The 102382-nt window shown below is 39.3% G+C and overlaps 1 protein-coding gene and 1 long non-coding RNA gene across 3 annotated transcripts; one reads left to right on the top strand and one right to left on the bottom strand.

Moving 5' to 3' along the window:
• Window positions 1-51231: 51231 nt before the first annotated feature.
• ANKS6 (ankyrin repeat and sterile alpha motif domain containing 6) lies at window positions 51232-95174 on the bottom strand. Of its 2 annotated transcripts, XM_035318468.1 has the most exons (17): window positions 94563-95173; window positions 91020-91519; window positions 86837-86881; window positions 82905-83109; window positions 80941-81047; window positions 79368-79516; window positions 71853-72057; window positions 71250-71299; window positions 70015-70218; window positions 68338-68503; window positions 67519-67688; window positions 63847-64036; window positions 62334-62450; window positions 59665-59732; window positions 58290-58406; window positions 57289-57385; window positions 51232-51996 (listed from the first exon to the last, which is right to left on the bottom strand). In XM_035318468.1, exons 1-17 carry the CDS (start codon window positions 94940-94942, stop codon window positions 51947-51949), a joined length of 2820 nt encoding a protein of 939 aa, XP_035174359.1. In that variant the 5' UTR covers window positions 94943-95173; the 3' UTR covers window positions 51232-51946. The 2 variants fall into 2 exon arrangements, with proteins under 2 accessions (XP_035174359.1, XP_035174360.1); XM_035318469.1 differs by lacking the exon at window positions 62334-62450 and having other exon boundaries at window positions 94563-95174.
• Window positions 72076-97924, top strand: LOC118162351. Its single transcript, XR_004748407.1, has 3 exons — window positions 72076-72222; window positions 90815-90881; window positions 97905-97924. It is a non-coding gene; the product is annotated as an uncharacterized LOC118162351 (long non-coding RNA).
• The last annotated feature ends 4458 nt before the right edge of the window (window positions 97925-102382 follow it).

The following is a 102382-nucleotide window of genomic DNA, read 5'->3' on the forward strand; positions in this document are numbered from 1 at the left end:
CCTACAGCAGGCTTCCCAGGGCCACGTCCAGGTGGCTTCTCCAAGGAGGAGACTGCCAGCCTCTATGGGCAGCCTGTGCCAGTGCTCAGTCACCTGCACAGTAAAATCTTTGCAAACCCATCCACACCTATAAAGGCTTTTAAAAACTGTGTAGATCAATGATTACAGAAAGGTTTCACCCTCACAAGCTTTGTTAGTCAATGCTATTTTTTTTTTTAATTAAAATGCAACCTAACAGGAAACCAATCCAGAGGACGGAGAGCAGTAGTGGCACAGCATAACGATTTGGAACTAGAACACACAGTTGCTGCTGCATTTAAACATGTCAGAGCCAGAAGCAATTTATCTGACAGTATAAATGATAAGGAAGTACAGCAGTGTTACCCTGAAGTGATCAAGCATGTACCAAACTCCAGTGTCATTCATATTTCACACAGCTCCATCCAGGAGCAGCCACTCAATAAGAGGTCTTATTGTGCACCTATTCTATAAACAATTAGCATCACTGAATAGGAAGCAGGCATTAAAAATGCCACTGTCAATGCTACACCAGAACCTATAATGAAAGAAAAATGCCATTGGCCAAATTGTTTCATTGACTTCAGTGGAATTTGGATCTGATCATACTGTTTAAATATTGCAAATACAGGGAGAATAACAAGTATTATTCTCAAGGAAATTACTGTTTCAATCAGACTGAACACAGCATACTAAGAAAAAGATGGGATACACATGTGGATGCATATGTAAAATGTATTATATATCCATATATATATATGTCATTATATTTACCTGATCAGTGATTCTTTCCCTTTTGCTTGAATGGAGCATTCACACTTGCTTCAAAAGCAACTTTGGAAGATCTGTGCTATCACTTGGAGACAGCTTATGCTTTGTCTTTTCCATGCCTCCTTAAATACTTACAAGATAATCAAATTTAAATTCTTGCCCAAAGAGATTTTACTGACCCAATGACAGAGTAATATGGGTCATCACAGAGTAATTTAGGTATGAAATCTCCATGGGAGGCTGTCCAGTCAAACATATGGCTCAAGGCACACTTAACATCAAAGCTAAATTAGTTTGCTTAAGGCCTTATGCAATCACATTTTGAAGTTCTCCAAGGACTGGTATTTCACCACCTGTCTGGGAAACTGTTCTAGTACATTAATGTAGTAACAATACTAGAAAAATAATGCAAGCAAAAGGAGGTGTCTGACAGCTACTGGGACATTGAGTATTTCCTCTCCATCCAGCAGTAAGCTATGTAGGGCCCCATATCACACAGGTCTGCTTAGACAGAGGGCTCCCAAGAAGTGAGGGACATACAAGAGCATGACGACTGAAGAGTACAGGGCCCTGCAACCACAAACAGCTTCTACTCACACCAGAACCTAAGAGGACGCTGTAGATGTGGCCTACCATGCCCTAGTCTGAAGCACCAGGGAAGTGTTATTGATATCAAAGGACCGACCTAGTAAATTAAACTGGCTTACGTGAAAATTGTGGAAAACAAGAACAGGGTGGAGGAGAGATGAAAGCTGTGGTCACCCCTAGGTTTGCTTTGACTGTTCTGAGTAATACCACACAATGTTGGAAAAATGGGTGAAATCAAGTTATTAGCTTGCCAGCAACATAAGAAAGTATGTTGCTCTCAGTAAGAGTACGTTTGAATATGGTTCTGAACACAGGTTTAATGTCAATTATCAGGCTCTGATTTTCCGTTTTGGAGGACAGTGATGATAGTAGCTGATAGTAGTTGATTGTCTCTTAATAATAAAGCAGTTCTTACGTTGTAAGTAACTCTATGACACTGATGCCTGCTTAGCTTTTTCCATGTTCTTCCTTTTTCTGCTCTTCCTTCACTCCATAGCCAACTTCCTTTCACTTCTCTTTTTGAATGATTCATATCTTTCTAAAATTCATTGTGGACCTGATAAGATGGGTCCTCCAATGACCAGCTCACTGTAGCTATGTCCTACGTTGTTTGCAACATGTCTTGTTAGATTGTCAACTCTGTTTGTGCAGGGCCTAGCAAAATGAGGATCAATACTTGGCTGACCATTAACCATGGCAATAAAACAGATGATTAATTACAATGTCAGGACTTTTGTATTTTACTTATATATTTATTTAATGATCCAAGAACACTAACAGAAACAAATTCATTGATGAAATCTGAAAAGAATAGAGGTTCCCATTACTCTGTTCTCTCCATTCCACATGCTGTTTAAATCCATATTTACAAAGCAAAATAAACAGACATATTGCCTCTAACTTTGCTGACTTTTTTTCACTGTATGAAAGATAAGCCACTGCTACTATACAGAGAGCTATAGTTTATTCAGCCTCCAATATCAGATATCCTTTACTTCCCAAAGTTACCTTTAGATCATTAAAGAATTTTATCAGCTAGAGCTAGACCTTTTGCACTCTGATACCCATCAAGAAGAGAAGGGAGCTTCCAGTGTCTGCACACTGATAAGAAAGTCCTGCTCAGAAAAAAATAAATGGCCATCTTCTGTCTTATTTAACACTGTTTATTCCTTTTTTTTTTTTTTTTTTTTTTTTTTTTTTGAACTAAAGTATTTCTCAGAGAGTGATTAACTAAGTTTATTTCTTTTAGGCAAAATAAGATCATTATGTTGTTCCAACATCTTCCCCTCCTGTATTTCATTTGTAGGCATGAGTACTTTTGTTACATCTTAGTCAGGGCACTCTTAATGTAAGTACTACCCATAATTTCAAAATAGAGAAAAGAAAATTCTTTCATATTTTTACATTTAAACAATTATATATTTTTTTCTGTCTGTAAAGGTGTGGAGTGGACTGCAGTGGACTGATACAGGTTCCTATGGGGTAAAAGGATACAAAACCTGATAATTCTCTTTACTTCTATGAGCAGAGGGAACTCAAGTGAGCAGCTTTTGATTGAGGATGGACGTATGGATATCTCAGGTCTGAAATTGGGCACAGTCACTGCCACAGCAGGCAATTACTATCACACAAATATACAATTTTTTGTGCAAGGGCCCCTATTAAAATAAGAAGTGTATGCAATAGCCATGATATTTAATATTGAATATATGTGGTAAAAACAGTTACTTGAGAATAACTGGGTTAGCTCCCTGTAATAATTTTGCAAAAAAGGTTTTTGTATAGGGAAGGGAAAGAGGTAGCATTGACATATGCTTTTTTCCCTCCATTGTTAAATGCATTTTCACCTCTCTTCTTTATACTTTGATTTGCTTATGATGCATTCATAAAAAGTCCAACAGTTCATAAATTGATGGAGAGCACTGTTTCCCATGAAAATTACTGTGGCAGAGGGATAGGCAGGGACTTAAGAAACACATATGTTTTATACACACAGGGAGAGTGTGCATGGGGTGGAGGATGTAGAGGCAAGAGTCAGATCACCCCAGTCATCAACTGCAGGAGATGCTCATTTTTTAGTGGCTGGCTTTACAGCAATTGAGATCTTTTGAAGTCAGCCTTTACCAATCAACTCACACTGAGCTCTGCAAATGCTTGGCAGTACACTGTTTTTCTGTCCTTCCCTCTGCTTGGACAGGCTGACCTTGATGCAGTGAAGGAAGATGATGACGACAAAAGAAAAACTATTCAAACAGAGAACACTCACATTTGTACTCACCCTAATAGATTTATGCTTGATATTCTGGCTCACAGCTGAGGTGCCTGAGTTTGACAGCACATCAGATTCAGAAAGGTCTCAGGCACTGAAAAGCCAGCACCTTCTTCCAGCAGGTTGTACTGATAATCTTGCTGTACATTTAGAATAAGGAAATCAGGACCTAAGCAACATGGTGGTTTGGACAACTAACAATTAGAAGACTGTTAAGCTAAGGAACCAGAAGTTGAGCATCTGAGAAAGGAAAGAAATTTTATCCAAACTGTTTATTTTTTTTCTCTGTAAGGATTATCACCTGTAGCCATATCAGCTTAACTCAAGATGATTTTAAACTTTCAATTGTCAAACAAGTATAAGAATACTTACACTAAATGAGGTTACATAATATCTCACATTTTTGGTATGACTGTGCATTAAGCAGTGAAAAGAATCCTGTAAATACAACAAATGTTTAGAATGCGTGTCAGGAAGAAGCAAAGGGAAAATGAGCTAATTTTTAAGTGTTATGCAGAAAATTCAAAGGCATCACCTGTTTATAGTCAGATAGTCTTATAATAGAGATTATTTAGTGTATGCCCCTGCAATATATTTAAGCAGGTTATTTTTTTAAAAAACGTGAAGTAGGCAGGCCAGTTACTCTACCTTGTCTTTGCTATTGTGGCCTAGAAGCAGGTACTTGCATTACCTTCCAGACGCATCTTTCCTAAGGTTCTGGGCATACTCTGGCCCCCAGAAAGTTTGCTTGAAGTCAGGGCCCAAGTTCAGTACACTCAGCAGTCAATGACTTATGCTACCAATATTTTATTTTTTAAGTATAAGGGTAGAAGATTCCTGACAACAGTTCCAGCAGTTGGTCCAGAGATGGTAAAGTATGACCACTGTACCCCTAACACGAATTCCCCCGGTATCTACAGGATGGTGAGTCAACCTGTGCTGCACTTTGGTAAGGGCCAACTCTGCCCAGTCCTGCCAAGCAGAAAAGGCAAAGTATAAAATGATATTGGCTAGACAGAGCAGGTATCATTGCCTGGGAAGGCTTCTCTTTCTCATGTTGTCAACATAAGCCTTAACTTCAGTGATAAATAAAGTGTGAAGGAGAGTCCTGGATATCAGGCCTGAGGAAAGGCAAGTTATAATGATTCCATATTAGCTGTTAAAAACCTCATTCAAGACACAAGATCCATGATTTTGCAGCAGTGCACAGTGTTTCAGGCTTCATAAAGACACATACTCAAGGTTTTAATTAGCACTGTGACAGTTTCGAAACTGCTGTCAATCAATCTTTGGAAAAAAAAAAAAAAAAAAAAAAAAAAAAAACTTGTCAAGTTTGCATGCCCAGTGAGAGTTAAATTGAAATTAAAGTGAATTTTAAAAGATGGGAAATAATTAGGGCACCAAGAAAAAGAAGCCAGAGAAAAAGAAAAATGTAAGAGAAATATGTTACTAATTATGGTTTTTACTTTTTCTAATTAATCCTCATTCCAGTCCCAGAACACCTTTAATAAAATTAATGAATGAATACAGTAATGAAATACAAGGAGTGTTCTACTGTTCAATATTTCGTTATGCAGATTGGCCACACCAAGTGCATATTTAAAAGCATGCCCATATGACCAAGAAGGTGCCCATCGGAAATGCAGCAGAATGGTCTCACTATACAAATGGGATTCCCAAACTCCTATGTACAATTTATTAGCATATTCACGCAGCTCAGTTTCAAGTGCAAAGGCAAAGTTGTGTATTCCCTAAAGCCTGCTCAAGAAGATTACAGAGGATGTTTGCATAGAACAAAAACGTATCAGCATCAAACACTTCCATTCTCCTATGCAAAAGCTGAAATCTGTGAGGACTGGAAACATTAGCTCATGAAAGAGAATTGTGGGGGGGAAAAAAAAAAAAAAAAAAAGACATAAAACAAGTGTGAGGCAGGCAAACAAAACAGTAAGCTAACAGAGATTGCACAAAGAAAAAGCAACAAGGGAGGGAAATGGAGGAAAACCTGACATTGTGTTCTTCAGTCAGGTGAAATGAATGCACCAGAAGCCCTCACAGAAGAAGACAAGCAGGAATTTATTTCACTAAAGCCAAAATGGTCAAGCACTGTCATATCTCCTGAGACTGCCACATTCAGAGATATACATACCAGGGAAGCAGGGAATGTGCACACATGCACACTGGCAAAACATACAAAATGTCCTGTATAAATATAGACAAGACAAGACACTCTGCAAGGCTAGTACACAAATGCAGTGTCTTTTATATGCTTTCAAGCAACCAGCTGTTAAGGGTACATACCTGAAATGTCTCTATTGCTTTAAGGCAAAGATACTGATGCTATTGTCTGTGCAGAGCTTTATAAACAGAATGAAATTACGTACCAGTGAATAGTGATATCTGTAACTGCTGCAGCTGCCCTAAAACATGGTTAATATTGTACATCTGACTCACTCTAAACAAAAGTGGCATCCTTCTTGCAATGCTATGTGAAAACGTACCTGAAGATTAAGTGGCAAGTAAGAAAGAAGGAAAACCTCTCCCAGCCAGCTAGCAAAGGGGTTCAGTTCCCAACCGTTACCCTACTTCAGAAGCCCTAGTTTTATCATTTATGTGAGGCTGTTCCAAAGTGATGGTGCATAATCCAAATGCTCTAAAACAAACAAACAAACAAAAACACTTTGGCAAGGGCAATCTTTATCTTACAAGATTTTATACTATAGACTCAGACAAGCTGCTCTTGCAGTGTCTCCATGCTTTCATGGAGTTCTACTTCTAGGAAAAAAAAAAAAATAGTGACATGCAGTGCTCAGAGAAGTCTGTGTGCTCTCTGTGTCCTTTCACAGCCAAGCCCTCCAGTAGAAAGGTAATGTCCTTCCCAGCCTTTTCCACTTCTTCTCCTAGAAAATGCTAAGAGCACAGGGTTGCTTAAATATGAAACAAAATGCTTCCCTATGATATTGATATAGGTAAGTCAGACACAGTCTCGCTCACACCTTTCATACTTAAAATCCTGTTGAGTACATGAAAATAAATTCAGGATGTCTCCCTGGCTCACTATATATATTAATAATTCTGCAGCTTACCCATAAGATGAATGAACAAGCCAAATTGCCTCCCACATCTTCTTTCTTTCTTTTTTTTCTAAGCCATTTTATTTTGTCCTTACTTTCTTATTTCCCATGGTAGAGATGCTAGACCTTCAAGGGAGATCCTTAACCAAACAGCCTCCTGCAATGCTCCCAGTGAAACTGTATTTTATCTCACCTTTTAAACAATAAGGGTATTGTTGCTTTTAATATGCACCTAAGATATAAATAGCCAAAGTCTAAACTCCTTTTTCTCAAGAACCGTTTTGAAACAAGGTCACTGCATTAAAACTGCATTTTACAAAAATGATAATCTATTTCCCCAAAAGGCGAATGTTATTGTAACATTTCTTGGCAGAGTGGTTCCACCTCCTTCAGAATGACTCCTGTCAGACATTTTTTGCAGGGGTATAATTAAATACATCACAACGTTATAGTCAGTTTCACAAACAGGTACTGCTAGAACTACTAATACACCAACAGCTTTCCATGACCCCTATCTGCCTTTATGCACGTGTAGTTCTGCTGCTGCCAAATATACACTTAACCTGAAAATGTACTGTAAACTGAAATTATATCAACTGCTTAACTTAGCCCTGTGTGTTAAGGCTGTATTTGCTGCAACTTCCAATATAGTGTTAAAAATATGTTTTGAAAATGTAACCTTTAGTGTCTACCGTTTTAAGAGATATGTCACTCAAAACAAGTCCAGACAAATATTTTGACACTTGAGTTCTTCATTAGAACAAATACTGATCCACACAGTTTTTCTTTTGTGTGTAGAGAGTAAAGCATCAGATAGCTTCAGAAAGTCAATTAAAGGGAGAGACGGTGCATCTTAATCACAGGGCTTTTCCTATCTATTTTTTCCAGTAGTTACTTAAAACCGCTAACTTGAAATCACAGTCACACGCTGTCTTCAGAAGTTCACTCAATCAAAGGGCCAAGGTTTGAGTAATCAAAGATCTTAAATCACTGGAGCTCCCAACATCAGCCACAGGAGGATTAAAAATCCAGTAGCCAGAACTCAATTCTTCGATCTAGCGAGCACCAGCGCATTATGAGAAGTCCCTAAAGCCCTAGATCACAGCCCAGCCTTTGCCTACTGTGGAGCTAAGTGGAAACCGTCTTTAATTCCTTAGGAGATCCTATCTTACCAGATGAAAATAGATATTGGCTTCTGTGTGTAGGATGATTAGAAGAATGGAAGAGGATTAAACAAGATGCAAGGGGAAAGGCTCAGAGTGTCTCATTTACATGGTATTACCGCTGACAGATAGGTGTTAACAGAACAGAGCAGCCTAAAGGCAAAACTGTATCTGAATTAAAGCTGTATTTATTTACTGAACTTATAAAGGGATTAAGTCCTGTTTATTTTACCACATCCAGCACTGTTTTATCTATTAAGCACTTTGATGCTTACTCAATCATTCTGTGTCATGCATTGCACAGCTGTTTGGGGATGTGTTTATCTTCATTTAAAACAGAAGCTTTTAAATGTTTCAGACATAAAATATAGATGCTAATGGCAAGTTAAACATGCACGGCTGTCTGCTTGTCTCCCAAAATAGAGACATTTTTAAAACAGACAATGGGAAAAGTAAAAAGTACATTCATAAGTACTTTGTAGATTGCTGACAGGAAGAACCAAGTACAGGACAGCATGTGTCACACACACGTGTGAACACAAAGGCAGTGTCACTACCATAGAGTCATTGCATTTCTATTCATTTCTAGTTATTCAGAAAGCTTTCATTAGGCAGGGAAATAATTTAGCAAAATTTCCAGCAAACCCAAATGACCAGTCATTTTGGCAATTAATAGGATTTCTCAAAAGGCAGCTTGATATTTCATAAAGGAGCTCCCTTTTTGCTCTGGCTGGAGCCCTGAAACAGCTGCTCCAAGTGACCCAGCTCTCAGGGGACAACAGAAACTTTTCCCCCTCTGCCAGCAACACCGAAAAATCAGTTATTTGTAAGGCCCAGTCTCAGTGCTGCTTGACTGCTCTTATACCCTTTACCTGCCTCATTTGCCATCCCAAGCTTGCACATGACCTCTGACAGCCAGTCTTCCCATTTCCCTTCATCCAACCCTCCAAATGCCTTTTCTTCCTAACCAACCCAGCCTCTCCTTATTATCCTCTGGGAACTGAAAAGCTACCTGTGCCACTCACCTTGCCCCTTCCTGCCTGCCTTCCAGCAGACCTGCTTTTCTTTTCTCTCCTTCTCTTCCTGCTCACTGCAGTAAGATCCCATTGCAAAGGCAATATCTGTGTCACAGCCCAAACTTAACCAACACATTTTGCATTAAGTGCAGTGAGAATGGTGAGGAGAGAGAGGAGGGCATAGAAAAAGGCCTAGAAAATCTTTCAGAGTCTCATTTTTTAGTCCTGTACAGAACCAACACTGCTCAGTGCTATTACAGGTTTGTCTGCTTTAGTACTCCCTGCAAGAATATATTTACAAAGTCATTAGGTATCACTTGAATGCAGTCCCAGTCTTATTAATCCTGTAAGCGACATTGAGACTTTTGTCTTCCGATGCTCCACTTTCTGGTTTCAGCTGGGGCAGAACTGAAGTGGTAAGAGGCTGTGGGAATAGGCTTTTGCATGATTTGCTTTCAGCAGAAAAAAAAAAAAAAAAGAGCAGGTAAAAGAAAATGGAAAATAACTGCTGTCCCAAATAGTAGAGAAAATAGTAATGTTTCTACAATATGAACACTCAGTTCCCTATAAAACCACAGCTAATATTAATTGCCGTTGTACCCTAGACACATTATGAGAGGCCCACTCCAGATGAAATAGAGGCAAAGCTAGCTGCTTGGTAGGAACAGCTTCCACATACTGCTACCAAAGGCCGTGCTCCTTTTGTTAATAAAGTATTTCACTCCTTTTTGCAGAGGGCTTATTACTCATAAGAAGCTAGCCATGCTGGCAAGTAGAAATCTGTGCAAACACAGATGAAGCCAGTCTCATGTCCCAGAAATGTTATAATCAAATGGGCAAGAAAAAGAAAACATGCACACATACTCCCTCCCAACAAATATGCACAGAAGACGTAAGTAATATATTCGGTCCTGCCTTCAGAAAGCAGCTGGGAACCTTCATGTCACGTTGGGCAAGTTGCCCCTTCTTTATAAAGGGTCTAGCAGCATGTCTGTAGCTGGGTTCATATCTCCATGGTCACCATAATTAGGTCCTTCCAGTCACCTGAACTCTCTCAACTTGCTTCTCGACCGTCCCAAGCACTTTCTGCAGTAATGTTCTCGACCTCGCCCGCAGCTGAAGCATGACCTACTTACACTCGATTTTGAAAGATAGTGTGACCCTGTCATTGCTGAAGATTTTTTCTCAGTAGTGCAGTTCCTTGTATTCTCAGACTCCGCTATTAATACTTCAGATGTGAATACTGGCCCTGTTACGTCAGGTACACTATTATGCACAAAGGAAACAAGATTGAAGTAAACAAGATTTCCAGGCATTAAATAATAATAAAAGAACCCAGAGACTTTAACTAGCCTTTTTATAGAGCTTCAATGCCTCTTAAAATAAATAGGTCAGTGTTGATAGAAAGACTGGGCTCTAATTTATCCTTCTATATTTTCAGAACACTTTCTGGCATGCAAGTGGAATACGAAGAAAAACCACAGGCCTATCTGTTCGTGCTTCTCTAGCCTTGGTATTGATATTAATGCCAACAAAATTAGTAATTTGACAATTAGTTTTCCACTTACCTGAAAAGACATGAAAGGCAGAGAGAAAGTAGTTTAACTAGATTATAATGTGGCTGTGACAAGTCAGGTTCCTGTCATGTTATAGCCTTCCAACTTTAACATTTTCATGTCTGCTTGGCAGGTTATTAAAATAAATGAGGGTGTGTTGGACTGCTGTTGCACTTTTCTCTAATGGGAGTTCAGGAATTTGCAAGCCGCTACCGTAAATTGACCGATCGTGAAGTCTGAAAGAAGTTGGATAAAGTGGACAATTAGGAGCATTTCTCCACAGCTGAGTGAAATATTCCTTGTTATTTTAATAATTCAGGCACAGGCTAATTTTCGGAGGCTGAGTTTGTCAAGATAATGTGCCTTGTGCTTGTCTGCTTGTCATTTTTAACTCAATCCCACATGTTACAGGTGCAGTCTAGCTTACAAAACAGGCAAATCACTCACAGTGATATTTGCATATGGAATATAGATATATTGTACTAAAGAAAAACAGTCCAAGAAGTCAACAAATAGCTGTGATAGGAATGCACATGACAGTAAAAACTTTTGATGCTACATAGCTGTTGTATCCCTCTTTATGCCAGTATAATTAAAGGCATTATTTGGCAGTATGCATACACAACTATGTATAACACAAACCATCATGTAGATTTCTTCAGTAAAGAGAGATGGTAAGGCCACAGGATTCCCATGTGGCATGCAGATGTCCTGGGAAGATTCGGTTACTTTTCTCAACTTAAAATATCTTGATGTCAAAGAATGTGGAACATGCAGGACTCAACTGAGAGGGTGAAGTCTTCTTTATAAAAGATGAAACGGGTTCTGCAGACATCATTAAACCCAGCTTCTGAATGCAAAGACTGCACTATTGAGACAGGGTTTTGAAACCTTCCATTCTCTTTTCTTCTGTGTCACTTACCAGTTGCTGCTTCTCTGAGAGGAGGTGGGAATGGCTTTCTCACCATGCATTTCTCTCTCATTTTCTCAGACCGGATTTCTAGCCTAACCTGAGCACATACAGAAGTGATAGAGAAACTCTTTAACCTTCTGCAAGCTTCCCCAGAAGATTTAAGGCAGGGATGAGCCAGAAAAATTATTTCCAAGACAAGACAATTGCAAAGTTGCAGTGGATGAAGCATTTCTAGGACACGGCATCTTGAAGGTCAGCTCAGACCTCTAAATTAGTAGCCTGTAATCTTCACAGAGCAGCACCCTCGGGGAGGGCATTATATACCTTCTCTGACATGCCTTGCTTAGCTTCATAACCCCAGCAGCACATTACGACGACCATCAGGGATGGACATACAGGGAAGAAACACTGGACTAATGAGAGTGCAGTTAGGTGTTTACACAAAGGGCAAAGGATTATAAATTATTTGTTAAAGCTGGACAATAGCTGCTTCTTAGTTTTCTCCACCATGATACATTCATATAGATATACACATACGTATGTATGTATGTATATATGTATCTGGTTTTATATGTATGTATATATCTGAATATATTTTTTTTATATATAAGCATATTTTTTAAGGTGCAGGCAGACTCAATTCATTACTGGAATTTTATCAACACATATAGGTAAACAAATTTCTCCCTTGAGACCATGCAAAAGAGCTCTTTGCTAGAAGACAAACCTACACACTACATTGAAATCACCAGTCAGAACGGTCATGATGCCACCTGATCTCTGGTGTTGCCATCACCCCTGCATATTCAAGTAGTGATGGAGCAACACTACCACCTCCCAGTGTGAAACAAAACTGAAGGCAATTTTATTAAGTGGGTTGAGAGATGGTGGATACGGATCCCCAACGGCAACAGAAAAGAGCCTATTAAAATCTACAGGACCATGAAAGGTCTCATGGAGAGAGAGTGTACTTATGCTTAACAGTGATGTGGCTTGAATGCTTAAAAGAATGCACCGTGCGAGCTTCTGTTCTCAGGCCATTCCTAGAGATATTCTAAAACACCAAGAACAACCTGAATCCCGATATTTGCATGCAAGCCAGGCTATCCATATGTGAACATGAGCATTTATCATATATTATTCATTTCCAATTCCATTTTGAAAGTTTCAGTCATTCAGTCAGGAAGCAAACTCAGTCCTAGGCAGCCAAGGTGGTCACTCACTCAGCAAGAAGAATGAACAGCACAGAGTGAACAGCTGAAGCGAGCAGTTCAACAAATCACTCGCAAAGACTATTCTTATAAAATTGCCAGTTTAAGAAAGCACATCTGTAAACAATCAACTTGCACTCACAACAATTTGTAAACAGAATTCATGGAATGAATTACATGTTAGAAATTAGTCTGAACTGCTCTGGTCTTCATACTTGAGAAACAAACATCTTTATGTCAGAGCTAAGACACTGCTAAATAATGAAATAGTGGAGAGGAGGATTTGTGGCATATGCACACTCCCTTTTCTAAGAATTTAACTTAGAAGCTTCAGAAAGGCTGCCGTGGTTGCTGGATCTGGACTTGAGGGAGAAAAAGGTCAACATATAGTCCAAAGACCATTCTTGAGGAACGTGCTATCTCTGCAAGGGAAACAATGAGCAGTTAAGGTAGCCAGGCCAAACTCTCTGGTCAATTAGGGCATGAAGTACTCCAAGATCAACACTGGGGCAGATCAACACAAATAGACCTCCGGCTTGACAGGTGCCTTCAACAAGGAATAAACCAAAGCCAAAAAGCCACAATATTATGAACAATGAGATGGCAAGAAAAATGTCTACTATCTCATACCCACAAGTACCATCTTATGGTATATCTAGTTAAAATTAAAATAAAATATTTGCCGGGAAAGGCAACAAAATGAGCAGAAGAAAACTGTAAGCTGGATACTTCACTCTTCCAGCAAAGGAACAATGTCTCAATATGTTACTGATGCCTATTTACTCATTTATTTCACCTAATATGTAGCAGGTTTTACTAGCAGGAAGCTACCCTCTGTTGTACTCCCCAAACCTTTGGCTCTCAGAGGAGAAATGGGAAGAAGGCAATGACTTTCTTGTTTATGTGTTGAACGTATTTTGATGTAAATATGATACATTCATTGTGTTGCTTTATGTAATGTTGCAGGAACAAGAAGCACTTCTGGTAGCACTGACTGAATACCGTTTCAGGACCAGATAATACACAGCCAATTACCTCTGAGAATGATTGAAAGACCTTGTCTGCTTGTGGTTCAAAAGCCACATAAAACCTTTTAAAAGAATACACTTTTAAAGACAGGCACTTGAATCCAACACGTCAACAATCAAAATTAAAAACACTGCATATGGAACTTAAAATGTCAAGAACATTACACCTAATGTTTTAAAGTGGTAACAACAAAAAATGTGGTGCATATGTGGTCCCCAGAATATGTTTTGTGGCCAAGTGAAATGCTATTATCAGCAAAGAATTGAGAACAAAACCTAGCCATAAATAACCCTGCAATATTTAGAGGTTAAAGAACACATCACATTCACAAATGTTAGTGTTTGCTTAATTGTTTATGTGCCTAACACTGAGCAAATCTCAGCTCACACCTTGTCTCTTTAGCACTTAACATTTAAAGATTTGCAGCCATTACTTTACAGAATGAAAGCACACCAGTGTGTGTGAATGCAGATAGTCCTGGTATGAACATGCAGACGTAGTATTTCAATGTAGATGAAGCCAAGGGCTTTTTATAAACCAAAAATTAACTTAAAATGAACTTAATCTTAAAAATACTTTAAAATATCTGCATGTAGAACTGATTATTAGGCAGCATAGGTAAACTCTTATGCCCTATACTCTCAGCCTGCATAATATCTGCAGTTTTTTGCAGAAGCATATAATTTTTAATGTCTACATTTTATCACAAAGATGTAGATGCACAATCCTCAATTTTCACATAGAACAATAGAGCAACTACATTTCTATTGTCACGTTCCCTCCTTTTTTTTTTTTTTTTTAAACAGCACAATTACTGAACAATTCTATTGTATGAATCATTTATGCAGCTTCACCTGAGATGTAATAAACAGAGACTGAAACTGGCTGAAAGCCTCTCCTGAATGGAAGAGGATAAAACATTTCTTTTTATCAGAAAAACTGTAGTTCCTTCACCCATTTGTTTATGACTGTACACAGAGACACACATAAATTCTACACTGTTACACGTAATGAAGTCTGAAATATTTCAGAGAGAATAAGCATCTGACATTTGCAGACAGCTTTTAATATAAACTGCATAGTATGACTTACCTTGTACATTTGTAACACGAATGTTAAGCATAATTAACAGATGAACTAAAGAAGCTTTGCTCTTTCTAAACCTCCCATGTAACTCCAACTTGCCAAGATGCAAACATGGATAAAAAAAGCATGACAAAAATTTAATGACTTTTCTAAGTCATTATCTATTATTAAAATAATAATATCAGACAATATCAGTGTATAATCATCAAATATATATGGTGCTTGAAACAGCTTAATGAAAAAAGATAACATCCCCTGGTGTTTGGGATTTTATCTAGCTCAGTCCATTCATTGTAATAATGGTTGTCTAGCACCTAGAATGTAAGCCTGTGGAAAATGTAGAAATATGCTGAAATATGTTCCCAGACATTTCACACACACCCTCAAGGAGACTGCAACGTGGTTCAGAGTTGTCAATCCACTGTCTGAACATGGCAAACATGTTTGGTTGTGTCATGATGTATATATACTATGATATATGTGGATGATAGTATGCAGTTGCATTGTTATACAATTATATAACTACACAAAATATACATAAAACTGCAATAAACTTTAAGAGCCCTATTACAAATAACTCTCCTCTGACTATCTTCTCCCCTTCAGGAAGCTCTTACAGAGAAACCTGCCCTTTACAGGAAAATTACAGTGATTAGTTCCAATAACTTGGACAGCTAAATAAATATTTACAGTTTGGGACCATTGAGTAAAAACTCATTTGCATGGACCTAGGTGACCTCATATGGATTATCAATTTTTGCAATTAGTGTGTAAATAAATAAACAGGATTAAAAAAGTCAAGGATACTGAATCACACAGTCTACTTTGTTCATTTATTTTGACAAGCAAGGTTTTGTTTTAATTGTGAATAATAATGCTACCAATCATCTTTTAGTTAAAGTATTATGGGATATTTGATAAAAAGGACATACTATGAAAATATATCGGCAAGGTTACAACTCTCTGCAAGGAAGATAAGTTGAAAAGCAAATTTGATCCAGTAATGTCTATATTTTCAAAGGAGTATTAACTTTTTTTCTTTCATTTTATTACAAAATTTCATTATATGTTTTAGTTTAAATAAACCAAAAAATGTGTTTCAAGTTATTAGTTGCTTAGGCATTATTTTATTTTATTATATTTTATTTTATTTCATGCTTCCACATACTTTTTCCTTACTTTACTCTTTTTCTGGTGTTTTCAAGGGTACCAAATTAGTTGTGTAATCTCAGGCAAACCAGATTCTCCAGATTTTGGCTTAGCCACCTACAAAAACTGTGTAAAATGCTGATTCTGCAGAATTAGCACAATTAATCAATGTTCACAGAAGCATATAGCTTCAGAATGATAGCAGGATGTATGTAGGAAGTCTCAACACTTACTCATTTTCCTAAGTTTGAAGCATCAACAGAGCAGTAAAAACAGGTTAATTCCACTTTAAATGTTAAAACTATTAATGAGTCATGGTTTTCACACTTTAGAGACAGAATGTGCCATTATTTCTCCAAGTTAGAGCTGCCATTTTGCTAATGCACTCCAGAATACTCTATAGGGGTATTAAGGTATAAATGCCATGCTCCTGAGACAGAAGGACTGCCAGAGTTTTTCAGTAAGTTCCATTTTATGGTTCTCCGGTGTGTAAAAATGTTAATGCTTAAGAACAGGACTTTCCATATGTCATCAAACTGTCTTTAATGTCTCCCTGCTCTGAGCTGTATTCCCTATGACCAATTCTGCTACCAGACTGCTAGAGCAGCAGCCACTTAAATAACTGTTGAAGATTAATTATTGTCATTATTTCACAGGAGTTCCCAGAATGTATAAAATGGTAGATAAACTTTATGGCAAGACAGGGACTGTGCTGCCTTCCACACCCTCACCTTCCTCCTCCATCCCCACCAAATCCACATGATGTGGAAAAGTATTCAGAACCGTTCCTAGTTCATCACCTGTGAAAGTCAATCGACAATAGATCAGGCAGTAGTCTTGCTACTAGAGGTCATGCTTATAAGGGTTGTCGCACTGTACTGCTGCTTAGATATGATGGCAATTGTAGTGCAAATGCTTAGTAAGTAAAACAGCATGTTTTACTCATCATTAGCATTGTTTTTTTTATCTATTAAAATATCTCTTTAAATAGATTTGTTGGTTAATAACATTTTGTTGGTTAATAACATTATGCCTTGTGTTGATCATTAAAGAACAGATTGGAAACTGAAGTAGCTGTGCCTAATTAAGTAACTATTACTACTCCAGTAATGGGACATGTGAAGCATTTTATCTGCTTTCTTAGCAGATTGTTAATTTAAACGGCTGGCATAGTGATAAACCAGTTAGAGTTAATCAGCTGAACAAAACTGTGCAAAGATGATGTAAGGATCATTTTAATGCTAACTTGGAAAGATACAGCTGCTGTAAAATATAATAATTGATAATTAATAGAGTTGATGAGAAACTAATTTCTGAAAAACTGGACATCATTCTAAAGTTACTCATGGGTAAAAGTCCCTGAATTTCTTCAGCATAATGGCCTAAAAAAGTCTAACATTCTAAGGAGGAAAACAGACTTCTAGCAAGGGAAGCCAGTATTTCTCTGCCTTGATATCCACACTGAAAGCAACTGCAAGGGCCATGTACAAGGCTGCAGCCCTGAAGGACTACATTTTCAACAGAAAAAAAAAAAAAAAAAAAGTGCTTTGTGTGCTTTCAAAATCTTGGTTAAAGTCTTCTTACCATGTACCCAATGTTTCAGTTGCCTATGGACCCTTAATAAAAAACTGTGCTTTCAAATTATCAATGCTTAATTGGTGGTCATAGCAGTCTTCATTTTTGTTGTTGTTTATTTTGTGTGTACAGGATTTCAACTAATTTACTCAAATATTAAGAGAAATTTTGGAGTGGGATTTCCTGGGAGTATGGCGTAAGGGGTTGTTTCATAGCAATTCAAAATTAATACAGCTTAAAAGACCAGAACCTTGGCCCTGCTGTTTTATTAATATTGACTTATTGGATTGTCACACCAGTTCCATCAAGCTTCAAAAAACTCTGGACTTTCTATTTTTTGGAAAAGGAAGGGCAGTGGAGAGAAGATTCTTTTGTCTCATTATTAACATTTGATTTTGTGAACTGAGGAGATGTCACTAAGCATTCAGGGGGTTGGATGCTCACTGTGATACACTTTTTGGGGTATCACATGTATATGCCCAACACAAGTTATTGATCCAATGATCCTACAGCTATTATAGATGTCTCCAAACAGCACTTCTACATCAGAATGTAGAGGAACCAAGTGGAATAATATCTGTTTTGACAAACAGCCACGTCAGGCTGCACAACTCTTCTTGAGGCCTATTCACCTTGTGACCACCATAGCCATGTCCTGTCGACAACCATTGAACAACGCAGTCAACGGAACAATATTAACAAGAAATTCAGTCCCAAATTCTTGCCTCAAATTTGTTCAGTTTTAGATAGTAACTCTCACAAAGTTAGTGTATTGTAATCTGATTACTCAGACCTGTAGAGCACAAAGGATTACAACTGTAAACATGGTTTCCAGGTTAAGAGATGAAGAACTCCAAGGGGACAAAACATTACACAAACACTGAAATCAGTAGGACTAAATAATAGTAATAGTCTGCTGAATTTTAATCAAGTTTAATAATGGTCTGGATTTTAGGAATAAATAAGATCACCATGTCTGAACTGCTTTCCCCTGAACTCCATGGAGATGTGCTGGAGTTACTCTGCAGGGCACCCCACTTCAAATCATCAACATACTTGGGGCAGACAGTTAAAATTACCATAGGATTAAATTTGTAATTCCAGGGTTAATTTATACAAAACAGACCATGACTCACATATTAGCAGTTTTTATGTTCTGTAGATCTATACTGAAGAAGAGGATGAAAATATCTTTAATGCAATTATGACAATGAAAAATATTCCATCTCTTCAGAATCTATAGGCAACAATGAAATAGCAGATTCTTTAGTATTGTATGTTTTATAAATTTCTACTTAAAGAAATGCAGAAAGGAAGAAAGGCATCTTATGTTTTTGCATAAATCTGCAAAGTGGAAGAAGCAGCACCTATGTTAAGGAACAGACAAATTAAATATATTTTTATATAGGTTTTTAAAGGATGACATATCAAAGACATTTGCAGGTATATGCACTGGGTCACTCAACCTGATAGAATGAGTACTTTAACATTTAAAATCCCTTCTCCAGAGTTTTTTCAAGGTCAGAAAAATGTTTAAAATAAACTAGAAAATGAGGAAAAATAGAGGAGCAGGTAAGCGAAATGTACTTATCTGCCTTGTCAGCCTTCTTTGAGCTAGCAAGCAGAACAGCCATGAACCAGCACATCCTCAGAATGCCACAGAGATGCAGATGTCTTTGAAACATCTTCTTCTTAAACATCTGTCTGGGCAAACACATCAGGAGGGTTTCTTGTCTCACCAGCCCTTTGCCAGTCTGACATTGATGTAAAAATTGCCATTTCCATGAAAATGCCAGCCCTTATTCAGAAATGTATCCAAAGTCTCTGTGAGCACAGAGAGCTCCATATTCATTATACACATATTGCTTGTGTCATGTAACTGGACTACTTTTTGGCTTAAAGTTGATATGCCTTTTTTTATATATATATATACAGTATGTATGCTGACATATGGTAAATGTATAACTGTATTATTCCTCTTTCCCAGCTGGAAACCACACTTCATTTGGAATATTTTTTAAGATTATCAGCAAGAAAGCCAAATGCTGGGTGAATCATTATTAAACACAGTAGGCATGACTTTTCCTATGAGTCCTATGGCAGCTTTGTTTTCATTCAGGCATCAGTAAAATATCTTCATGTAACATTTCATAAGATTTTTTAAATCATTGTCCTTAACCTCTTAAAGTAATAACAATAATCCTTTTATTCTTCTAATCTGCATAATTTCACAGCACTACTGATCCACAAAATTTCATCCCCAAAAGGGTAAGTCAGCTGCCACAGAACAGAGATGCCAGACAGAGATCAGTGAGAGACTGCACAGTCCCCTGACCCTCCAGCTTACTGTTCAGCGATACAGACGTGGGGAATCAGATGGACTCGAACATGGCAAGGGATGCAAAGAACAATGAGAAGGCATTCTATAGTTACACTGGCCAGAAAAGAAAGGCCAAGGAGAGTGTATGCCCTCTGATAGACAAGGAGGGAGAGGTAGTAATGACAGACATGGAGAAGGCTGAGGCACTCAACTACTTACTTCTTTGCCTCAGTCTTCACTGGCAGTCAGGCTTCCCATGCCTCTTGAGCTCCTGAACCTGTAGGTAAAGGCTGGGGGAGAAAAGTCCCACCACTCTAAGTGAAGAGCAGGTTTGAGACCACCTGATAAATCTAAATAGGTACAAGTCTATGGGGCCTGATGACATGCATCCCAGGGTGAGGGAACTGGCTGATGGAGTTGCTAAGCTTCTGTCCATCATAGCAGAAAACTCCTGGCAGTCATGTGAAGGCCCTGGTGACTGGAAAAAGGGAAACATCACTCCCTTTTTTAAGAGGGGTAGAAAGGAGGAGCCAGGGAACTACAGACCAGTTAGCCTCACCTCTGTGCCTGGCAAGATCATGAAACAGATCCTCCTGGAAGCAATGTCAAGGCATGTGCAAAACAAGGATGTGATCCAAGACAGCCAGCAGGGCTTCACCAAGGGTAAATCGTGCCTGACCAATCTGGTGGCTTTCAATGATGGAGTGACTGCATCAATCAACCAGGGAAGATGGACTGTGGTCATCTACCTGGACTTCTGTAAGGGCTTTGACACAGCCGCACATCAAGTGGGACCGAGTACACCCTCAGCAAGTTTGCAGATGACACCAAGCTGAGTAGTGCAGTCAAAACAACAGAAGGCAGGGATGCCACCCGAAGGGACCTGGACAAACTTCAGAAGTCGGTCCACATGAACCTCATGAGGGTCAACAAGGCCAAGTGCAGGGTGCTGCACCTGGGTGGGGGCAATCCCAGACAGAAGTACAGAATGGGAGAAGAACTCATTGAGAGCAGCCCTGCAGATAAAGACTTGGGGGTTCTGGTGGATGAAAGGCTCAACGTGAGCAAGAAATGCACTCCTGCAGCCCAGAACGCCAACTGCATCCTGGGCAGCATTAACAGAGTGGACAAAATATTTTTCAATTTAATTTATTGACATTCATGAAGAAAACTCTGTAACTGCATCAAAATGCCTTTTGATATGAAATAAAATATACTTATTTCCATGCTACATTGTGGCTTGTGATCAGTCTAGATATTTGCATTTGTGGGGGTATAGACACCTTAGCACTCTACGAAGTCTGTGGAGTAAAGACTTCTCTTTAAGAAGTAATCTACAATAACCAAAAGCCGAAAGGCCAGAGAAGATTCTTGTTCAGTAATGCTTGCCACTGCATGGGACAGGTCACTCTAAATAAAATGAAGTGTTTACTTCACAAAATAAAGTGAATAATTTTAATCTGTAAAATTAAAACCTTCTGGTCCTGCATTAATGTTCCTTTTCCACTTATTCCACAAGTCACAGAATGATCACAAGAATCTGATGTTTTGACCCCACTGGTCTCCTTCAACTCATACAAAAATGTAGCTATTCTTGATGTTGAAATATTTTCTGGCACTAGCACCTTCTCGTTGCTAAGCACCAAATGTTGTCCCATGAAGTACCTGACAGCACAAAATGCTGCTCATCCAGACATGAAAACCATATATGAAGGCAGCCTTCAAACAAGTGCTGAGCACTCCAAATCTTCTTTCAGATCCAGCTGCTATACACATCTGTCCATAAGTACCAAGCTAAAGTTTATTTATGCTTTGTCAGCAAGCAGACTTTGTTCCAGACTTCCTCAATGCCCATATTATTAGTCCATGAATGCTGAATTATCAGAGGATAAGCAGAAAGCAAAGCTGCTCTGGTTGCTTACAGTAGGGAAGATAGAGAGAAGCTGAAGAAAATCAGAAATGAAGAAATTCAACAACTATACACGTAAACGGTTTCTCCTCTAAAAAAGTAAAAACAAAAGTATGAGGAAATATTAATTCCCCTCTCCAGGAATCTCCTCTTCAATTATCCTAATGGAAGCATGCTCTGCCTCTTCATGATAACATCACTCATTCCCAGAACTTAAATAAAATATGAAATTAATTCTTATCAAATATCAAACTTGCAAACAGAAAAAAGTGAGAGGTATAAATAACATGTACTCAAGTCTATAGAGACTGGCAGAAAACATGAGAAAAGAGACCACCAGTCTTTCTGTAATCAAGCAATATTGAAGAAATTTAGCAACATTCTGGACTTCCACAGGGAAAGCATCTCAGCTGGAGAGCAGCCCCACAAAAAGGGATCTCGGGCTGTGATCAATATCAAGTTGAAAATGAGCCAGCAGTGTGCCCTGGCAGCCAAAGGGCCAGGTTTAGTCCTGGGGTGCATCAGGCACAGCACTGCCAGCCGGTCAAAGAAGGGATTGTCCTGCTCTGCTCTGCACTGGTGTGGCCTCACATCGAGTTCTGTGAACAGTTTTGAGTGCCCCAATATAAGAAAGGCACAAATCTGTTAGAGAACGTCCAAAAGAGGGCTACAAAAGATTGCGAAGGATCTAGAGGACAAGATGTATGAGGAGCAGCTGAGGTCCCTAGGTTTGCTCAGCCCAGAGCAGAGGAGGATGAGGAGAGGCCTCATGGCAGCCTGCAGCTCCCTCACGAGGGGAGCGGAGGGGCAGGCGCTGAGCTCTGATCTCTGGGGATAGCGACAGGACCCGAGGGAACGGCATGGAGCTGGGACAGGGGAGGGTCAGGCTGGGTGTTAGGGAAAGGTTCTGCACCCAGAGGGTGTTCGGGCACTGGGACAGGCTCCCCAAGGCAGTGGTCACAGCACCAATCTGCCAGAGTTCAAGAAGCATTTGGACACTGCTCTCAGACACATGGTCTGAGTTTTAGGTAGTCTTGTGTGAAGCCAGGAGTTGGACTCAGTGATCCTTGTGTGTCCCTTCCAACTCAGGATACTTTGTGATTCTGTGATTCAGCATGGCCATTGTGTCTCCTCTACCACAGTAGCATCAGTAGCCATGCCACCTCACAGGCGAGACACTGGCTTCTCTAGTGACGAATTTGTACCCTGCAACATTTAGGAAACCATCAGTGTGATCTTTAAATTATTCATTTTTGAGAACTTGGGGAGATTGATTAAGTAGAAAAACAGAAACAGGGTACCTAAGCAGAAGAAAAAGAAAGGAAATTCAAGAAAACGCTAAGGAGGACAATGGTGACAGGTTTAGGCAACATGGCCTGTGAAGACAAGTAGGAGGAACTGTGGTTTCTCAGCCTTGGAAAAAACACTGAGGAGAATCTCCAAAAATAGTTTAAGACTTGTAGTAAAACACAAGATGATCAATATTCTTTCATATTATTGAGAGGGGCACAAAAAGAAACCAGCTTCAACGGTAGCAGAAGACACTTTAGGAAAGCTCTCAGGCAAACCTTTAAGAATTGTTCCAGTCTGGACAAGGTTGCCTGGGGGGCTGCAGAATCTCTCAAACATTTTTAAGAAAATATTACACAGCTGTCTGTGAGTGATGGACCAGGCATATTTACCTTATCATGATGAACAGAAAGGCACTAGCTGGCCTTTTGAAGTCATTCCCAAGCCCACATTGCTATGAAAATTACCTGCTTTGTAAAGAACTTAAGGAATGCTCTCAGAACCCCGAGCACAGACTGCAAGGTGGGGTAAAGGTTTCACTCAGCACAGAGGCCAGGCTCCATGGTGCCTGGCTCAGGGCTCAGGAAGGTCCAAGGCAAACAACAGGGAGCAGCAAGGGCTGGTTGCTCCATGAAGGAAGGGGAGCAGGGAACTTAAACACAGCTATCAATCAAAAGGGGAACAAACCCCACTTTCACAGCAGTTGGACCAGGCAGCTGCACCAGATTAGCACTGACTAGAGGGAAGGGGTACACTCAGAGACCTGACAAAAACTTAGGAAATGACATAGAAACCGGTGTTGTATTCATTTACCTTTCCTCATTAGGTAACTCCTAATATTTTTGTCCTGTTTATAAGTATTATCTCCAAATTTCTACTCTGGTGTAATTTAACATTTTAGTTGCCTCTTCAGGTGTGCAAGTACAGTTCCAAGGTAAAACAACTTATCCACCTTAATATACTATAATATAATATAATGGCACACACATGGATAATACTAATATACTGAAAACTTGCCCCCTTGGAATGAGTACCAAACAGGTAGAAAATTATAGCAAATGAGTATGAATGCTTGAATTGCTGCTAGTAATTGCAATGTTTTAAAATGTTAACAATATTTTAGTCAGATTTTGTTAAATAGCTCAATTTCAAATAAATTCTATAATTGCAGTATCTCATAAAAAATGAGAGATTAGGTTTGCAGGCATTCTTACTGATACAATAAATAGAAGTGGTTGAGACTATGCTGTCTGTTGAGTAAAAATCATAATGTAAATGTGATCCAAATTTTGTTACTGATTTGTAGAAATGCACTATCTTTTTCCTTTTTTTAAAAAAAAAAAAAAAAAAAAAAGCTTCATTTATTTCAAGGCTACCCCATTACAGGAGCAGCATACCTCACTTCTATCCAAAGATCAGCTATAACCCTTTATAGCAGATATTCACCTGACCTTCTAATCTAAAGCTTGTGCTTGCTACTTTACAGTCAGCTTTTCTTCAAGCCAACTTGTCAAACACATGGGTCACATCTTCCAAATGCCAGTGATAATCTAAAGTACGATCACCCAGGACGCCTTATCTTTGGGAAAGCAAGAGGTGGGGTCATTCTCTTCTGTTAAGAAAACAGAAATAAGTGTTCAACATGACAAGTCTCAGATCTCTGAAACTTGGCTAGCCATGCAAAGTTTCACTTATCAGAACCCACAATTCCCCATCTTCTTGGATTCCACTCTCTTCTTTTGAAGAAGAAATCTACTTGCCAGTTTGAACTGCCTCTGGGCTTCCCAAGAAACCTCCTCTAGAAGAAGGAGCTCTTCTCTAGTTCATGTTCCTGCAGCAAAATACTTCGCCAAAGTCTCAGCAGAAGGGTTTATGGTGGGCTGATGATAGAACTTGTGAGAAAAACAAATAGCAACTGCAGTACCAAGTATTGTTTTAGCTATGAAGGAAGCTACAACGCTGCAGAAACCAAGAGCCAAAGATCCATAACAGGTTCATATTTTCAAGATGGCATAATCCTTTCATCTTTATACATGTGAAAAGTTCTTCACAGTGTTTAGTTCATATGTTGGGAATTTAATGTATTATCTGGTAGATAATACTGTGATTTTTAGAGCTTATCTAGGCATGAGATGGAGAAGATGCTGCTTCTGTGTTTACAGTCTTTCGGGCTTAGTCTTTACCTAAACTGGCACATACTTGAGGAATTATCCTGCCTGTAATAACTGCTATCAAATCTTTCAATTTCTATATTTATATATGCAACTGATTCCTTTTAATATACTACCACAGAATATATAATTTGATGAGTTAATTCAGGTTAATTGATGCTTAAAATGACAGAACTTGCTAAATTACATTGACTTGGGATATTGTAAGAATGTGTCAAAAATTAAACCTAGAGTTTGGTGATTACGAGGCATTGTGTTTATCATTCACTTTAAGATTTCTCCCCCTTCTTGTTTGTCAGAGCCCTGCATGGTGCTGGATACTTTGATATATTTCTATTAAAAGGCCCTTGCATTATTAACCACATCTCAAGAGCAGAAAGTGACAAAAAAAAAAAAAAAAAAAAAAAAGTCTTAGAGTTGTCTTTCAGCTCTTGGATTTTCTTATCACAGGTTTGTGGGGCAACAACACATGGAAATCAAAAAAGTAAATTGAACAAATGTTCTGCAAAAGGACGAATAGAAAACTTTCCTTTTGGATATGAAATGTGATTGCATTTGATATCATATATTAAATAATACTTATCATTTTCTTAATCACATGCTTTTCTAAACAAAAACCTCAAACTTCCTAATTTTTCATGTTGAAATCATTCCTAGCAGATCCTGGACTCCAATCCTTCCCTTCTTCTTCACTGGAGACCTTTATTTTCTTAAAAACTTACAGATTATTTTTTTTCCTCCGGTTCTTTTCATTTTAAAAAGACACGCAAGATACTTTTGTTTCTTGAAAGTTACAAGCAGGTAAGAATTTAACAATTAACAGCATGTTTTTCATCCTAGTAGTGCCAGTTATATGCTGTTTAAGCCTATTATCTAATTGCATGCTAGTGCTGGCTTCAGAGATGGCATGACATTAAGTCAGACTCGCACTGCATTCCCCAGCAGTGGAATATTCAATTATTTGTTCTGACTCATGTAATTCCCTGTATTCCAAGCTTGTTAATGTCATTACAGGGCTGAAATAAAGTGATTACTCTAAATGAGTATTTATCCAATAGGCAATGCAATTCCTGCCCCCTCCAGCTGACAACAGATGATTGCAAGTGTTCTTCTCCACTCCCTCCCCTGCACCTCCCCCTCCCCTGTCAAGGAGGAAACCATAACATGGTGGTGCTCTGTGAAATACTGTCAGATGGCGTAAAATATATATAATAATATAAAAGGAAGCGCAACCTTCCCCGGTAGAGTTAAAGCTAATGACCACTGCTTCCACTCCCAGTCAGTGATGACAGGTTGAACTAACTGATAATGGCATGCCTGCTGTTGAGCTGGCCACTTATGTTATTTCTCTTGACATGGTTCTGGGGAAGGCCTAATTTTTTTGACATTTGACCATGCAAATTTGAGTCCTGATACATTATTCTGCATTTACATCCTCCCAGTGTTGCTGTTTAAAATGTGCTACAAGCTCCTTGAGCTCAGCTAATAAAGGCCACAGAATGAAAGAAAGTTAAATATGAATGTAAGAGGAGACCTAAATGAAGGGCTATCTTGTACATCTCACAGATGACCTTCTGGAAATGAGCAAGTGGAAAATCCTTTTTAAAGCAAATGGTAAGAAGTGTAACATTGATTTTCTTTTCTTCATTTTTTTAAAGATTTTAAAATATTCACAAAAAGGAAAACATTAAGTTTTACACAGACATCTCTTCAGTCAGCAATTCAGCTGAGTGTATTTTAAGCCCAGGTTCCATTAATGACTCTTAGTAATACACCTTTCCCAAAGAGCCAGAAATTCAGAGTGCTTCATTAAATATAAGGAAAAAAATATGGCTTGCTCTCTTTCTTTCTCTCTCTCTCTTTTTTTAACTTGCTCTTAAATTTTTCACTTTGTTGAAGTCCAAATGTATTACCTACGAGCAAACTCAACTTTTTTCCATCTCTTAAAATTAATTTGTATGAATTTACTTCTTATGAATGGCACTAGTCTGACAGCTCTGAGAAAAGCACATCTCTTTTTAGCTACAGAGCAGGTGCAGGCTGCACTGTGGTTTTAAGGCTTTTACATCAAATCTGAATGGTGCACACACAGAGAGGTCAGCCTTCCACTGGCCTTCTACATGGTCTGGAGTCACAAAAACTATGATAAAAGTTTAATTCCCAGGCGTTTCTCTGTTGTCTTCTCTCTTATTGACTATGTTTATTGCAGTGAACCTCTCAGTGCATAACCCAATATCCACTGAACACAATAGAAATATTTCTGGCTTACGTGCTCTGCTTCACTCTCACATGAAAACTCCAATAATGAGCTGGCTGCAAGAGGATTACGCTGCATGCAGCCTGCAGTGTCTGGCATGTAGTTAGCACCCAGACAGTATCAGGCTTCTCACAGTCACTCACCCTGCAATATAATGTATTTTATAAAGAGCATAAATCAGCACCACTAAGCACAAAGAAAGCAGCAATCTGCCATGAACAAGAAAACTTTGATCACTGTGCAAGCTGGGCCTCTGAGTAAACCATCCACTCTAGAGCTACTGTATCCTCTTCCTTAACAATAATTTCCTTGCAATTTACTGTGATTTCATCAGCCAACAATTGAAAACTCTGCAACCCCCCAAAAATAAAAAGACATAGTCTGTGTGATATCGGTATGTTTTACCTAGAAAACTTGAAGGTGTTGATGATGCACTGTATCTCATGATTACATTATATTCAATCACATTGTTTATCACCTTGGGACATTATGCTATAGACAAAGCAAAATAACATCAAAAGACTGATTACTTTTTTATTATTACTACTATTTCTTATATCTTCTGGCATTAAGACCCAATGTTCAAATTTATTTCTTGATGCATATATTAAATGTGTAACAAATCTAGCTCAGACTGACCAACAGTGGGGAAAAGATAAATGATCTTATCATTGCTCACTAGCCCTGTAAATGTGAAGTTACTTCCTGCAGTTTTCAAGTAAGTGTTACTTTTGCAAATACAACACTGGTGTCACCTTCATTAGTCATCTTGTGGTTACACCGAGGACAAGGAACACAAATGATTTCCTCACTCACTCTAAATAGATGGTCTCTCCAGAAGACTCAGTCAATTTGCAGACATATCTGGTTGTTGACCCTTAGTATTTCTCCTCCCCTTCTCTCCCAATCAGCAGGGAATAGCTATGAGAAGAAGCCGTTTGCTCTATCCATTCCCCAAGACTAATGAAGAACCATTCAACATCTTCTTCCCATCTCTGTGGCTTGCACAATCAGGTACTATCCTTCGTTACCTTGCAGAGAAGCAGGTGCGTAGCAGGCAGCTACCCCAAAACACATTGAACAGGGGAATACAGCAGTCTGAATAACAGTCTTCATATTCTTATTTTACCAGAGTATTCCTACATCTCCTATGATACCTGCTGTTCATAAAATGTTTCCTCAAGATACCTGGAATAACTCAATTTCTCCTTTCCTTCATTTTTTAAGAAATCTAATTAAAAGTAAGTAAAGCCATAGTGCTGTACTGAACAGATTTTGCTTATAATTTAACAGAAACAAACTGGAGTATGTATTCACTGTGCTAGATAGTGTTGTGAGTGAAAATCAAAGGAGAATGGAGACTATAGGAGTCTTTATTTTATTCAAGGAAATGCTAATGACATTTGAACAGTCAATTTAATCTGAAATCAATTAGATTACTACCAGAAAGCCTCCACTTGAGCAAATACCAGTATCCCTAGTTGGTCAGAAAGTGGTTGTAACAGCACCAGCACCTTAAAAAATCCTGTATATTTTTCTTTTGCATAACTGTCTAAAATATGTTCACAACCTGCTAAAGCACGAATCATCTTGAAAATCCCCCCATCCGAAGTGCTGTTTCATCCCTTTGCATCTGAGGCTGCAGGGGAAGCCATGTGAAACAGCTGGCTATGCAATATCCCCCTACCAATTACCGCAGTTAAACTATAGAGGATGCAGTCTAAGGCACATACTCCAAATCAAATAGCATTGTCCTCTGCAACACTTTAATTCCTCCAGGACTGATATCTGAGATCCAATTTGAACATCTATATTGGATAGCCATGTTGCAATTTTTAAAATGACACTGTAGGCAAAAGAATTCCCAAATTTGCTTTCTTTTGAAAATTCAACAGACACCTGCAACATTTGCTTCACTAAAAGGAAATCACATTTTGGCACTGTATTTTCCTGGGAGAAAAAGTCATGAACACCCCAGTATTCATCACCAGTCTGTTTTAGCAATCCGGTAACACAATAACCATAAATCCAGTAATACCAGAAAATAAAATATCTGAGGCAGTGACCAGCTTTTCAAAAAACTGTGATATGGGGAGATTTTAAACACTGCAGTGTGTTTGTCCATGGGGAAGGGGAAAAAAAGAAAAAGAAATAAAGAAAGAAAGAAAACATATGAGTAAAAACATATAAGTTGCTATTCTAGTTGAAATATATAAGGTCCCTTCTCAACGTCACTTTATTACAGATCTCCTGTACCAACAAAGTAAGAGCTAGAACTTGCACACACCTTACAGCTCTGCAGAGAGAGACATGGGAGTCCTGGTGGACAGCAGGCTGACCACAAGTCAGCAAAGTGCTCATGTGGCCAAGAAGGCCGACGGTATCCTGGGGTGCATTAGGAAGAATGTTGCCAGCAGGTCAAGGGAGGTGATCCTCTTCCTCTACTTAGCCCTGGTGAGGCCACACCTGGAGTATTGTGCCCAGTTCTGCACTCCCCAGTACAAGAGGGACATGGAACTACTGGAGTGAGTCCAGAGGAGGACTATGAAGATGATGACAGGACAGGAGCACCTGTCATACAAGGACAGGCTGAGAGAACTGGGCCTGTTTAGCCTGGAAAAGAGAAGACTGAGGGGTGGCCTCATCAATATTTATAAATATCTGAGGGGAGCGTGTCGTGAGGATGGAGCTGATCTCTTTTTAGTTGTGCTCAGTGACAGGACAAGAGGTAATGGGCACAAACTGAAACACAGGAGATTCTGGCTGAATATGAGGGGCACTTCTTTACTGTGAGGGTGACAGAGCACTGGGACAGGCTGCCCAGAGAGGCTGTGGAGTCTCCTCCGGAGATACTCAAAACCCACCTGGATGCCACCCTGTGCAGTGTGCTCTAGGTGGTCCTGCTCGGCAGGGAGGTTGGTGAGATGATCTTCAGAGGTCCCTTCCAACGTCGGCCATTCTGTGATTGTGTAATACAGTCCTAATCTTATTTGTGTATCACATCACAGCACTGCGCAAATTGCAAGTGCTGACTATCTTCATGCGGTTCAATTTAGCCTGTACCTACAGCAAATATTAACATTTAAATATTAACATTTCTTTATTTGTATCTCAGCAAAAACAAATTTTGTAGCAATACTGAATGACAACTACTTCCTACATGATATATCACTTACTTTTTCCAAGTGAAAGTGACTTTATAATCAATAAAACTAACATTGTTCCTCTTAAAGTATTAAATATATGCATTTATATCACTGCCCTCTGCAGAATAGAATTATAACTCTTGCAATACTCTTTTTCAAGCCAGGGTGTTTTAAAAATATGTACAATAGACTTAGAAGCTTTCAACTGCTATATACGTACTCACAGAATCACAGAATAGTTTGGGTTGGAAGGGACGTTGAGACCACCCAGTTCCAACCCCCTGCCATGGACAGGGACACCTTGCACTAGACCAGATTGCCCAAAGCCCCATCCAGTCTGGCCTTGAACACCTCCAAGGATGGGGCATCCACAGCTTCTCTTCTAAGAAGATATTTCTTTCTTCTATCTAAGCTAACTCTACCCTTTTCCAGTTTAAAACCATTACCTTTTTCCTGTCGAAGCAAGCATACGTTTCATCCTTACCCAAGTTAGGGCCATGTTTTATGAAATCACATTACACCTAGGCAGATTTTCACATTGCAATGGAAAAGTATTTAGGGAGCAGCTGTATCTTCAAAAACCTGAATTACTGACCACTTATTACATCAGTAAAACTTCCAAACTGTGACCACTAATGATAAGTAGAATTTAAGGGCTATTACAAGGATTTAAAATAAACTCATAAAACTCGCAGATAAGTAAGCAGTAAAGCTTAGCTCCCTACTTAACCTGGTTATCAACAGCAAAATCAGAATAACAAGTTCAGTTAATACCTAAGAAGAGAAATCTGCTCTATGCAGAAGAAGCAAGTAGATCCCTCCCAGAAACCTCTATTTCTCAAAATCCCATCTCTTTACAAGATTAATGCAGGATTAATATCAGGGCAGCTGTATTTTTGTCACTTTAGCTAACCACAAATATTCTGCTTCTACATGACATTACCTTAATGCTAGCTAAGTATAACTTGCCATGCTCTGGGGTTATTTGCTGTTGCAATTTTAGCTTGCGTTCATACTTTGTCCCAAGCATTAAAAAAAAAAAAAACTGTCTTAAATAACTTTTGCCAGAGCCTTGCTCTCCATTTTGATCTTGTCTGTCCATACTTGCAATTTCCACTACCTTTGCAGTTTCTGTTATTAATGTATATATAACCTCCATTAAGCAATAGAGTTAGGCCACAGACTTTCTGCCCTATTGGGCCTTATGCTTTGTTAGACCGGTCTTCATGCTCAGGTTATAGAAGTGACCTGGATTTTTCTGTCTTTCAGGGAATCTCTAAAGTAGCAGTTAGTTAATTTGGAGAGAAGAAACAGCAACATTTAATGCCAATGTCTTAAACATGAGACATAAAAGATTGTTTCAAACCCCATCTGAACCAGCAGAGAATAAAGTAATACTGAGAAGCAGGGCAGCAAAGAGCAAATGACCTGAAAGACTGGGACTGCATGCCCAACAGGGAGGCTATAATGACACAAGCTGGAAATGATGAGACAATACAAAATATATATATATATAGTAATAAATGGTCAGAGGCTCCTGTTCAAAGTCCACTGACTGATGCTTCTAAAAAGTGAAAATCAAAAGAGAAAGACCACAGGCTGTGAGTGCCTTGAAGCAGGACCCTGTGCTGCAGAGTTATTGTGAAAGGAAATACTGTCCTGGGCTCTCCATCAAAACCTCTGCTCAGTTCTTCCTGCCCTCATCCTTGGAAACCCAAGAAGGGCAGCCCTGGCAGTTCCAACACTTGCTACTTGGATGAATTTTTATTTACTACTGTTGCTTTCTCACTGCCAGCATGAAGCACAAACATACTACACATACAGTAGTATGGACTGAAAGGAACATGAAAGGAGGAAGGGAGGCAGACTTGAGTCAGAAGTGGAGGAGAAGGCGAGCAGTGAAGCATGTTCTCCAAATAACTTCAGGTGAATCAACAGTAGCCACAGTAAAGCATCACCAAGACTTCAGACCATCCTGAAGTACCTCTGCTGTAAAATGGCATCCTTAAACAGCAGCAATTTTTGCAAACAGTCCTTAGCAAAAATAAAAAGTTAGTGATGCTGTTTCTGTACAGGACTTGAACTACTGGAGTCCAGAAGAGATTAAGCTCAGCAGCCAGCAGTATAATGCAGATTGTGCCACAGACAAAGAATATTTCAGAGTGTTGTCAAGAAGCAACTGGGTCAAACACAGTCTGGTCTCAGTACAATGAATTATCAGTGTCCATTTCCATCTTTCTTGAAAAGTGGCTGTCCATCACTTCCTGTGTACTGATCTATTTATCTCCCATGTAGCTGTAATTTATTTACCTGAGCTTCCAGAAATATGATCTCTTGTTCTACATGAAACACTTCCCATAGGAAAAATTGAATTTGGACATTTGTCCTGGACTACAGGCAGAGCAGAGGCAGTAGCTTTGTCTACTTGCCTGATGCCCAGAACCTCTTCCAAAATGACCACTGTGTACTCGCACAACATAATTGGGATTTACCACATGGTTGCACAGGAGTCACTGGACACACACTGTAAACTCAGTGAACCCACAGTGTGTCAGATTTGCTGCACACCCAAAGCCTGTGTGCACGGTGAGCCTGACGTGACTGGTGTGTCAGACTCTCCTCATATGAGTGTGTGCACAGATGCAGCTGGGCACTAAGCTGCTGGGCAAGTAAAGCCCTAGTTGCACTACAGCCAGGCAACGGGCAATTTGTAGGCTCACTGTACATACAACAGACTTGAGGGTAGAGTATGACAGACCTTTGGAGACAACACAAGCCTACCTGTGAATCTCCACACATTCCTGACCCAACAGCCTTGCAGCCAAAATGGTCATGGAGGTGTACAAAGGAACAGCTGCCACTGCAGGCAACAAACCAAAGAGACTATCTATAAAGAAAAATAGAAGTGGGCTATCTATGAAAGGAAATACAAAATTGTCATCCTCTTTCCCTCCGTTTCATGGAACTGCTTGAATATATGGTGGCTAAATCTCCTTTGCTTTGCCAAGCACATAAAGTCTAGAGAAATGTTATCTCACTCTTGACCCCACAGTTGAAAATGTGCAAATGTGCAGCAAACACAATGGTGCACAATTTAGTCATGACGAAGCTGGCCCAAATTAGCTGGTCCTTCTACAGAAACCAGCGCTATGTAGAGAGTGTCCTGAAAATAAATAAATAAATAAATAAAATTGTAGTTTTATTACCACAGTATAGCGCTCTGCCTAGGCCAATTTCCTTTTTGCAGAGCTAATTAGAGTAGAGCACATCAATCCAGACACTCTGCCTAGTTTGCCAGCTGCTCCACAGAGACGCAGAACATAGTTGTGTCCTCTCAGCCAGCCACAAGACAAACGCATGCATGTCTGCTGTGGAAAATTCATTGTTAATACTCATTCCATAGTTGGCAAGCTCTCATTTGTTTCCAGTCTCATGGAGTGACTTCAAAAGATGATGAAAAGGTCCTTGCAAAACTAAGAATCTGGCCGCACATTTCAATATGACAAACACAAAGGTGGATGTATTAACAAGACCTTTTCATGGAGACAAAAGCAGAACAAGCATCAGGGAAGGGAAGCTGGCATCCAGTATACCCAGCAGATAGCAGTGATGCTAGGTGAGTGAGATCAGATACTCTATCAGGGCATTCACATGAACCAGTAAAACAAATGTTAGAGCATGCTAAATTCTAGTTTGCGAGTCCCAGCCTCTTTGCTAGTGCTTCTGCAGTGTGAAAATGCACTGTCGTGCTTGGGGAAAAAAAATCACAAACTTCTGTTTGATAAAATAGCTTTGACAGAATTTGCTCAGAAATGTCCTCTGTATCTGGTTACTCTTTTCGAAAATTATTGTATTTTTATATATAAAAAAAAAAAAAAGTATAACTCACTTTGGTTTCCATGTAACTCTTAACTCTCATTTGTGAGTTTTCCTTCTTTTAACATCAATATTGTTTTGTATTGCTTCGAAAGTCAGACTCTGACCATTTCATGACTTTGCTATAGTGGTCATATCTTGAAATTTAAACTTCAGACATGAGGAAAATTGGTTATACTAGGCAATAAAATTGTACAACAAACATATTGAATCATACACTGAAATTTTGGTTTTATACATTTTAAAATTTTTGGATGACATATGAAATTTGAAAGCAATCTTTTATTATTAGTATTTCTCTCTTTGCAGTGCTGGTTTTCTTATACTTTTGTGAGGATCAGGCTGAAACAAACTAAACTTTTTTTTTGAAGAAGAACTGAAATCTGGTCTGTATCCTCATTTTCAGTAATCTGGAGCTGCTATCAGAGCTTTGATCTTATGAAGTCCTACAGATGGAAAAGTTCTACTTGAAAATTCCCCACATGTTTGGGGATGTCAATAATGCTCTTTTAAAGTGTCAGGAACGTTTGCTCTGTTTGTAGTTTTGCTAATACTAATTACAGTGGTATTGTCTCCAGTCAGAGGAAGGTATAAAGAAAGAACTAAATGAACACTTCTTATTCCCCTAGACACTGCAGATGGCAAACTATACACCAGCACCTAGGCACATAAATGGATGTAGTCATGCACATGCATGCCACTCTGTTTCTTTGAGAGGAATACATTAAAGTATCTGCACTTTGGGATAATGAAGGAAACATGTAAATATAGCATTCTATTCTTTCAAGAAATGCTTTCAAAATGCACATACTCCACTCCCCCTAAATTATGATAGAAGATGGGTCATAATAGCTGATGTAATAGGCAAGAAGGGAGAATGGAGCACAATTCCCTAAACTCGATAAAATAAGCAATTACTCTTGTTATCTGAATGGCTCTGTCAGTGGAGAAGTTGTCTGTGTCATAACAGAATCTAACAAAGCCTGTTGCCTTTAAGCATCAAAGGCTTTGGCCTTATTATCTTCCTAAGATGTGCATGTATAATAAGTTTTCCCAACAAATGGCGAAGAAGCGTCTCTGGCAAAATATAAAATGGTGATAAACTATGTCCAAATGATTAATTCACAGAAATTCTCCATCATACTGCAGCGACATGTGCCCATCTCTTCTGTTATGCCCTTGGAGATTTTCATACTAAACGTATGTGCATATTTTTCATGGCCACTGATATTTGAATTGCAGCCTGCTCCCATGCAGAACATAAAACACTTCAAACTGCATAATGCTGACTAAATTATAAGTTCTCCAGTGGCCCGAGGTAGCAAGGGCCATAATAATGAGTGTGCTTAATTGGTTTGTGTAGATTTTTCCCCTTTAATTTTAATGCCCTGACTTGCTGCTGCTTTTTCTAAAGCTAGGAATTGTCTCATACAATCATAACAACAGAAACTGCATTATGCTTTGAAAAAATGTAGGATGCAAAGCAGAAGCTTCAGTCATCAAGCATAGTGATAGCCAATTCAGCCCTGTCGGTCACATGGAATAGGAAATGCTTTGGTGACTTTGTTCATATTTGTAATCATATTTGGGCTGTTTCATGTGTAAAGACAATTCAGATCACGTTTACTGGATACACCAAAAGGCCGTAATCCTTCCAACCACATTCATATTGCACATGCAAAAAAAATAAAAATAAATAAAAAATAAAATAAAAAAAAGAAGAGAAAAATAAACAGCTGAAATTTCATTTGATTTAATGATAATGAAACCAGGTAAATGAAGCCTGCTAAAATACTGAGAACCTTACTCATGGCATTACAATAGGTCAAAGTGGACATCTGTAATGAACACTCAGTGATTTTGCAATGTTTTCAATGTTCTGGTATTGGTTATTTTTCTTGGTTTTACTCAAAAGACAAATGGACGAAAATGCTTACACTGCAGCAATAGTCACTTCCATGGTAATTGGAAAAATATACACAAACTGTGCTAATATCCACGGATGTTTATAGTCAGGCAGATAAAAAGCGTCTGGGCACATTTTAACTGTTTCCATCAACTTCCACCACCTCTAAATGGAGACCACTTTTGGCCAGCACATTGAGAAGCACAGAGCTATTGACTTCACAGATCAGTGCAGAGGAAGACAGGCTCTTTGCAAAATCCTTTTCATGTGCCCCTCTTTTGTCCCACTGTGTTTTGGGAAGCTCATTTCTACATTCCCTGCCCTACATGATTGAGACAGATGTTTAAAATCACTTCTCACAGGATTCAAACCAACCCCCATCTGCACCTAACCACTTCATCTGGCCTACAGTCTGAGGCCCTCTTTACAGAAGACTGTCAACCAAGTGCTCCTGTACTAATATGGCGGCTACATGAATCTTCTGGCATTGATTTGCAGGCCTCTTCTTCATTGTGAGAACAGACTGAAACTCTTTTCTTAAGCTTCTCTATATCTTATAAGAGACAGTGTGAAAGCCTTATTGAAGTCAAGGTAGACAATAGCCACTTCCCTCACCTACCAAGCCAGTCACTTCATTGTAGGAAGTCATCAGGTTGGTCAAGCATGACTTGGTAAATCCACGCTAACTAAACTTATGTACCTACCTGTCCTGCATGTGCCTGAAAATGGTTTCCAGAATTAGTTGCTCCATCACCTTTCCAGGTATCGAGGTGAAGCTGACAGGCTTGTAGTTCCCTGCGTCCTCCTTCTTGCCCTTCTTGGAGACAGGAGTGACATTTGCTTTCCTTCAGTTCTCAGGCATTTCTCCCAGTTGTCATGATAACTCAAAAATTATTGACAGTGGCCTCACAGTGACATCAGCCAGCTCCCTCAGCACTCATAGGTGCATTCCATCAGAGTCCATGGACTTGGGTAGGTCCAGTTGGATTTAACCAATCTCTAACATGATTCTCTTCTAGCAAGGGTGTCTTCCTTGCTCCAGGCCTTCCCTCTTATCTCTGGTCCCTCAAATTTCTGAAGGCAGGTCTTGCTTGTAAAGACTGAGGAGAAGACAGCATTCATTACCTCAGTGTTTTCCCTGTCCTGTGTCACCAGGGCCCCTGATCCAGTCAGCAGCAGGCACAGATTTTCGCCAGTCTTCCTTTTGATACTTAAGTTCTTTCAGAAACCCTTTGTGTTGTCTTTGTCATTGCTTGCTAGATTCAAGTCCAGGTGGACTTTGGCTTTCCTAACAGCATCTTTGGGTGCTCAGACAGTGTCTCTCTTTTTTATGTTTGAGTTTTACCAGAAGCATCTTGTTCATCCCTGCAACTCTCCTGGAATTTTTGCCTGATTTCCTGCTAGGTGTAGTGGGCTGTCCTTGAGCTTGATGAAGGTAATCCTTGAATATCAACCAGCTTTCCTGGGCCCCTTTTCCCTCCAGGCCTTATCCCATGGTACTCTGCCACCAGATCCCTGAAGAGCCAAAGACTGCTTTCCTGAAGCCCTGAACTGTGACCTTGATTTTGCCTTGCTCTCTCCTCTCAGGATCCTGAACTCCACCATCTCATGGTCACTGTAGCCAAGATTACTGTAGCATTCAACCCTCACAACTCCAACCAGGCCTTCCTTGTTTGCAGTCATGAGGTCCAGCAGAGCACCCCTCCTCACTGGCTCCTCTATCATTTGAGTCAGGAAGTTGTCATTAATCTTCTCCATGATACTCCTGGAGTGCTTATGCCCAGTTATGTTGTTCCTCCAGCAGATACTGGGGTGGCTGAATTTCCCCAGGAGGACTGGGGCCTGCAAATGTGAGGCTACTTCTATTTGTAAAAGGCCTCATCCACTTCTTCTTCCTTGTCAGGCACATTACAGCAGACACCTACTAAATGTCACCCATATTGGTCTGTTCTTTAATCCTCACCCATAAGCTCTCAGTTGGCTCATCATCCAGCCCTAGGCAGAACCGCAAATACTCCAACTGTTCTCTCACATAAAGGGCAACTCCATCACCTTGTCCTCCCAGCCTGTACTTTCTAAGGAGCCTGTATCCCATTGCAGCACTGCAGTAACATAAGTCATCCCACCACATCTCTGCAATCCCAATATAAGAGCCTTTCAACTGCACGTAGACCTCTAATTCCTCATGGTTATTCCCCATTACTTCACGGACACTTTAAGAGAGGCACCCCAAGATGCTAATTTCCCAGTAAATGTCTGTTTGTTTGTTTGCTTGTTTGTTTGTTCTGTATTGGTGCCTTGTAGGTGCTTCCTTTCTTACATTCAAAGTTTGTGGTGATACTGCTTAAAGCCCTGTTTTGTTGCTTTTATTTACTATCATTCTTACCAGTGTTAATATTACACAAGCAGACACCTAAAGCCCTGTAAAGGGGAAGGTGCTTGGTCCTAAAACATTTCTTTGGTCATGAGTATATTTGGCTACCCATGAAAAAAGACATTTATATTTATTCACAATTGTAGTACAGCAGATACCAGCAAAACAGGCAAGATTAACTCAGCATTCCTGATTTGATTTCAAAGTCCATGAAGTGTATTTCATAATCTCCTGAAACATTTAACTGCATGTTTTGGTACCTTAAATGGTCTGAATGACTGAATTTCCAATCTTCAGAGACATCATTAGATGATCTATTTGGCATGGGCACCTTTTGCTTTGTATAACCTGTTCAATACATTGCCTTTACTGACAAAATTAAATAGGGACTGTATTTTAACACACTAAAAGTCAAACAGGCATGTTGGTTCATCAATTCAAATTCTTGCTACAGATATTCTTAAAATTAAAAAAAAAAAAAAAAAAAAAAAAAACGCAGATCATTTAGCTTCAAGCTTTCTCTTTGACTCTCTCTCTAGTGTAACTTGTCCTCTATTTTAAAGTGTTGAAACAGTCACTGTATAATACATCAGAATTCTCCTGCTCTGAAGTGCTCGAGGGTACTGAAGGCCTGCAATCATCTGCAGCACAGTAATCTTCTGGAAGTCAAAGGTGCTTCATTCAGTCCAAGTGGACAGCTAACCTTCAAAGTGGCTTTCTGAGGGAAGTGCCAATTTTGATTTGTATCCCTATTCAGAGAGCAGTGAGCTGAGAACTCATCTGTGGCTTCGGGCAGATTTTAATTTAAAACTGAAAATTATAATACTACAAATAAAAGAGAATAGACAAGTCCACTGATGGTGTGGCATGCAGCCATCCCACATAACACTTCTCTGAGGCAGGCATTCCAGCTCTTAAAGCTGAATAAAATGTTCTCTTTATCATACTGAACTTCACTTATCCCTAGAGGTTTTTCAGACAAGATTTAGAAACAAAGGTAGATTTTATGAAATTTCATTTAAAAAATAGTATGCAAAATAGGCAGATTTCATTATATTTTAATGAGCAGGTAAGCTTTGTTGAGACCTAGCTTTAGAAGTGGAATATTTATACCACCTTCTAAAGTAAAACAATACATCATGTATCTCTTGGGCATTCACATGTGAATATTGTCAAGATCTGTTGCAGAGTTTTCAAGTGTCATTTTTAGGATGAAAGATTCTCACAGAAGTAGCTCACAAACAAACTTTCATGAGCTGATTGATGTCTGAGGTATCTTGCTGTGAGTAAGACACTGTAGTTTGTTCAAATTAGCTTACAAGATTTCTCATTTCAGCTCATTAAAAGCACAAATGCTGGATGGTAATGACTTACAGAAGTAAGGGGATACATAGAAATTACCTTGGAACACACCCCATGTTCCCTAGCCGTTTTAGGATTTAATATGTGATGAAAGGTTCAATTTTGAAAAGGCTAAATTACCAATAAAAAGGGCTTCTCCCCAGTACTTCAAAAGGACGTTTATGACATGCCTCTAAAGTTCTACCTGAAGTTTATGCTTTAATTAACTTCTGAGTGAAATACATACATGTTTTTCAATCCCGCTCAAATACCCAAGTTTTGAGCACCTATCTCCACCTGGTCCTCCAGTAAACTGAGTCTAACCTCTTCTAAATACAAACCTAGTGCTCAAAATTAACAATCATAACAATCATAAAAAATATATTTTCCAAGCAAAATGCTGCACAAAATGATTACTCAAAACAAAAAACTTATCTAACAAGGCCCTGTTTGTGTGGCTGAGACTCATTGTTAAAGGATTTCCTTTCCCCATAAGAAAGAAATTCAGCTTTTCTACCAAAAGCAGCCCTAATGAAACACTTATCAAGAGCAGCAAATGACCTGATAACTTGGTAATGTGGCCACCTTTCAGCTAGGCAGTTGTCCTGACTGATGTGTTTCTGACTGATTTCTTACAGGCCACAGAAAAAGCATTAGTTTGTAGTAATTTTCAAATATAACTGATATGGGCTGAGTAGATCCAATGGCCCAGAGGCAGTAGTTAGTTTATACTGCAAAATTTTAGTCTCTCTATCTTAGAGCAACATCTCCCTGTAAGCTGAGATAAACTGTGGACATATGTGGACAAAGGGTACACAACTGTGTACCCTTTCTTTAAATTACTCCTGGTCTGATATCATTCTTAATATGATTTTAAGATTGCATAAATAATATATATATAGGGCTGTTAACCAAGTGCTACGCAAAAATATAAGTGTAACCTAATTCTACTCATGACTTTAAGTAAATGTAAGCATTGTAAGAGTTACTCTCTAGTTTCTGTGTACCTACCACCGAAGTACCTGTGGCCTGGGTCTGTGAGGAATTATTCAGTCAAAAGAACCCACAAAAAGCCAGGAACTTAACCCCTTACACATGCACAAGTAGCTGGGCATCTCATTCTACTTGGATTTAGAGTAACGCTTCCCACACATTAAAATTACCTAACAGCCCTCCAATTTTTATTGAGTCAAATCATTTCTCTATTCCACATCTTGCCACCAGCTGAACAAATGTAGTAGCTATGATTCTTGTGGTTCAAGAGATATCATTGTCACTATCAAATTTTCCTATTAGCATAACTGAACAATTTCCAAAGCAGTTTGGCCCACCCTAAAGAGATGTTGGTGAAAGAGATAAAAAAGAATAATAACTAATTACCAAGGTAGTCCGTTGTCAGAATTATATACAGCATTTGCTCTTTCTGTTGTTTAATTCAGTTTGGTGACTGCAGCCTTCTGATGATGAAGACAAGTCAAAGAGCTTTAGTGATGAAAATGAGCACCTTCAATCCCCTTAATTTATAAAGTATTTAAATCTTTGTACTTCTGCAAGGGCTGTCACTTGTGTTATTTGTCCTTCTCTTTTTAATGGATAGTTGTAGTTCCCCTACGTTGATCTGAAATCTGACACATTCTTTTCTAATTAAGGACTTCTAATGGGAAAGTTACACTTTCCCATGATGCCTGCTGCAATAAATCCTTCTAATTATTAATGTATCCAGGCAAGTGACATCTCATTATTTTGGGTGACTTCACAAAACCATTTGACAGGAAATAATAATGACTCAACCCCGAGCCTAAATTTGGAAGAATTTAAGCAGATCAGAGATTTTCACAACCATAAAAATTTTTGATTCATATGGTTTAAATTAATGTATACCTAGCCTTAAGGGGGTCTGATGAGTTAAACTTTATCCCAGCAGCTGACTGCAAAACGGAACAATGTTGATGTGTTTTGAGGGCTGTGTGGGAATGGTACCATTTTACTTCCTTTGGGCTTTTTGTTTTATAGTCTTACAGCATTTATATGTTGGAATGGCGGGAGTAGGGAATGCACAAGGCCAATTTCAGGTAGCACACACAATTTGGTTCACCACTCACGTACCAATGTGGGCGTCTCTTTCCTGTATGCAACCCAGAAGGAAGCTTTGATTCGCATCAGTTTTATAAAGTTTCGGTTGATCTAGCTTCCCAAGGCCCTGCCAGTGTATAAGCTGACACACCGCGCTGATGTTAGATGGGAGAGCCACGGACCAAAACACTGGGGCACGGCATGAAGCACTACCGTGAGTGCGTGCCCCTAAGTGCAGGTGCGGGGCCTCCTCCACCGCGCCCCGGGCTCCCGCAGCTCCTTGCCGGCAGCCCACCTCCCTTCTCCCTTCGTGGCAGGGCCGGGCAGAGCCCCGGCCCCGCCGGGCAGCGCTGGGGGCCCCTCTCCCCCTCGCTGCAGCCCGGCTGACGCGGCCACGGCCGCCCCTTCGGCTCCTCCATCGCCGGGTCGGCAGCTCCCCCTGGCGGCCGGCCGCCGCCACAGACCGGCCGCGGCTGGCGGCGAGGCCGAGCCCCTCGTCCCCGGGGTTGAGGGAGGGGGTAATCTCGCTTCATCTTTGATCATTGCTATCTCGCAGCGAGGCTTTTGCGGAGGGAATGTTAATTTATCTCCCCGTCAATATCCATGAATAATTCAAGCGGCCGTCGCGGAGGCTGAGGTGCCCGCGATAAGGGGTATGGAAGGCGACTCGAACTTTTTTTGCAGCCCGTGGAGCTGCTGGAGAGCTGTTCGGTGGGATTTTTCCTCACAGAAACCACCAGGTTCTTCTTGTGGGGAGCTGGCAGGAGGTGGAAGGGAGTGGGGGGCACGCTGTATGGTAGACAACTTTCATTACAGATCCGTGGTATCAAGGGACCATGGGACGTCTGCCGGCTCTAGTCCATAGTCATAGGGCTCATAGTCAGCCGTGTGGTGAGTCCAGGCCGTCCTGGGCTTTACCCAGTCAAGTCTTGAAATCCTGTAAGAATGGAGACTGCACAGCCCCTTGGGATAGCTGCTGCACTGCCTGTCTGTTCTCATGGAGAAAAAGCATCGCCTGATATGCAGTCTTGTTTCAGCCTGTGCCAGCTGTCCCTTGTCCTCCTGCCGTGGATTGGGTTGGCCAGGTAAACCCATGCCAATTGTTCCCCACCATCTTCTCCCAGTTTTCATCATGAATCTTGGGAAGGAGCAGGATCCAAAGCATGGGCCATAGCAATGTGTCTCTCTGGTCAACAACACACTTGCAAATGTTTCAGTATTTCTACTTCCTCATTTCAACACCTCTAAAAGAATGAGCAGGTCAAAAAGTCGTTTATCACTAATGACAATGTTAATTCTTTCTGGAGCTTTCTCTTGTCACTGTTGGCCTCTTTCTTACCAGCTAAGGAAGTACTATTACTGATATCTCACAACGTGTCTTATCAGGACAGGAGCAGAACTCAAGATTAAGGATTCAGGATGTTCTCCCTCATGGTCACATATTCATTCCCAAGTTCAGCACATGACAACTATTGCCAAGAACATACTTTTCTATTCAGACCTGGTGATGCAAACAATCTCTTCTTCCATCCAGTGACCTCCACATGGGACTTCATTGCATTTATATAAACATGTCTAGTTTACAAACAAAAAAGCAACACAATGGTCAAGTGAATTATTCAGATTGCAACATGCACTTGGATCTGATAATAAGCACTTAATGGGGAACAGAAGCTCATTGGGGAATGTTAAAAAACGTAGGATGACAAACTGAATAAAGCAGGTACATTACAGCAAAGCTGGTAAAATGCTTTCTGTTGGAAATTATAAGTACACATATCTTATTGGGATTGTTTTTATGGGAAATTTCTAAATAAGTTTTTTGTGTTTGATTAAAATAATAGCGTTGTAGAGCTTTCATTCATGTTTTAAAAGTTTCTATGCACTTTTTCATTTTTAAATGCAAAAAGCATGGGAGAGTTTATTTTTCCCATTTTTTTCCTTCCTGTATCTTCCTTGCTCCAGCAAAGGAATCACTGGTGTGTATTTGTCACAAGTCTTCTTAAAGGCATGAAACAGAGAGTTCATGTCATATTTTTTTTTTGGTGTGTGTACTGGGTAGAAGTACACTTGAAGGAATCCAGCATAACATGGGAAACCATACACAGCAGGTAAAAAAGGCATTGGGATTTCTATCCCAACATCAGCTCTGGCTTTTGCATTTGTTTTTTCTTTGGCTTTTCTGCCTGTGAGGAAGAAGTTGGAGCTGAAAGGCAGAAATGCTTTTGTAAAATAGTGGTACAACCCTTTACCCATTGTCTCCAGGAGTGAAAGAAGGTGTTCGCCACACTGTTTATGCACCATTTTACCAAATTAAAATATACACCCATACATCATGGCCAATATATGACAAGGCTTTTGCAAATCCCCACAGGCTAAATCAGCTCCTTGGTTTTGTTGCTGTATACAGCCAAGGCAGAGGTTGGTTTTTCTGGTGTTTTTTCTTAGTTTTCGTTTGTTCCTCTCATATGAATAGCTCACATGAATTGCTCTTTATGGTAGCTGACAGAAAAGAAAGGCAATGTAAAGCAAGCCAACTATTAACATTTGTAATACTTGTTTTATCAAGCTGCTGCTTATCAGATCAGAAAGTGACAGGGCCTTCCAAGATGCTAAACAATGGTAGAGTGAATGCCAACAGGAAGATGAGCTCCAACAAATTAAATTGATATCTAAAGGAACACAACTTGTTCGGCTACTTGACTCAGAACATACCTGCAGTTTCCTAGTTTATACATTGTACCTACACAGAAATGATGCAATCCAGAACAGTGAGTTTTTAAATTATCTCAGTCGAGATTGTCACTCTTCTAAGCACATAAATCGAGAGTGGCCTGAAGTTGATGGAGTTACATCAGTACAAATTAAGTCAGTATTTGGCTCTTGACTTCATCACTTATTTACTGGAAAGTACAAAAGAACGTTTCATTTTTGTTAGAACTTCTCAGCAAGCATGTTGGCAAAAGTATAAAATGATTATTAGGTTTAAGCAACACCATCAGAAAACACATTACATCCAGCAGCTGTCACAGGGGCACTGCCTAATCTGAGGTTCTCATTGTCCTCCAACTATGAACAACAAAGTGTCAGTAAGAATGTTAGAAGTCAATATCCTTGATTGATTATCAAGGTTAAAGTCTCAGGATACTTCAGAAGGTGCATCTCTCCTCAGGGGGAGGAAATAAGGAAGAGCTTGTCTGCAAGTAATTATTGCTGTGTGGAAAACAGCACCTGGAGAAATTGGCTTGCTTGAGAATTGGACTCAAGTCCGCTGGCTGTCTGGCTGAATCATACCAGTAGTCAGTCTGTTATCTGGATGAAACCTATGAAAACACTTCTGGCTAAACGAACAAGAGGCATTCAATTGTTTCAGGCTTTGCTATCTGTTTCTAAATCTAATAACTTGCTAACTCTGCATTAATTTGAGTTATTATTTTTCTTTATTGTACTTCTTAGTGTGGTAAGTGTCAAGAGTGATAATGGAAGTAATAGAGTATTGTGCTTTTCAGTATGTACTACATTTTTTTTCTCAGACTATTCAGAGCCCACCAAAGTCTCAGCATTTTAAAGTAGATCCTCACCCACTTTGTGATGATGCTGAGCTTGCCTGAACACTAACACATACAAAATGCTGGCAAAGGTTGGCTGGAAGATGTTCACTCACTTTGTCCCAGGAAATGGGAGGAAAGCCCCAAAGCTGGTAGATCACTGTGCAGGCTAAAAAAGTAACACAGAAAGCCCAAAGAATGGGAATTGAGGTTGCAATGGTGATACAACTGAAATGATAGGATGCTTGGAACACAACTGAAAAACTACTAGGAAGTGTACTGCAAAAGAGGATGTCTATAAACCACGAAAAGACTATCAGCAAGGTATGCAGAACACCCGTGGTACTGTCTGAGGCAGGCATCAAGACCACAAAATATCCTTACATGGTATTCCAAGAGATGTGTGATATACATGTATCCGTGGGACCTGGTGGGATGCACTCACAAGTACCAAGAGAGCTGGCTGGTGTCATTGCACTCTCAATGATCTTAAATGTCATAGCAATTGTGTGAGGTTCCTGAGGACTGGATAAAGTCATCCCTATCTTCAAGAAAGTCAGGGAAGAGGATCCAGCCTCACCTTGATGATGGGGAACATGACAGAGAAAATAATCCCAGTAATCACTTCCATATATTTTAAAACAAGGAGGTGCTCGGGAGTAGTCAGCATGAATTTACAAAGGGGAAGTCGTGACTGACCAACCTGACAGCGTTCTGTGGTAAAATGTTGGGCTCAGTGGATGAGAAAGAGATTGGACCTTATTTTCCTCAACTTTAGTAAGACTTTCATCACTACCTCCCACAAAAGACTTTCATCACTACCTCCCGCAACATCTTCAAAGAGAAATTGATGAACTATAGGCTGCATAAACAGACTGCGAGGAGAAGTGAAAACTGTACAAATGACCATGTTCAGAGGGAGGAATAACCCCATGCACCTGTACAAGCTGCATGCAGGTAACTGGAAAGTGGCTTTGCAGAAAAGGCCCTGGGGGTCCTGGTGGACACCAAGTTAAAATGAGCCAGCCACGTGCCCTCAGGGCAAAGAAGGTCGGTACTATCCTGGGCTGCGTTAGGAGGAGTGCTACGTGCAGGAGGGAGGTGATTGTTCCCCATGGTTCAGCACCAGTGAGAGCACATCTGGCTTGGTATAGGCAGACAACAAGGACATGGACATCATGGAGCAATCCAGTGTAGGGTCACTGAGTTGATGAATGGATTGGAGAATGATAGGAAGAGAGGGTGGGGAAGATGGGACTGTTTTGCCTGGAGAAGAGAAGGCTGAGGAGGGATCTTATTGATATGTACAAATATTTCATGAGTGGGAGTAAAGATGACAAAGACAGATTCTTCTCAGTGGTGCTTAGTGACAGGACAAGAAGAAATGGGCACAAACTGAAACACAAGAAATTAAGAAATTCTGATTAAATGTAAGAAAAAAAAAAAAAAAAAAAAAAAAAACTTTTTAATTGGGAGTGTGGCCAAACACACTGGAACAGGTTGCCCAGAGAAGTTGTGGAGTCTCAGTCTGTGCATGTATTCAAAACCTGAATTGATATGACCCCAGACAACCAGCTAGAGCAGGGTGGTGGCCAAGATGATCTCCAAAGGTCCCTTCTAGCCTCAGCGATTCTGTGATTCTGTGAAATGAACCATGAACCTGCGGCATTTTTAAGTACTACAGCTTGTGTGTGTGTGATTTGCACACTAAGTTAGCAATTAAAATGCATGATAGGAGATAAATGATACAAGGTTTTGGGAACATCTGTTTTTTGAGGCTGTGTTTTGTTTTCTGTGGCTTGGACTGCTGGAAGGTCTGCAGGATGGACCTCTGTGTGCAGCACTGACTTAGCAGTGTGGAGAAGGATGCTGTCTGTTCCACATTGAGCAAAGGAACGAGAGCAAGTCTCTGATAAAGAGTGAGTGTTTTGGAGTCCTGAGATGGTGAAGATAAGTGAGCCCCAGTCTGATTACTAAGTCTGACTATTCAAAAAAAAAAACAGTCTAAATGAGAGGATCCCAATCTACTACCTGTGCTTCTCTCTCTGGTGTTTTTCAATCTTTCCTTTTAACCCATCTTCCCCTTCTGCGGACAAACTGGCAGCAGATAGTGACTTGGAAAAAACAGACATGAAGAATTTACCTGTGGAATCCATACATGAATCTGTTGAGGAGAGCTGAAAGCATGGTGATCAAATCCATTACACTTTACTGCAAAGTGATTTTGTTCTGCAGCTCAGCAAAATGGAAATCTCTGCTCCAGCTAATTGGAGGCCACTGATTCAGTGGTGTTACAAATAGCTCAGGCTTACTAAAAACAGGACTTAGAGCCACATATCAACTACATGCATTAACACAGAATTCTTTTAGACTGCTTATAAGAAAGTGTCTTGAATGGGTCTGTTTTTCTACGTTCACCTTTACCTGTTTAATCACCTTCAAGAACTGTGCCCCATCACTCTGCTGACATGATATGGCACTCTCAAGACCAGGCAGACCTATTTTGAGTGTTGTGTGCACACAAGAGGACACTGCATTAACAGTTTATTTCAATAATACAAACTTCTGAAAGACTGGAAAGTAAGTATTCCAAATGAGCTTTAAATAAAGCAGAAGTTATTTTGGATTTAATGGACAAAGCCTGTTCCCACTAAATGTACTGTCAGGAGGGCTTTGAAATAAAATAAAAAAAGATCTAGAAGTGGCAAGTTTGGGGCTATTAGTGTCAGAGTCAGACAAGCCAAGCAATTCTAAACTCAGATGATCTTGGTATTAAAGATATCTGTTTATGAGAACTTTTATGTTCCCGCTTCACTCTGGAAACCAAAGTTGTTCCCTTGAGAAGCTACCTTACTTCTGAGGCATTTGCTGAAGCATGAAGAATACTACAGATGACTGCTTAAATCATTTCCAAATAATGAAATATCTCTATTTAAAATTTTATCTTGATTAATGCTCGAAGTGTAGAATAAAGAAAATGAATTTCCAAGAATGCTGTAAGAACTTCCTGTAAAACAGCAGAAGTCCTCTGTAAAGTAAGATGTCCTAGGGTTATCAACTACAGGTTTATCAAGTTCATAATTCTGGGCTAATCAGGGCAAGAAGTTTTACCTCTAATGTTTAATTCTTCTACAAATCTCAGAAGATATTATTATTTGTTATCAGGGAAGCAGTCCAAACTTTGCTAGCAAAGATTTTCATGTACACTAAAAAGGAGGACATAGAGAGCAAACAGCAAATGGGAAGCAGCTTTTCACTTTTGACACATCAAGACAGGTCAGTGAAATGACGGTCTTAGTCTCTGAATGGTCTCTTTGTCCGAGTGAGTGCCTGCAGTCAACAAACAGATTTTAATTAACCTTCATTTTGCATCATGTCTGGCACCCGGTATGCATGCTTTGGATACCCTAGGGCATGCAGGTGCCAGCGGATATCTGGACAACTGAATCAACCTCCTGGGCTAGGCTAGTCAGATACTGGTGTCTGAGGTCCCAGTGGCTTTACTGACTAGACCTCTGCTGGCCGCAACAAAGTTTATACAGCTACGTGTCAAGGACACAGAAATGTAGGTGTTGGACTCAAACATAACTCATTTCTCCACTTACAATTGCAGCTGACTCAGGCAGAAGGAAAAGACCACCTTTTAAGAAATAAGTGCAGCACAAGATATGAAAAGTCCCCAAACCCTAAGAGCATGTATTTTTGTTCCTGTGTTAATAAAGCTAATTCTTTAGATACTGAGACTTCCCAAAGGGACAGCACAAGAAACATTTTCTACCTGTTGGGTAGACACAAAGAACCTATACTTGTGCTCCGATCTCCTTTGGTAGGCTTGTGCTCTGTTTAAATTTATTTGCTGCTCATTCTTTGAGCATATTTTCCCCCACATTCCCAAATTTATGCTGTTTATATCCTCAGTCCCAGGGAAACTAAATCCTAACTCTTCCCCCTTCACGCCTTGTAGGGCGCACCTGGTGAATTCTGAATTATTTTCTGCACAGTGAGACAGATTCAGCTAGAGAAATGAACCGTGCCATATAGCCTTGAGATTACTGCAGCTTTCTGGGCAGTGTGTATTTTAACTTAAACCCTCTTAGACTGCAGAAAGAATGCATCTTCCACCCTTTAAGCTGCCATTCAGTATCCTTTGGAAAAGGGCCCTCCACCAGCCAAATTTTAAAAGAAAGAAGGAACTTCCCAAGCTCAGTTTATTGCAGATGAGTATTTCTCCGTTTAAAGAATACAGTCTGCAAGCTCTGAATGTGAATCGCTGAAGTCCTCTCACCTTCAGGTTTCCCTGTTAGCTGGCTTGAGCTAACTCTCTGCACAGTGTATTGTTATTTCAAACATGACTGTACTGTTAACATTGGAAATGGCAATAAAATGACCACCAAGGACCTTGTGGCAGAAACAGCCCTTGATGGCCATAACCGTCTTTTTCTGCCTTGCCCCTCTATAACCTCTTGTCCTCCTTCTCAGGGTTGGACTACCTGCGTTCAAGGTCAGCTTCAGTGGGGCACAGCTATGTAATTAGTCCTCGGGCATTTGGACTGAGGCAGCAGTAAAACATCTTGCAAAGAAGAATCTCTTCGCAAGCCACAAAATCAACACTGAAGGCTGGCATCACTGACCAGGACTGGTAGATCTTGTTGCACATGCAACCAAAGGGAAGCATTTCTCGTTGCAGAATACATCTATTCCTTACCTGTTTTCAAAGGCAGATTACATTTTTACACAATTGCAGCTGACACACTTCACCAATGCAGTCCTCTTCTTTTTCCTTCCACCTTTATTCTTTGCTATATTTTCCTTCAGTAAAGTCTCCACAAAGGTACAGCATCATACCTTTCACCCTATATTCCTCTAAACTCCAAACCATAACAGACTGTTTCTACTTCGGAAAAATGTCTCCCTTCCTAGCTAATTCATTTGACAGTTACTTTGCACATGTATTTTTAAAAAGGTTTAAATTCTGAAAGTTATGGTGACATTTCTAATGTAAATAAACCCAAAGAAACAAGAAAGACGAACCAGCTGGCTGCTACCTGGTACAGCTCAGCTGCTCTGCTGGCTGCTCTTGGCACCTTGGAGCCATCCCTCAGGTGGCTGGATCAATGAAGCCATCTCAGAATCAGCTGCCAAACCTGAGGCAAGCTGAGAGACAGCAGAGACATCACTCCTTTCACTGCTGCTGTTGCCTCTGTTTGTCACGATGCCCACTTCTATCCCTGTTTTTGCCAAACTCCACTAAAACCAGTACAGCGAGAAGGAGAAAGGCAGAATTTTTAGATGCGTAGAGAATTAATTATTTGAAATCACTCCTCTGCATTGGAGCTGCAAGATCTGGATTTTTCCTGCATTAAGTACCCCCTGACTCACAATGACTTAAACCAGTGGTCACGTAATGGATTGGTGAGATTTCAGACAGACAAAAATAGTATCAGAGGTTTCTGATTACTTATATTTTAATTGCTCAATTAAAAAAATGTATTTATTAAGCAAAAAAAAAATATATATGGTACTAATCCTTTCAAACATAGAAGTTAAAAAAAATATATATTTTGAAGATCTGCTAGTGTTACTGTTCAGAAAACCCAGACAATATCAGTTAAATGGTTTTATTCTCAAAACAACAGATCAACAATATAAAATACTTTAATACTATTTATGTTTAAATATCGGTGACAGATTATGAGTTCCTTAAATAAAGTGCTATTTTTACAAATAGGTATTTTGTGTTTACTTTTACTGCTGTTCTAACCTCTTAATATTGAGTAGATAAAGTGTATTTTAGTTACTGAAGAATGCAGCATTGCTTTTCCTTCAGATTCCTTCTAATGCAACCACTGTATTTTTTACTTGGACTCTTGTCTGTATTCAGCCAACAGAGGCATATTCAGCTATATATTTCTCCACGTAGAAGCTCTCATAATTTTCATTCCTTCTTCCATGCTTCCGTTCTTAATGACTGTGCCCACATAGGCTTCCTATGGGTTCTTCAGCTATAGGCACTAAAAAGTAAGGTGAAAACAAGAATCTTATATGGCCATTCATTCTTCCTGCTTTTCTTTGTTCTTCTCAAATCCAAACCACTGAAGCCTTGAACAATGCAACTCATAAGTTGAACTACAAAAGCAATCTTTTCATTACTTTCTTTGATGCTTTGTGGCATTGGAATTATAATCGACATTACTTCAGAAAGTTCTGTGCAGGTGTAGTTAGGACTAATGTTTTCATTTGTACACTTGGATTGACTCAGCCAGATCCCAGACTTCACCATAAGAATAAAATCCTTTTTTTTTTTTTTTTTCCAGTAGCTACCTCTTAGGAGCAACAGCTTCTTGTGGTTTTACAGAGCAGCCAGGTGCTGTAAAAGAAAAAAAAAAATCTGATAACCTACAGGCAGCAAGACTCACAGCTTTACTCGAAGAAGACAAATTCCACAATCACCACAAACAGGTTTGTATTTCCTGATCTCGTTGTTACACCAGACTCCAAAAACTTGACCCTGTAAATTTACTTTACTCATCTTAAGCCCTCTCTTGTATGGAGAACATATGAAAAGTCAAAGCCAGGGGCGAAAAGGTCATCTGCTGCCACGAACCTTTCCACTATCTCTCTTTTCTCAGTGTGCACCTTTCCATTTGCAAATCTATACTGGTTTTGCTCTAATTTTTACTTCTTACTCTGCAATCTGTCTAACTCTCTCCTCTGGATAATTTTTATTTGATATTTTTGACTCTGAATTCAGAAGTGGAAAGCAAATACACAAATCATTCCCCACTCTCTTCTACTTTATTCTGTCACATCTTTTTAAATACCTCTATCTGCAGATATGTACATGTAAATATGTATCAATATGTAACAAAATATTAGAAGATGGAAGATCAGAATTACTGCAAAAAATAACATTAATCACAGATTGAATGGCATCATATTAATTGTTCATAGTTTTTCTTCATCTAACCTGTATCTGCAGAACATTCAACTTATTCTTCAGATTCCTAAATCCTCCCTTTGTTCAGCGCCACTGCCCAATGTCAGGGTATTCCCTTTTCTTTCTGCCTGCTATGAGAACAGCATTACATTTAGGTGAGGGAGGGCAGCTGGAAATCTACAGCAAGTGCTGAGGCAGTGCCCCAGATCTTAACAGCTAATGGGTCCAGTAGCCACTGCATTACTTACAGGTAGAGCAGTCATTTGTCTTACGCAGTTCAGGCAAGGATTTAAAAGGAGCTCTCACAGCCCGGACATGCAGCCTAACCTAGTATCATTTGCAGCAGCCAAGGAGGAAGTGGTCTCAATATCCTTCTGACAGAAAACAAATATATGTCAAAGCCTATTGTTTTCTGCAAGCAGAATCATCTCACTGCAGGCCCCAGGGGTGACACAGAACCTGACATACAAAGTAATCTCTCTTCCCACGGTGAACTGTACTGTAATTGAAGTAGCTCAGCTGCCAAAACCCAACACACAGTTGACAACTTTTCTACTAGTTCTTGTAGCGAATATCATAGAGAGTTCAGAACCAATGACCTCAGAAGGAGCTGCTCAACCAAAAGGTAGCTGAGGATTCAACAAACTAGCAATTGAGTTTGAACTGCCAAAAAAACATTGAGAAGAAACTTCAGTATCTTCTCTAAATAAGCCTGTTGTGTGAAATTAGTTACGTGATAAAGCCTTTATTTCTGATGGTATTGCTTTTACTACTTCTGCTTATTGTTTTTTTTTTTTCCTTCTTTCTTAGAAGTGTAAATTTAAGTAATTACTGTTCTTCTCTTTTCCATCCTAGAAATGTTCACATAGATTTTTTTCTTTTTCTGCAGCTGGACATCCTGAAGCAGGTTTGATGAGATCCTAACCCAGTGGCAGCAGTAGAGGTGCTGAGCCCAGGCTTTGGGAATGGGTGTTTTCTGGGCAACTGAGGCTAACTGGCAAACCGAAGCTGCTGATGTGGGAAGGGTGGGGAAGTTGTAGACAGTCATGAGCTTGGTGATGGTAGTCAGTCTGCAGACTTCCCAGAATTATAAGCTACATTCCTAGAAAGTGAGAAATTAGTTTCTTTTTCATTTCTGATGGATACGTTCAAATCTCATTTCATTATCTTCTTTACATCCCTAAAGGCTGGAAACTTCATAAAGGCAAAGCTATACTTGCAGCCAATTCATTTTAGGTACTGAGCTTTTAAAATTACTCAACATATTGAGCAAATCACAGTGAAAGGTATGAAACAGTGACACTGACACAGTTGGAAGAGCAAGATATTACTATTATCTACATCTAGTTTTCTGAAAGGGAGAATCATCAGGTGGGTTTCTTGCTTATGGTGTTCAGACACAAAGTGTCCAGAAAGGTTCCTAGGAAGAGTTCTAGAGAAACCGGTGGTTGTGGGCCACGCAAAAAGCAAAACAATTTCACATATTTTTCAAACACATCAGACAAGGCAGCCTGTTACATATGTCACAATGCCATCCAATGATTAGAGTGTAATAAGAGCTAGGAAATTAAGTTCACATCAGAAAAGCTAAATGTATACACCATGGAAAAGCTTGGTACGGTTTCCATTTCAGAAGCCTTATGTAGGACTCACTCCAAGGTATCTTAACCTGAAGTATTGGTAAAAAAAAAAAAAAAAAAAAAAAAAGGTTACAAAACAAAAACACAAAGCAAATAGTAACAAATCTCCAAGCCAAAAGTTCTAGAGGAACTCAATGGCTAAGCAGCTGAACTGCTGAGTACCAAGTGTAGGTTCTTGTTTAAATTGCCAGGTAACTGAGAATTGATGAGAAGTGATGCTCATCTTTCTAAGGGAATCCAGAGAGACATCGACTACAGACGTGACAGTAGTAAGAGGCAGACTAGTATGAACTACGACAAAGAACTGAAATAGTGAACATTTGAAACTTTGTGGAAAAGAATTTCCTCATCAACCTAATGGAATTCTTTGAAGGTACCAACAATCTTGTAGACAAAAGAGATCTACTTGATGCATGGATTTTTAAGGCATTTTACAAGGTCCAAGGTTGGTTCTTAAGACATTGAAGAAGCCACAGAATAAAAACCTATCTTGTGTGGATAACTAACAGGTTAGAAGGCAGAGAATAGAAGGTGGGAGTAAATAACAATTTTCCATAGTGGAAAGATTCACCAGTAGCGTTTGTCAGAGATCTGCATGAGGACTCGGGATATTCAACATACAAATTGGAAAAGGGCATGTAGATTCAAGCAACAAATTTTCTGAAGTTATCCATGTAAATAAAAACAAAGGCAAACAGAAAACTGGCAAAAGGACTTCATGACACATCAGTGACCAGACAGCATAATATGGCAGACAAAACTTGATGAAGATAAAAATGAACTAATATGAAGCAGGGCATATTATATAAAATGTTAAGCTCTGAGTTCACACTCAGTAGATGATCTGGGTTGTAACACACAGTTCCAATAAGGATCGATTCAGTCTTCTATTGTAGCCAGAAGAGCCAAGTACTAGAAATAACTAGGAAAGGGCAAGAGAACTGAAAACTGAGAACAGCTGAAAAACAATGACTGTATCATGTGTAAATTAATGGCATGCCTACGTCTTGAATATTTTATGGTATCTTCAAGTCTGAAAGGATATAGTAGAAAATGAAATGAACCGAGGATAGAACTATAGCAAAGGGAATGCTTAAACAGCCTATAAGAAAAAAAAAATCATGACTGAAGAATAATGTCAGATATCTGTAAAACCATCAGTGGCATGGAGGCAGTGAAGAGGAAAAAAGCTGTCCACTGTATCTTCTGATCCAGTAGGATGAAACAAAAGACACGGCGAGTTCAAAACAAATGAAAGCAAGCAGCTCTCACACAAATGTCAAATAAGACCAGATGAAATAGCCAAACACAACTGTATGAATCTTGGACCTGATTCAGTACAGCTGCTCATATGTTCTAAACTATTACACATTCCTGGAAATCACTTCAAGTTCCAGAAATTGCATACGGGTCCCATTGCTACTTTTTACAATAAAAAGCAGCTTACCTGGTGCAGAAACTTTTATCTACATGCTCTTTTCCTCCTCCTCCTCCTTTGTTAGTGCTTCTGTTGCTGTTTCTCAGCCAAATCTACTTCATGAAGTTCTCACACACAAAAACCCACAAGCTAGATCTCTGATGAAACTCCTTGCAGCATCTTGTCTACTGGTCAGCAGGAGCAAGTGTTGCCTCAGTTCATACAAAAGGATGTTCTAACCAACACTGTGCCACCATTACTGTTTTCTGCTGTCTTCAGGACACCAACAAGTTGCTTGGAGACACTTTACATCTGTGTGTTTCTTCAGCTCTTGAGTAATTCCATTTTACTGCATCATGTTACCAAATCCCAAAAAATCAGCTTCTGCTCACCCAGCAGTACCTGCAGAAGAGGCTCTTCAAGTCTGGGATGTTACCAAGAAACATCCACAAGTTCCCACACAATGACGACTGCTCTGAGAATGGGAAATAAGCTGCACTGCACGTACAGTGACACCTGACCGTGGCTTTCAGCCAAGCAGACTACACAGAACACAGAAAGTAGCCTAACTACCCCAGCAATGCCTGGTTTTCACCAAGACAGCAGTGAGACCTACAGTTTGCACCTGCTTTCACAGATCTAGTGACATTCAGCTGATTGCGATTGGAACAACTGGGACTCACACTCACTATTTAGTCCTGCTCAAGCATACAATAGCTCAAATGTTACTTAGCATAACCACTAAATGAGTGGAGCAATTTTGTGAGTGGATACAAACAGCAAAATAAGCAGCTGAAGGAGAGTAAGAAGTACCTAAGAAGGTAAATTTCTGGAGGCCATTCAATGGTTTTCTTGTTCCTCCCCAAACACAGATCCAGAAATGCTGGTAGGAATATGTTTTGCCTTATTGATCTTGAGTAACAGATGTAGATCTATCTGTCTTTCACTTAGGTGGTTAGTAGGGCAGAGGTTTAAAGCTTTTATATCTAGGTGTGGCTGTACTAAATGTATTCATTTGTTGTGGGTCAGGAACACCTTTCTACACATTTTGATAATAGATCTACATTTTGATTATGGATACTACATTTTAAAATGCAGTTTCTTCTTCAATGGTGACTAGCAATTAACATTGATGGTTGGAATAGAAGCATTCCAAACAAAGCAACTATAGACTACCATATAAAAATACTATATGTAAAAAATAAATGCATATACACATAAATACATAATTAAATAGCCATTTAAGCCAATATACTAAGTTGCAAACCTCAATTATATTGAATCTACCTGATCACACCAAGGAAAATTGTCTTATGTGAACAGTATGCAAAGGCAAACTACGTATCATACAGAAACTCACCTCCCACTGCTGCCCTTCATCATATACTACAGTTTGCTACACTTATATCCATTTTCTGTGTTCAGGAATAATAAATGTATAAGAAAAATCTTGTTCTCCTTTCAGATAATGTTGATGTGTGCATAAAATCTTCCAGATACTTCTTTACCTTGAAATCTTCTCTACAGTCTCAGCAAAAGACACAGACATGTATCAATCATTAACCCAGAAAGTGGTTCCCTAGCCTGTTTGTCACATTCTGTCCTCTAGCTAGGATTAATTAGAAGCACTCATATATTGTTCAATTAATGCCAGGTGCTACTTACTTTGGGAATGACCAGGAGGTCGTGTGTTACTAACACTACTCTCAAAGGAAGAGTGGAAGTTATGTATAGTTTCTTGTAAAATCTGTCTCTCTCGTCCCTGTGAAAGAAAAATAAATTAAAATGAAGTATTTCTGTTTTACAAATTAATTTATCATGAGTTCATATAAAGATATGAAAATACGTGTTTCTATGCCTAGGGAGTTGCAGTGCACTACTAGGAATAATAACAAATCCTTACCTCCCAGATAGATAGAAAGCCTTGTAGTCATCTTTTCCTGAAACTGCCAGACAGCAGTAGAAGCCTTGTCAGGATGTTCTCCATGGCTATATAGCACGGAACATCACCCACCTCCCCAGGTTTTTAGTCTAGTCACCTGCTGCTTTTGATTTTAACTTGGGGGAATTATCTTTTTTTTTTTTTTTTTTTTTTAATCGGAGTTTCCAGTATCAGAGAGAGAAAATGAATCTTGAAACATAAAGAGCAGCTGAGCAGTGTCACCGGGTCTAATTAAAGAGATGCTCCAGTCCATAATGTCTCTCTGATGCAAATACTGCTTATCCTGCACCATTCCTAGACCACTAGTAACTGTGAATATAAAATTAAATGGCATCGAAAATGTAAGGAATGAGAGAAGTGCTATCTATCTAGTCACAAATAAAAATCAAAAAAGGAGACTCTTTTTCAGTGACTCTTTTTAGTGTCACTGAAATCAGCATTCACTAACTGTAACAGGACCAATTCTTTTTTTAGATTTAGCTTTTCATATGAGTGTCAATACTCTGTGAAAGAACTGTATAGTTACTGAACTAGGAAAGAGTTAATGAAAGACCAGGGAGTTCCACAAAGCAAAGTACTTTCAACTAAGCAAATACAAATGTTTAGAAAACATTTGTTTAGCTTTTCTATCTAATATCTACAACTGAGTTTTCAAATATATGTTGAATTAACAATACAAACAAACCTGGAATTAGTTTACTAAGAACAGTACTTCAAAACGTACCTTTCCTGCATTCAGTTCAGAAATAGCTGCCAGAATTTGCTGCCTTGATCCATCAGTTTTAATACCCAGCTCTTTCAGATCGCCATCAGTGAGAGTAAGGAAGGCTTCCATATCCACCTGCATATGAAGAAGCAATAGTATTTACCTAAGCATAGATTCATTATTGAAGGACAGATTTTTTTTAGTTGTATAAACTCACTGGAAACATTGTGGAACAAAAATGTTTAATGAATTACCAGCACCAAATGGTACTCACTTTTCCACTGTGCTCTTAGGTTTTAAATCTGCTGTTAATAATTCAGCTAATTACAATAATATGATAACAAATTTTAAATATTCCTAGATTTTATTGTTTTTAGAAAAGCACATTCAATACAAAATATAGCAAAATATAGTCTCCAGAAAAAAAAAAAATGCTCTCCTCACTGTAGCAGTCAGTTGGATATGACAACAGTTTTTCTCTCTCCTTTTTAAAAGCATTTTTCGATTTTCAGAATCTTATGTGTACTTTTCCACTGTCTCCTGAGGAAAACTTAGGGTTTGTTCATATATCAGTTTATACTATATTGAAACATCCATAAAGCTGTGATAAAAATAAACATCTAAAACTTCATATTGATACGAACTTCACACACGTAAGCATTTCTACAAAATGCTTCCTTCCCTAAAACTCAAGGGAAGAGTAATAAGCCCAGTGCATTGTGACGCAGCTAAAGAATTTGTTATATGGTGCTGAATCCTGAACTCCATAGCAGTGGCAATCTATTACATGTCTATTTACTGCCCTCTGCCTTCAAACAACCAAACATACAGGTACTACTCATATCTGATAATGTCTTAAACACTGTAATGAATTATTTTTGCTTATTTTCAGTAATGTGTCTTTTAATTCCATCCTTCAGGCAAGTCACTGTCACGGGTCTCATCTGCAATGATGCTTAGGTTTCCCAAAAATCTCCTGCTTATTCACAGCAGATAAGAGAAAGCAGCCATCTCAGTGACTCGCACCCTGCTGCTCTCCATCTGCAAGGGAGGTTCCAGCTGTGATTCCAGGAATGATACAGTGTGTCCTATAAACTCTTTATGCCCCTTGGATACGGACAGAAAGAGACAAATCAGGATGTAAAAACAGAAGGGGAAAAAAAAATCTGAAGCATCTATCTATAACAAAATTGTAGATTCACTCTAAAAAAAAAACACTGATACTTGCAGTTTCCCGGAGAACTCCAGAAATACCACTTGGTCCATGTTTCAAGGTCATTCAGCCAAAAATTGTTGTACAACTTCGAAGTTGATAATTTGGATCACAATTCTAATGCAATGTGTGTTGCACCATACTTTTCTAAAACAGTAGTTGTTTTTTTTTTTTAATTACCTCTTGTTCCTCAAAAATAGGTTGATATTTCTCAAGTGACAATTTTTTAAGGATGCCAGTCAGCTCGTCTGCAAAAATAAAACAAAACAAGGGTCAGAAAAGATCAATTTTAGTGATCTCTAAGGAGATCACTAACTGCTAAAGATATAAAGATATTAAATGATATATTTCACGCAATGACATGATAGCAAAAACCCAATCACATTTACTCTGCATCAGAAATAAAAATATTGTTGTGTTCTCACCTACTTCAATATTCTGTAGTTCTATCTAATTGCACCTTGCTAGGATAAAATTCTTTTTTGCATCTTTCTTTCTTCCTCATGAAAAGGATCTTAAATAAATGTACCTCTGAGGGAAACTTACGCACTTTCATGTCTAAAATGCATGTGCTTGGCCCCAGATGGCTGACCCAGATCATGCAGTCTATACAGCAAAACTCCTCAAGCAGACACTGAACTGAACTGAACGAGGTATTTCTGTATCATGATCCAGGAAGGCAATATATAATGCAAGCAACTACCCAGTCACTCATTCAAAACCCTGATATAACACTGATATATCTGAACCTTTTCTCCTCAAGTACCTGGCATCCAGTATTAAACACAGATAGCTTTAGACCAGCTAAGATGAAGCTTGGGCAGAATGTAAGTTCCATAAGCTTACTTTCCCAGGATAACGGCACTGGATATTGGGTTTCCTCTCAAAGCCCAAGGAAATTAGAAGTTGGAGAACCTCATAGCAACTCTTAACACACATTTAAAATGTCGTTAGCCAGTCAAAAGACAACTGCAGTTTTAGAACAACCCACTATTAACTCTCTTAATTACACAGTACCTCCCTCAATTCAGGATTCTGTTTATTTTTATCACTTTGCTGTCACAAGTGACTAATGTTTTCCCCCCTCACCTTCGACAGTATCACCAGTGATCAACTGAACAAGAGAATCAAAGTCAAAATGAAGAACATGAATTAAAACATTATAGCACAAAATGATATTAAATATACTCTATATAAACTCACTTTTATTGCAAAGATAATCACCATTCCACTCCCAATTTTGCTTTTGTTTATTTCACTTCTTTGACTTTTGACTGGCCTATTTCTTTCTCCACCAGTAGAAACACAAAAGAGAATTCACTCTAAGCTTCTCAAAAGACATCAGGTATCTGGAGATGAACACATTTTTCTGTTCAGCATTCTGGAAGCCTCCTTGTTCACACAGAAAAGCCCACAGAAAACTGAAGTGATAACTCTAGCTGAGTCTTATTTTTGCTAGAGTTTGGCTTTTTACCTCAAGGCCAATTTATTTGGTATGCTTAACATGATTTGTAAGGGTTGACATGGTTTCAGGCTAAAAGCATTAGCACCCTAACTGAGGTTAGTCCATGGGAAAAGATAGCCAGCTGTAAAAACGCAGTGAGAGAACTTCACACAGCTTGATGAAAAATACCATCTTAAAGGAACAAAATAATATATCTGAGGGCTTCTAATCTAACTTTTATTAACTTTTTTTCTACTTAGGTTGGCTACACTTCTCATTTTTCAGCACACTAGTGTGCTTAAATTTTAGGCTGGAAGAATACTGGAAGAAACTTCAGGATCCTCAAAATCTAGAGTCTTGCTGTCATAAACAGTGTCATACATTGGCCAGCCACTTTCTTCTCTTCTGGGAGCAACTGGAAGCAGCCTTTTTACTGAAACAATCATGGTGTCTGCCCAACGCAAATACTGGGCTGAGGCTGAAGCCCTGATGGGGAGGCCACAACCTCCCCAGGCAGATGCTTACATCCAAATAGATCTCTAGGGGAGTGGAAGAGCTGCCTCAGTTGCAGGGACCATTCAGTAAATAAGGAATTGGCTTGAAGGTCGCACCCAGAGAGTGGTGGTCAACAGCTCTATGTCCAAATGGAGGCCGGTGATGAGTGGTGTACCTCAGGGGTCTGTCCTGGGACTGATGCTGTTTAGTATCTTTCTCATCAACAGACAGTGGGATCGGGTACACCCTCATTAAGGTTGCAGATGAGTGGTGCAGTCGATACAACAGAAGGGATGCCATCCAAAGGGACCTGGACAAACTTCAGAAGACGGTCTTTGTGAAGCTCATGAGGGTCAACAAGGCCAAGTGCAGGGTGCTGCACCTGGGTTGGGGCAATCCCAGACGTGAGCACAGACTGGGAGAACTCACTGAGAGCAGCCCTGCAGATAAAGACTTGGGGGTTCTGGTGGATGAAAAGCTTGACATGAGCCAGCTGTGAGTGCTTGCAGTCCAGAAGGCCAACTCTTGGAACTAGGGGGTTGGAAATAGCTAATCTTTAAGGTCCCTTCCAACCCAAACAACTCAAAGAGTCTTTGATAAACAACTGTAATTCTAATTCTTTTTACAAACTTACACAACATTTTCAACTGTAGCCCTTTCAGGATTTCTTTTTTTTTCTTTCCCTCTTCCTGTATTATAAACTAAGTTTGAACAACCCCAGAATCCTCTTAATTTTTTATATCCTGCACTGCATGTTTCACTTGTGCTTTTTCACTAAATCTTTGTTTTACTAATACTATACCCGTACCCTAGTCTCCTTACCTACAGCTTTATAAAGGTTCTGGGAGCTTTGCTACATTACTATTTAACAACTGTTTAGTACTGGTCTATAGGATTAGGGTAAGATTACCTTTCTCCAAGTTTTCACAGCCTCCTTTTACTCTCACATGGTTTCTTCTTTCATGATTCTCTACATCACTGGTTCTCAGAATAGGGAAAAGCTGTTGATGGTCCACCAACTGATTGCCTAAAAAGAAACCATGCACACTTCTGAACCATGCTGCCTACTGGTCCTTCTCAGTGATAATCAGAGAAAATGAATTGGAAAATTAATTTAAATTTTCTTGAAATAAAAAGAAATTTAACATTGCATAACTTACTCTTCTGATTACTACTGGGCCTCCGACTTGCTGCTCCTGAGTAAACTCACAGTAAGAGATGCCCTTGAATTAAAGGACCACTCAAGTATGAAAGCTCACAAGCACAATGAACCCCAAACTACTTAGGCTCCTGACAACCTATACTTCTGCTACAGAGGAAACTCACTGTATCATGGCACTAGCAGTGTAGTCATAAAGCCCTGCTTCTCAAGGGGAGAGTGTAACAGCTGATAGCTTGGAGAATTCCCCTTCTTATCCAAGAACCAGTTCTCTTCCCTTTATATATTTCTAAATTGACAACTCTTACGTTATCAAGCCATCATTATAAAATGGCACTAAAATGTGAAAGGATTTTCTCCAGCAGTCAGTACAACATGTTACAGCTAAGCCATGATAAGAGGACAGAAAGTGGGTCAAATACCACCTCCTTTTAGTGTCAACTACAGGGAAGTACAGTGCCAGTACAAAGTTAAAATAAAAATCAATCCTGACACTTGCAAAAACAAACAAAACCCACCAAAAATATGAAAAGTGTCTCTTGCAGAAACTAGATAAAAGGTACACACATCTCTTATTTAAAAGATTATTTTTCTCACTTTTTTGAAATGTTTACAGGGGAAAAAATAACAAAACATGAAGTAATTGATATTCTGTTTCCAATATGGTACAACAACTTTTTAAAATAAATGTAATTTATATCTAAAATTTCAAATTAAAAGGCACTAATGTCACTGTAAAAGCAGTAACCTAATAAAAATAATGTAAAAATAAGGCTATTTTTTGCAATTAAAAAAAAAAAAAAGCAATACAGATCTTAAAAGCAGATGCATGTACCTATGAATTGTTATGAAACAAAATTGTATTTCTGTAATGATGTGCTTTACTGAATTTACTAAAATATTTTCACTTCAAATTTAGAGAACGTACATTTTTTACCCTTAGTAAAGACTGGAAAAATCAGGATTTAAGCCACAAAGAGGGAGAGGGGAGAGAAAGGATGTGCTATAAGAGTGGCCTACCTACATGCTCTGTGCTAGCTTTGAGATGGAAATTATCTCCCTCTAAATGGCAGAGATCACAGCTTTTGGAAGATAAACAGACACAGCTACTGCTGGAATGCCAGTCCCAAACACTAAAGTATTTTTTCTAGAAAGAAAACAACTCTCACTCTCATGTTGATAAACAATAGTACAGCACAATTACAGTTTTAAACACTATGTGCTCTTGATAAATGAATCTCTGTAATTACAGAGACCTACTCACCATCTTCTGTAATAGTACCACTGCTGGAACCATTGCTCTTGGCCTGTCTGTGAGAAGAAGAGAGAGAGGACTCCATGTTGTGAACCTTAGGAGATGGAGAGGGTGATGGGGAAGGCGTGAGAGTTGGTGATGTGCTTTTAGATGTAGATGAAGTCCCAGATGGAGGTCTTTTGTTCATCTCCAGTTTTTGCTATAGTTAATGGTACAATAATTTCATGAATAAATAAATAAATAAAACAGGAAAAAAGGTGTTTATCTATACCTGATGCTTCAATATTATTTACAATTCATAGCTTCGTATTATTTCTGCAGAGCACTTATTCACAACTAGAAGTATTTCCTTGTTTCATATTGAAAGAATTGGAGTAATACTGACATATCCCAGGTGAGAGCCAGTCCCTCAAACTCATTAAGGCAAACACATGTATTAAGGCTGTGATTTTGGAATAAGAAAATTATTTTTCATAAGCAATTCTGCATATAAGCATTACAACTACTCTGTATAAAAGCTGAAGTTATTTTGACTCAGGTCAACAGAACAGAGGTCTTTTTCATTGAGAAATTTAATCAAATAAACAAAGCCTCAAATAAAGCTTCTCAAAGTATATCAGATTGTATTTTAAAGTAACACTTCATGCTAGATTAACAGAAAAAAGTAGCAAGCATAAACCAAGTTTTAGGTGCACTTAAACTCCTTGCTTCACTGGAATGAAAGTTTCCAGTCAATACTTAAACTTGATATTACCTAACATATGCTAAATGATTCCAAATTTATTAATATTTTACAGATAATTAATGTGTAGGCATGGAAAATGGGAAAATAAATGAATTACAAATGAGGAGTAAAAAAAAAAAAATGTAGGTATATCAGTCTTTTCAAAAAACAGTTAATGTAACTCACATCCTAAATTACTAGATCTACATTTCAATGTTTGCACTATGGGACCTAAAGAGAAGTCTACATGATTTTCTCCTAGATTCCTGAATTCAGAGTTTAATTTAAAATACTTGTGACAATAGGATGCTACAAGAAAGACATAAGAAAAACACTGAGGTAGGTAACAAGGCAAAAAGGAGAGTCTGTGACTCCTGGCTCTCTAAGTTTTGCTGCTGTGCTGTGGCATAAAAGGAGCGTTTTTAGTTAATCAGCGAGATACAGGTTAAGAAGATAAAACTAACTTAAGCTGTTAGCATTCTTCCATTAATCTGTCCTACACCAGAATGCTCTATGCCCTGAGCCCTGCATTAGACTAGAAGCATGGTACAGATTTGGGAGGTTTCTGCAGAGCACTGCGAGCTCATTTCTATATTTTGTCCCTTGATACATTCCCAAATTTCTCTCTGTAGTCTATTATTTTACATTTGTGCTTTAAAATGTTCCTCTTTGTTTGTCACATTGTCTACATATATGTAAATTACATCACTCTGTAAATTGTTACTCAGCTTTTTGCTTCTTTTCTTTAGGTCTTGTACTGTCTTCCCTCATGGACAGCTTTTGCAAATGGTGTAATGTAACACCACAGCACTTTTCAAATCAGTTATTTCCAAGTTTAGATAGCACAGTCTTCATGGGAGGGCACAAGCATTTCCACAATGGATATGGGTGGTAAATTTTCACCACTTAAGCTGTTTATTACAACAACAAAGTAGCTTAGTTAAGCTCTTGCGGCCAGTGTGGATCCCTATGCAATCGCATACTGCCAACAGAAAAAACTCTTGTTTGTATATCATGTCAAGAGATGATTTTCTGGACATCTATACTGAGATCCACATTCATGACTTTTTTTTTTTTTTTAATCAGTGGGTAGACTGAACTTCATCTAGACACCCGAGCAAAGAGCACAGAAAGAATTGCTGCCTTTCCAACACACAGGCATCATTTCCATTTAAAATTTTTTTTCAACATTATGATGAACTGCCTACCCAGAAGATGATTTACAGGGCATCACTACTCTCTACTTCTCTATCCCTTAACATCTAACATCTTTCACTGTGAGTGGGAATAGTAATTAAACTTCTTACTGGCAGCATTGCTGTAATACAGGGCCCTAAGATCAACAGCTCAAAAATTATAGGCACAGGTATTATCTCTTAATAGGATAACTAGTTGCATCGGGGGAAAAAAAAAATGTAGTACCATTTTTTGGGCATACAAACATTCTGAAATTATTTCCAAGCTAAAACAAGCTGAGAGCAACTGCTGGGAGTATAATTAGAAATATATTGGTTGGACCACCCCTCAAAGGAAAAGTACATGGTACCTGTTAAGTAGAGGAGACTTTAAGGAGTGAAAAGGGTAATGAAGTGGCTTTGTCTACAGGAAAGAAAGAGACAGATCATTTATAACTTGGGGAGCAGTTATGTGGGTAGAAGGGAGGAAAGATTATACGAGTCCATAGTTTCTAGGGTCCAGCAGAGATTTTAACTCCCAATCCTGTATTTGAAAAGTGACTTGTAGTCTCTTCAGAATCAGGGCTGACAGATCAAAGTGACTGCTCACGGACGCTGTTCTGACACTGGCAGTTGCACACTTTTCTTTTTCTGACAGTTGTTTGCCAGAAATTTCACTTATTAAATCACTAAACTATTTTGTAACTTCATTTATCATCAAATTTAACTTATTAAACATACATTTTGCTGACTGTTGCCATTTAAGACATCACAAAATGTGATAGCAAATGTAATAATTTTGTATTATGGCCATTTTTGTTTCTTGAGGCACAACTCTAAGAAGAATCTCATGAACAAATGCAAAGAACACAAAACAAAATAAAGAGTTGTTTGGAGATTCCACAAGCAAAAAACAGAGAAATTTTGCTCTTGGTCACGTATACTACGATTTGCAGAATACCAGACTTTAGAATTAATACCCTGAGTCATGTGCTTTCTTTCTCTTGCTCTTTGAAATTTAAACTTTCCCTGCGTGAATCAACAGACAGATTTCACAATAGTGAAATCCACATCTGTTACGATGCTACTCCCTAACTTGTCTTTGTGAGGAGTGAAAATTTTTGATCTTTACCCTTTAAAATTTTGCATTATACAGCTGTTAGCTTCAAAGTACACAAAAAAAATAAAAATAAATGGGCAGGTCATGAGGGCAAAGCTATTTCAGGAAATTCACAGGAAATTCAGCACAGATAATATAGCCTGCATTTGTGAGCAAAACCTGGCTTTGGTAATGAAAACTTAATGCTCACACTGATTGAAAATAAAACCTCATGGATGAGTACATGAGGACAGATCCCAGTATATATAATCTCATGGTCTTCACTCAGGTTGTGCCTTTGGAGGGAAACTAGGTATACCATTTCAGAAGAAAGCTCAGGAATAACTAACATGTAAAATGCTGGACTCACTCAGGGTCATAGGAAGAAGTCATAAGAAACCAAAATAATAGTACACGTTTACCCTAAGATCAAGTATTACATTTATTGCTTTTAAAAGAGAGTGAAAATAATAATAAACCAAAATCATATTTTGTTATGTCTGACCTTTTGAGAATTTGTAATGAGAAGGAAGGTTTGTAGAGCTGAAAAGTTTTCACTACTGTAGCAGCTTATTCATTCATTTTAGGCTGTGCAATGTCATGCAGTTGTATTTATGAATCACCCATGACTGAGGCATGACCTATTAAAATAAATCAATTTAGAAGCAGAAAAAATTGTGTACCTTTACTACATGGCCATTGCCAACAGTTTGAGCACACTGCAAATCAGACAGGGTGGATGAAGGAGTTGGCTGGACTGGACTATTCTGTTGGCTGGGCTTCTGTTCAGGTAAGCCTGCTGCTTTTCTTCTCTGGGCTGCGATTTGAGACAAAACATTATCTGCACTGCCACCTAAGGAGAAAAAGAAACCAAACACAAAGTCAAGGAGACCATCATTTTTAAAAGTCTGTTAATTCTCAATTTAGCTTTCTTCACCACTCACTCCCTCTTCAAAACTGACTGCATTAAGTAAGAGACAGAACTGTAAGGTTCAGATCTGTTCAGCAACTGTCAGCAAAGGTGACAAAAATTAACCAGGAGCCAGCCTTGCCTATACACACACATACATAGTTGACTTTCATATTCTTGGATATATTTCATGAGTTGTTTCACCACATTTCTTTACAGAAACAATACAATGGCAGATACAATGCTTACCCCTTGCTTTTTAATTAAAAAGCAATTTTTAATTTAAACAAAAAGCAAGCAATGCATGTAAGTTCCGTGATATACATGTAGCAATGAGTAAGTATGTGCCTCAGTAAAATCAATAAGGTTTCTCTGAGACAGGGGTTAACGTGCAAGATATGAGGTTTTCTTCCCTTACATTGGTATCCAAAGTTCAGTCCTGTTCCAACAGCTTATAGAATTTTCAAATATGCAGCAGTACAAACCCTCAGAAGAGGTTTAATTTCTTTTACAGTCATGAGAAATACTTCCTTTTGTTTTGGTGAACCATGTGCAAGTGACTTTTGTATTAAAAACAAGAGAAGCGTGGTACCTGATCTGTTATGCAGTTCTCCTCCATGCCTGTTAATTCCTGCAATGTTATTGGATCCACCAGAAGAATGGGGAGAATGGTTGAAGTTGTTGGAATTGGAAGGAGATGCAGGCCTTCTTGCAAATGCTGGTAATTTGACTGGTCTTGTACCTTTGCTAACAGACACCTGGAAAATAAAAATAATTTTTATCTCTCATATTTGAGCAAAACAACAAAAAAACTTCAACTACTATTTTATATTTTGTAAGTTCAGAAACTTTACCTGAAAAATAATCTTATCTTACATTTACAAATACATTTATAAAAACATATATAATGTATTGAATATATGTAGTTATACACATGTATATAATATATAGAATATATATCTGCAATGAATGATATGATATAATAAAGGCATTAATTCTCCTTAACCTTTGGCCAATGTAAAATGTGCATGTGTGTGATGCACCTGAGAAACAGTGTGGGAAATAATATGATCAGTGGCAAAAAACATCACAGGTAAAACTTCTTTCATGCAGAATCCTTCTTTTGTTTGTTTCTCTTATCTTATAGAACAGACTTACTATATTTCTCTCCTTTCCCCTACACCCTGAGCAACACATTTATTTCCCTACAGAGGGATCCATGGCTAGTTCTCCTCTACTTGCCCTGCTCCTCACGTGCTCCTCACAGGACCCACCTATCCACTTACAATCATCTTACTACAGTCATTTACTACAGCCATCTTTTCCAGGATGATGAACCAAACTTTACCTTCCTGGGATCTATCACTTGCCTTCTCCACCACACTCCACCTAATTTTCCTCTACTGGTATTAAGCTAACTTTAAAATAAAATAGGAATACAGAAAAAATGTCTAAATGTCTACTAAAATGTCTTTATTGGCCCATTTCTAGAACTGACAAGAAATACAATTCCGGACTAGTAAAATAAACTCTTCTTTAACCTTAGATTTAAGAGTCCTAATTTAAGGAAGAAAGATCTTCTCTTTTTTCCTACTAACTATGAAATCAAAGGTTGTCAAGGTTGTTTCGCTTCCTGCAAACAAGGTATTTTCCTTTTATTTTGTGTTTTCACTACAAAAAAAAAAAATAACATCAGGCAAGCTCCTTCTATAAAAAATAGATTTTATTCGGACTTTCCCCCTTTTACATTATTTGTACTGAGTCTGTACCTCTTCAAGCCAATGTGATCACTAATTGCTACAGTTTTGTCACATACTAACCCTTTCAGCATATTTTGTCATTATATTTTCATATACAATATAGCTCACCAGTATTTCTTCTCTTCCCTTCAGGTCCTAAAAATTGAGAATCTTCTATTCTTTTCTTCTCCCCCATGCTGTCTTCAAAGGCAGAGCAGTTTCTGCCACACTAGAATGACTGCACCTACCTTGGCAACTAAAATGTGTAGGTGGTTTGTTTCCAACAAATTCATAATGGCTAGACATTATTCTGGTTTACAGCAAACAAGTAGTTTTATTTTATAGAGACCTTTCATTCTATTTATGTTCCTTCCACAGAGACATATATTCTTCTTAATCAAGAGATCTTAAGAGGACAAGACATTACTAGAGACAATGGGTTCAAAATCATTTCTAAACACGTAACTTGTGTGGCTCGCCAGCCAACATGCCTTGGACATAATATTTTTTCATATATTTCATTCACTTACTACATCAGAGTTCCCACTACTGTTAAAATCGTGCTTGATCACTCTCTGTGGCCAGGCAGTTCTCATCTGTTCAGCTTTGCCATCTTTGTTGATTCGTGTTCGGTCAGAATTCCAAAGCTCAAAACTTGAGGGTGGTAAGAAAGGGGGTATCACTGCTTTCAGTTTATCAGTGGGCAGTCTGGTAAATGGAGCACTACTTCTCAACTGAGAGAGGAAAAGAAAGAAAGGGAAAAAAGAAGTCTCTTCTTAGAAAGATATCTGGGAGCTAATGATGTAGTTTCAAATGTAAAAAAAAAAAAAAAAAAGATGGCGACAATTGCATTTTTAAACAAAATTAAATGAAAATGAGATACAAAAGTAGTATTTGTGAAGATGTACTACATACACATAATGACAGACACATCCAGTGTTTATATTGGCACCAGTGAGCAACCTTGTTCATGTGATACAACAAATGCAGTTCATTAAGTGACAGAAGTTGATCCTTTGTTCATTCATTTTAGCAGGAATGTTAACAAGTAGCTTCCAAAGAAATAACAAATAGGATGTTTGGTAAGGTTGTCTTCTCTGAATTCCTAGATAAGACACCTAGAAATAGTGAACAAATATTTGTTCCTGCTCTATGTGTATTCTCCGGAAAAAGAAGAGAAGAACAAAAATGATACTGGGTCCCTAGAGTTCTGTCAGTCAGTCATATCAAAATTTGCTCACTCTTCTTAAAAGAGCACATTAAAAAAAATCAACAGCCAAACTTAATGACATCTCCAGGGAGTAAACTGTGGAGGAACTTAATTCTCCAGTGTAACAAAAGTAGAAAGAGAATAACATAAGCGCACCTCCCAAACTAAGTATTTCATGGTTTCCTCCACGGTTTCTCATTTTCACATTGCGCTGTGCTCCATGTTTCCCTTATAGCATACTTCTTGTAAGCTGTTCAATCTACTTTACTAATTCACTGCTGTTCACATAAAGGTATAGACATCTCTTTAAAAAAGTTCTTGAAAACTTGAAGTGAAAAAAGTATCTACCAAGAGCTGCCATACTGTACTATTTGTAGTACTACAAACTACGGACGTACCACAGCTTGTCAGTTCATGTTTAGTGACTATCAACAACTGATAGCTCTCTTTTTAATAGTGACTTTGATAGCATTTTAAAAAACAAAACCAAAAAAATGTATGTAACTGCATGATCTTCTGAACTGGACTGAAGATGCCAAGAACACTGCAACTTACCATGGTTGTCAATAATTCATCATTCTTCCCTCCTTTTGCAGTGTTTACACCTGAAAAATACATAAATGAAGTGTTATTGTCTGCATGACCCTGCTTCATATTCTCAAGGATAGCTTTTGTTTTCAAACATCCAACAGCGGTATCCTCCGTAAGCACACACAAGCAAATTTTCCACTGCGACTTTTAGGTACCTAAATTAAAGTTAAGCTGATGATCTTATTTCACATCATAAATTGGAGGGGTTTTGCATAATTTCACTAGATGTGCTTTACAATTTGTTTTTTTCTTATCTTTTTTCTCAGGTTTATTTTTTAACATAAACTCGTTGTCACTATAAAAATTAGTTCATCAAGAATACTAATGAGTTTTGATTGAGCTGTTTCTCCTGTCAAATTTAATGGTGCTTGCTACAGAACAGTAACATTGCTACATTAGCATTTTCATGCTGAAATGATGTTGCAAGCGTTCAGCACAGATACATTATGTTATTTTTCAGATATATTAAACTAAACAAATACTAAATCAATAAATTAGAAATAGTATCATTTTGACTATCCCCATGAGAGTTCACTTCCCATCTGACAACTCTGGGTTTACCACTACCTTTGTTATTTGTGACCCAAGCTGTAGGAGCATCAGAGGTTCCGGGGGTGTCTGTATCACTCTGTGAAACTGCTTTTATGGTGGAATTTAATGCAGATTCAGGCTCATCAGGAAAAGGCCCAAACTGATTGGAAGAAAACCCGTGGCGCAAAGTCTGAGTCAGCTTCAGCTTGCGGAATCGATTGGACATCCTGCTCCACCAAGACTAGATTGAGAAGGAAAAAGAACACATTAGTTCCAACTAAAAGAGGAAAAGGAGAGTACAATTAAGTAATGTTTACTGCAGTGATAAAGAAATTTTAGAGAGAAACTACAAAAGCAATGTTAAAATGGTTTGCACTCATCAACAGAATCCTACCCCATGATTCAGGTAAGATTCACCTTTCTCCTTATGTTTCCTTTGGCAAATAGCTTACAATATTTGTCTACTGTATCTAGAAAGACAAGGTAGATAAAAGAATTAGGACAATTTGAGTGGGATTTTTTTTGCAGCTACATGGCAATTACTTAATTTTACAATAAACTTCCAGCGTGTCCAACACTCTCTGACATCAATGAACTGGGACACACGTTTTCTTCTTTTTAGAGGCATGCACAGAAGTTTATCTGATCTGCACGAAAGCCTCTCCTTAAGTTTTTAAAACCTGGTGGCAAACTGGAAGAGTTCTAATAGCATTCCTATCAGAACCAAGATTGGCAATACATAAGGTGCTGCTATACAGATAACTTAAACCCTGTCAGGATGGAGAGACTATAGACTGAGAGGCCAGAAATACCAGCTGTGAAAACAACACAAGCCTAAGGACCACTGCACCTATAGCTTCCACCCATGTAGGTATTGTATACATGGAGATTGTCTGAGCTTTGCTCAAGAATTTATGCAAATAGATTACAGATTTCTATATTGTTGTAGGCAGATGATATAAAATGCTTCAAGTGTTCAGGATGATTACATTTTTTTCCTGTTACATTTCTCCAGACTATACAAGACTTTCAAGTTAATATTAAGAAAACCCATGCAGTCTATTAAACATCATGTGGCTTGGAGGTTAATAAGTCAAGATTCTAAATATGTCCTGATTATTTCTTAGTAAAGCTACTTTGTCTTCTGGAACACATAAAAAAAAAAAAAAAAAAAAGATATTTTAAAATGATGATATTTCATCAAGGCTGCTTTATTAGATATCCAACCCAGACCTGTACTTTCCTCGTTTACTCTTAGCCCTTCCTTTTTACTATATATATTCCCCATTCTCCCTGACATTTAACATTTCTGAATTGCTTTCTGATATATCTCTTCCTAACTGTCACAGAGCAGAACTAAGTAATATAAATTGTAAACTTACTCCCCATAATTCAATCCTTCTATCAGATGATCATTAAAAAGATTTTAAATCTGCACAGAGCATTACTAATGGACAGAGTTCTCAGACCTTTGAATCACTTTGGAGTCATAACTAATAAAGATATACATTACTTTCCTCAACAAAGACCTGATGGAAAAAGAGAGACAAATAGTTCTGAGAAAGCAGTAAAAACCACACATTCAGTATTTATTCACCTTCCAAAAGGAACTGAAAGGACAAAAAACCATCTAGTATTAATATGGAGAACAGTGAGATTACAAAAGAGGCTGCTTGTACAATGTGGCTTGCTTGTTACGGGAACAAGCGAGCTTCACTGGGCAAAAAGATCACTTCCCAGTTCCTCTCATCTTTGCTACTCTTTACAGTGCTTCTGATCTGCTAACATAGGCTCTCACCACAACGTCACCCAAAATGGAGTAAGTGCAGCCACTGCACTACCATGCAAAATACTCTACTACTCTCCTGCACAAAAGGAATGCTAGCAGAGAGGCTCATCTTGTCTTCTGGTGTTCAGAGTATGGTCGTCTGAGCTGTGGAGCATCCAGCGTGTTGCTGCACAAAGCTGTGGCCTACCCATATACCTTGCACATCAGAGACATGCAGAACCTGGAAACGGCTTTAAACTAGACTGCAATAAATGAATAAATAAATAAATAAATAAATAAAATAAAAACGCATCAGTGACTAAAATAGTGTCTGTCAAAAGGCTATGATCTAGTAGCAGTGGGAGAATGCAATAGTATCAAAAAAAAAATAGAAAAGAGGTGTTGCCGCTTGAGAAATATATTAGATACTTTTAACAACCCTAGAAAAGAAAGAATTAGGGGAAGCACTGGAAATCTGTCTTCAAAATAACTTTATCCAAAAAAAGAAACTGAATGTGATAATTCACATTGCTGTGCTACTGACATTGAGGGTAGAGTTTGCTGAAGAAGCACAGGCAACAAGAAAAGAGGAAATATTTTGTCTACAGAAAGGACACAACTTTACTTCAACTCCAGAAAATGGTGGGAAACAAAGTACTTATTAGTTCCTAAGTGAACCTCTAAGTAAAGGGGTAAATGGTGAGAAAACAGTCATCAACCACACAGAATCACAGAATGGTTTCGGTTGGAAAGGACCTTAAAGCCCACCCAGTTCCAACCCCCTGCCATGGGCAGGGACACCTCCCACCAGACCGGGTTGCCCAAAGCCCCATCCAACCTGGCCTTGAGCACCTCCAGGGATGGGGCATCCACAGCTTCTCTGGGCAACCTGTGCCAGTGCCTCACCACCCTCTGGGTAAAGATTTTATTCCCAATATCTAATCTAAACCGACCCTCTTTTAGTTTAATGCTATTACCCCTTGCCCTATCCCTACACTCCCTGACACAGAGTCCCTCCCCAGCTTTCCTGTAGGCTCTCTTCAGGTACTGCAAGGCCACTATAAGGTCACCTCAGAGCCTTCTCTTCTCCAGGCTGGACAACCCCAACTCCCTCAGCTTGTCTCTGTAGTAGAGCTCCAGCTCTATGATCATACTTGTGGCCATCATCTGGACTTGTTGTAATACTTCCACGTTCTTCTTGTGCTGGGCCCCCAGAGCTGAACACAGTACTCCAAGTTGGGATCTCACGAGAGCAGAGTAGAGGGGGAGAATCACCTCCCTCAACCTGTTGGCCATGCTTCTTCTGATGTAGCCCAGTATACTGTTGGCTTTCTGGGTTTTAAGCCAGAAAAGCCAACAGGGTTTCATTGGGTTTCATTGCCAGCTGATGCTGAGCTTCTCATCAACCAACACCCCCAGGTCCTTTTCTTCAGGGCCTGCTCTCAATTCATTCTACACCCAAGCTGTATTTCTGCTTGGGATCGCCCCACCCCAGGTGCAGGACCTTGCATTTGGCCTTGTTGAACCTCATGAGGTTTGCACAGCCCCACCTCTCAAGCCTGTCCAGGTCCCTCTGGATGCCATCCCTTCCCTCCAGCATGTTGACCACACCACACAGCTTGGAGCCATTGGCAAACTTGCTGAGGGTGCACTCGATCCCACTGTCCATGTCACCAACACAGCTGTTAAATACTGCTGGTCTGAATACTGACCCCTGAGGAACACCACTCACCGCTGATCTCCACCTGGACATTGAGCTGTTGACCGCAAATCTTGGAGTGCGACCATCCAGCCAATTCCTTAACCAAGAGGTCCATCTGTCAAATCCATGTCTTTCCAATTTACAGACAAGGATATCGTAGGGACAGTCTCAAATGTGTCGCACAAGTTTAGGTAGATGACATCAGTTGCTCTTCCCCTATCCACCAATGCTGTGATCCCACTGCAGGAGGCCAGCAGATCTGTCAGGCACAATCTGCCCTTAATGATGTGCCTTTGCTTAACGGATTATTGAAATTAGCTCGCACAGATTAAAACAAGAAGAACTGATTAAAATTAACCTAGAGTAATTACAGACAACACAAACTCTGAACCAATATTATCTTCAAGGTAAGTGAAGAGGATGGAAGAAGTTACAGAAGCAAAAGGCAATACATTACCACACTTACCTTGAAGAAGAAAATCTGATTTTTTTCTGACCAATCAGCTTAACTTAGAATCACAGAATCACAAAATCAGTTAGTTTGGAGAAGACCTCCAAGATCATCAAGTCCAACCATTAATCTAGCAAAGCTACCTTGCCAGGTAACTGTGTCTATCACTAAACCATGTCCCTAAGCGCCTCATCTACATGCATTTTGAAGACCTCCAGGGATGGTGACTCAACCACTTCCCTGGGCAGCCTGTTCCAATGCTTCACAACCCTTTCAGTGAAGACATTTTTCCTAATATCCAACCTAAAGCTCCCCTGGCACAACTTGATGCCATTTCTTCTTGTCCTATCATTTGTTGCTTGGGAGAAGAGACTGACCCCCACCTCTCTACAACCTCCTTTAAGATGTAGAGACAGATAAGGTCTCCCCTGAGCCTCCTTTTCTCCAGGCTAAATAACCCCACTTCTCTCAACCACTCCTCATAAGATTTGTTCTCTAACTTGAAAGGACATCACTGAAAAAACTTCACATGTACTCACAGCTCCTAAGAGACAGCTGGCATAGGTTTGTCAGGAATAAATCACACCAAATCAATCTCTCTGACAGACGAACTGGTTAAGTGGCAGAAGGGAGGAAAAGCTGTAACATAGCTTAACTTTAATAAAGCTTTTATCAGTATTCCATGTACCGTTCTCTGAACAAATGACAAAAATATGCTTCTAGTAAAATTAACAGAGGAAAAGCATGATAACCAAAAGACACGTTAACAGATAAATTACCAGCAATTTACTCTAAAATGGGGAGGGCATATTCAGCGGTGCAACACAGGAGCTTGGAAATATTCATGAACAACAGCAATGATAAAACATAATTCATTTTGCTCAGTCTGTGTAAGACATCTATCTGGACAGTTTTGTGAGCACCTTAGATACTCTAAATTACACTGATGAATTGACATTATTCAGCAGAGGGGGGTCAAAGTCATATGTAAGCAGAAGAAACCAAGTGCATAAATACAGAAAAAGGAATAATAAGCAAGGCAGCTGTACTGAAGAAGAAAGAAAATCAGAGTTCTAACATACCACAAACTAAGCATAGGTCATGTACAAATACGTCCACAGTGTCTTACTGCTGCAAAAAATGGCAAATTTCACTGACCATACCATAAGATACACAACTGTGCAAGTAGCTTTTGTACCCTGCTATGTAATACTGTGAACCTGCTATGCAATACTGAGACCCTATATAGAATCTCATGACTTGTCGTGGATACCTCAACTTAAGACTGAAACAGACAAACTAGAAATAATAAGAAGTTTAGGAAACATAGCCTGATAACAAAGAAGTTTAAAGAAAAAATCTTATTATTCTAGACATGAAAATATTTGAGAGAATTTGAATCTTTTCTGAGTATGCATATAGTTCCTATAAAGGTGAAGGTGGACATTGATAACTGAAAAACAATAAATCAACTTAATATGCAGCAAGAGAGATTTAGATTATATCAAGGGAAAAAATTCTGACTGTAGGAACAGACAAGTAGTGGAACCAGCTGCAAAAGTAGATTGGGGACCTTCTTCATCACAGTGAGAGATGAGAGAACGGAAATTTTATCAAGGATGTTCTTGGCATCTTCATTCTGTCTCCTTAGGTAAAGACAGGTGGGCTCATTGAGTTCCCTTTCATTCTTTCATTTCTATGATTCCACATTCTGCCATTTGCACTGACCTAGACAGAAATTTTATGTACTGTCTGATTCACTAAAAATATCTCACTGAAACCTTCCGGGCAATTTGTTTTACAGTCCTGGCTCAGCACAGAGGAGTTGTCCACACGGAAGCACCACTGCTACAAAGCCAAGGACAAATCCCTCACTTGTGCATTCTCCTCACACACTGGTCTTAAACAAGATGTGTTTGATGACCTCCCCAGTCACTCTGAAAATATAATTTTTACTCTGTTTATTCTCTGTATGGAGAATAAGATATGTAACATACTTGTGATCAGACAGAATGGCTAATAAAGCACTAAGAAATGTTGAAAGAGGTAATTACAGTGGCTTTATATATATAAATATATATGTACATATGCACATACACAAAGAAGAATTACATAGAACATTTCTGCTGAAAAAATACTTAAGACTTAGCTTGCAAACACTGTAATGTTTTGATGTTTTGCAATCAAATATTCCAACATTATACACATCAAAATATTTAATGTCAGTTCTCATATTTAAATCTTTATCGACAAATCCTACAAAATTGTTTTTTTCTAATTTCACCTCAAAATCTTGTATGACCCCAGTTCAAGCCTTGGCCCAATCTCTGCAAGAGTTGCAACCTGACCTGCTGTTGATCTGCTTTCTATAATACCAAAGACTGTTCTGAAATCCCCAGGCTAGGTAACTGCATTCCTAAATAGGCCCACCTAAACTGATACTGAAGTTGTATCATATCGAATAATCATATGAAAATACCACTTGTTGCTTCATTATTAAAAGTGCAAAATCAATTTGAGCTTAAGTAGAATTATAGATGGTCTTTAAAATTCGTGTCAGAATTAGCCTGGAAATTAGCATTGTGTTTCCAAGACTCTGATAACATTTATGCTAAAAATGCCAGATTACAGAATCAAGGAAATTCTGAGGTACACAATCATCAACAAATTTTCACCTAAACAAATAAAATCAGCAACAACAACAAAATAAACTAATACTTTTCTCCTCCTTTTTTTGAACACAGACAATGTAAGTCACAATGTCTTTGTTCAAATGGCACATACTTGTCTCCTACTGGATTATTGCCAATTTCTAGATAAGCATACAGCATTCCAGTGACTCTCCAGAGGACACGTAAGCCTGAATTGCACTCTCTTCCATTTCTCATATTAAAACCTCTGCTATGACCTTCTTAATTTTCAGTGCCAAACTCCATTCATAGTTGAAATGAAGTCTACCCTCTCTCATAGAAGTCTTCTGCTTCATGATGAATCTAAACTCTTCCCTTTTATTCTTCTTACAGTATTATGATGAAGCCTCTCAGTCTGGGCTGTCCTGCACATAGTCACAGTATTTTCAAGTACACTACCTGAACTTCAGTACTTCCTACATCATGCTTTTCTTCTTCTAGGGTCCACTAAATACCACAAAAGAAAAATATAAAGAACTACTGCTGGAAATCCTACATAGAGCAAATACATAAACAGGCAGCTTCTCACTTTGTTAGGAGATCCCAAACACATCCACTCCAATTTCAAACAAAAAAGATCAGCAATGAGTAAAGGAAAAATCTACTAAAAATTTAGTACATTTGGATGATTTAAAATTAAGATCATAATGGAAATTCATTTCCAAACTCATGAATATAATACATTATACTATTTAATTATGACCTCTATTTCTAGGCTCTGAAATGTGCTTTGATGCTGACTCTTCTTTAGAAGTCTTCCCTTTGCCTTGTTACTTGAAGAGAAAGAAAGCTGAACATAGGCTACGTGTCATAAAACCAGGAAACAACTAGGAGTTCAGAAGGGGAAAAATCCCCACAACTAGTTACATATTAGATCCAAAGTTCTTCTTAGCAATGACCTTCTCTGCTTCATTCAGTAAGAGTGACTGAATATATTTACCTTTAAACCTCCTTTGTCATCTGGCAGCATTGGGACATTTAAGGATTGCCTACTTCTGGAACAAGGCAAAGATGATCTGTTGTTGAGTTTATTCTTGTCTTTGTCTACTTGCATGCATGCTGATGCAAGTAACCGTACAAGTTCTGTGTCTAAAAGAAAACAAGATACTTTTTAGTCTGTTTCACTTTGCCAAATCATAACCGATATGTTGAAACACCTCTCAAACAAAGCAGATGAATACCCAAAACTTTGTTTCTTGGCCTCTGTTTCCCACCCCTTCTCCCCACAGAGTGGGCTGCAGTCTTACCAATGCCTCTCTAAACACATTTATCAGTATAATTAATCATGCCATTCAGTCTTGTGTGACCAAATGAACTGCCTACTTGCACACTTTGTAAAAATTAAGAACAGCACTGGGATGCTCCCTTTTCTCACCTGACGCAGAAGAGAGCAGAGAAAAAGGAATATTCTTTCTTCAAGTGTAGGTTGCAGAAAAGAAGCTTGAAATTAAATCCCAAAGAGAAAGGAGATGTTCAGCCTGGACAATGAAGGGACTGAAAAGACATGGTAAGAAAAAATACAGAGGAAAAAAAAAAATTAAAAAAAAAAAAAGAAGGAAGAGGAAGGAAAAAAAAGAGTAAGATGAGGACAGGAAAGCGAGAAATATTCTGTAAAACTGTATTTTATACAGAAATAAGGAAAGATTTTCAGAAGGGCAGACAGAACCAACCTATATCCCCCTTACTGAACAGGTAACAAGGTGAACTATTCTGTCCTACAGGGAGCAAGTTACAAGAAAAACGCATTCACCATTATTTATCTTCTAAAATTTTATACTATTAGTCATCAACTTTTGACAAAGCAAAGCTATGTGCTAGTGATCAAAAACAACATTGTGAGTAAATACAGAGAATATAAACATTCTTTCCATTAGCACTACTATTTTTCAGCTTCAGAGAAAGCAATGTAGCTACCAGGCAAGTTTTAATAATAAAGTCCCAAATTAGGTAGGCTAAACAAACTATAACAAAATCTAAATGTGTTGCAAAGTCTCCCCAAAGCATGCTGTCTTTTCCTAAAGAACTCCCATGACTAATAAATTGAAGGCTGAAGTGTGATTTAATCTCAGACTTTACAGACCTAGTGGGAGCTTCAGCTAGTTCACTAGTCTTGTGCTGACTGCACTCTCTTCATCCTGTTTCTTAATTGCTGCCGAGTTGAAACTTCCAACTCCAGTTCCTAGCTCAGTGCTAATGACACTACCTGAGCCACCACAAGTAAATTCTATTGAACTGACTCTGATGGCACAAACAACATTTTGGAGCACCTTCAAAAAAAAAAAAAAAGGACAAGAGGACCACACAAAATCTATTAGCCCATAAATGTACACATACATCTAAACAACTAATTAAAAAAAAACGTTTTCAGGCAGTATCCATTCTTGGTCCAGTCTAGCACAGACCGCAGTCAGTATCTTGAAGCAAATTTAATGCAATTTCTAGGTTGAAAGAGATGTTTATCTGGTTATGTTGCAATTACAAATATTTCCTCAGTGTTCTCTGAAATAACATACCTGGATCATTCAGTAGCATTATCAGATCAAAAGCTGTGTATCCATTTTTCGCACGAAGATTGACGTCAGCTCCTTGATTTAACAAATACTTTACAACTTCTTTGTTCCTTTAAGGGACAAAAAAAAGCACTGCTTATGTTAAGGAGAGAGAGAGACAGAGAGAGAGACAGAGAGAGAGAGAACCCCAATACTCCATTTCCATCCTTTTATATCATTGCTCCTCAATTAATGATCATAGTTTTACCTCTGCAATAGCTAACCAAGTCTAAAATGTGTCCACGATTTATTCAGGAGCTCCCATGACTCCTTTGTCAGTCACTGTTTACTCACTATAAATCACAATAATTGGCATGCAAACAGCCTAAAAAACATAATTTGAATAGTCAGATTCTTCATCTGACCCTTTACAAATGGTCATGGTATTTCTGCCAGTTTCCCTTTGAAAGGCCATTACTGCCTAGGGCAAAACAGCAAATGGAAATACAAAGGTCAGTCCAGAAGTCATCACACAACATCACTAATACTTAAACATAGCTTCATATTCAGAACAGATTAAAAAATCAATTTAATAAAACCCCAACTGACTAAAGATAATTTATGAACTCCAAACAGTAAATCACTTAATTAGAGACACAAATTTCCTTGAGGTATCTAAAATGCAAAAGCAAATCAGCAGTAAATGATAATACAAACACCTCCTAATAAAAGCTCATAAAAGCAAGTTGCATAAAAGGAACTCATCATCCCGTTCCCATTAACCCCTCTCCTTTTTCATATACCTCAATAAATAAGCAGGACTAGCCCTGCAAATTAAAAACAATACAAAATAAGTAATGACAACAAAGCTTCGGAAAATATATTTACTATAAAATGCATCTTACACTGAGACTAACCTTGTATAAAAGCAAACTCTGACACATGTAAGCCATACTGAAGAACAATGTGCTTAAGTAGCAATAGTTGACTGCCAGCTCTAACTCTGAAGCTGACAAACAGATCTCAAACAGATCTCTGAAGATCACTTCAGAGCATTACTTCTATCTGAACATACTCCAGATAAAGTCAACCTAAAATGAAGAATGACCATTCTCTCTCTCTTCTAACAAAAACTCTGCTTTACCCCCAGTGTAGCTCCTCTGCACACTTCCCCTTTCTTCTTTTCCTTAAAAAATGTGTCCCAACCTTCTTTCCTGTCCTGCACCTTCAGGGCACACAGACTGACTCAATCCTTTATTGCCCCCGGCTCACACAGACCTTGCTTGCTCCTTCCTTCTAACCAGAAACTGCCCCCACCTACCGTTGCTCTTAAGAAGGGTAAGCTGAGATTCTCCTGAGTATAAAGATTGTTATCACAGACAAGAGGAGTGTCTGAATACAGACAGAAGTGTCATGTATTTTGACATTGCAAACTTTATGAGAGATTACATGTGAAATTCAATTTATAAAATAGCTTTTGATTAAAAAAATAAAAGTCAGTTTTCCAGTGGACACACTCCAGAAAATTTAAATAAAAATTTCTGAAGAGAGAAATTTTAAGAATGGTTTTAAGACTGGCAAACGTGGCACACAGAAAGGTGACTACATTGAGTTTCATAATTCTGTGTAGGCTTACAACCCTGATCTGGGGTGATACTATCTTACAAAGGACTAAAAGCCATCAAAGGCTGGAAGTTGAAATCTGCATCAAAGGTCCTAGTGCCTGCCTGGAGCATGATGTTCCCAACACTTACAAAGCAAGACTCAAGTTTCCATATGTACCACTCATTTCTGAAATCCAAACATGTTTGGGTCTGTTCTGAAAAGCTGAAGGCATCCTATGTGTTTTAGAGAATTGAGGCCACAAGCCTATACAATTCTTGAAAGAACTCTCTGCTTCCAGAGTCAGTATCACAAAGATCTTTTCTATCTGGACGTAAGAAGAATGAAACTTCTTTTCTGTTAGACCCAGTGAGCATACAACTTACCCATGGTATGTGGCCTGCATTAGTGCTGTCCAGCCATGAACATTATCTTGTTTGTCAATCTCAGCATTTTTCTCAACAAGGAGCTGGACAAGGGGCAGCTGCCCAGTTACAGCTGCAATCATTAACGGAGACGCACCATCAACATTGGTAATATTGACCTGACTTGGGTCTTCATCAACTATCTCTTTAACCAGCTGAAAGTTGCCTGCAAAACAGTGATATAAAAAAAATCTACATCAGCAACACAGAACTGCTTAGCCACTTAATTAATTTGCTGACATGGGTCTACGTTTAGTGGAATTAAGACAGAATAAATGTATCACTTAATGTATGTATCACTTCAATGTATATAGTCCTTTAAAACATTATGCACATTAAACAATACAGCAGTATCAATAACAACAGACTTATAGGTCTGTCAGCACTACAGAACTGCAATGCTACAGCTTCAAACATTAAAGGTAAGTACTTGTACTGATCTCTGTTTCTTCATTTCGTCAATACATTTTCACTGGCTACGGGAAGTCGTGATATAAGCTGGAGGCACTGTTTTCCCTCATATTTTTACACAACTGCACACTTGCAGTACAATCTTATTGCAAGAATAATTTTCTCAAATAAGACTAAGCCATAAAAGCTGTATAAACTGCAGTATATCTTGTGTGAAGACGCAGTTAGGGAACTTTTCCACAAAATTGTCTTAAGATGAGGTACAAGGAAAAGCAATGATGCTGGGACACTGCTGAGATGACTGCTTTGTTGTTCAGCAGGAGTAAGATCCCCACTGCATTTTCTTAGACAGAAATCACAGAAAGTCACAATTCTAGAACCAAAGAAGGTGGGCACAAATGCACTCTGAAGGTGACAGAGGTCATTCTTGCCCCGAGCAGGTAGAACAATGCCCTAGGTCATATTGACCTGTAACTCCTCCTACAAAGGTTGATCTTTTCTAAAAACTACAACTGACATGATTCCACAACCTCCCAGGGAATCAGTCTATACCAGTGCTCAAATTTCTTATATTCAGAATGTTTTTTGTTTGTTTGTTTTTTTTATTCTACTTCTGCTATTTAATTTCCAATGTAAAACTTCCCTACTCCTTCCTCAAGAGTAATGCATTATTCCTGTCATCTTTTTTTAAAAGTAAACCTAACGTTCAAGTTTCCAGATAAAAGAGGCCTGCAGTCACTGAGTTCTTGTCTAGATTATAAAAAGCAGTATAAAATATGCCACTGAACACATTTTTGCTAGGTTCTGTTTCTTTTTTTCTTTTTTTTTTTTTTTTTTTCCTAAATCTTAATAAAGGTAGGGACAAGCACTTTTTAAAAATGTCTGAGGTAGTCAAGGTCCATCAGGGTCATTCTAAGCAGAGGATTTAAGTTTGACCAGCTCCCTTACTTTTTTGATGTCATATGGAAGACAAAAGCACGGAAGAAGCTGAGAGGAAAAAATATCTCAGATTGAATATGTACCATTGCAGGAACAGAGGCAAAAAGAAGCAGACTGTCATCTGCCATGCAAATGGAAAAATTCTCACACTTGAAAAAAACAAAACAAACCCTTCAAATGGTAACTGCTTTATGGCATGGACTACTTTCAACCCATTCACTGGTGTCAGTATTTTCCTTGGAAAGAGTCAGAATTCCAGATAAACCCTGCAGGCACTTGATTGTATGCACTGCAACTAGCATCCACCCCCACTCATCATCTAATTTCTTGGAAGGGGAAAGAAAAGCACAGACCTCATTTTCCATGTCCCAGTTTAGTAAAAGAAACCAAGCGGCTTTTTTAACACAGCACTGCATTACAAACTGTGTTAAACAGAAACCCTGGAACCTACAGAGACTCCAGAATTGGCTTTGAACTCTGTCCTGGACACCTCTTAACATAGCAAAGTCTTCTTAAACAATGCTGCCATCCTCAGCTGTGTATTCTTGAAAAAAAAAAAAAAAAAAAAAAAGCAGCACACTGACCAACATTCATCTGAAACTGACTCCCCTAAAACTCCTTCCTACCCAGCTTTCATGTTTTTAAATCTGAAACTAAAATTCACATAGGTATGAAAAGGACAGCTGAACCTTCTAAAATGTAGCTGACTTGAGGCTTTCCAGAAGAAGTTTCGGCAGCTTATGTGTGAAGAGTCAAAATCTATGACAGAACTCCCACTACTACTATCATCTCTTTCTTCCTCACAATTATGTCTGCGCATTTCAAGTTCTGTTAGCCCCAAAAGCCATAAAGTTTCTGAGATGGTGACTTACAATTGTTAGTTAAAAAGCAACTGTTCAACTGCAATAGCAAGCCCAGGATTAGATCACTATGCTAAAGCCAGGCTTGACCATTTAAAAATACAACTCTGAATTTTCAACAGGAATGAATGCAGTAAGAAGAAAACTTAGAAGATAATTGTTGATTTAAAGGTGTGTTGTTGAAATCCATTTGGACAGATGCTAAGAAACAGTGGTATTTTCCTTCACAAAATTATTCACGTAGAAATTAAAAAAAAAAAAAAAAAAACACAGAAATCCATCAAAAAGGCACTAACTCAGAATTCTTCATCAGGTTGCAGCTCCCCACTGAAAGCAAGAAGATAAACCTCATCAGAGCATTCATGATTATGTTACAGGCAGGAGCAGGTACATCAACAAAAAGTCTACAATGAGAGGTAGTTGAGCTCAACCTTGAAGTTCACTTATTCTACACGCACACATCACAGTCCAGAGGGGTACAGCCAACTTTCCGTGGATCAGGTTTTCTTTGCCAGAGACACAGAAAGCACAGCTTTGTTACACAGCACGGTATTACTACATCCACCAGGCTGTATTACCAATGGCACCTCACTGCCTGGGACATCTTGGCCCCAAGTACGGGAAGGCTGACTGGAGAAAGACCCTTATGAGACTCTTACAGATCTACTGGGACGTCTCATCAGTTCATCAGATGTGAGATTTAATCTCACATGAGAATGACATCTTTCCTTATTTGAAGTGATATTAAATAAATTCATCAAGTCCTTTACTTTTACTCCTGTGTGACTTTTTTTTCTGCCCATGTAGCTAGGACCACTGATGGTAGGCTATAGGTGCTATTGTACAGTTCAGAACATACTTGCATGGCAAAACACCAACTATAAAAGCAGGAATCAGATAAAGTTCAAAGACTGAACCTCTCCAAGCTGTCAAACAGATTGCGAACGGGATAGAGTTTCATCTGTGACATTATCAGCCATCTCAGCAGAAAGTGAATAGTCCTGTTTCCCCAGCCAATGCCATCAGATGGCAATACTCAGGCAAAACCCACCATTTCAGCATCTTTTCCTATGCTAGAAGATCCAGGAAAATTGGTAACCAGCAGGCAGTTAGCCATTCACCAGGAGTGCAGCCCATCACAGTTTGGGTCGAATTTAAATCAACAGGATGGCACTGGCTTTTTCTCATTGCCACAAAACAGATTTATCAATTGTATTCTCATGAAAAGTCACTCCTAGTCATGGAAGAACGTGCAGGATTCGAAACAATTGCCCTTTTCCTGAAGCAACTTTAAAGAGCAATGACAATGCTCATATGGAGTAGAGACCAGTATATTTTTGGCAGTTTTATTTCCATATGTCAAGATTATCAGGAAGGAAAAAAAAAAACATGTTAAAGGTAGCATGGTCTTGGAAACTACTAAATCACACCATTGTGGCCTGAAGGGCACAACAAGGAACTCATAAGGACGTTTTCATATTGGAATGTGTAAAAAAAAAAAAAAAAAAAAAACAACAACAACAAAAAAACACTACAGAAATAAATCTATTTTTAAAATGAAAAAGAAGGGAAGAAGTAGTCACATGTTAAAACAGAACACAATTCAGTTTCCCATGTTAGCAAACAAGCATACTCTGTAGTTAGAAGAACCAGACATGATGGAAAAATCCTGTCAGTACTTACCCAGTTTCAAAGCATGGAAGACATCAGGTTGCCTCTTTTCTGTATCTGAAAAAAAAAACAAATATTTCTATTAAGAGTCATTTAAAAGGCAAAAAAAATCTAGTAAAATTTTATAGAAAAAATATACAATATATGGAAAAAATATATATACAGAAATATGCTATAAGAGATGATCGCACAGGCATTTAGTAAGAACAAAGACAGATTTTTATTCCCTTTGGGAACAACGACTCACCTGTATGGTTTTCTGTGCAGAGATAAGGCTCCGCACTGTAACATACCAGTACTAGCTCTGCCTTTCAACTTTCATTCTGTATCAGGAAATTTTATTTGGACACTTCTGTTTCCTGCCTGGAAGACTTAAATATCAATGAGAGAGCCAGAGTACAGTTCTGTGGTCTGCTGTAATTCTCTGTACAACTGCAAATTTCCTCAAATAACACAGGACTACTTGGGAAAGGGATTCAAAATGAGTTTTGTAAGATGCTCACTTTTTACTTCCTCTTGAATATTGACAAGCTTATTTTTGAAGGGCACAAAAATAATAGTGATGATTCAAATACACAGTTGTTTGTTCATTAATAGAGATCCTTCAGCTCCCAGATCGTCATCATCTTAAAAAGAACTGTAATTATTACAATTGTAAGACTTTGAGTGAAGGATCTTTTGTTCTACGTGCCTTCCCAGTGCTTTGAAACAGTTGGCAATATGTACAATGAGGAAAAAAATAGTGACATATTTTGCACCTTCCACTCAAACCAGAAAAATATATCCTCCTCTGTCTTCCAAAATGTTACTGCCACTACAGAGCCAATGGGGCAAGCAAATCTGTAGGAAAACAAGTGACATTGAAGGGTCTCTTGAGTCCAATTCTGCCATTTTATGGTAAAACAGAAAAGGTTCGTGTTCGTGGCTTGACTTCAGAGGAAGTCATTTGAAAATGCTGAACAAAACCAATTGCTGAAAAGCCCCCCAAAACATGAAAAACTCTTATTTTAAGACTGGGAACTGCAGCTGCGGTTCTACGTTTTCTCCTGATTAAGAAACTGCTCTTAAAGAAGGAACTATGTATGAACTCACTGTTTGAAAACAGATCTCAAAATACTAATAGAGGAAAGGATGGGACTCTGCACTTGGCATGTGCAAAGCCTGGAAGAGACACTGCCTCAGGGAGCAGGAGACCATGAGGAGGTGCCAGAAGACACAGGCAACACCCAGGCTGTCAGGGGCAGTTCTGATTTTGTTACTGAAAACAGCCCATAGAAGAGAGGTGTTTTCATTTGAGATGCAATTCACCCTATCTATATAGGGTCACGGTTAAATGCTTCAGAAGACTATTTCCTTTTCTGCTGCCTTCCACTGGAAAGAAAGGATCTGTTTTTGCTTGTTTGTTTGTTTTTCCCCAGGATATACTGATTCCAGTGCTAGAGGAGGCTAAAGCCATGGCCAAATATTGATGCAGAAAATTATATGGAAGCCTAACATTGTTAACCTCTTCTCCACCCCAGTTACTACCTTACTGCTGATGGAAGCTCGTCCTCAGCAGAGGTGGCAGGAACACTCACCTGCTTTAATGCAAGTCCACTCCTCTAGCTTAAACAGACTTATTCAGTGCTTTAAGCTGGACGATTATAGAAGACTTTCAAGCAGCATCAGGCCAACTCTGCATGCACAGAACTTTCATGCAAATGCATGGGCAAGATATAAAGCACTGCACTAGCAAATCTCACAGATGTCTGATTCTGCCTGCTATAAGCAACTGAGGGCTCTGTCAGAGGCTGATCATGAGCAAACGTCTGCAGTCAGCCAGTTCTGCCTGGTAGCTTGGCTGCATGAAAGCTCTTGCTCCAACTTAACCTATGAGTCAACATCTGAGTGAGTTCAAACTTTCTCTGGGGCAGGAGGAAATGTCAGATTTTGATCCTGAGTCTTAAAGTAGAAGGGAAGCTTGACCTGCAGGAATAACACCCAATTTAAATAAAAATTAACAAGCTTTAAATAGGAGACTGGGATTGTGGGTATGCCTCCGCTGCAGTGTAACAGAAAAATAATGAGCTAAGATTAAATAAGCCTCTTTGGGTATCACACGTGGCAGAGAGCTTAGAGCGGACTAACATACCCTGCAGGCTTTCTGCCACCATGGCTGAATGGGTGGTAGCACCTAGGAAAGTTTCTTTTTAGTGCCAGCCCTACCCTCACATTTCATAGTGAAAACTCTAGAGCTGGAAAACTAGATGCCTGTCCTGCCTCAAGCCTCCTCCAAACCCTCTTTGTAAATGTCTCCCAGCATCATGAAGCACTAACACCTCAAAAAGAGTCCCCTGTCAGCCACATACAGAATAAGGCCTCGATCTCTGAAATGACTTACTGATGTTCAAACGTCCAACACAATGTCCAGACCAAACTGCCTGACTTCATGAACAGATTTAATACACTTCTGTATTAAATAAAAACTTTTGGAGAAGGAAAATTACGCAAAACCACAACAAAACTAGCATAAGCCAATCATAACATTATTCTATAGAACCAGATAGCAAGAAAAGCTAAGTTAATTTGGAAGGAAATTAGAGAGATCTAACAATAAGTATAATTAAAATAATCATCATCATCATCATCAGTATTTCAAATGAACAGGTGACAACATATAGGCTTACCCTTTATCTTCAGTAAAAATGAAAATCTTACAAGCGTGCATGCAAAAAGCTGTCAACAGAACACAAACTTGCTTCACAATTCAAAAAGAAAGTAACTAGTAACAACACACAATATACCACTCCATCGTTCTGGTTGATTATGTGGCACTGGACATGTTGGAGACTTGATAAAGGTGTAGTCAAAGTTCACTCACATCTTCCGAAACCGTTGGATCATCAGCGCAAGGCATTACCTCTCTACAAAAACCTGGATTTCTTACATCCTTAAACTCTCCTGGTTAAAGCTACACCACCCCACACTCATTATTAACTGCACAGTCACAGACTGTTTATCTTTTCCCTTATCTCATTCAACACACATAATGCATGCGTTACAGTGCAGAATTAAAACCACCATAAAAGCAGCATTTCTGAAATTCATTCTACTTGAGATTTGCATCAAAATAATGTTTTTCTGATCTAATTTTGTACATAAAATTAGCACAGCGTGTGTGCATACGTGTGCATATGTGAGCATGCACACTACAGGCATATCGATGCTTGAGTGGAGAAGGCTGCCTATAAATTTTATGAAGTTCTGAAATTAGGTATTCCCCTCTCCTACAAGGATCAGAAAAGTAGAGCATATGATAATTGTTATTCATCCACATTAATACGTCATTTTCTCATACTACACAATCTACTATCAAAGGGCTTTGAGAAGGTTTCATACCCTCAGAGAGTTTAAGCCCAGAAGAAACCATCAGGTTAACCTAGTCTGTTTTTCTGCATATCACAGACCTTGTATGTGATATATAGCAAAGACAACCGGACGATAAATTTTAGAAAAGCATTCTACCTTGACTGCAAGTGTCAGGGTTTCTACACCTCTTCTTAGTTATTCCAGGTCTAAACTTCACTGCAAAGCATGCTGTCTTATTTCCCATTCAAATTCTTCTGACTTTAAATTCACAGTTTTTTTTTTCTTTAGCTGCTGTACAAAATGACCCTCAAGTACTGGATGTCCTGTCCTTAATGTGGAAGCTTTATTAATCACTTCTCTTAACCACCTCAGGAAACTAGACAGATGGAACGTCTTTAGTCTCTCACTACAAGGCAGGTTTTCAAGATTTTCTATCTTTTAAAGGTTTTCTCTGAGTTTGTGATATCCTTTCTTTGATATCCTTTTCTGTTCTTTGATGTCATTCTTTAGGCCCATATCAAATAGGCCTTTTTAAATTTTCTTCCTAAATGAGTGCCTGTATCATGTGTTTTAAAGGTTTAAAAAAACAACACATTGAAAACATTAAAATAGTTTTAATGTTTTAAACATTTTTTACTACAGAACAGGAATTCTACGATGTTAACCTGGAGGACATCTCCTGAAGTTGAGCATTCCTGCCTCACCCAAGGTAGGTATACCTACTCCAACATTTTCAGTCTAGTTACAAATTTTAAAGAACATGGTGTACATACAACATAACACCTTCAATTTCCAAATACGCAATCAAAACTCCAAGACAACAAAACAAAAAACTAACGCTCCATACCTGCCTGGGGTCTAATCGTTGTGAGAGATTCCAGGTAGTCCTTCATGTCTTTATGTTTGCAGCCAACAGAGATTTCAAAAGGTGTTTTATGTAGTACATTCAGGTGATCGGGATTGGCACCTTTCTCCATGAGCTGCTGTGCCAAGCTCACCTTTCCACTAACAGCTGCCAGCATTAAAGGACTCCAGCCCATAGTCTTCACAGTGTAATTGCAATCAGCTCCCCAGTCTAGTAACAGATGTACCACTGCCTCATGTCCATGTTGAGCGGCTGCCATCAGCGGAGTGATATCAGGGAGGTCGTCTCTGCTGTTGTTAAGCACATTTGTGCTAAAATGGTCGTAATTGTCTACAAAAGCTCCAGATTCTAACAACAATTTCACCATGCTGACATGGCCACCTCTAGAGGCCATTGTGAGGACGTTGGCTCCCAACTTATTCTGTGCATTGAGATCAGCACCATTTTCCAGCAAGATGTGAGCCACGCTTAGATGTCCAAACCTTGAGAGAAAGAAAACAGAAAGGGAAAGAAGAGAATTAACACCTTGGACGGCAGAGGCTTCTGACATACTCTGAAAATGGTCATACTCCAGACACAGAAAAATTTACCAGTTCAGCGTGTTGACTAATGGAAAAGACTGAGATATGTGCTATATGAGATCATGCACACATCACTGAACATGACCATGGTCACCCTACTGGAGGACTGTACCTTCCTCAATTGTTTCACACGCACCAGTGACCATACCCATAAAAAAGCCTTTGCATCACCCCTTGCTTTGCATTTGGGAAAAAAACAACAACTTTCCAGAACAGAAGGTGGCTTAATAAAAGACAGGCAACTGTGATGTGCTCTTGAAGCTCAAAAAAGAATACAGCAAGTGGCCACTACTGTCATAAAGGAAGCTGAACTTAGCACCAGGGGGACCAGATGAGCTCTCCTCATGCAGAATGCCTCAGGGAGCCTGGACTCTGACATTGGTTTCACCAGTAGCACCGCTCTGATACAAGTTGACTGTGAGAGGCTCTGGTAATTTGTCAGTAACCAAAAGACAACCATGCAAGCCACGTGTGGTGGTTTTACTCAGCTGGGCTCTACCACAACTGCTCTCTCACTCCCCCTCCTAAAGGAAAAGGGGGAGAAAATACAATGAAAAGGGCTCAAGGTTTGAGATAAGGACAGGGAGATCACACAACAATTATCATCACAGGCAAAATAGACTCCGCATAGGGAAATTAATAACATTTATTACTTATATAAATATATACCTATATATTTGAGAAACTCAAAACAAACTAAAAACACCTTCCCCTCATCCATCCTCTTCTATGTCCTCCCCCCGAGCGGCACAGGAAAACGGGCAGTGGAGGCTGCAGTCAGTCCCTAATGCTTCATCTCCTTCATGGTCACTCTCTGCCCCTGCTCCTGCGTGGGCTCCTCTCCACGGGCTGCAGCTCCGGCCCGGGGCCTGCTCCTGTGGGGGCTCTCCATGGGCCGCAGCCTCCTCCAGGCCACATCCCCCTGCTCCACCGGGGGCTCCTCCAGGGGCTGCAGCGTGGAGATCTGCTCCGTGTGGGACCCACGGGCTGCAGGGGGACAGCCTGCTCCACCAGGGGCCTCTCCACAGGCCGCAGGGGAACTGCTGCTGTGTGCCTGGAGCACCTCCTGCCCTCCTGCTGCACTCACCTGGGGGGCTGCAGGGCTATTCTCACTCCTCTCTCCCAGCTGCTGTTGTGCAGCAGTTTTTCTTCCCTCCTTTCTTAGATGTGGTCTCCCAGAGGCTCAACCAATGTCTGTCACTGTATTGGTGCTGGCCAGCAGCAGGTCCCTTTTGGAGCTGGCTCTGCCCTGACATGGGGCAGCTGCTGGGCTCTGCTCACAGAGGCCACCCCTGCAGCCCCCGACTACCAATACATCATACCTCCAACCAGCTTGATCACAGTGAGAAAATCAAAACCCTTTACCCTTCCTCGGTTGAGGAGCAATCCCACACTATAATAAACATAATACATTTACAAGATGTGTACTTTTGCACTGCTTGTTGCAGCTATGAAGAGTTACTATATGCTTGTGCAGTGTGTAACACAACCAAGCTTTGTTCCTGTAAGCTGCTTTTGCACTCAGAAACAGAACAAATGGTACTTGAGGAAATCCCCAAGAACACTACTAACCACTAACAGACACATGAGACACAAACTCCCTAGCTTCTTTCTAGAAAACATAAAAGTTTCCAGGGACTGTCAAGTTGCGAGGAGCCTGTACTTGTAGCCTTCACTTCAGTAGGCCCTGCAATCCCTGCAGACATGATTACCCTTATACATATATGCTATCGCACCAATTTCAATGGGACTAAACAGAGACAGATAATTCAACATGCATGTAGTTTGAGACCTGTGCTTGCACAGTCATTATAATTATACTTTCTTTTCAGTTATCCATTAAAAAAAAAAAAAAAAAGAATAAAAGAAATGTTCTCCCATTTTAAGCTTTCTCCCCAGGCTTTATATTTATCATACGTTTCAAATAGTAGCAAGCCATTTCTTTAAAACAATTAGAAGACTATGGTGATTTAGTTTATTGTTTTTAGAGAACGAGGGTAAGGTTTTCATTAAGGAAAAAAATCTACGAATGTTTTGGGGGCTTTTTTTTTTTTTTTAAACCTTCATAAAATAACAGAACTGCTGAACCTTGTCTTCCTTGTTCTTACTGGAAAACCAGCTGTGTGACTCATTCTTTGGAAACTTTCTGTGGGCTTTAATTGAAGAGAGAATATTGACTTTCAAACAGATTTTCTTCTTCCAAGTATTTAAATCCATTATGAAAGAAAAAAAAAAATCTCCTCTCAATTAAGCATTGATTTATCAAAGCATAGCCCTGTCCCCCAACCTCGCAAAATATGTAGACCCAGCGGGTATTTGTATACATCGAGATAAGCACAAACCCCAGCGTTAGCAATACTGGAACCATCCGCAGCTCTGCGGTGAGTGGTACGATACTGAAAACAACCCAGCTCTGCCACTAATACCCAAAATAATGATTCTGCATATCCTCCAGCGAGACCTTTAGGGAAATAAGGAAAAGGCTAGCAAAACAAATTGTTTATACTTAATGCACTCTACTTTAAATTAGAGGCGATTTTCGAACAGGTAGGGGTAAGAGGACAGAAACTGGACAGGGGTTTTGCATGTACCTCCCTGCCAAGGAAGGGAGGATGAGCATGCAGCGTTTTAGGGTTCGGGTGACCCCTCGGAGCTTTGGGGCGCCGGCTTCACCCTGGCAGCACCGAGGGGTGCCCAGCTCCAATACCTGGATGCCTGGGATGGATGCCTGTCCGCACCAGCCCCCGCCAGCCCCTCCTGCCCCCCGGGGAGGGCAGCAGGTGGGTGCCCGGCTCCTCGGGCCGCTCCCGGGCGCCCTCCCCGGCAGGGACCGGGGCGCAGGGGCCGAGCCCGTCCTCCGAGCAGGCCGGTGCCTGCAGACACGACCCGAGGCTGGGGACTGCGGGCGGAGACCCCCGGGTGGGGGTGAAGCGTGCGCCCCTACCTGGCCGCCTGCATCAGCGGGCTCCAGCCGTAGTGGTTCCTGCTCTGCACCGAGGCCCCCTTCCGCAGCAGGAACCGCACCAGCTGCTCGTGGCCGCCCGCCGCGGCGAACTGCAGCCCGGTGTTGCCGGCCTCGTCGGTGCAGTCCACGGGGACGGCGGCGGCTGCCGGGACCGGGACCGCGACCGAGACCGGGGTGGCGACGACCGCCGCCGGCTCTCCGCGGGGCTCCGCCGGCTCCTCGCTGCCGCAGGCGGAGGCGGCCGCCGGCTCGGCGCTGCCGCCGGCCAGCCCCAGGAGGCGCCGGGCGGTCTCGCAGTCGCCCTGCTCGCAGGCGCGGAGGAAGAGCTGCACCTGGGGGGGCACCCCGCACTCCCCCATCGGCGGCGGAGCCGAGCCCCGGCCGGCCCGGCCGCCCCCGGCCCTCGGCGGCCGCTGGGAAGGCGGCGGGGAGGAGGGGAGGAGGCCGGCGGGAGGAGGCCGGCCGAGGGCCTGCGTCGTCTCCTGACGGCGGCGCTGCCGCCGGCCCCCGCGCCATTTTCGCGCTGCTTCCACACAAAGAGGCGGCCCCGGCCATCGCGGCTGGCTGCCGGGCGCATGGGCTGCCACCGGCGCCTTCCTGCCTCCACCTTCCCTCCGTCACAGCCTCCTTCTGCGCTACAGAACCCAGTCATTACCCAACAAATCTCTCTTTGCACCACATAGTGCCCAGCAGCTGGTCTTCGAATATAAAACTCCGATTTTAGTTTCTAAATCTCTTCTCTATACCTTCAGCCTTCTAGGTAGCCTGGCACCTTTTCCAGCTTATCTTGATTTACAACAGATAAACTGAGAAAAAAAAAAAAAAAAAATGAAGCTCTGGTGAAATAACTCCCAAACCACAGCTGACCAGTCATGTGAGAGAATGGTATCGTGCCCCTATAGCTTCTATAACTTCCAGCAGGTTGCTCTCTATCAAAACTTGTGACTTCAAAGGCAGAACGTGGCTTGTTAACTTGTTATAATGGTGGAGGTTTAGGGAAGAGAAGTAGGAGACATTACGGGGAGTGTAGTTGAAACTGTCAGGTGTCACTAAAATGAAGCCAGCCACTGGTTTTAGTCAGAGGCACCCATACTTTCCACGTTCTATGGCTTTCTTCCTCTGATCCACTGGCAAATCCAGATCACAGGACCATCATGGCAAAGGGCCTAAAAAGCTGCACTTCAATAAAGACTCCAGCAAAAAAGTACTGACTGTGTAAGGCCACTTAAACCCATCCTCTGGGAGAGTACCGCTCACAGCAGGGAAAAAATGACTTACACCTTTGCAAATTTATCCTCACAGAAACAATAGGACAAATTCCTATACAGGGTAAATATTCAGTGATGCTTCCACCATTATAGAAATCATACATTAAATAATGTAAAACGTGAACATATGACATGGGTATTTTTGTTAAAAAATAAAAAATAAAAAACTCCGTAAGCACAAAGATGTTTATGCTGGCCATCATCAGAAGCAAGATGTGTGGCTAGGCAAACTGTTGGTCTAGCCAATAAAACCGCTCTCAACACTACAGAAGTGTGAGGACCTCACTGTGATGAATAAAACTGGACGGTGTAATTAATTTCATGCAAGATTTCAGAGCTTGGAAGAATGGAATGACAAGAGTGATTAATGCAATACATTATTCAGGATTCAAGAAAACTGGGTCATGCTTACCATATCAAAGTGCATGCTTGGATACAGTCAAATTAGTGACAAGATCTCTCCAGTTTACCTTTCGAGATAAGCTGCTGAATGTGTTGATCATACAAGTTTATGTTATGTAGCTGATGATCACGCTATCAAATTCTACTAATGGTTTGAAACTCCAAACATATCACAAACAGAAACCTAGCAGCAAAAGATGCAACTCTTCTTTGAAGAAACTCATAAGCAACAGGAGATATTTGTTGGGGTTTACAAAATGAAAGAGGAAATTATTTATGCTAAATTCTGCTGTTGTTATCTGATGATCATTGCTATCTTCAGTCAGCGTTCTAGGCATTTATAGAGATGTGATCACACAGTGATTTCTGTTGCTGATAGGAATCAGGTAATAATCAGATCTCTTCTGAAATGAATACAGTGCTACCTAATATTCTTACGGTGATGCATTTTCCTCTGGGAAATGCACAACTTGGTTTCTTCAGCAGTGGAAGAACAGCCAAAGTCTTTCAAAGTTGTCATTAGGGAAAGAGAATGGTGAAGGCTTAGGCTAGAAGAGAATATAGGAGAAAAAAACAAGGCTCTCAAGTGCACATTGTGCATTGGTCATTTGGAAGGCATCTGCATCTGTTTTGTCCAGTCACTGAAAAACACATTGCTTTTGGTATGAAATTCCTTCATGTCACCAGTGTACTCATTTGGGTAAGTCGGTGTTGGATTGCAATGAGGGAAAAAAAGACGAGAAAAGTGCAAGGAAAAGAGCAGGCACACCAAGAAAGCAGAACAGATGAGTCAAGAACAGACATGTGAGGCCAACGTTTGTGAACTTTTCCAACTGAAGGCCCCACTGCGAGTGATATCTAAACACCAGCAGGGAGATAAATGAGCCAATACACACTGTATTAAAACTACTTACCATACAATGTAACACAAAGGATATAAACTAAGAGCCATTTTTCTGCAAGAGATGGAGCTCCTCATTTGCAAAACAAAACCTGGGAAGCCATGAGGGTATGTAATGCATCAGTGGAGCTAGTAAAATAACTATAATATGGCAAGTGTGCAGTGATGTAGAACTACAAATTGCCCAGATAACATGACAGAAAATGTGGTTGCTTTTACAGTAGTAGTAGGGTATAATACAAATGGGCATGGCCTCACACCATGATACCTGAGCAAATTTCGACCTCATGTGTCATTCAGGGTCATGCAATGTGGAAGACTGCAGAATTACTATCATCATAAAAAATATCTCAGAAAGGACAAATGCAAGTAGTCAAGAAATCTGTTAAAAAAATAAAAATAAAATAAAATCCAGAAAACTGCAGATAGCTGACTCGGTCATAATATTCATTATGAGAGTCTGGGGATGATGGCACCTCAAATCCCCAAATATGATGGCATTATTTTTATGGAAATTCAAGGAATAAAAGGTTTGTTTTCTACTGAAAGACCTTACTGATGTGAATCAGAAGAAAGTCATACTTCTGAGAAAAAGAAAACTGAAAGTTTTAGCATCTGTTTTGTGTGAAGATACTTGTCTATCTCTTACTGAAAAAGGTTGACATTTCTTATATTAGAAATGTCATCAGAGAAAAGCAGATACCTCTCCAGTATCATGAGACTCATAAATGTTAACTTTGTTCCTTTCAGACACAGAAGCAGAAACGACCTTGAAAAAATGACTAAAAAAAATGGTAAGTGCCTACAGTATGGGATGACTACAGCTAATTCCACCACTCAGTTTCTCCTTGAGTACTTGGATCAGAATTTTAATCATGGCATATGTGTAACAAGTCTCCACTTTGTCTTCTATAACCAGCTGCTGTAACTTTGTATTTAATTCACTTACATGTTTCTGAATATGCCACATTTTTCATCAAACTTTCAACAATTGTTTGGAATCCAGTATTTCAATTTACTGTGCCCCACAAGTATTTATGAAAAATCAATTCATACAAATAAATGTCAAAGAAAAATTCAAATGCAATAGACCTCAAACAGTCCCTTCAATAACATGTCCTGTCATACCGTATTCTGTGCTCAGTTTTGTTCCAATAGTTTTTTTATACTCAAGCTTACAAGGCAAGACTTCCTTTATGTGTAGGATCTTTTCTAGCATTCACGCTTTCTATTTAAAAAATGAAATATATGTATCAACAACACATACCCACAGCAAACAATATACTGAATGATGCCTTTGGCATGCATATCCTTATTAGTTTTAAGCTATCCTAGCTTGCACATTGTCATTTGAACAAGGTATTTTGTATATGTGTGTGTATGTGTATGTATACATATGTCTATGTATATATGTACATATGCACATACTGTGTTCTGCAAACCAGTACAGGTGAGGTCTTGTACAAGCAGCATCCACCAAATCAGTCTGTTTTTATTGGCTTGTCAGTATCAGAATTACACAGCATTCATTCTTCAGTCTGGTGCGAGATGCCTGAAGTAGCTGATGGTTTCCATCTCACTCATCAAGTCTGTGTTTTCAACCTATTTTACTTTTAGGCCTCCATACCCACTGTTCTTCCTCCCGTTTAAATTCCCAACATGCTCTGCCTCTGCCTACTCGCTACGCAGTCAGCCTCTCTCCTGACACAGAGGCTACTTTTTAAAATTGGAGTTCCTGCTGCAGCACAAAGGACCTCAGCACCCACCCCGAATTCTCACAGACCTGAAGCTGGGAAAGTAGCACGTATCCCATCCCATGTTTTGCCTGCAGTATGCAGTGCACCAAATAATGACACTTTCAAGACAAACATATTATAAATAACAATAAAAAGAATAATAATCCTTGGCACTGGACAAAAAATGGGATGAAATAACATTTAAAAAAAAAGACAGGCACACTTGTGCTGGCAAAGGAGACAATAAGCTGCCAAGGTGGGAGTCCAGGGGAGCAGTTTCTTTGCAGGGCAATGCTGTGTTGTGCCCAGTTAAAGAGACTGTGAACAATGAACCATCACCAGTCCACAGCTCTTGCCAATGTACATTTGATAACTCGACTGAATCTTCTTCTCCCCAAACAATTTTCCTATCTGTCTGCAATGTATCTGTACACCATGTTCCTCTGATATTTTTTTCCCTTTTTTGAGAACACCTCAATGGTGGTTGTTACTAAAACTAGGAGTATTATTCTGAAGCGTGATATATGGTACTTTCTTTTCCCCAGAAAGTATGAATTTAGGAAGCCATTTGAGTTTATTCAAAATGCAGTCTCTATCTGCTCATACATCTCCAAACCCCACTTCCACTCTGTAATTTTGCTTTATTTGACTAAAAGTACAGATCTAACAAATAAAATCTTGTAAAAAGAAAACTTTGGATGAGGAAAATTTTAAATCATTTGCAAAATTTAATACCTCTATTTTTTTCTGTACTGCATATCATCACTATAAAGGAAGAAGAATAACCACTACTACTAATGCACATGTAAAATAATTCATCTTATCTTACTGCTTTAAGTTTTCATTGTCTGTAGACAAATGCTTTCAACAAGCTCATGTATTTTATATAAACCAAATATTGTCTGCAGTTTAAATGAATATTCCAGTGAGCGATAGATACACTCTTACTTTCAGCTATTATATTTATTATAATATGAATTCTTATGGACAACTACATACTGTAGTTTTCTCTTACTGTTTTTTAGTTTTATCTCTGTCTGCTTTTTGAAAGGTTTAGTCAATATTTTGTTTCTTCCTGCTTTGTGAAAAAATACTGTTACACTTTAAAAATAAACTCTTCAAATATGTTACTCCACTGACATTCTGTTTTGACAACTCAGGGTGTATTAGATCTTCCTGATAAGTAATTATAGATTTTATATTATTTTTCTGGTTACTCTACTTACTTGTAACTGAAAATCCTAACGTAACTGAATTTATATCTCACAAAATATTCTTACAAATCTTAAAAAAAAAATCTCAAAACCAATTGTTTTATTATTAAACCTGAAAAAGTCAATAGAATTTCTGAAAAGTAACTTTTCCATTAAAATGCTGTTGCAAGCTTTGCAGATAGTAGGAAACTTATTTACCTTATTAATGCTCTATATTTTTTTTTCCTCTGGGTCTTATTTTTACACTCAGAGCAGAGGTTTTCCCTCAGTCTTTATACCTTGGGTATTTTAGCTCAGACATGTCAGTCTCCCCATTTTAATTAAACTGTACAAACTCTAAAAAAGGCTGAGAAAAAGTGTCTTTGACTTCACATTTTTTATATCTTGTCCAGACTTATTCGTGAATGCAACTGTTTGGACATCATCCCTTGGGGAACTGCCTTTTATTAGCATTATTTCCAATCCTTGCTGCTATGATAATTATGGAAAGCCTTCCCAGTTACTTGGCTTAATGGCATTATTATCACTGAGGGCCGACCATCAGGCAGGGTAGCACACTTCTAGTGTACTATCTGCTGTCAGCTTTCCTACAGCTGCAAAAGGTAGGGTAACACTAGCATTAGGTTAACAGTTGGACTTGAGGATCTTAGAGGTCCTTTCCAACCTAAATGATTCTATGACTCCACGAAAGAAAGCTGATGCTCTCCTACCTTTGTTTCAAGTCCTTTCTTCCTATGCTGATTATCCCTTCAACAATTTTGTCGGACCGCATCCTAGTTAAAGGATGCCTCTTGCAGTATTTTCCTGTCTTCAGTTTCCCATTTTTTCACCCCAGACTTGTTTTAGTGATGTAATCATATTCTTGTGAACCCTCTGTATTGTTCTAATACGTAAAGTTGACCCCTGCAGCAGAATACTCCTGTTTTCTTTCCCACTGTTCTTAGTTAAATCTCAGCCCTGAATTTTGCTCTTTACAAGTTCTGAATTTTCCCCAATAATTCCTTTTGGGAAGAACTCCTTCTCCTTTGATTCATTCCAAGAAAGCCTGGTTTGGTTCCTCATGCTCAACATTTGTTACCATCTTCTAAGTAATTTGCAGCCTCCCACAAAGGGAGAAACCAAGACTGTTTGTTCCAAATAACCAAACCTAAGCCCACAGTATGCACCAGACATGTCACCTGCATCTTTGGGGTTTGCCCCTCCACCATCCAGAAACTATGGAACCCCTGCTATAAACTCAATACAAAAGATGCCAGTTGGGCTTCCTTTATTCAGGAAGGCTGGCAAGCAACAAGGCAATGCAATCAATCACAGGACATGCAGTTACTAGTGCCAGCCAACTCTCTAGCTAGACAGGGCTTCCTTTACATACAATGTATATTCTAATTTCCAGCATGTTGGTATTTAATAGTTGGCTGCAAAGCATCTTTACACATATATACATTGCTACTATTAAACTTCAGTTCTACTGGAAAATGTAAATATAATTTGAAACTAGGTTTTATGTATATATAGTTATCTATAATAGACAACTGTATTGCTGGATAAGAAATTATTAAGTTATGTCTTATATATAGAGATATATATATATATCTCACACACTCATCATCAAATCCACCAAAACTCCTTGATTTATGCTAGTTTTCCAGCATCAGGGTGACTCATTATTATTCAGCAACCTTCTGGCTGGAGCAAGGCCTCCAGAATAGTTGACTGCCTCTGCGTTTGTTGTCCCATCTACTATTTGTTAGCATCTAAAATCAGAAATAGCTTATAATTGCATGCTATCACCCTGTCTGGTAGTGACCAGGTTTTTCCCCTTAGTGTCAGCAGTGTTTTCGTTCACTCCTCAGCCATCCTGTTGAGCACACCTAATTCTGATGCGTCCCTCTGGGCATGAGGAGAGTCCTCAGCTGGGTTGAGCTTGATAGGCCTCCAAAAGCAGAGGACAAACACCTCTTTGTGAAAGGCACAGTGCAAATAACACCTCAAAAACAGCATTTCAGCTCCCTGCTGCTCTTGAGAGATAAACTGCATCAGCTGTATTATGCTTGATTTGTTTTCAACAGTAAAACCACAAATTTTCATGTGATGGCATGGCCTCAGGATCTTAAGTTGAAACAAAGAGGGCTAAATGCCATTAAGGGGTAAAGTGAAAAAGCCGAACGGATGCTGATTATGAAATAAATTTAAAGTTCAGACTAAGTGCTGTGGTTGATTTTTCCATAGGTCCGTCAAGCCATGGAATGGGCTGCCCGTTATTGGGCTAGTGAGTTTG

Source organism: Oxyura jamaicensis, chromosome 2 (assembly GCF_011077185.1).
Source record: "Oxyura jamaicensis isolate SHBP4307 breed ruddy duck chromosome 2, BPBGC_Ojam_1.0, whole genome shotgun sequence".
NCBI lineage: Eukaryota > Metazoa > Chordata > Aves > Anseriformes > Anatidae > Oxyura > Oxyura jamaicensis.

What these genes read in the sequence shown, in the direction of transcription:
- ANKS6 (XM_035318468.1), bottom strand. Translation starts at nt 94,942, where the DNA reads ATGGGGGAGTGCGGGGTGCCCCCCCAGGTGCAGCTCTTCCTCCGCGCC. An exon ending in CTTCCATGCTTTGAAACTGG is followed by an intron (nt 83,110 to 86,836) that starts GTAAGTACTGAC and finishes ACTGTTTTGCAG; the next exon opens with GCAACTTTCAGCTGGTTAAA. An exon ending in CTATTTTTGAGGAACAAGAG is followed by an intron (nt 58,407 to 59,664) that starts GTAATTAAAAAA and finishes CTTCATATGCAG; the next exon opens with GTGGATATGGAAGCCTTCCT.